At 29.8% G+C, this 144179-nt stretch overlaps 6 protein-coding genes, 3 long non-coding RNA genes and 1 pseudogene across 17 annotated transcripts; 3 read left to right on the top strand and 7 right to left on the bottom strand.

Moving 5' to 3' along the window:
* Window positions 1-3726: 3726 nt before the first annotated feature.
* LOC145194860 (mitogen-activated protein kinase 14-like) lies at window positions 3727-16653 on the bottom strand. Its single transcript, XM_090096621.1, has 12 exons — window positions 16462-16653; window positions 15956-16085; window positions 12136-12194; window positions 9977-10088; window positions 9410-9439; window positions 9101-9148; window positions 8784-8898; window positions 6043-6114; window positions 5340-5419; window positions 4997-5075; window positions 4655-4828; window positions 3727-4551 (listed from the first exon to the last, which is right to left on the bottom strand). Exons 1-12 carry the CDS (start codon window positions 16575-16577, stop codon window positions 4487-4489), a joined length of 1080 nt encoding a protein of 359 aa, XP_089952747.1. The 5' UTR covers window positions 16578-16653; the 3' UTR covers window positions 3727-4486.
* A 487-nt stretch (window positions 16654-17140) lies between these two features.
* On the bottom strand, window positions 17141-22076 carry LOC149885344 (uncharacterized). 4 transcript variants are annotated; one of them, XR_016455239.1, is made up of 6 exons: window positions 21596-22076; window positions 20983-21060; window positions 20804-20906; window positions 18818-18887; window positions 17433-17502; window positions 17141-17301 (listed from the first exon to the last, which is right to left on the bottom strand). It is a non-coding gene; the product is annotated as an uncharacterized LOC149885344 (long non-coding RNA). The 4 variants fall into 4 exon arrangements; XR_016455238.1 differs by having other exon boundaries at window positions 17457-17502; window positions 20983-22074; XR_016455237.1 differs by having other exon boundaries at window positions 20983-22072.
* Window positions 22077-30067: 7991 nt separating this feature from the next.
* LOC145194623 (dynamin-1-like protein) lies at window positions 30068-44157 on the bottom strand. The gene is made up of 23 exons (XM_090095725.1): window positions 43946-44157; window positions 43434-43491; window positions 42933-43073; window positions 42234-42376; window positions 41753-41824; window positions 41510-41596; window positions 41054-41216; window positions 40804-40884; window positions 40462-40529; window positions 39779-39883; window positions 39531-39644; window positions 39328-39419; window positions 38308-38428; window positions 38048-38194; window positions 37631-37726; window positions 36750-36854; window positions 36392-36433; window positions 36085-36228; window positions 34303-34354; window positions 34087-34138; window positions 33913-33994; window positions 30500-30577; window positions 30068-30281 (listed from the first exon to the last, which is right to left on the bottom strand). Exons 1-23 carry the CDS (start codon window positions 44045-44047, stop codon window positions 30225-30227), a joined length of 2202 nt encoding a protein of 733 aa, XP_089951851.1. The 5' UTR covers window positions 44048-44157; the 3' UTR covers window positions 30068-30224.
* A 7537-nt stretch (window positions 44158-51694) lies between these two features.
* Window positions 51695-56292, top strand: LOC149885343 (uncharacterized). Of its 3 annotated transcripts, none has more exons than XM_090096018.1 (2): window positions 51695-51784; window positions 55174-56292. In XM_090096018.1, exon 2 carries the CDS (start codon window positions 55225-55227, stop codon window positions 56029-56031), a length of 807 nt encoding a protein of 268 aa, XP_089952144.1. In that variant the 5' UTR covers window positions 51695-51784; window positions 55174-55224; the 3' UTR covers window positions 56032-56292. The 3 variants fall into 3 exon arrangements, with proteins under 3 accessions (XP_089952144.1, XP_089952143.1, XP_089952142.1); XM_090096017.1 differs by lacking the exon at window positions 51695-51784 and adding an exon at window positions 52738-52847; XM_090096016.1 differs by lacking the exon at window positions 51695-51784 and adding an exon at window positions 52884-53194.
* Window positions 56293-57127: 835 nt separating this feature from the next.
* On the bottom strand, window positions 57128-105086 carry LOC149885342 (uncharacterized). 3 transcript variants are annotated; one of them, XM_090096019.1, is made up of 7 exons: window positions 104956-105077; window positions 102749-102857; window positions 97785-97933; window positions 87922-88059; window positions 64761-64895; window positions 57688-57855; window positions 57133-57578 (listed from the first exon to the last, which is right to left on the bottom strand). In XM_090096019.1, the coding sequence occupies exons 3-7, from the start codon at window positions 97924-97926 to the stop codon at window positions 57553-57555; spliced, it is 609 nt and encodes a 202-aa protein (XP_089952145.1). In that variant the 5' UTR covers window positions 97927-97933; window positions 102749-102857; window positions 104956-105077; the 3' UTR covers window positions 57133-57552. The 3 variants fall into 3 exon arrangements, with proteins under 3 accessions (XP_089952147.1, XP_089952145.1, XP_089952146.1); XM_090096021.1 differs by lacking the exon at window positions 87922-88059 and having other exon boundaries at window positions 57128-57578; XM_090096020.1 differs by lacking the exon at window positions 102749-102857 and having other exon boundaries at window positions 57134-57578; window positions 104956-105086.
* Window positions 105087-106477: 1391 nt separating this feature from the next.
* Window positions 106478-113158, bottom strand: LOC149885340 (uncharacterized). 2 transcript variants are annotated; one of them, XR_016455000.1, is made up of 4 exons: window positions 112270-113158; window positions 111901-111995; window positions 109396-109448; window positions 106478-107698 (listed from the first exon to the last, which is right to left on the bottom strand). It is a non-coding gene; the product is annotated as an uncharacterized LOC149885340 (long non-coding RNA). The 2 variants fall into 2 exon arrangements; XR_016454999.1 differs by having other exon boundaries at window positions 112528-113142.
* LOC149885341 (uncharacterized) lies at window positions 110241-110813 on the bottom strand. The gene is made up of 2 exons (XR_016455001.1): window positions 110673-110813; window positions 110241-110557 (listed from the first exon to the last, which is right to left on the bottom strand). It is a non-coding gene; the product is annotated as an uncharacterized LOC149885341 (long non-coding RNA).
* Window positions 113159-116794: 3636 nt separating the features above from the next.
* Window positions 116795-117244, top strand: LOC145195022 (DNA-directed RNA polymerase I subunit RPA12-like). Its single transcript, XM_080072782.2, has one exon. The coding sequence runs from the start codon at window positions 116802-116804 to the stop codon at window positions 117240-117242; it is 441 nt and encodes a 146-aa protein (XP_079928908.2). The 5' UTR covers window positions 116795-116801; the 3' UTR covers window positions 117243-117244.
* Window positions 117245-117951: 707 nt separating this feature from the next.
* On the top strand, window positions 117952-126620 carry LOC145195335 (UDP-xylose and UDP-N-acetylglucosamine transporter-like). The gene is made up of 11 exons (XM_090095718.1): window positions 117952-118107; window positions 118196-118309; window positions 119450-119552; window positions 119666-119715; window positions 120238-120322; window positions 120406-120448; window positions 120602-120657; window positions 122400-122453; window positions 122739-122814; window positions 126042-126117; window positions 126282-126620. The coding sequence occupies exons 1-11, from the start codon at window positions 118025-118027 to the stop codon at window positions 126529-126531; spliced, it is 990 nt and encodes a 329-aa protein (XP_089951844.1). The 5' UTR covers window positions 117952-118024; the 3' UTR covers window positions 126532-126620.
* LOC149885339 (uncharacterized) lies at window positions 123847-124965 on the bottom strand (annotated as a pseudogene).
* Window positions 126621-144179: the final 17559 nt, after the last annotated feature.

The following is a 144179-nucleotide window of genomic DNA, read 5'->3' as shown; positions in this document are numbered from 1 at the left end:
GATTTAACTTGTAGTAAGCGTAATTTAACACAAAGATTGACACTAAAGCACTCGAGAACAAGCGTCTGCTTCTCCTTCCGCAAAAGCCTTAAAATCTGCATACTTTTTCACTTCCGCATCCGCTACAATCGACTCGATAGACAAGTGTAAAAGGTTTGAAAAAGTGTGTTCTTGAAAGGAATGCACAACAACTGTATCGAAGAGTTACTTGATCGCTTCTCGGCCTAATGGCTAAGATCAAATGTAGTATCATAAAGCCCATCAAAAATTCGGTACGTAACTTTCGTGGCGTAAAAAATCCGATGAGGTGGGGGGCTGGTACTCCTTTGTTATGTTAGCTGCTAAAGTCGGGCAGAGGATCCGGGTCTTATTCGATTCATTTCGTTTATTCGTTCGTTTTTTTGAGCACCCGGGTTCCTCAAGGTAGTCAGAGTCATCTGTTTTTAAGACGTTAAACGGGGTGACGTAGACAAGCGTCGAACATCCCACCCGTCCACAGCTGCCCATGGCTGATGAGACGTTAAAGGAAATAAAAAAAAAGATCACTTGATTGCTTCTCGGCCTTATTGCTAAGATTAAGTGAAGGATCATAGAGCTCATCCGAAGTTTTGGTGCATCCAACGTGGTGAAACCAATGCGGTGGGCCGTTGGTACAAGCTCGGTCATTAGCTGCTAAATTCGGGCAGATGGTCTGGGTCTTACTCAATTTCTTTCGTTTTTTTCGTTCTTTTTCGAAGACTAAGGGGCCTTAAGGCAGATCCGTTGAGATGATAGATTATCTGTCGCCAAGACGTTAAACGGGGTAGGCAAGCATCGAACAACCCATCCTTCCACAGCTGCCCATGGCTGATGAGAAGTAAAAAGGAAATAAAAAAAAAAAGTGAGTCACTTGAAGTCATTACATTCCAAGAGGTTCGAAGAATTCAAGAAAAGTTCGAAGAATTCAAGAAATGTTCGAAGAATTCAAGAAAGGTTCGAAGAATTCAAGAAATGTTCGAAGAATTCAAGAAATGTTCGAAGAATTCAAGAAATGTTCGAAGAATTCAAGAAATGTTTATATACAAATGATTTTTGGGATTCAATCGCTCGTACTATTGCTGAAATAATTATTATTCGCAACTTGTCTTTTACTTATGTGGAGGACGCAGTCTTTTCGCAGAGTAATTAATGTTGCTCTTCCTCGATACAAGTTAAGAGGAAGTCAAGTTTTTACGTCCTACTATTGGGATATGTTATAGTATTAAGTGGCAAAGAAAATAAAAAATGTGCTAGGAGAATTTAAAAGAAAGATCTCTTTTACAATATACATCAGGTCAGACCTGAATTCCGTGATTTCACTACTTAGCTCAAAATCACAACATATTTCAGCAAAACATCAGCAATTTTGAAATATGAAGTTATGCAATAACATCAAATTCTAAATTTTAACAAAAATTTTCAAACAGTTCTTAACAAAGATACAAACTGAAAGACTGAAAGGTATGAATCCACGAGTTAGGACTTTCAAATTGGACTTTTGGCCTGAAGTTTAAAAAATATCAATATTGAATATCGATATCAGTATTAAATTTCAAATTAGAAAAATGACTTGAATTTTCTAGTTCAATTTTTGCATTCGGGCCTAAATCCAACCTGCAGTGCCTATGGTACTGGATTATGATGTATGCATTTGTATACAACATTTTTGTCCATTTGTATATAACACAAAAAAATACAAAATCTATTATCAATTCAAGACAGAAATATCTTATGCTCTCTCTATACACTTATATATACCTTTTAAAGCTAGTACAGTAAGTTTTACATGTTGATAAATTTCATTCAGTGCCATTCGGTCAACTATTTTGGTAAATAGTGGTGTGTCTCATTTAACGAAATTCGGTTAACTATTTTATATAATAGTGTCTCTTTTAATGGTTTAAAAGGGACAATCAATGATTAAAAAGTGACAATCTCATCCTGAGAAGACATTTAATGACTTAGGGCTAACAGTGTTTTTAGGTGTATAAACCAACAGGAAAGACAGCTGTATAACTTTTTGTATCACATTTATTTTGTTTTGTAGCATTAGTATCTTGAGATAAACCTTTAAAAATGCTACATGTTTATAATTTTGAACCCATGGTTTTTACCAGGAAGTCAGGCATAGGTTGCCTGTTTAAAGAAACAATTGAAAATTGATGATGAATTAATTAGTGTTTGATTTGTGCTCATAATAAGGAAGTTGTACTTGATTTAATGTAACGAATTGTGATGAGAAGTGGGACAATCAATTTTCAATGTAAAGCAATTGCGACTTGTGAAAAAAATTTATTAGTCTTTAATTTTGTATGTTAAGGTTTGTCATTAAGTTATGTCTTTTTTTCTACAATTGAACCACTTCTCCCCAACTTTCCCCCTTCCCCCCTTATCCTTGACTGTCCCATTTCTCCCTTTGCCAATATGTATGATATGTTTATTTCTTGAAATATTACGATAAAATATATATCGTAAGGATTAACTGATACATAACCATAATCAATGTTTAAATTATTTGATGAGCTTGAGACTACTTTTAGACAAATGGAAGAGAGAAAATACAGTTTTGTTAACCGCTCTTCCCCACACTGAGAAATGCCCTTTTCTAAATAATTATTTTAAATCAGCCGCTGATCGATGACGCATTAAATTTTTTCCAAGAGCAACAGGTATATTGAGGACATTTCTAAAATAATAAGTCTTTATTTGGATTGGGTTACACATAGTAAATGTAATATTTGTAATACAACAATCCTGGTTAATAGTTTAATGTTTCCTTTGTCCCTGAATATCTATTTTGATATAATGCTGTTTTTCTAATATTCAATTTTCACAAATCACTATTTATTTATTTATTTTAGAAATTGTATTAACTTTAACAAAAGGTGAAAAAAAGTTGTTGTTTTTTTTTTTATTGCTTTCATATTTAAATTCTATTTCAAGAGAAAGATGCTTGATAGCATTAAAGCTATAGAAAAAATTTGTTACATTTAGATCAATTATAAACGTAGTTCAACTTGTTAAAACACGTTTTATTCCAGTAAAAAACTATAATATACAAAAGTAATTAAAGATCAATTGGGTCTTGGGATAATTTTTTTTATTGTAATTTATTGTAAGAACAGAAAATGATGAAATATTCAATAAAAATGATGGAAAAAAACTAAGGTATTTTATTAACTGCAAGCTGCTACTAACCGGTTTTTTTTGGGACCTGTCGAAGAAGCAAACATCCTGGCAAACAATAGAAATCCTGATTAATAAGGATATGAAGACTTATGAGAAGAGCATAAGACAGTTACTTAGCGAGGTTACCAGGCTGATGAGGAGGCAAAAAGCACGAGTTTTTCTTCATTTCATGAATAAGTTCACAATTAGCTATTCTGATAGATGTAATGTAATTAAAATACCGAGTATGTCATGTATTAGGTAAATCCAGAGAAGTGTTCTTTATTAAAATTTGGACCAATCCAGAGAGACTGCAATCCGCCGATATCATGGTTTGCGCTTAAAACTGCTAAGATGGGTCAACAAGACTTCTAGTCTTTGTGCCGGATGGCGTAAAAATCAATATTTGCACCTACATTTCCATGTTCAAGTCTAGTTTTTTTTTGTTGTACCTCGACTATCTTTTGAAAAAAAAAATTAAAATTAGGATTTTTTTAAAAACTGGCTTATACGAGTTTTTCACACGAGTTACAAGAGCACTTTCATAGGATTTCCATTTAATACATTAAAATCACAGCTTTTACAAATTTGATACATCGTTAATGTGAAAAACCAAAGCCGAAGTCGGAAAAACATTTCGGTTAAAAAAACACCGAACAGATTCATTAAAAATGAGCATAATTCACAAACTGTTGAAAAAAACTATTACAAAATATACAAATATCTACATAACCTGTTACAGTAAAATAAAAAAACCAGGTAGACTGAGACAAATAACAAGTAGAACAGGTTCTAGATTATTAAAATCAAGTTCTTGCAAAAACGCAAAACTTTTTTAAGGACATTTTTCAATATTTTTGACGTACCCCATTTTAAGTACGACCCGCACACAGCACACAAAATTCCTTTAAATATATTAAGTTTTAACCAAAGCAACGAAAAATTAACCAAACCAAAAATAATTTACAAAATACGTTGAGCTACAAAAATTTATGCTTTTTTACCACATAAAAGGGAATAGAAGGGGAGAATTACTAAAAATTGGAAAAACGAGAGAGCCAACAGTTTGCGTAAGCAATTCCACAAATAACATCAAACATCAAATTTTTACACTGTTTAAGTCCCAGCGGTTCCACTGAAGCAAACAGTATTTAACTGACATGAAAGCATATATCAAAGTATCAGTCAGTCAACAGAACAGAATACCAAGCAGTAAAGCATACCATAACTACACCCAGAATGTTAATAAAATTGATGCATTACAGCCAAGTAAGTATGAATAATAAAAGAGCCTAGAAAACTATTCCATTATCTCCTCAGGTGGTGGTTTGTAAACGAAGTTTTTGATCTCTTTTAACATCAATGCTAAATTACAAATAACATTTGCTACAAATGAAAAAAAAACAAAAAAAAAAACACAAAAGATTTCAAAATATCCTTTATGATGGCGGCTGAAGTGAATGTATACCTTTTATAACTTCAATAGTGCATTCATTAAGCTCTGCACCTTCTTCGAACAAAGGAGCAGTCGGTTCATCTTCAGGGTCGTGGTATGCGCTAAAGTAAGGGTGCTGTAGACACTGCTCTGCAGATAACCGCTTTTCAGGATCAAGTAAAAGCATTTTTTGCAGAATGTCTTTCGCTAAACAGATAGTAAATAGTGCACATATTTTAAATAATAAGAAATAGAAAAATCAGTACTTAGTTTCGAAACAAAGCATTGATAATCACTCTAGAGCATATAATTAGGTGTTACACAAACTACCGTTTTAAAAGTATAACTTGATACAATGAGAAATGCAAAACAAACCTAGCGAAGTAGCTGTTGGAAATACTTTGTCAAAGTCTTGTGCGAGAAAGGTTGGCAATGAACTGATGTATGAACGAGCCTAAAAATTAAAGAAGTAATTTTAATTCTGTATAATAATACTATACTAGAATTAATACTAGAATCTCTTTCTTTGCATGATTGTACCTAATCAAGGTTTACTTTATCACAACTAATTCTATAGAACATTTCTTAAAGATTAATAATGCTCATGGTTATTCAAAAAAATCGCCATAATAAAGCGTTTTTATAACCAAGTTGGTTTACATCTGTCACTAGAAATCTGATCAATCATAAATAAATTACATTTATTCACAACACATACATTAGCGCTTGAGATTTTGGCAAGGAATTCATCAGTAGGTTTACCAACTAACTGCATAATCTTTGTAAGCTGATCAATATCTTAAAACTAATTAAGGAAAAACCCTAAATTTCAGTAAATAAGAATTGGTTAGAAAAGAATTACAGTGCTTATATTTTTACAAAAAAAATAAATGGATAGTTTTTAAGTGCACCGATATATTTAGACTGTTAATACTGTTATACCAGAAGTCATATATCAAGTGTTTGAATACATTGAAAATACTCTAGTCAACATATGTTAGCCTGCTCAATGTGAGTTTGTTTTTGGTCCTGCATACCACGGATCTGCAACCAGGCGGCGCATCCTATCTATCTCATAGCCACAGACTAAATCAACCTTCATGTGCCCATTATTATTACATTAAATTTAGAGTAAATAAAAAAGAAACAATAGATGGAGCATTAAAAATGAGATTAAAAAAAAAAAAAAAAAAAAAAAAAATGACTTTAAGAGTCGTTCAATAATGCGTCAATTATAAAATAAAATTGTAACCGCCGAATTACTTATTGAAACACTAAGCATTATCAAAGATTCTTTAGAGAAATTTTTTATATGTTTATTATTCAGTTAGTAATTTGAGAAATCAAATTACTAATTAAATAATAAACAAACAAACAAACAAAAAACAATTAAAGAAAATCCATAAAACATGAAAAGATACGGTCATCTCCAGGAAATAAAGTTTTTCCAGTTATAAGTTCAGCCATTATACAGCCCACAGACCAAATGTCAACTAAAAAAAACAAAACTTATCGCAAAATCTTCAGCGAAATGACAGCTGATTCAAATAAAATGGAAAATACTTTTACAAAAATGCCAAATGACAAGTGCATGCAAAAAAAATCAACCCAAAAAAAAATCGTATTTGAAAAATTTAAAGTTTCATCTATTGATTTCCAGTTGCAAAAAATTGTTTTATTATTATTTTTTTTGCAAAACATGTTCATTATGCTTTGTTGTGAAACTTTTTTATTGTTCTCATCATTCTAAAAACATTCTTAATTGATTCCTTGATCCCCAAATACCCTCAACTAGACCCCTCAAAATTGCGTCCTTAAAAGGCAGTTCTACTTATATAAATTGTCTTTTTTTTTTCATTTGGAAGCCTTAAATATCTTTTAGTCTAAAAATAATTGATAAAATATTTTGTTATTGACAACCCTACCATATTTGGTAGCCATTTTGTAGTGACATCTTTCTCTTAATATGGAAATTGTGCAGGTGTCCATTTTATGGTGAAGTTTTCTAAAATTTTTCTAAATTTATCATTTAATTAAGTACTTAAAATAGGTAAAATATTGATTAGCCAACTTTATTCTAAATGTAAAGCAATTTCTTTGTAAATTTTAAGAGAGAATTTCAGAAATACAAGCATTTTAAAAAACTATGAGTCTAATAACTTTTCTTTACTTGTTGATATCGGAAAAAGAAAAAGACTAAAATTGTGTCTCGGCTAGCTAATACTAGTTATTCTCAAAGAGATATTGCTAAAAGATGTGACATTTCTTGAGTCTGAAATATCAAGGAAAAATTACCCAATATGGAGAGCTTAACACCAAAAAGAATTAGAAGATGTCATAAAAAAACAGTTCCAATAAGTGGTCAAAGAATGCTAAAAACAAAATAATACTTGAAAAATGACATCCTGTAATGCATTTACTTACAAACTTGAGCTGTCTGGAATTAAGTTGTTGAAGCAAACTGTTTACAATTTTTTGTTCACAACCTTGGATATAAATCATGAAGGCAGCAAAAACAAAATTTAAAACAAAAAACAACTCAAAAAAAGATTAGAATGGGTAAAAAAAATATAGTAAAGGTGATTGGAAATCGATAAGGATCATTTTAATAAATCTGTACCTTGGAGGGATACAGCACTATGTCCATTTTCACAACTTTACAGGAGAGGAGTTTTAAACTTTTTTTCAACAAAAAGTGTTATTGGCACAGGACTTGGTGTTGTTTTAAAACATGCTATATCTGGTTCTAACTGGTTTTGGACATAGTGCTCTATTCCTCTAAGAAATATGAGAAAAGCTGATTTTAACTCTGTAATAAAGTCAATATGGAAAAAAATGGACATAGTGTTGTATCCCTCCGAGGTACAGAAATAATATTTACAGATTTTTATTTAATTTTTCCAACTAATGAAGTGAAACTGTCATTTTAACTTTTAGATATGATTTCCAAGTCAAACAAAGATTTTATTTTGGTGAAAAATTAAACAAAAAACATAAATTTCTCAACAGTTCCCAACCTCCTTTTTGGTCATTTTGTCAAACAAAGCTCAATTAGTGAAGAGAAAATTTAGAGAAAAATGTTTATCCAGCTGCATCATGCAGCTGGATTATTATTTTTCTCTAACTTCTGGTAAAATTTGGTCCTATTTTGTTAAAAGCTATTTCTTGAAAGAATGATGAATCAATTGCAGCATAAAAATGTCCTAGAAGAGAAATTGTTGTCCCAACTAGCGGTTACCAGCTAACTCACTGGACCATAATCCAATTGAGAACATTTTAGAGTTGCTTAAGAAGATAGTAGAAAAATAGTATATTTCAAATGAAGTTGTTTTGATCGAAAAAACCATCTACCACTGGAATTAAAAGCATAATAAAAGTAGCAAAAGCTGTCATAAAGGCAAAAGGAGGAGAAACTCAGAGGAGAATGATTCAGCTTTGTAACTATTTCTCAACAAAACATGCTATCAAAGTAAATAATGCTCGTCACTAAAAGTCCTATTTTTAAATTTTTGATAAACTTTAAGTAAAGAAAAAATTACAAACAAGTGTTAAAAATTCATACTCTCCTACAGTTTTTTAGAAAAACTTCGTGTGGCTGTAATACATTCTCATAGAGCTGTAAAAGAGTAAAGCATTTAATTTCAAGTTACTCCTTCATTTCAAGTCATTTTCTCAAATCCCTGTTGATTAAAATATTGAGAGGACTGTTAAAGAAGTTACTAGGGCATCAAAGAATGTTTTTGGATTTGAATGAAAAGATAATTACATAAGAGCAACAATATGTCATAGAGACATTACCTGTAAGTCATTCAAGAAAAGATTTGCTGGATATTTTAAAATAAATAAAATATGTAAATCCATGATCACATATCTTTACAAATACTAAAACATAATTTACAAAATGTGAAAATTCTTAAAACAATTCGTGAAAATACAAAAGTTCAATAGTTAAAAAATTGCCTTTTATTGGGCAATTATATGGGGTAAGAAATCAATTTTGACTGTTAATAAATTTATTAAAGCAAAAAAAAAAAAAGTTTATGACTACACAAAATGACAAAACAAAAAATTTTCGAGGCCTTATGTTGAAAAAATACCCAGTTGTTTCTCAATTTGAAGTTTTTTCAAAAGTAGTTATAGTACAAAATTTATCAACACAAACCTTGAGAATTATATTGCATCCAATTAAGCATAATCTCAGGTGCACGATACCACCTTGTTGCAACATAACCAGTCATTGAGTCATCAGACATTCTTGCAAGTCCAAAGTCCAATATCTATTTAATAGTGAAAACATCAGAAGACAGCAGAAACATCAGAAAACATCAGAAACATTAAGAAAAAAAAAAAAAGAACAACAGGAAGTGATTAAGTTAAAACCAAGTAAAAGATGCACACAAACACGCAATAATCCATACACTTCTTACAATTGCACTTCTGTACAATTGATTTTAGATCACAATAATCATCAGAAAATACCTTCAGTTCACAATTCTCATTTACTGCTACATTTCCTGGTTTTAGATCCTGAAAAAAAAAATTAACTTCTGACTTTTGCAAAATTTAACAATGGCAGAAAAACTGCATATGAATTATATAAAGGACAACAGAGTTTGCTGAAAGTATTGTACTTGAGATAAACTCTGTTTTACTTATTCAAAATCTTTTTACTACATCATAAACATTATAAATAGTTTATATTAAAAACGTTTGCATCAAATATAAGGGTTGATATGTTTTCTCTTTGATAACACGAAAAAAAAAAAAAAAAAAAAAAAAAAAACTTACCCTGTGTATAATTCCTGCAGAATGTATGTACTAAAAAAGCAAGTAAATATTGACACCAGGCAAAAAACTACTTTTAAAACATTTACAGCAAAACTACTTTTTAAACATTTATACAATCTTGGTATCATAAACCCCCACTATACAATGACTTAATTTGATAAAAAAAAAAAACTTAATTTGATAAAAAATTCTGCTTTCTCTTGTTTTTCTCTGACACAGGTTTCTATAAGAATTGTTTGAAACAAAGAAATCTAAAATGAATCTTCCTTTCCTTTCAGAATTCTTTATGTCAAATTTCTACTGTACTACAAAAATAATGTAAACATGTTTAAGATTATAGTTTTTATTTTTTGAAACCTGAGATTCATTCCTGATAAATATGTTCAAATCTTTAAATTATTACTGAAATTTTACTAACAATGTATAATTTAAAGGTTTGCGGGTACAATATGCTAAACTAAATTCACCTAAATTAACTTTGAATTAAAAATCTTAATTTGTTAACATCTACCTAACATGCCAGTAGTACTAAAACTTTTAACTATTGCTACTTAAAGTATTTATTACCTTCAGTCCCCTAAGAAGCTGGTATACAAGAAATTGAATATGTTCATCAGAGAGATTCTGCACTTTAATAATGTTGTTTAAATCGGCACCCATTAAGCATGTAACAAGATATCTATAAAAAGAAATATGGTTTAATCATGTGCGGAGAATAGATCTTATCAAATAATGGAACATACTAAAGACAATAGATTGCAAGTAGCTTCAGGTCAAATAAACTCAGTTGGTAAAGAGCTTAAGACCTCTAGATATACGTAAATTACATGCTCTTATACTCCTTTTTTTTAAAATTCCTCATGCATCATTTAAGTTCCTCATCACCATTTAAAGTTACCAGTTAAGTTTACCATGAATCTGTAGATTTCTATGAATCTGAAGATCTCTAGGAATCTGTATATCTACAAAAATGCACGATTCTATATCATCTATATACTAATTTCCTTATAAATACAAGATCAACAGTTAAAAAGTATAACAATCGAACACAAGTGAAAAGCTGATACTTTCTATGAACCTTGGAAAAATAAAAACAGAAGAAGAGACAGATGAAAATAGAGTGAAAGAAAGAACAGATGTTTTTTTCTAAAATGACAGAGATAGAAAACATGCACAAAGACAGAACTTGAAAAAAAACAAAATGATGAGCAAAAAGAAAAGGGTCAAAAACATAAACAACTTGCTAAAGAAAAGAATGTAAAAAGTTCAAATAGCATCATTAGGAAAAGAAGCATTAAAATTGAAACATCTTCTAAGAAAACAGATATATGAACAGAAAATGTCTCCAAGACAATCATAAAATGTAGGAACTGGGAGACTATTATTGCCAAATGACAATATATGCTTTACTCTTTTAGAAAACCCTGACATTATTAGTCAAACCTGGAAAAACAGATTCAACTTATTGTAGAAAAGATGTAGATAGATGTATAAAGCTAAACATTACCTTCTATAGACTCTTTCAGAAATAATAAATTGGTTCAATATAATAAATCTCATTCCAACAAGAAATATATTTCATTTCTTTAGGACATAGGAAAAGTTGGCTGCAGATGCAATAACTGCAAAAATTTTGAATTGTTAACTGCAAAAAAAAACAAAAAACATTATTGAAGCAATTCAGTTTTTTAAGCATCAACTTCAACAACCTTGAAAATCTTAAAATTTCCAACAAATTCATTGAAAAAGTTGAATTTTCTATTAAAGACACTGCTTGTTGCAATAGAAGATGTATTCTCCTGAAACAGCTTATATTTAGGCAAAATTTGAAAAATTAAAAGAAATGAAATTAAAACACAGCTTCTTTGTAGACATAGCTGAATAAACTTATATTTGCCCATATTATAACCAGAAAATTGCAGGTCATATGAACAGAAAATTGTGAAGCCACTTCTTGAAACATCAAGCATAAAAGTCAATAAATTTAATGCTAGACTTTGTGCTGACCTTTTCTTACAGATATTCAAATTTTTATACTTTGAACATTTTAAAACAGGGTTTTGTTATAAATAACATTACATACATTCTTTTATCAGCGAAATACCCTCTATATCATTTGCTTTGCTGAGTGTGTTTAGTGCTTTAGGTAGAAATCATTAAATTTCTTTAAAACTTAAGAATTAGTACCTTGTATTGATTGGATATATAGAAGCCACAAGTTAAAAATTAAACCAGAAAATATCTAAAAAATCAATCAATATTTTTTATATCATTTTATCATTACTTCCATTTATTGAACCTAAAGGACAACACAACAATGGTACGCTAATTACATACGCACACAGTTTGTAGTAGAAAAGATTACACTGAGGATGTTTAGCAAAATAGATTCTTCAAAACCAATAACAATTTGACCTGGATGAATTATCTTGTAAGAATCCAGTAATATCTTTTAAGTAACAAATGAATAAAATTTCCATTTTCAAAGTTTTTTCCTCATACCTAAAATTATTACCACTAAAAACAGCAGCAATCATATGTGAAAAAAAATTTTTTTAAAGTTATTTTTAAGTTAGTTTTAAACTATTTTAAGAAATTATAGGAACAGCAGACATTGCTGTTTGTCTACATTTCCTCTCAAACCAATTGCAAAACATAGTAATGTTATTTTCTGGCAATACATCTATTGCAAATAAAAATATTTAATAAAAATAGATATAACTTACACATCCTGAAACTCTTCTAATGTCTGTTGTGGAGTGAATGTATCAAGAAGAGATATTACCTACAATAAAAGATATTTGACTGAAGTTTTATAGAAAGTGTGACCATTTAATTATTTTTTAGTTAAAACCTTAGAAAGAAACAGTCCAAAAAAAAAAAAAAAAATCTGATTTTACACAAATGAGACCAAAGAAAACAATAAATCCAAGGCTTATTCTAGGTACAAAAGTTTATTACTTGTGCACCTGATTTATAGGCATGTGGTTGTAGGTCATGTAGGCCATGTGGCTTCAATAAAAATTAGAATGAGCTGAGATTGAAATACATATTCCATTAAAAGTGAAAAAAAGTTATTCTACAGTTGATTTTTATTTATAGAATTTCTTTTGGGTTTGATAAAATGATGTGATAGGTTTAATTATTTCTTAAAGATTACTATTTAAGACTATGATGGCTACGTAATGTTACTTTAGGCAGATTACTTAATTATGTTAAAATATGACAAACCATGGTTATCTCACTTCATATATGTACTTTTGTATACAAAGTATATATAAAAAAGTTTTTAAAAAGAAAAAGTATTTTTAACAGAATAGGTATATGTATATAATATATACACACACACATACAGTAGCATGCAAAAGTAACTGGACAAGCGCATAACTTGAGATAACTTTTGAATGAAAAGTCCAATTTCTTTCAAATTTTCACTGGAATGTCAAAAAATTGATTACAGTTCTAAAAATAAATGAGTTTTTACTAAATCTAAGAAATCTAATCTTAAAAGTTCATTTTATTGAAATATGCGCGTGCAAAAGTAACTAGGTAGAACTAAAATAATAAAATTCCAATACTTTTGTTGGCTGTTATCTAATGTTTGAAAATGGTCAATAAAACATGAAGCATTTTTAATTAAAAAGAAGATTGTTTTGAATAAATTTTATAAATAATACAAGTTTAGCTGTCAAAGAAGCGGTATTGTGTGCAATTGAGCAAGGCAGAACAACAAAGGACATTGCAGATCAGTTTGACATTGGAAAATCAACAGTAGTGGATATATATAAAAAACATAAGGAAAGAAATAACAATAGAATCTCTCTAAAGTCAGGAAGGCCTCAAATTACATCTGAAAAACAAGATAAAACTTTAATTTGTGTTTAAAATTGATCCACACAAAAATGCTGTCTCGCTAAATGCTGAAATAAAAGAATTTTATAATGTAAAATGTAGTGTTGACACAACCAAGCATCATTTGAAGTCTGCAAATCTATTTGGAAGACATCCTGTAAAGAAACCTTTTATTTCTATAAAGAATTGTAAAGCAAGCTTGAGATTTGCAAATGAACATTTAAATTGATCAAGAGAACAATGGTCAAAAGTACTTTTTAGTGATGAATCTAAGTTTATGTTATTTGAATCTGATGCTATTAGATATATTCGTTGACCAAAGGCCATAGAAATGATCCTATGGTATGGGATTGCTTCAATAGAGATTGTGTTGGTCCTATCCATTTGATTGATGGCATAATGGACAAAATATGAACAAAGATATCATTAAGGATGTTATGCTACCATATGCTAAAGACAAAATGCCTCGAGGATGGATATTTCAGCAGGACATTGACCCAAAGCACACTTCAACCCTTGTGAAAGACTTTTTGAAGACCAAATAAATTTGATTAAAGGAATGGCCTTCGCAAAGTCATGACCTTAATCCTATTGAATATCTATGGGAACACCTTGATCAACAAATTTCAGGTTGAAAACCAACAAATAAACATGATTTATTTAAAATTCTGAAACAAGAATGGGAAAAAATCAACAATAATGTGATTATGAAGCTGGTGGACTCAATGCCTTATCACTGTCAAGCAGTAATCAATGTCAAGGGTTTCCCAACGAAGTACTAAAGAAATTTACTCTAAATTACAACATTTTTAATTAAAAAAAAAAAAAATCTACTTCAAGTATTTTTTTCTGCCGGGATACTTTTGCACGCACATAATTTAATAAAAAAAACTTTTAATATTAGGTTGCTTAGATTTAGTAAAAATTCATTTGTTTTAAGGATTGTAATCAATTTTTTGTCATTCCAGTGAAAATTTGAAAGAAGTTTGACTTTTCATTCAAAAGTTATCTCAAATTATGTGCTTGTACTGTTACTTTTGCACGCTACTATGTGTGTGTGTACACACACACACACACACACACACACACACACACACACACACACACACACACACACACACACACACACACACACACACACACACACACACACACACACACACACACACACACACACATATAAAGCTTCTAATAAATTTTTACATATATTATATACAGGGTACTTCATAAGTTGTGTATGTGCTTTGGATTAAATTATCATGATATATTTGTTAGAAATCTTTACATATACAAAGTTTAATTATAATAAATAAAGTTTAATATAAGTAAAGTTTAATATATATATAAAAAAAAAAGCATAGCTTCACAACTTTTGATTGAAGAGAGAAATCAAATTGTTTTTCTATTTGCCAAATTTGAGAATTTTTAATAGATTAGAAGGCAATGGAAAACTCATTTTACCACTCTACAACCTCATGAGAAAATGCTTCGAATTTTAGGTTGACAAGTTTAAGGAGACAGGAAGTTTTCACAATCAAGAATGTTCTAGCCGCTCTCATTCTATTGCTACAGAGGAAGCTGTTCAAAATGTTCGAAAAACGGTTGAACCAACCAATAATTCATTTTCAAAGGGTGCTATTGAAATAGGGATGAGCACAAGCAGCTATTATCATGCTATTCAGGAAACAAGCATTTGACCATTCAGATCAAGTACAGTATAAGTGCTAAGAGAAGATGACTTTGATAGAATAATAGAGTTTTGTGAGACCATGTTGTCAAAGCCTGAAGAAAATTCCAACTTGTTAAAAAAGATTATCTGGTCAGAAGAGAGCCAATTCAAGATGAACAGTATTATAAACTGTCATATTTGTTGCTATTGGTCTACTCTAATCAAAACAAACAAATACTTGTTCCTAAGTCAGAGAATGAAATAATGGAACAACTTCAAGTGGTCTAATTGGTCCATACTTTTGCAATGTTTTGGTCACAGGTAATTCATATATACAATTGCTTGAAGAGTTTTTATGTTCTCAAGTTGAACAACATGGTAAGTACTTTAAACTAATTGAGCATAGGCCCAATATTCCTGCCAAGTAAAAAGTTGGCTTGATCAAAAGTTTCCTCAACAATTGATCGGCAGACAAGGTCCAATCGAGTGGCCTGCTCATTCTTCTGACTTTTCTTGTCTAGACTTTTTCCATAAGGGCTACATGAAGAATAATGTATAAAAGGACAGACCCTCAACAATTAGTGAACTTCATTAGCAGATTGAACATGCATGTGCAGAGATAGATATAGACATGTGTAGAAGAGCCTACAAAAATGTAGTGGTTGGTTTGAAATGCTGCCAAAAGCTAGATGGTAACCAAGGTGAATAACCATATATATTCTTTTTTTATTTTGATAAAAGTACTGCTAAATAAAATTAGAAAAAAATTCTTTCCTTATTGTGTTTAAATATTTTAAATCAAAAGTATGCACACAATTTATAAAATATCTTGTAGTATTTAGTACATACATACATACATACATACATACATACATACATACATACATACATACATACATACATACATACATACATACATACATACATACTTACATACATATATACATACATACATATATGTATATATATATATATATATACATAGATATATATAATATAATATAATATAATAAAGTAAAAAGTACATTTTCATGACACATATGCTGGAGCAGACGAATTTCACGATATGCTCGCTTTGCATGTAAAACAGATTGGAATGGTCGAGACAACTTTTTGATAGCAACTTGCATTCCAGTTAGTGAGTCTTTAGCTGAGCTTTAAAATAATATTTTTAAAAGATGTAATTAAAAAACAATACTTTTAATATTGTTTTACAAATTTTAATGCCAATATAGTCTAAGGAAATATATAGTTATATAAATAAAAATTTAAAATCAATATTTAAAACAATATTTAAAGTAATATTGCAGCTTTAAAGCTTATTAACAAAAAAAAAACAAAAAAAAAACATAAGTGTAAGTGTAATTGAGAGATGCAAAATAATATTTAAAATGTTTTCATTATAATTTTGAATGCCAATTTAATTCAGTAAGAAATTAAATAATTAAATAAAAGTTTAATGCAGCACTTTTTTTTTGCATTTAACTTACAACAGAAATGACATTTTTTTAAGTATAAAAAATTACCATACCACACTTGACCGTAAGCTCCTGTTCCAATTGCATTTAAATCTTTGTATCGCTCTGGCACCTCCCATACTGACCTATTTAATTCTTCTCGATAAAATCCTTTAGGAAGAGATGCCATTTCCAAGGAAAATGGACTCACTAATATTAATTGAAAATTCTAAGAATAATTTAAAAAATTAAACCAGAAATCTTCATCAGATTAAGAAAAGATGTATTAGAGATGGGAAATGAGTTGGGAAATGAGAACATGGGTGTATGAACATGAATATCAATCAGAATTTTGTGCTCAAAATAACTAAATGATAGGCTAGACCTAAAGAAAATTAACACTTTTAACACTTACAAATGGAGATACAAGGATATTGCATTCTGACAAGGGGGTACATGTAGACAAAAACTTAATACAAAAATGTAAACTACTTATATGCACCAATTTTCTATTTTATTATTATTTTTTAAAAAATATTTAATCTTTTTTTTATTAAATGTTTGAAGAAGAATATAACTATTCATTTAAATGAATAGCTATATTCTTCTTCAAACATTTAATAAAAAAAAAATTTTATGTAATGCTCATAATAAAGATATCAAACACGCTTATTGCTTTTGTACTTTACAATAAATATAAAAATGTTATTTTGATGAGTACAAAACAGGAAAAAAAAAAGTACAAATTAAAAATGTTTTTAAAATATTTCTTATACTTGGATTTTTTTACAATAATATTTTCTAGCCAAAAATAAAAAATAATTTTAAATTGCTTCAGCATGATAAAATAGCAGAACTTTTTATATATTTGAATCACATATATCAGCAGTTATATGTGCAGCTCTTTACAAAGCCTAAATAAAAAAAAAATATACATAAAAAATAAACTTATGATGAATTTTTTCATTCTACAAATATAATATTTGTTAATATCAATATTGATTTAAATTTTTCATTTTAAAATTTTTCATAAACAAATACTAACCTGTAGCATATTTAAATTTTTAACCTTTTATGTATTTAGCTTCACTTAACAAGACATCAAAAAGTTTGCTCTAAAAACAAATGATACTTAAAAGTCTTGCACAGTTGACTCATTGAAAGAAAAAATAATATAGAGTTTCAATCTTTTAAAGAATATGTACATCTTTATTTTACTTTTTTTAAAAGAAGTGAACAATTCCATGTCAAATCATTCAGAACATGAAACTCTTTGCTCAAACTTTCATTTTGCAAATTTCAGTGGTTTGCAATACTTTTCAATTTGACTAGAGAAACTGCCACCAACAGCATCAAACTTCTCTCTTTTTTTTTAATACAACAACTAATACAATTTACTTCTTCATTTAGTTCTAAGGTTTTCTTGTTATATTTGCTGACAATCTCCAAACAGAAGTAACATAAATAATTCCCTTACAACAACATCACTAAATCAGAAGAAATCTTCAAATTACCTTAAAAAAGGCTGTTAAAAAAAGATTTCTCTGTAAGCAAACCAAAATTTAGTATTAACTATCATCAAACTCATTGAAACTATTGCTAATTTAAAATTTGGAACGCCTGTGTAAAAACATCTGAAAAGCAAAAAAATCAGAAATACTATTTTTTTCAAATTCATTTTCCCAGTGTGTTGTTAGTAACTATAACAATACCAAATTATCTTTTACTGCCCTTTTTTTTTTATCAGCATGTGTGCCAATACTCTGTTACTTTTTGAAAGAAAATAGTTAATTCTTATTGATCAACATACTTATTGCAAATTTGTTAGCCACAATATTTCCTCTTGCTCAAAAGGACCTTTCAATTTAATTAACCCTTGTTTATTAAAAAAATTTATGTTTTCTAGTAAATAAGGAACAATTCCCATTTAGTACTTATTTTAACCTGAATTCTTTCAAAATTAAAAAAGATAAATAAATAAATAAAGAACCAAAGTTCAAAATCAGTACCTAAATGGAAAGTAATGGGATAGAGATTTCATTTTTGAATTCTTATCTCTGATGATATCTTGGTATAAAATTTAAATGCTGATAACCATTTGCTTTTGTTTTGTTCAAGTTTTGTAGTTGTTTTTATATGATATGAACTACAAACAAAATATAATAATCAACTGATTTAAACTATCCAGAATAATGTCTGCTTTCTTTTTTTATTAAAAAAAAAAAAAAAAAAAGATTTGACATGGAGAAGCCCACAAAGCAACTTACAAATCAAAAGGATAATTTTGACAACTTTTTATTAACAAGTTTATTTGCATAATTGGTGAACTAGATCACTCTGGATCTTAGATTTTACATGGTTGACAAGAATATACATCACTGCACTAGGGACACTAAATAAACAAATTAAAAAAAAGTAAATCAAACTTACTTATCAATTTTAAGTCCAATTGTTTACGATCATAAAGTTCTTTATGGTTACATAATGGGATTTTAACAGCCTTTCAGGAAAAATAATTTCAATTAGCTTTTATAGTTTAAGACACGTAGTAATGCATTAGTTATTTTGTCTATAGTAATGTAATAAATTAATGTAAAAATTGTAAATTAAAGTAATAATGTAAAAATTATTCCAACTTATTATTAAAAAACTTACTACTTCATATAAAGAAAACAATTACTCTACATAATTTTATATAAATATTTTTTTATGAAACTATTTATTTAAATACTTTTATATAGTTTAAATAACTTTTGCAGTAATTTTAAATAACCAAAGCAAAAGCAGTACAAGCTTCAAATAAAAGTCACTCCTAAAAGCTAGTACACAATAGAGATCAAAATTTTATTATTGTTTTTATTTTAATAACTAATTAAAGATGGTCAAACAGTTTATGCCATTTAAATAATACTTTATGCAATACATATGATTCAACTCATGGATATTGCTTTATAATTGATTACTTGGGCCTTTATGAGATAGATACAAGACACACTTTGACTATTATTTGAATGGGAGCCTTCAAAACTCTCATAAGATAATAATCAAAAACTCTGGGGCAAAAATTTCAAAACATTTGACCACAAATGCTTACACCAAGACATTTTTTTAAGATTATTAAAAGTTCATATATTATTAAATCTTTTAGATTTGTTTTCATTTTTAAAAATATTAAAACTACAATTAAGAGTGAACAAGTGACAAAGATGAACCCCTAAAATAATTTTAAACTCTTTTTGAGATTGAATAGTACTTAATTTCTAAACACAAAAAAACATCACACAGAAAAAAATTCATTTTTTTTTATTAATTTTAAATGATTGCTTTTTAACATGATCTAAAATTTGTGATAACTATAATTATAGTCTGCTTTTATAACTTTCAGAATAAGGGAGCAATCCAACTTTCAGAATAAGGGAGGCAATCTATGCATCTAAGGCTTATTTATGACTTTTTATTACATCAGGCTTTTAAAATTATTTAGAATTTAAATTTGACATTGGATTTATCTATAAAAAAAACACAACATCTACTTTTACAATTTTCAAGCTTTACACTTTTATACGATATTTTTATACATATATTAAAATACTATTAAGATAACTGAACTGAGCTAAATATAAACTTGCATAATTTTTAAACATTCACTTATTATCTTTATTAAGTATTAAAGACTAAAAAAATTAATTATTTACTGTAAGCATAGAGGGAGCAACATATGCTTCATCACTGAAATCAGAACTTTTGTGTATGAAAGTTCAACAAGATTTTCAACTTTAAAAAAAAAGTGCTTTAAGGTTATTGGGATACTACTGTAAACATACAGTAGTAATGTGTGTTACTACTGTATGTTTAGAAAATTGCTTTAAGTTAATATTTTCCTAATTTCTTGTCAAATTTATGATAAAAGACTAAAGTAAGGAAGTGAAAAAATAAAAAACTCTTAACTAAAATTATACCTCAAGGAAAAAATTAGAAAGCAATATTGCTTAAGTTGACACAGAAAGAAATACTTTTACAATGATGCTAATATATATAAAAAAAACTAATCGAATGTTTAGAGCATAACATCTGCATCTCATTTTGAAACAACTTTAAGATAAAAAAAATTCATTTTAATTTCTAAGAATACCAAAAAATAATCTAGTTGCATAAACTGTAGAAGAAAAAAAATGTCCTATATTATCATAGTAAAAAGAGAGAGATGAAACTTTCTTACATAAAATATCTTTTGCATCCCATAATTTACAAGGTGTAACTTTGTTTATAACAGTAAAAATACAGTTATTTAAATAAAGAGGTAAAACCATCAATACATAAAAAAATATCACCAGAATGTGTTATAAAAACTGTTATAAAACAAATGGTATACTTAAGTGATGCAAATAACACAATAACATTTTTTAAAATCCTTACTTTCTGGACCAACAACTCTTGCAATCTTTATTGCTTCAGATGTTGTAAAATATGCATTGGCTGCAACCATAACATGAGTTAAAGCATTAGAACAAATGGTTAACTAAATAAAGAAATATTCTACATTTATAGGAAAATTAAACATTAAAACAAAGCTGCACTAACTTCTTATTACATACCTTATTACAGATCACATTATCCAATTAAAAGAGTTTTAGTTGCTGGAGACAGTTGAACAAGTATTACATTAATAAGCTCTGAAAACAATTTTTTTTAAAGATTCATAATAAAGCAATAAAAAAAAACAAAAAAAAACAAAACAAAAACAAATTATGATTTAAACACATATGTGGAATTAGACTGACTAAAAAACTTGGTATTTACATATTACTGTTACTGGTTAAACTATGTACCATGGATGGTGGTATATAGTTAAACTAGTTTTCTGCCATGATTATTTGGATCTGAAATCGGTTTGAATCTAATTTGGGAAAATTTACCTTACAGCTTGCACTGCAAGCTGAAAGTTAAATTTTGAGCAAGTGAAAACAAAGTTTATTTGAACAAATGAAACCGTTTCTTTCAAATTTCATTTAAATTGTAAAAGTGGAAATACAGTGCCTTAATTATTTCAAGACAGATTGTATTTTAATGTATTGCAATTTATATTTTACATCGTAAAATGTGGTATCAGGTACAGCTAAAAATTGTTGGGAAAAAAATTACTTGAAGTAAAGTTAAAAAAGTAAACTAAGAGTACATTTTAATAAAATTTAAGTGTTTGTGACATACAATAAGTCGAATTAATTTTGGAATGCAACCATAACAAGAAAATTGTCATTTGAGAAGTAATGGTTCAAAAGCTTCCTAGGAAGAGCGCCGTAACTTTGAATTCTGAATGACTTTGAATTATAAAGCGTATTGCAGTGCAGACACAACAAAACGAAGGCTACGTAGTGCTAATTTATTCTGAAAATCATTGATTTCGGTGATGAATAGAAAAGTTCTTGTAAAGTTAGCTAAGCGACATATTAACTGGACTCCAGAGCAATGGACAATATTCTCTGGAGCGAGAAATCAAAGTTCATGTTTTTCAGATTACAGTGAACTTGGTATGTTAGTAGTCCTCCCCCAGATTTAACGATTAAATACAAAATATCAATTTCCGATCGCTAATATAATGAAAGGAATTTGTAAGAGAATGTTTTTGCCGATGTTCGATCAGACGAATTTTACATCTATTCCCGGCCGGAGACTGAGGCCAATGAAGGTAAAAAAAAAAAAAAGAACATAACTTAAGAAGATGAATTATTAAAGAAACTAACGTACTCTCATTTGCTTTTACAATAATATCTCTGTCAATATTTAATATAAAAAAAATATGTTTTTAAGCATGAAAATTGACGAATAGATGATTTATCTGGTTGGCTAGATTTTTCTGCAATAGACAATAACGTATAGCCAATTTAAACTGCTGCTAAAGCCAAACAAGACATTCAAATAACATACAATAGGAAATTTATTGTACGGACTACAAATTCCTAATTCACTGACATTACACGATAAATGTACAAACGAAGCAGAGAAATTGATACATTGACCAATTTTAAAATACATCCGGGATTAATCAGTCGTTTATTTTGAAACTAAATCCATTTGTCAAAGTTTTGTTGTTTACTGTGACATCATAGTTTGAGGTTAGCTGTCGTAAAGAACATTTCATTAAAAAATATATTCAAAGTAAATTTTGAACACATAAATTGACACATTTTGATCAATAGTTTGATTTTATTGAAACGCTAAGCCTTAAGTATTTCCATTTAAGAGTAAATGGAGCTATGTGACATGTAAATGGACTTATGTGACATGTTTCATAATAAACAGCTCATAAAATGTCCTAAAAATCTTAAGTTTAATCCAACTGAAATTTGGAGCAAAGATTTAAGTAATTATAAAAAGTCCAAAGCATGTAGTTGTTATAAAAGTATATGGGATATGTGTGTGTGTGTGTGTGTGTGTGTGTGTGTGTGTGTGTGTGTGTGTGTGTGTGTGTGTGTGTGTGTGTGTGTGTGTGTGTGTGTGTGTGTGTGTGTGTGTGTGTGTGTGTAATATAATATGGGATAAATTCCTACTTTATCATACAAAAACCTTCTCATCTTTTTTTTTTTGTTCAATGCACAATTTGTAATTTTAACAATCTGAAAAAAAGTATAAAAGGTTTTGTAAACAACTTTTAGCTACATTTTAGAATTATACTTGATGCATAATGTTATAGACACTCATAGAGGAGGTTTTGGTGAGCGGAGGAAGAGGCAAGAGGACTTAAAAAAGGCTCCTTTCTTAAAAGACCTTTCTTTTTTTTTTCAATTGGGTTTAAAAATTTTTTGCATTTTTAAAAACTTTATGTATTGTAAATTTTGTAATTAAATTTTATATATATGAAAAAGAAACATCAGATTAGTAAACGAAAATAACACACAAAACACAAAAAAAACTCTTTATATATCTTTTAATATGAGCAATAAATAAAGGAGTAGCCTGTATGTTACTCAATTCTTGAAAACCAAAATTTAAAATGGCATCAACTCTTTCAAGTTTTGGATACTCCACCAATACATAAAATGTGAGCCGTTCAGTGCATAAATCGGTTAACGCCGCATAACAAAAAGTTCAGAGGGGCGATGAAATAATGTACATTGTTTTTTTAAAGTTCCCTTTTTAATAAAAGTTCAAATATATATAGCTGAATGCATAGATACAGATATAGCTTTCATCTTTAGGTATATAAAATTTATAAGAATTGTTGTCAGTAATTTTACAATTTGTTAAAATTAAAATTTTATTGTTTAATGGTGTTAATCATTATTTTTTAGAAAAGTTATTATAAATCTAAAAAGTTACGACTTTCCAAGTACTTACCACATTCAAAATTAGAATTTTTCAAAAAGCGGAATGAATCGATTTGTACACTGATTGGCTCAAATAAAAATCTCCAAGCAATTTCAGGAGTTAGCAAAAAAAAATAAGTTTTCAGTGCGCTGCGTTTTTTTTTTGAGATGTATGCAGCCAAAAGTACTAATTATAACTTAAATATAATTAAAGCTCTGTATAATACTGCATAATTAAGACTAAATTTATATACGAAACTTAAAAACGTTATTAAGTAGGCACCGCCGATTCGGTTCGTAAAATCCGCAAAAAGCCAATCCGACTTATTTTGCGGATTAAAATAGTCAGTTCGTAAAAATTTTTCGGATTAATAATCCGAAAACTAATTTACGAACCACTAGCGAATTTTTTTTTTGCGGATTCACTTCGCTGTTCGGATTATCAATCCGAAAAATTTTTACAAATAAATTTAACTTTAATTCGTTTAGCGAATTATACGAATCGCGTTCCGTTCGCGTCACCATTAAATGGTGTGGTCCAAAAAAATTACGTTTTTATTATGTGCGCATCCTATAAATAGTGGATTTCTTTTTTATTTTCAATCAGTTCTATTTGGAAATCTTAACATACAACAATTCGTTCAACAGATCAAGTCTACTATTCTTCACCTACATTTATTACGGTAAGCCATTATTATATTAATTTGATTTAAAAGTTAAGAATATTTCAAACTGAATTTTTGCGGTTTTTTTTTTTTTTTTTTTGTGGATCGAATTCCTTTGCGAATTATTTCGCTTTGCGGATTGCTTCAATTAGTGGATTGGTCCGATAAAATTTATATTGTAATATTTCTTCTACTTAAATATTAACAGAAATAAAAATAGAAATAGAGATAAAAACTAGTTTGAAAAATTGTTACGCTCATTTCAATAATTAAGGCAAATAATTAGTTCTTTTATTGAAAACTTTATGCATGCCTCTAAAATATCATTTATTGTTAAGACGAATATTAAGGAAAATTTTCAAATAACTTAATAAATAATTAGTTCTTTTTCGGAAACTGTTTGTATGCATCAAAAACTATCACGTTTTATTAAGGCAAATATTAAGGAAATATTGAGGCAAATATTTCAATAAAAAGTCAGTAAATCGAAAATGTGATTTGATCCGTGTTTTCGAATTTTTAATCCGAAAAGTAATCCTTATTAACAATCTGATCCGTTTTTGTGGATTTTAAATTCAATAAATAATCCGAAATATTCGTCCGATCCGATATGGCAAACTCAATCCGATTCGTTTCTTTTTTTTTTTTTCATTTCACTTTTTTTTTCTTTTCAGATGCCTAAGCTGTCTAATATTTGGGAATTCTTCAACAATGTGGAGGAAAACAAGGCAAAATGCAAGGCCTGTGGCAAAATATACTTAATCAATAAAAGCACCACAAGTCCTTTAAGGAACCATTTGAAAAGAGTCCACTTGAATTTATATAAACAATTAGAAAGGAAAGACAAGCAAAAATCAACAATACCAGACATTTTTGATGAGCTTGCCTCTGAAGACACAGATTTTGAACAAACACAAGAAAGAGGAAAAAAGAGGAGATGTCCACAGACACAAAAAGATACACCAGTATCGCCACAGCCTGGACCAAGTGGAACTTGTGGCACTTCCAACACACAGACACTGCAAGGTAGAAAACAGGCTACCAAACCTGAATGGGAAGTTACTGACATCAATCAAATAAGAACTGTTGTTGACATTACTAAATGGGTGATTGAGGACACTCAACCATTTTCTATTGTAGAAACTGACGCATTCACCCGGATGATGAGAACTGCAACCAACGGTCAATTCAGAGCCATTACAACAAAGAATATATCTACAAAATACATTCCTCTCCTTTTTAAATTCATCAAGGAACAAGTAAAAAACATTTTCAATTCAGACAAGTCAAATCTTGATGGAGTGGCCTTTACATCCGACGTGTGGACCACTGATCACACCAATTTGTCTTTCATGAGCCTTACACTCCACTATATAGATTCAAAGTTCCAATTAAAGCGCTTCTTGGTAGAAATGTCCTACTTCCCCGAACAACATACTGCCGACAATATTGCCAAGAAGCTCAATGAATCTATCAATAAACTGGAACTTGATTTTGGAGTCAAAACCTGGATAACAGTCGACGGTGCAGCTAATGTCTAAGCAGGTGTTAGGAAATCAATTGGGGTTCAAAGTGCAATTTGGTGTGTCGACCACCGTCTAAATCTAGTTGTCAGTGGTGCTGTCGATGATAAAAGATGTCCAAAATGGTCAATTCTCAACCACAAAATAACAAAATTAGTAGGTCACTTCAACCAGTCCTCTCAAAAAGCTATGACTTTAGTTAATGCTGCCAAAGCCTTAAAAAACTCCAGAACGAAGTTAGTACAGAGATGCCCCACAAGATGGAACTCTGACCTCCATCAAATGGAGTCTGTGGTGGATCTTCTTCCGGCGATGCATTCTTTAAAGAATCCGAACCCTACTGTTTCTGGAGGTTGTAAGTTGACAGATCTTTTACCAACAGATGATGAAGTGGAATCTATTCAATCTGTCATCCGGCTTCTGAGAGGCTTTTCAGAATTCTCTGAGAAATGCAGCAGTGAAAAGAATGTTAGCATCTGTTCCGTTATTAATTGCCTATACAACATCAGAGGAAGATTACCAAGGGAGATGATCAAGCCAAAAACCGAGGTGTCATCAGAGCTTGCTCACTACTTCAATGAAGATTTAAACAAAAGATTCGAAGGGGAGTTGATGAATATTGAATTCTCTATAGCTCATTTTTTAGATCCTAACAGCAAGGGCATGTGCTTTGTGGATGAGGGGGAAAAATTTGAAGTAGTCAAAACTGCAGTAAAAAAAGCTATGGAAGAACTGTCAAAAAAAGAAATTTTGGCTAGCCAAAGCACTCCTTCCCCTTCAATGTTGGATGATGAAGATGATGACGACTTTGATTTCACTGAACAACTGAGGAAGAAAGTGTTTGGTGCAGGTTACATTAATCCTGGAGGTGAAACAAGCACCAAGAAAGCCATTTCTACTGAAATTGAGGGGTATTTGAATTCAAAACCAGTTCCAGCAAATACAAATGTACTGGAATTCTGGAAACAAAACCAGTATATTTACCCAATAATGTCAAGGCTGGCCAGAAAAAACCTCTGTATACCTGCTGCATCATCAACATCTGAAAGAGTTTTCTCAACAGCAGGGAATATATACAGCTCTAGAAGAACCAATCTTTCAATCTCAAAGGTTGAGATGTTGGTATATATGAAGGAAAACACTAAGCAACTCAGTAAAATTCAAGACATTGTGTGGCCAGGAAATGAATTTGGAAAATGATTAACTTTCAGTGTGATTTTGACTTTTTTTTATTTCTTAACAAGGAAATCATTTCGTTTCATTGTATATTTGAATATTATAAATAAATAAAAATGAATTTTAATTCGAAAGCTTTTTTTATTCTGAATCCGTATAAATCCGTAAAAATAATATCGGTTCGGATTCCAATTCGAAAAAAATTTTTCGAATTGCAATTCGATCCGAAAGTATCGAATCGGATTGCAATCCGAAAAAATAATCCGAAAAAATTTTAATGAATTATTTTCCGATAAATTATTTTCGGATCAAATCAATCCGTAAGTAGTTTGAACCGTTTAGCATAGATAATTCGGTGCACAATCCGCAAACCGATAAACAGTAACGAATCGGCGGTCTCTATTATTAAGTTAACAAAAGCCACTTGTAAAAATTTTTTTGTTGGTCATTTGCTGTTCAACAAAAAAATCATATTTATATGTTAAAGAAGTATAAATGTAGCCCAGAAAAAATATATTTATATCTTAAAGTAGTATAAATGTAGCCCAGAAAAAATATATTTATATGTTAAAGAAGTATAAATGTAGCCCAGAAAAAATATAAATAAAAACGTATGATAAGCACTGAACAGAAATAATTAGCAACTAAACAACGTAACTGGCTGATACTAACTTAGACTACTAACAACGTAACTGACTGTACTAACTAGGCGGTTATTTATTAAAACTTATTGTCGAAGCAAAATCAAACGTAAACACGCTGTAGATGAACTAAGTACCTTTTATAAATTTAAAAAAAATTATGTATTAGTACTGACACATTATTTACTATTTGGTTATAAAATATTTTTACCATTTTAATAAAGTTTAATTCTTATTTTTTCCCTGGTGTAAAATTGGTTTCCCTGGTTAAAATTACACACCGTACAATCGGACAATTTATCAAATACATCATGAACGCCTACGTTTCAAAAAAGTATTACATAAACAACTTTCAATTTTCGATAAAGTCCTTTTTCTAAAGAAGATTTAATATTTATTCATTAGCAACAACACTTACTTAGGACAATTAACTTTAAATTTTCAAAACGTAATATCGTGTTTAATAAGTTTAAAATGGATATTTTGTATATTAAGGAGATTGCTAAGTGTAGCCTCCACTAATTCTTACACGACTCACATAGAGACTACATTTAGTAGTCTCTATGTGAGTCGTGGAAGAGTTAGATGCCGCTTACTAACACTTATTTCGCACCAAATAACTTGTTTTTTTACTAACGATTTCCAGAACTTTAACACCAGTATATAGCTATTTCTTCCCTGAGGCATTTACTCCTCGGTCTTAACCAGTGTATGCAAATAGAAAATTAAATTCCAAAATTACTTTCTTCCATTCTACAGTTTTAGTTTTTGAGCTCTGTGCATTTCCGGGTGAACCTTTTTGAAGATATAATAATTGGTAGCCCAAAAAGGGCCTCCAAAAAAAAAAATATGTGGCAACTTGCCCCAGCCCGAGGTAAGTTGCCTATACTCTCAGGGTAAGTTGGCACACCATGTAAAAAGAGACAAGTTTAGCAATATTAAGCATCTATTTCAAGTGTATCTTTTTTATGAAAAGTCTTAATCATTTTTACTCAACAATATTTTTTGACCTTAAATTTTATTGCCCTTAAATCGATCAAATAGATCCTCCTATAAAAGAAGCATCAACAGATATTTTCTGTAACATTTTGAGAACTTAAAAGCCTGTGTATTTTTCTTTTATTATTTCGCACGCCTGTAGATCTGTAGTATTACATAACTTGAGTGAATTTACAGCCAATGGGAAAAGTTAAAAGTTGGCACATGTTGTCAACTAGCCCCGGAATTATTGTACCAACTGACCCCAAAAGCTTTTAGTTCACAAAATGGGTTATAAATCCCCAAGAACGCGACATATTGAGAAACACAAAATATGACTGGTTAGAGTGAACCATACAACATATCTATTCGAGCTTATTTGTAGCAAATGCTATTGCTTTTTAAAATTGAAAAAGTAATAGTTGCAAAAGTTACAAAATTAGTAAAAAATAAAATTCGCTAAAACTTCTATGCGCATGCGCTTTTAGCACCTTCATCTCATTTTATTCCAGTATAAAAGTTCATACTATATCATTAGAAGGAAAAAAGAAATTTGTTCATGCATTAAATTTTCATCTGGGAATACTTGAACATCGTTTTGAGTTTTATTTTTAAAAACAATGAAACATTCGAATTCTATTATAAGCCAAACAAAACTCTTAAGAGTACGTTTTATCAGCCAGCTGAATTGGGAAAACTGGATAAGGTTGAAAAATCGCTTACTAGTCAGAATAGAGTGCTCGAATTAACTAAATAATAAAATAGTATAAAAGGAGATAAATTTATTTTGCATTCTTACAAGGAGTACACCCTTATGCACCCTAGGTGCAGGTTTTTTTGAATAACATGCAGCTACAAACTGAAAATAGTAGCAAAATTTTCATAACTGTTCAACAAAACAAATCTTTTTTAATAAATTCATTTAAATCATACAATAAATGTAAAAAAAAACGTCTTCAAAATAATAATAATAATAATAATAATAATAATAATAATAATAATAATAATAATAATAATAATAATAATAATAATAATAATAATAAAAAAAACCCTTCAAAAAAAGTAAACTACATCTGCGTCTCAATTTGCTAAAAATTTTTTTTAACATTTTAAAAATACTAACATCAGTTTACAGTTTTAAATAAAGAGTATTATTCTTTAAATGCTTGATAAAATAAATACTTTTAGCAGATGAAAAATGTTCATAATGCTATAATAATGGTGCGCGACACTCTTATTTACTATGTACTTTACAGTAAATAAAGCGTCTTACAATGCTGTTAAGTACAAAAAAAAGTACAAAAAAAAGAGTAAAAAAAAAAGCAAGGACCCCTAAAAAAAAAAAAAAAAAAAAAAAAAAAAAGAAACAACTAAAAAGAAAATAACTTTCGTATAGCTTTAGCAAAATAACTTGTATTTCTGCTGTAATTTGATAAAATTGCAGCTAAATTTGTAGTTCTATAAATCTTGAACAAAACATTAATAACCTATACTTTTTTGCATTAATTAAAACTAACAAATTATGTTCGGGGAATAGCAGAACTTGTAAATTACACAACATTTAAATCACGTATATCGGCTGTTATGTGTGCAGCTCTTTGCAAAGCCTAAACAAAAAAAAAAAATTTATGAAGTTTTTCCAATTACGGATAAAGAAATTTATGAAGTTTTTATTATTATGGATAACGAAGCTCAATCAATGAACAAAGAACTAAAAGGATTATGAGACTTTAAAATTATGTTCTACATTAATGATTTTTTTCCATTCTATAAATATATTGATTTCATTTTTTCATTTTTAAATTTTCATAAAAAAAATACTAACCTGTAGCATATTTAAATTTTCTTTGCGCCTTATGTGTATTTGCTCAGCTTCACTTAACAGGTCATCAAAAAGTTCGCTCTAAAACCAAATTTTACTTAAAAGTAAATATGAGCTTTTTTAAAAAAAAATAAAGTATAATTCCATGTCAAACCATTCAAACTATGACACTCTTATGACTCGAAATCAGTTAAATTTTACATTATTTGTAGTTCATAATAAGTAAAGCCTATCTACAGAAATTTGAATCACAAATCCCTAGAGAATCTTTAGATATTGGGCAGTTGAAATCTATTTTAATTGAATTTTTATTTACACACACACACACACGTACACATATATACACATATATAAGGGTGTTCCTAAGCTGAAGAACTTTAAAAACATAACAGGAACCAGCCTGAATGTTGTTTTGTGTAAAGAAACAATCAACAAGAAATATTTTAGGAATTAATCTACATTTAAAGGTTGCACATGAAAAATAAAGCTCTCCTATTTTCCTACTACATCATTATTTCTTAATAAAATACATAGACTCTTAAGAAAATAAATAGACTCTTAAAGTTTTTTTTTTAAAAAATAACAGAGGATTATAAAATATTATTAAGTTAATTATTTTTATCATCATAAATGACAGAGAATTCCCTCCTTGTTGTCCAGTTATTTGTGTGCTCAGATGCAACCTGCAAGTATAACTAAAGCTCACTTGCACAGGGTCATGAACTGATAATGTTTTTGAAAAAGAGCTTCTCCTTGCTCTGTACTATCATTAATGACTTCAATAACTTGCATCAGTCTTCTAGCTGACTGATACCCTATTTGATCCTTCTATATGCTAGGATCTTCATCTAGGAACAGATGTTCATATTCTATGATCCAGTTTTAGCTTTTGAAAGTACCTTTTTGAAAGTGTGTTTATAGACACTAAGTCAGTAAAGCACTTGTTGGCACAATTGTCCCTTAGTGCACATTTAGACAACTCTTTTCTTCATCTTTGCTGAATGAGACCACCATTTGTCTCTTCATGCCACTTGGTATTTCTTAGTCAAAGAAAGCTGAGACCACTAACTCCTTGGTTCCAATTTGTGATAATCTTGCAACTTTTTGAGAAGTAAGAGATCATTTTCTGGTAGATGTAGAGAATAATGTAAAGATGTGCGGACGTAGAAATGCAATGCAAAGATGTACAGATGTAGAAAATAATGTAAAGATGTAGAAAAAAAATGCTTCTACCCAAGACTTCAGGTAAACTTTGACAGTGAAGACATAAATTGCAAAAAGCCTCTTCTTGTCTTGACAATTTAAACTGGCTGTGAAATATCCAAATTTTCAATAAGTAAATGACTTTAGTCACCAATCCTGCTCTGTGCATTGGTCCAGGGGTCTAAAAATGGATTCCTTGTAATGAAAATTATTAAATTTTTTTTAAAAAAAATCTCTAGTAGACTGAATAATTATTTTGTAGTTGCTTTTGCTGTTCAAGTGGCATCTTTGTCCTGTTCAAGATATAATTTCTGATCTCATATCAGTTAAAACACTACTTCATTATCTGTGCATGTCTGGAACTAAAATAATAAAAGCAAAAGGTAAGTTTGGTTTAAATAACTAATCTTCAACACTGAAACATCTCTTGGGCTTTTCTTTTAAGAATTAAAAAAAAAAAAACAACTAGAAAAGGACCAATTTTCATCAAAAATATTTATAAACCCACTAAACAGTTGTAAAATTCATTTATTTCCACATGTGTACAAGTCAACAGTGAAAATTCACTGAAATCTAGGTACATCTGTTGGTGTAAGGTTTTCATACAGTCTCTTAATTGGCTGAAAAGCTAGAAGTACTGTGGAATTGGCTAAACTAAAACTACATTTATTCTAGAATAGTATTTGACTGATTCTTAGAGTTAGAGTGTGTAAATCCATCAGGTTTTGAAAAGAATTTAGTTGACAAATATGATTAAACTTAATACTTATCAAGGAACTCAATCATATTGGTTTTCATGACGATTCTTAAATTTTTGCTGTATAGATAAACACCACCCTAATATATGTAAAGTGTGTCCAAAAAGTTTACACACGGGTAAACTTTCTGGACACACTTTACATATATATTTTTTATGATATTGGTCGCAGTTTTTTTTATGATAAAATTATCAAAAGAAAAGATTTTTTTTCAATACTTTTTTAATAATTAGAGTAAATAGTTCTTCTATTTATTGACACCTTTTATGTGCATGCATGACGCATCCTTCTCTTCTATTAATAATTAATTACCAATTTTTCATCTCTGAATAATTAAGTAATTATTAGCCATTAAGTTTAAATGAATTGTGTTGTTTTTGAATTATTTAATCTATCCGACTTCAGTTTTGTCTGAAAATGATATTTGTAATTTATTAATTATGTAATGCTGGATTAAAAAATTTTCATGAAATATTAAATAATTTTTGAAATGATGCCAAATCTAATCTGGTAAAATTTTGACCAAATGGGCAAGAAAAGTATCCTTATAATACGAGGATGTATTTCTAACAAACATCCAGGTCTCTGGAATACAAATACTGGAAAGAAAACTGGATTAGTTTATATAGATACAAAGATATTCTAAAAAAGTGTTTAAAACAGTCACAGCTGATGCCACAGCTTGCACTGAATATTCAATTCCTTGGTATGCTTGGTCCCCTGATTTAAATCCTATTGAGCATGTATGGAGCTGGATTGACAGAAAACTTGCCAAATATAAGATGTCTTTAGTTGAAAATTTTAAGTAATAGTTATCACAAACTTGGGTGGAATTGCTAAAGGGTTATTGCATGAGATTGATTGAATCCATGCCTCATTGCATCCAATTATGCATAAAAATAAAAGGAGGCTTAACTTAAAAACTTAGTAAAAAAATATTATTAAAAAATATTTTTTTACTAAGTTTTTTGAATAAATTCAATTTTTTTAGTTTTAACTGCCTTTTTGTAAAAACAATTTAATAATTATATCTTGCTCATGTATTTTTTATATATATAAATTTGTAAAATTTGATTGCATTTTTTTCAAATTTGTTAGTTAAAGCTTAATAAAGATTAAACTTAAATAGATTTTCAAAAAAACCTTTTGTTTTGATAATTTTATCATCAAAAAAACTTGACCAATATAAAAAAATTCACTCTTGTATAAATGATCTAGACATACTCTGTGTGTATGTGTGCGTATTTGTGTGTGTGTGCATATATATATATATATATTCACACATTGCTACTAATTAAATCCTAAAACCCTTCTTGTAGTCACAAAAAATACAAATTCAAAAAAAACTGATTTCGAAGGATGTCAATTTCTAATTTTTTAAGACTTTTATAAAATGTTTTGACAACTTACAAAACAAAAGAACATTTTTTGATAAATTCTTATTAATAAGATTACTTTGTATAATTGTTCAACTAGATCACTTTGGATTTTAGATTTTACATGGTTGACAAGAAAACACATCACTGCTTTTGGAACACTATAAAAAAAATATATATAAAACTGAAAGTTATACAAATGGCAATGACTATTAAACCAATAGCGTTATTATACTTAAAACAGATTCCATACCTGTCTTGAATACTCTTTCTGATTATGTTGAAGTAAGATTTAATAAGTCGCTCTAAAATGGAAACAATAAAATAAAAAAGAAGAAACTTAAATTTAATTGTAAAAAAAAAAAAAAAAAAATATCATCACTACTTAGCAAATTGAAATTTCATACAGTGATATATACACTAGTCATACTTATATATACTTATATATATATACAATGGTCATACTTACGAATCAATTCTAAATCTAATTGTTCACGGTCTGAAAGTTCTCTGTTTTTTGTCTAAATTGATGTAAATTATATCAGGGCCTTCATTATTAACCAAAATAGGCTTTATGTAAATAAAATGAGATATTGATATTATGTATTATATATATACATACATACATATATATATATATATATATATATATATATATATATATATATATATATATATAGTATGTATGTATATATATATATATATATATATATATATATATATATATATATATATATATAAGAGAGAGGATAATATATTAGGTGTATAACTTTGCTTCCACAATATTTTTCTCAATATCTAAGGGTTTATTTTCAAAAATTGATAGTAAATTACAGTTCAAAGTATTGTCCATAGCTAACCACTACTTTTTTTCCATCTATCCAGCAGCAAACAAATCCCACTTCAAAAGAACTCTTCCTCCTTTGACGTGATCCATGAATCAATCTAATTTTTCACATCATCATAGGAACCAAAATGCTGATCAGCCAGGCCATGCAGCATTGATCAGAAAAGGTGGTAATCAGATGGACTAATGTCAGGAGAATATTTCAGGTGTAGTAGAACTTCCCATTTCAGCATTTCCAAGTACGCTTTCACCAGTCACACCACATGGAGGCGAGCATTGTTATGCAGCAAAATCACTTTGTTGTGCCTTTCCTTGGATTGCGGCCATTTTTCCTTTAGTGCCCATCTCAAATGCATCAGTTGAGTTCGATATTGTTTACCAGTAATGGTTTCACTTGGTTTTAGCAGCACATAGCACACTACATCGAGCTGGTCCCACCAAATACAGAGCATAACCTTGGAGCAATGAATATTGGGTCTGGCTGTCAATGTTGAAGTATGGCCAAGCAAACCCCATGATTTTCTGCGTTTGGGATTATTGTAGTGAACCCATTTTTTGTCCCCAATCACAACACAATGCAGAAATCCCTTCCGTCATCGCTTTTGAATCAGCTGTTCACAAGCAAACAAGCGCTGTTCAACATCCCCCGGCTTCAACTTGCACGGCACCCAATATCCTTGCTCATGAACCATTCCTAGGGATTTGAGGTGCTTGGACATGGCTGGCTGAGTCACATGTAATGATTCTGCCAACTCTTCTTGGGTTTGGCATGAGTCTTTGTTGAGTAAAGTTGTCAACTGGTCATCTTCAAAAATTCTTTTCATTCCACAGCAATCCCGGTTTTCGACATTGAAATCACTGTACTTGAAGCATTGAAACCACTCACGACATGTTCTTTCACTAATAGCTGCCTCATCATACATACCTGAGAGCATTTGATAAGCCTCAGCCACAGATTTCTTTGAATTGAATGTGTAAAGTAAAACTTCCCGCAAATGATGAGAATTCAGCTCATAAACTGACATTTTAAAGCAATTAAAAATATATGAAACAAGTAGATTATAACTTATGTTTGCAAATGGTGCTTTTGACAGACATAAAAAGTTGCCAAATGACACTTTAGATCTGACAGTTCTATTCACCACGTGTCTCTAATAACATCTATCAAAAAACAGCGGAAGCAAATTTATATACCTAATAAAGTTAACGTAAAGAAGATATTCCTTTATTATTATTATTTTTACAGTTGTTTGGAAAAAGCAAAGGAGCAATAGCTTTGAATTATCCCTAAAAGCTGGTACACACTAAAGATCAACTATTTTGATTTTTAATCATTATTTTTATTTAGATACAACTTTGATTACAACTGTTTAAATATTGTCTGCCAGTAAACTAATAACATACTTGATTAATTGCATCTGACTGGTTTAAGTCATGAATGTTGTCTAATAATTCATTGTTTGGAACTTTACGAGACAGCCAAGGCAAGCTTCGGCTATCATTTGAATGGAAATCCTCAATATTCTCATTAGGTAATAATCGTAGACTCTGTATTAAAAATTTAAATAAAATTTAACCACTAATGTACCAAGACATTTTTTTTAAATTGCTGATAATTTTTAAAATATAAAATTTTTTCTTTTTGCTTTGATATTTTAAGATTAAAACTATAATCAGAGTAAACAAAGGAAAAAGAAGAGCTGACTTTTACCTCTTCTTTTTGTGATGCAATAACTTTTTCTTTTTTCTTCCTCTACAAATTGATGGAAAAAGTTTTTATTTTTAAATTTCTATACGTATACAAAATTTCCAGGAACAATGTGGCATTTTTGAACCAGTTATAAAATCAACACACTACCTATACTTTTATATGAGTTCAACCTTATACATTTATACAATATTGTTTTAAACTACATTTAAAATATAATGAAAACATGATTAAAAATGATAATAAACATCTATATAATTATAAAAAAGACAAATCTGTTTTTTTTTTTAAAAAAAAAACATTTCAATAAAAACTATTAAAAAGCAATCATTGAACAAAAATAAACAAACAAAAAACTTACCAAATCATTTGCTGCTAGCATGGAGGAAACAACAGATGCTCCATCACTGAAATCAGGGTGATTTGTGTTAATGTATGAAAGTTCAATTTGAACAAGATTTTCCACCTAAAAAAATAAGAGCTTAAAAATTATTGGGGTTTCGTAATGTAAATATACACCACTGTAAGACTGTACACTGCTGCAAATATGCAGCAGTAACATGTCAGACCAATAGGACCAATACACATTATTACTGTAAATATACAGTACTGTAACACTGTGCACTACTGCAAATATACAGTAGTAACGTGTATTGGGTTTGTTAGGAGGACTGGCTTAAGTTAACATTTTCCTAATTTCTTATCAGATTTTAAATAAAATCTCCATGGATATTTAGGTATCAAACCTGATGAAATGAAGAAAGTAACCTAAGAAACCTAAGAAAGAGAAAAAAAAAAAAAGAAAAAATTTAACTGAATTTGTTAATAATAAAAAGAACTCATGAATTGTTCTGATGTTTTTTTTATATTTGCCATCTGCATCTCATTTACCCAATAATTGCCCATAAATGTCTAATGATCATATCAATTATTCATATAAATCTAAAATTCCTGTACACACAGGTGACAGAAATGCATCACTTATATAAAACAAACCAATTTATTATAAAACCCTTAAAAATAAATTGCACAAAAATAACTCAAACATGATAATATCATACTTCATCAATGGAAAAAATTCTTTTGACAGAATGTTCAAAAAGATTAAATGTGAAAAAAATTCATTACTCTTTTGGAATAAATTTAATATTCAAATAAAAATTTATTTAAAATGAGATGGTGCACTTACAGCAAGAAATTATTCAGTAAGCTTTATAATCATTACCAAATTTTGTTACATACCATAGATTTTGTTGGAGCAAGTCTGCTTTGGAGAAGAGCAGTTACAACTTCATTAATTCGATCTTTAAGCTGAGGAAACTTTTGAATTTCTATGACCTGCAATAAAAGAATCAAAGATAAAAATGGAAATGACAGTTTCTGTTGTTTAAAAACTTAAACTAAATTTAAAATGTTTGAAACAACTTAATTTTGAAATTTATTAAACACTAAACAAGAGTTGCTTAACATTTTCACCTCAATTTGTTTAGCATAAAATTAGCATACATAGAAAAAATTCATTTAGTATATATAGCATATACAAAGCTATGAAATCATACTAAGAAAAAAAAAACTTTATTCAATTATAAAAATTGGTAAAATGTTAAACAATTTAACATATTTAAAAAAAAAGTTTCTTGAGATGCTTTTAAATCCGACCTGGGACATACTATGTTGTATAATTCTTTGCATTTCTTCATGCACTAGCTCTACACACCGCAAACTTGGCTCTTCAAGCTTCTGGATTTGTCTTTTAACAAGAAGTTCAAATGAAATTTCAGGTACAAATAATGCTGGACGTGGACCCTTTAAAAAGAGTTTCAATAATCTTTGAAGTAATTTAATAAATATCTATTAAAATAATATATATATTTTAGAAAAATTCTTTTGTATTAAAAACTAAAAAAATATTCACTTACTGTGGCATTTCTTATGGCTGTCAATATGTCTTTAGTAGTAAGACCAGTTAAAGGATCAAATCTTTGCATGGTTTTGCCAAAAGTATCATGGAAAATATAGCAAATCCGAGCTCCACCACATCTGAAATAATATAAATTAATTTAAATTTCAAATAACAATTTTCAGATAAAGGAAAAAACCATTTTGTCTATGATTTTACCGATTAAGAAAATATTTTTATAAAAATATAAAAACTCCTAAATAACTTTTTTTTAAAAAATTGTTTATTTCATGCTTATTTGGATCAGATACTTCTCAAGCCTAAGCCACCTTATTACAATACAAGTTTACCATGTTAAAAATGTCCTGCCATATCTTTGATGAAAAAATCTTTTATCAATCATGAGAAGAGAAATGTTTTGTCCAGATAAATATTCAAAAGAAGTAATGGGAAATACTTAAAAATTTAATCTATTATAAAATCAAAAAAGGTTAAACTTTAAATAAGCTTTAGAGTTTATTATTCTTAAACTTTAATTTTATTCGTCATTTACAATTTTTATCTAAATAATTATTTTTAACAAATTGATAGCAGCGAGTTGATATAACAATCTTCCTTTATCTTAAGTACCTTATACCTTCTTTAAAATCTTAAGTACCTTATACCTTCTTTAAAATCTTAAGTACCTTATACCTTCTTTAAAATCTTAAGTACCTTATACCTTTTTTAGAATCTTAAGTACCTTATACCTTCTTTAGAATCTTAAGTACCTTATACCTTCTTTAAAATCTTAAGTACCTTATACCTTCTTTAGAATCTTAAGTACCTTATACCTTCTTTAGAATCTTAAGTACCTTATACCTTCTTTAAAATCTTAAGTACCTTATACCTTCTTTAGAATCTTAAGTACCTTATACCTTCTTTAAAATCTTAAGTACCTTATACCTTCTTTAGAATCTTAAGTACCTTATACCTTCTTTAAAATCTTCAGCCAAGTATTTAAAACATTTTATAAAAGTAAATAAGCTTTGTAACCTACATTTCTGATGTTGTAATATTTTTAGATGTTCCTTCAATAGTTTCACAGTATGTCAAGGCAAACAGTGTGATTAAGCGAAGCAATGTAGATCTCTAAATAAAAATGATCTAGAAAGTTATGGAGATTTAAATAGTCGTCATAAAAATGAAATCTAAGAAAAACTTAACATTGAATACTCCATATGATTTTAATATGAAATAAACCTTATCCACAACTGGTTCCCCGCACGAGTTTAACAACTGCTGGTAATGAGAAATCATGATATTGATTCGAGATTTTAAATCTGGTAAACAATACTGTATGTGACGGAGCAAAAGCTAAACAAAAAAGAGTAGAAATACTGCCGATGTGAATCAGCTTGCATTTATAAAAGATAATACACACAACCTAAACACATAAATGTACGCACACAAACATTTGAAGCTAAACATTTACTTTCAGGAATATTCACCTTATTAAGAGTTCTTGTGAGATATCTTGTTCCATTTCGATTTGCAAGCATAGGATAACGTTTTTGAAAGAAATGCTCCTCAAACTCCAAAGCACTTTGAATAGTCTGAGGAAAAATTTATTACCAGAAAAAAATCACAAGACAGCTTTAAAGAAGTTTAATGATATTTTTAAACTTGTTTTTATAACCAATTATATTATTGATATTGTTTATCAAAACAACATTACTGAGTAGCCATACTGACAAGAATAATTAACCAAAATTTATATGAAATTCTAAAAAACCAAAACTTTTAAAAACTATAGAAGCCCTAAAGTCATAATGAACTTAACATTAAATAACAATATCTTTATTTAAAACAAAAAAAAAAACAAAAAACTTTTGCTTAAAGTCATGTACCTACTATTATGGTATACCATAGGTTCTCTCTTATTTTTAATTTTATCATTTTCTGGAAAAACCTTTTATTTACAAGAGGAATGAAATTAGTTGATAGTGATGGGATATTTTTATCAAAATAAATTTGTCTGATAAATACTTAAATAACCATGAAATTATAATTACATAATTGCTACATTTACTAAATATGACTTTTTGAACACCATACTTTAAGCATGAAACTTTATTTAAAAGCTAGATAATATTTTTACTCTTGTTTTAACAAAAATGCAAATAACAAGTACCTTTTTGTTGTTGATATCCAGCTGACTTCTGTTTACCATGCCAATTATTCCAAGTTTAACAGGAATCACTAAATTAGTGGATATAGGAATAATAGAAAGGCATTGAGTTTAAAAATTTTTTAAACAAAAAACAAAAAATTCTAAAATTATTAATGACACATGATTGACAAAGAGACTATTTTTTGTTTGTAAATAACATTTTTGCTTGTAAATTATTTTTTTGCTTCTTTGAAAATTAAATTATTTTGAAAGTTTAATTACCTTGATATCAATGTCCTACTTTTTATTCTATTTCTAAAAATCTTTAACTGTATAAATTCATCAGAAAAAAGATAGATAAACCTTTTCCATATAAAATATCTTTTGCATCAGTCCCATGGTCCATGAGGTCTAACTTTGTTATGACAGCCAAAGTGCGGTTCCCTATAAAAAGAGGTAAAATTGTCAATAAATCAAAAATTATTTTAACATTTTGATGTAAACTGTTTCAAAAGAAGTTGTAGTACACAAAAAAAAAAAAAAAAAAAACTACAAGATTAAGCTGCTCTCAAGTTTTAAGTTAAACAACAACATTACTTTTTTAAATCCTTACCTTCTGGATCAACCTCCCTTGCAATCTTAATTGCTTCAGAGGTGGCAAGATCTGTATTGGCCGCAGTAACAGCAAGAATTAAAGCATTAGAATTTGAAATATATTTCATTATTAAAGAACGAATTTGCACCTCAACATCTAATGGCTGATCACCAACTGCTATCTAAGTTAAGAAGCAATACTATTTTAAAGGAAAAGAAAATATTAAAAGTAGATCTTCAATACCAGATTTCAAATGTCTACTAAATCAATCATGATTCTTTATCTTAAATCTTCTACTGTTTTAAACACTAATCTCCAATTTATCCCAAATTACTCCATATGTTAAATTACCCCCATATGTTAATTTTTAGAAAACTTTAGGGAATTGTTACTATATCAATTTTCACTATATCATTAAATAAATGTGATTTCTAGGTATTATAAATATAACAAATTTATAGTAGCACCAAATACCTTGGTCATTCCAGGAAGATCAACTAATGTAAGATTGACAACATTTGGAGAGTATATTTTCAAAGTGATAGGCTGTTCAGATATTCCCTGGATAAAAAATGTTTAAAAATTTATATATAAATAAAAATACAGAAAAAAAAGCTAACTTACAAATGAATAATCATAACTAAAAAAAATGAAGCAATTTTTTTCAATTATTCTTGTTCAATGCCAATATAAGTTCAGCGATGAATCTTTTTTTACCTTGTTTTTACCAGCTAATCTTTCAGTTTCATTCAATATTTCCTTACGGATTGCATTAAATGAATAATACTTCTAAAAAAAATTTTCTGATATCAAAAGATAATTCTAAAGAACAGCTCTAAATAGAATACTCAACAAAAGTCATTGAAACAACTCAATTAATATAGCAAGCACATACACATAAATTTACATATATGCATATGATAGATATATTTACTTATTCACTCAACCTTAAACCTAGACTGGGAGCTTAAGTCCAGGTTTGAGGTTGTCATTGAAACTGCAGATGGCCACATTTTTTAAAGCCTGTAGTAATATATTAGTCTTTAATTTTAATTTTTAATATTTTATTGTGATGTTTAAATATTTCATTGTGTAATTTTCAAAACATGATTTAAAAAAGTTCTGAGTTATTTTTTAAGACACAAACAAAATAAAATTACAATATAGTACTAAGTATTTTATGAAAACCAGATAAAACCTTTTCTTTTGTATGCAAAAACTTTCCCCATTCTTCAGTTTCATTATCATCACCAGATTGGGGAGAATTTGTAATTTCATCCTCTTCATTACTTTGTTCTACATCCTGGTTCTCATCCTCTGACTCAACTGTGACTAGATGCTCTAAAAAACCAAAATTTTTATCTTTAAGTTTTGGGATTTCAAAGTTCAATCACTATGTCCAGAATGTCAGTGACCAGCCCTAACATTTTATATTACCAACAATCAACAAACAAAAATAAAGATCTTAAACACACAAAAAATGCATTTTTTTTTTTTAATATAAATATTTTATAACTTCCTCAATCAATCATTAACAACATTAGTAGTCTGTATAAATAATATTTATCAAATATTGATAAAAATGAAGTAAGATTTGTAAGAAACATGGTAATTATCTTCAAATAGAGAACTCCAATAAACATGGTACTTTAAACAGAGGACTCCATTAGAATACTATGTAATAATAATGAGTATGAAAAAAACAAAACAAAACAAGACAATTTGATGACTATCTTTAATTTGTTGTAAGTTTTAAAAACGAAATTTGACGACTACAGTTACTTTAATTTGTTCTCACAAAATTTCTGATTTTTTCTATTTTAAGAGTTTTGAACTCACGTAATAATGTAAAAAATGGATTTCCAAACCATTTTTTTTGGTGACATTTTTATCAAACCTTTTTTTGCTTCAAGATCATCATGCACACCATTGGATTGAGATTCCTGTAAATGATTTTGGTTTTCTTCGAGCTTTTTTGCAATTCGAGGCACATGAATCAATTGTAAGATTAATGGACGCCGAGTTACAATTCCTGAACCTAAATAAACATGAGAATACTTTATGAATTTTTAAAAATAGCAAAAACAAAACAAGTCAACTTTTTTGAGAGTGAAGAATTACAGAAATTTATAATATAAATTAATTTCAGCTGCATGAAACTAGCTAAAATTAATTTTTATCAGAAACTTCTACTATCCTACATTCAATTTACAATTCAGCCACTATAACTTGCTTAAATGTTAACAGAATGTAAAAGTAAATATTGCTCTGAAAAGTAAAAAAAAAAAAAAAAAAAAAAAAAAGAAGATATCCACTATAATTCGAATTAACAAAAAGAAAAGTCATTAACACAAGTATACAGATGCAACATTCTTTTCAATTTAATAAGTATATATACCTCTTGGTAGAAAGTCTTTTCCAACAATGTTTTCTAACACAGAACTTTTGCCACTACTCTGAAAACAAAAAAGTGATAAAAAATTAAGAGTGCAATCTTTCAGCATAAAACACTTCCATACTTTAACAGTTTTTCTTGGAATATAACTAATTTTCTAATACAAGTATATATCTGTGTCAATATGTTGGTGTAGCTTGCATTATAAATAGTGTATAAAGAATGTTTACTACCCCATCTATAGATAGAAAGTTTTTTAAAAAAATTGATATTGTAACAAAATTACATCAAGAATCATATTAATTTAATAAGTCAACACTCAACCAAAAAATTTACATTTTTATCTTAGCAATCATTTAAATAACAACAACAACAACAACAACCACAACAACAACAACAAAAACAATAATAATAATAATAATAATAATAATAATAATAATAATCAACAGCACAGTAAATACTTCACCAACCACAACAATTTTACAATAAAAATACAAATCTATGATGCTTTATACCTGTGTTCCAACAACAACAATTTGTGGAAGTTGAATTGCTTCAGAACCAACAGTATTGAATACATCTTGTAGTTTATTTATTATAGGGATTAGCTGATCCATTTATTTTCAATTTATTGAACACAAAATACTCATAGTGTTTGTTAAGCATTTGTTTTTTTCCTAAAATTATTGGCACTTGTACTGCAATCTAAATTTATACAAAAATAAAAAATAAAATGAAATCTTCACGCTGTTAAAATGTTACATGGTCAAATCTTTTTGACTGGCTATAAGTATTATCTAATTACGTCATTAAAATTTAATTTCTATATGCATCTTTAGTAAAATCTCATTCTCTGTTTCAGGATGAGCTTTTCAATTAAATCAAATAATTGTCAATATTTTTGAATAGAATTCAATCAATTTATTACATAAGAGTAAAAAAATCACTGCCCTTATGTACTTATATACACAGTTAAAAAAAAGTTTAGCCAAAGTAAAAATTTTTGACTTTTCTAACTTTTCATGAAGATAGTAGGAAAGGAAGAAAGTGTCATACTCACATACTTAAATTTTTACTTTTAAACCAAAAAGTTATAAATATACATTATTTGAATCTCATAAATTAAATTTGAAATGTACTTATGCTCATTCATCTTATCCTGATATCTGATAAATAGATCTACTAATCTACAAACAAATTTTAGTATTTTGACAGAAGTAGCAAGGTTCGATTTTTTTCTTCAAAAATACTTGTAGGTTTATCTTCAAAACTTTAACCTTGATTCATAAGTTCTTTATTAGTGGTAAAAAAAAACAAAAAACAACCAACTTTTAGTCCCAACTGTCAAGCTACCAAGTTTTTTTTTTAAACATCCAAATACGCTTATATGGCTTCCTTAATTCGAAACTCAGTAATTCATAAAAATAATGGAAAAAACCTGTTCAGCAATGAGTAGAATAACCGTCCTTACGCAAAATAATATTTAGGATTTTGTTAAGTGTTTTACATTTTTGATGGTATTTTAATCAAGCTTACAAATATAACCCACAACTGATCATATATTTCTTGCAACACTAATCGATTTTGAAACTTATAATGTAAAAATGTTTTGTTACAAAATACATTATGTACTTTTAAGAAAGGGGAGTCTCTTTAAGGAATATCCGTACTTTCAAAGAATCAAAATTATATTTCCTGCATTTCCTTAAGTATGGTTCGGTAAAATTGATTGTTTTTAATAATTAACCGTGGTCAAGGAAAAAAGAATGCGGTGAACCGATATAGCGGTCTTAAGGCGGCAACTTGTTTATCACATCGATAGACAACTTTTGGCTTAGTTTAATTGTGTTTATAAAGTAACTTTTGACGCTTAACTCAGATATAGTCAGTATTTTTCTATCATTCGCAATTTTTTTGTATTAACATTTTTCAAGTATGGCAGTTGTGTTATTTATAGTTCATACATTTCAGCGCAGAGGAATTTTCTAAAACCATTAAGCTGATAAATCAGTATTTTTATGTACGTACACTGGGTTTGTTCCAATTTTTTATTAGAATGTTAGTGTACCTGTTGTACTGTTTTAATGACATAACGTCTTTTATGTGTGTGGAGATTTGAAGTTAAAGGAACAACGTCGAAGTTTACTACGAGTAGATAAAAAATGCAACGATTTTTATTTTGGACATAAGGTAGGGGATTATAGTAAAAACTGAGCCCCTCGCACCAGCTATTCAACCTGATTGAAACGACTAGCAGAACTGAGTAAGTATAATTAGCAAATGGCCTTTAACATACCGATGATGTGACATGGACCAAGGGACCATTTGTCAGTTTTTGTTTTTGTATTAAAAAAAATGAAAGGATTAATAAGCAAATTGAAGCATAAAGTGCAGCAACCAAACTTATTTTCAGCTAAAAACGCCTGCGCCTTATGGAGATAACTTAATTGTACCGCAACCTCTTCATATAACTTAAGATTATGAATCCAAACATAGGAAGAACTAAATAACCTTATTAGACATTTGCTGTTGTCAAAGAAATAAAATCCCAGCTTTAAGGATCTAAAATATTGGGATCTTTTGCATAACAACACGAGAAAACAAAAATACTTATTGTTGAAAGATAAATAGAAATTTTCTACAAGTTAAACATAGAGAGAAAATGATGAATGCTAAATATTGGGTAACTTGAACAGTGCTTGGATTCTCACATGTCATGTATTTCTCTCAAAGTCCATCAATTTTTCATAACGTAGTGAGTGAAAAATACTGTTAGAATAACTGTACTCCAAAAAGTTAAATTTTTGTTCCTCAGCATTACCATTTTACTGCTTACACAGCTTTAAACAAATGTCAAGAAATAATAAAGAAAAAAAAAAGTACAGCAAAAACATTATAAAAACTAAAAAAAAAAAAAAATTCTGCATCTACGAAACCCCTTAAAAAATACTCTTGGTCCCAATTCCTAAATGCTTCATATTACACCTGTAGACCATTCAATTCGACCAATAAATGATAACTTTATAAAGAATAAAATACGATTTGCAATATTAAAGATTTTATGTGCATACAAACGTTCAGTCGAAATTTAACTTTTGCGAATTTCGGTATACGCGCAGCTGGTAAATCAGTTAGTAAAGAAAGGCTTAAAGTGCTAAATTTCCTTTTCTAAAACAAAGTTATACGAATTATCACAGAGCCAAGTTGTGAGTAGCGCCGCATACTAGTCACTTTAGAAAAGTTGTAAAACTCACACAAAAAAAATCAGTTCCAATTGTTGTGTTGTTATTTGTGCTAATTGAGATGATTGCACATTTTTGTATAAAGGTTCGGATATTTTTAACTTGCATTTGTCAATTGCATCCTCGTTTTATGAAAGAAACCACTTTTTTCAAACCCAGTTATTGCATGCAATCTTGTAAAACAATTATCATTTTCATACAATTTTTTTAAGTTGTAGCGCAAAGTTCTCTTTATCTAAATTTTTGTATTTTGTAGACTGATAATAATCCATTATAAGTGTTTTCCATACTTTCTTTACGTCACAGTAAACACCAACATCTAACGGTCACAATATGTGCGATGAATGAGTTGGTAGACAAATCAATCTTATGCTACTTTCTTTACACAATTCGATAACTCACAATGTAACATGTGACGTGCGACCATGTAGTAAAAGAATATGTTCACCACCAATTTATTTAATTTTAGGAATAATTACTTTCTCCAGCCATTGAACAATTTTTTTTTTCCCATCCTACCAGATGGTGAAGTCGTATAAACAGCTCCAACTGGGCCACCTTTGCACCAACGATCATACAATCTATTTTGCGAACTATACACGATAAACGGCGATAAAGATTTACCAGCAACATTGCAGCAATTATTAACAGTGTAATTTATTTTGTCGTTGTTTCCTGTAACACGTGATGGTCTTTTAGGTCCTTTTTTTACAAACGATTGCCTTGATCACCACAACAACCAGTTTCATAACAATTCCACAAATGTGCAGATTTTGATACAGCAATACTGAGTTCATCAAATTGTTTTTTACAATTATTAAAATATTGATCAATTATTACAATAGTGAAAAAGACACGGCTCAAGTTGATGATGATGTGTTATCAGCTTTACGTAAGCTTATTTCATTTTTCCAATGTTTTGTGAAACCATACCACCAGTCTTTAATTGAAATTTCATTCTGAATTAATTGCTGTTGATTTGTTTAGATTAAATAATTTTTTGACCAATTGCAATATGTCAGTTTCACTCATACCATAACCCCAATCACATAATTGTTTTAAAGATTGCACGAATAAAAACTCAGTTTGTTTACTGAGTACGGTAGTACACCGCTTACCATGAAAACCAGTATCACCATTTGATTGTCTATCAGATTGTCTATCTTGATTTTGGTTTCGAAAACGTGAATACTGCCTTTCTGAGCAACTATTTACCTTCAGAAATAGCTTTCAATGCATTTGCGACATCATCTTCTGTATGTTTTTTGGTATTTTGTATTTTTGGCATTATTAAAATTGTTTATATATGTATTCTTTTTTTTTTATTAACAGTCAAGTATGATTTTTTTATAATAAAATATTTATTTATAGACTTATGAGAAAAATTAATTCTATTTTTTTAGTTTTTATCACATACTTTTCTTTTCCATTACTCAGAAGAGCCGACGTGAAAAACCTCAACATTTTAATTACTAAGTCTTAGTTACAATTCATTTATATAAATATTTAAACCGATAGTGCAATGTGTTCTTACTAATATGATACAGAAACAAATTATCTATCGAATGGTGTTTTTTTTTTATTGTAAAATGTTTTGATTTTCATTGTGTAAATTTTGATTATTAGTAAGTGTCTGGTCATACACTAGGGTTATACACGAGGGTCATACACTAGGGTTATACACGAGGGTCATACACGATGGTCATAGACGATAGACGGTATAACTTGATTTTACTCTAGAATATTTTTACCCCAAAAATCACAAGAATCATGAAGGGATGCTGGGAGGAACTTGTGGTGAGCGTAACAAGCTCATATTATTGGTCAATTATTATTTAAGGCATATATATATATATATATATATATATATATATATATATATATATATATATATATATATATATATATATATGAATCAATCGCAATTACTTAATTTAAATCTTAATCGTGGCTTAAGAGGTGAACTCCATGGCAACAATTGTAAAAATCTCTTAAAGCATTTTAACTATGCTTGAGTCTTACAATAATCTTGAAATAAGTGTGATCCCTAAAGTTTATGCAATGACTGACCAAGCCTGCTAATCTTATAAGTGAAAGGAATAGCGGCGTAGAAATTATTCTAAGCAGACGTCTGAGGTAATTGATAATGATTTCAGTGACTAGCAGAAAGGTAGTCGGGAAACAAAGGGGAAATTCAGCATCCAGATTATTCCAAGTCGCTTCTTAAATGTATTGTTGCATAATTCAAAATACAAATAAATGAAACTTTTACAGCTTTTTTTTCTCGCAATAGTATGATGAGTCATGTTCTCTTTGAAAACAAAGCAAAAAAGTTTATAAAGTTAATGAAAAAGTATTTTTATTTTAGGGATAGGAAATTGATATTGAGTTTTTTAAAAGTAATTTTACCATTAGAAATAATTTTATGTAAAACGGAACTGTTATATTTTAAGTCATTTTTACATTTTCCGAAGAAAAATAACATAAATAATTTCCTAAAACTCTCGATGAAAACTTTCAAACTTTCAGGAAATATTTGCCGCTGCGTAGAGAAGAAAATTGCTTCACACAATTTTGTGGCTTTTTTTCTTAATGCTAATTCAGATGAGTCGTAGTTATCAAGTCAACACAAAAAAGTATAAACTTCCTGTCTTATCATGCAGTTGATTTTTCAACTTTCGAAAAGTATCAAAACTGAATAAACTTAACAAGTAGAATATTGATTTTTTATCTTGAGCTTAGCAAAGAGAGCAAATGATCTGTTAATGAGCTGTTCTAAGATTCATGCTGAAAGTTTATCCTTTTGGTAAGATTGTTAACTTTCTACTAGTTCCAAATTCAACATACTTCCATATTCCTATTCTCTTTTTCAAGTAATCTCGTACCGTTGTATTTTGTTTTCAAACCTTTAAAAACACTAAGTTTGCTTCTTTCTAAAAGAAATAAAAATAACGGACATGGGTCTGGGAAACAATAAAGTAGCATTATTAATAATAGTTTTATTTAAATGGAAGTCACCTATAATGAGTAGATTTTTAGGAAAAAACTAGTTTTTCATTTAAATTGCATAATTTTATAATAAAATTTTTTACCGGCGATATTACAGGTTTTATCCTTAAATATTTCGCTTCCGGTTAAAATATTTACCGAAAGCTTTCGTTTAAATTATTTACCGTATCCGAACAAAACGTTAATAAACGGAAATAACGAACGCGGAAAAGCAACACTATATATTTATTTGAATTACAGAGCGGGCTGTCTTAAACGCAACATCTTAACATCATAATATGTAAAAATAGCCGGATGCAAAGTACACTTGGTCCACAACTATAAAGAAAAAAAATCATTACTTTATTTTGTGTTTCTAAAATTTTGATAGAGTTGACAAACTTAGAAGAAACATTAAAGTGTAAATTTACACTCTATCTATTGTATCAAAACTAAGTACGAGTATAAAAATAACATATTTTTTCAAGAAGAATTTTTTTTTTAAAAAAAATGTTTCTCTTTTTTAAAAAAAATGTTTCTCTTTTTTAAAAAAAATGTTTCTCTTTTTTAAAAAAAATGTTTCTCTTTTTTAAAAAAAATATTTCTTTTTTTTTTTTAAAAAAAAAGCGATATGATTTCTACATACTTGAACTATACTCTCCCTCCAATACATAAAAAAGATATTGTAAAAACGTTTTTGAAAAGTCTTGAGATAAGCAGTGAAATATATTAGGTGAATTCAAGACAATAGACGGAATTTCCCTAGCTTAACCTAGAAAATAATCTTTGAAAAAACGAATTAGAAAAATGCTTTATATATATATATTTTTTATAATAGCGTACTGGAAAAAGCTCTAATATTCCTAAAATTATTCTTAAAGGATATTGATGGCCACTCACTAATGACTCACCGACGTTTTCCGAGCTCTGATTGATTCTCAGGGTTGTAAACATCTGGTATCAGGAGCTTTTAAAATGTTCTTAAGCTTAAACTGAGAATAGAAAAAATGTTGAGTCAACAACATTAAAACCATTCAAAACGTTTTTTCGCTTTACCAAATTAGACCATAGAGATACTTCATTTTTAACTTCTGAAAAATGAAAGAATTTAACCCCAGAAGGTTTCTTTCTTCACAATTAATGCTATAACTCCCATTTAAGCATTTATAAGCAGCACATTACATTACAGAAGATTTTATACTATACGTACGTCATATTTTATGCATAGATTTTTGACAATATTGACACATCAGGAAATTTAAAAGCGTCATTTTCTAATATGAAAGATCGGTTTTTCTTCTTATAAAACTATCTATGAAACTTTCTCTAAATATTAGAGAAAGCATTGTAAATATCATAAGAACCTCCTTAGTATAGCACTCCTTACCTAGACTAAGCTTTAGAGTTTAGAAATTTCAGAGAAATCTCAATGATTAATAATACAAGTCGGTCAAATAGTGAACTTCAATTTAGAAATAAAACATTTACAAAAAGAAACTTTTAGAATAAATTATCTTTTAATATATTCTCTTCTTTGACAAAATGTTAAAATATTACGCAGGATTTCCAAATAAAAAAGTTTTGATGCAGTTTATTTATTTCTTGACCACAGCGAAAAAAGGGAAAATATTGCTATACAGAAAGCAAGCATGCACAAGAAAGTAAAAGGGAAAATAAAAAATCATAAGATGTATGTACATCTCATAATTTTTTATTTGTGTGTATGTACGAAGAAATAAGTTATAGAGGTTTAGAATAATAGAGTGACTTTAAGAACAATTTTTTAGACCTAAGGATAAAATCTGCCTTTAGGATGTTCTGGAGAGTAACTCGTTTTAAAAATATTTAGTTGGTCACCAATGATTGGTCAACAATTTAGAGATGGTGAATATATTTTAGTAGGACATGCGCCTTTTTAGCTGTCACCGCTTTTATCTCGTTTTCTGACAACTGGAGAGTTAAGAAAATATTTAAAAATAGAAGTTGTTGGTATAGTAAAACAAAAAAATTTGTCTGTTGGTTACAGTCAACACACATCAATGACGAACGACAAAGAGCTTGTCGAAATTCGCAGGAGAAGTTCGAAGAAAAAAAGAAGTCGACGTTAATATATTTGAGAGCGTGGTAAAAAATTTTTGTTGCTATGAAAAAAATGAATATGTAAATACTAATAAGATTAAAAACAAGAACAGACTTTGTTGTTTATATTACCTTTTTTTTCGTTTAACTGTTTTCCCCGTTACTGTAATACTTAAACTTAGGTGTCAGCAACTGTGGTTTCAGAAACTTAGGTTTAGAAACTGTAAGGCTGAAATTTCGAATAAGCGCCTTAGATGGATGTGGTTGGCGCATGTTTGTGGATTGATGGTTAATTTAATGTTAAATGATTAAATACTCATGATTCTGAGACTTAAGCTCATATATTTCTACCAGATCGACAATCTACAGATAGATTATCTATCTGGTAGAAAAATATGGATAGTTACTGGTAGAAAAAGATTAATTCTCACCAACTATTTTTTATTAAGAAAAATTTTTTTTTATGAGAACACATATCAACATATATTTATTTTAGGTTTAAAAAGAAAAATTTACAAAAGTTTGAATTTCAAAAATTACAAAAAAGTTACTTCTTAAACCGAAAATCACTGACGTTTGAATAATTTTACAAAGTCATCAACAAGCTAGGGATCATGAAGGCTGACCGTTGATTAAAGTGTAAACCTCCACAATTTCTTTTTACAAAAATTTCATTTAAGTTTTATATAAGCTGGAGCTAATACAAAATTTTAATGAAATTGATTTTTAGTAAACTCAGAAGATAACGTGGTAACGTTATATTTTGTAAAAAAAAAAAAAAAATAAGAAAGTATAAATAAAATACCAATTTTAAAAGTTCCTAGAATAAATTATTTTAACTTAATTACAAAACTACTATTTTATTTAGCTTAATGGTGATCACTGGGAAAAACCTGACGTAATTTTTTTTTTATAAAACCAAAGTTTAAAAAATCCCAGGGAAAGTCCTAATTTTAAGTTTCGAAGTTTCGATGTTAAAAAATCACAGAGAAAAAAACCTCTTTCAGAATGCTCTGATTAAAGAGTAAAAATAAAGTTTCAAGTATTAAAAAACTTTCGTATTTGCGCTTCATTGTTATGTTAGAAAATGATGTATTAGAATAACAGGGTAGTTTATGATTTTTACAGTTATTTTATAAACTTTTACTAATTTAAAAAAAAAAGGAAAATAGGAATGAGTTGAGAGTATTACAGACACACACGCAAACACACACACAGACATATATATAATTGTTATTAATGATTCGGTTTTTATTGGCGAATTGCTCTCCATAAATCCTTTTTTTTTTACATATTTTTTCGGCAGAGCAGAATGGTTTTCTTTCTTTTTTCGTTCGTATATCCTTCAGATTTTACATGGCGCTCAATGAAGGACAACCAAAGGATAATTAATTAAAAGAATGAGGAAAGAAGTTTTACAAGAGTCAAGAAAGGTTTGAGTTGTTGAACATAGAAGTAAGTTGAACAGTTTAAGTAATTAGAGTTTAATTTTGATGATTAAGTTCATAGTGATAAGATTGGAATGATTTTAATAGAACTAATAGGATTTTAGTAGAATAAGCAACTGATTGTTAAGGTTTTCATTGTGGCACATATTCAAATTATTTTGAGATATCGTGTATATTTATTTAAAAATAATAGCCGCATTAGAAATAAAAATTGCAAGAAGAAGAGCATTAGAAAGGAAAGTAGCAAGAAAAAGAGCGTTCCCAGCTAACACAAAACGTTCAAGAAACGTTCGTAGAACGTTAGAAACGGTCGGGCACGTTCTAAGAACGTTCTAAGAACGTTTCTAACGTTCTTCGAACGTTCTCGAACGTTTTGTGTTAGCTGGGTTAATAGTAAGTCTTAGAAGTTTGTTATATATAGTTTGTTATGTATATATTTTTTTCTACCAGAAAGACAATCTACTAGTAATGAGCTTAAGTCTCAGAATCATGAGTGTTTAATCATTTGTTATCTAAGAAGTTTGTTATAAATCCCCGAAGTTGTTCACCAAAGAACAAAAACCTGTGTATCTTGTTGTGGTGGTAATCTTGAATTAACTTCTGACACGAAGATATCTGCTTTCCTTCGCGCACTCAAACATTGTATTGCCCTCCGAGGCATACTTAATTGTATTATTAGCAATAATTTTAAAACATTTAAACATATCAACATTTAGAAGTTTTGTTTGAATAAAAAGATCAATAAAAAATTCATCCTGACTACCTCCTCTTGGTGGAGAGGGTATGAAAGATTAGAAGTATTAGTTGAGATTCCATCTCAAAAGATCATTTTATGTGATATTTAATCTGTGATAGACCTTTTAGTTAAGTGACTTAGTTAGATATCACAGAACGTAACATCTACCGAAGTCACTTAATGATTATCGTAAGCATTTCAATAAAGTTTACCTGAATGAACTTAAACAATGTGTACATAACAAGTTAAACGATAAAAAAAAAAAGATATTAAAGGTAAATGACATCATGTTAATTAACTTTAAGGATTAGAGACCAAGAAGTTAATTGAAAATGGTAAGAGTTGTGGAGGCTATTGAAATAAATGACAAAGCAATTCGCGGAGCAAAATTAAGGGTTACTTCGAATAAACGAATATCCAAGATATAATTTCAACCTGCCCAAAAATTAATTTCCCTGAAGATTGGCGTTGAATCAGACAGCTTAGATAAAGATGGTAATACCAAAAATGATGCCTGTGCTGTTGAAACCGAGATTGAGCGGAATGGTGAGGTTCTTTGGTCAAACAATAAGTATCTAACTCTAGAAGCGGCCATGAGGAAATGTAGCTTAGACAAGAGACAGATTTTGTTGACAAGTGAACAAGAGGAAAAATTGACATTTATATTTGCTATTAATGATCAATTTTTATTGGCACGCCCTTATCCAAATCCCTTTATTCCTTTAGATTCTGTTGTCAGAGCAGCGCAGTTTTTTTGAACGTATAACAAATGAAGTCTTACCAAAGTAACCGGAGTGTTCAGATCTCGAGATTTTCTTTATATACCTCAATTTGTATATGCACAAATTACCAGTATTATATATGTATATACATGTATGTTTGTATGCATATACACACATACAAACACACACATACATATATGTTGGTATATGTACATAGATGTATATATATAACATTCATTTATATACATATATACACACATATACATACATATTGGATATATACATAGGTATTACATAAATATATATACATATATACAAATGTTTCTATTTATCTATACATTATAGATATAGATATATATACAAATATACAAGTATACATATGCATCAATTATATATATACCTAAATGCACATTTTTCTTTTGGAGTTATCACTGTAACTCAACATTTACTTTTCTCCTGGAGTGATTAGTGTAACTCAGCATTTAAAAACAAAATTCAAATAATTCTATTGATAATTTTAACATTTAGATTTACATAATCTCGTCGTTCCAAAGGATAAAATAGTCTAGCACATTCACAATGGATAAACCCACCTGTGAAATGTTCATCACTGATAATATTAGAGAATATCACTCGAAACGTGGCGAAGGCAGCCAATCAATTCATCCTATTGTTTCAATCAAGGGTTTTACTAAACGAGAATTGATTGCTGCAGATGCAATAAAAATTAGACATCAAAAGTCACGTGGTGTCGAGTTTACTATAGACAACTTGAAATGGTCAAAAACTACAGGTCCCGTAAAAGACCTAAAATTAACGTTGGCAATTTCTATTTACAACAAACACGCGGCATTTTATTCACTCATAGGAGACGATTTCTATGAGTCAGAAACAAAGTTCGGATGGTGTGACTACGAAATACTAAAACCATTCAACTATGTTAGATATCATCTTGCTTTTCGTGACGATAATGGAGAAGAATATTCAATCTATAAGGAATGTGGAATGCGATCAAAAGGAACGTATAAATTTTTTGTGCTTGGGCACTATATTGTTTCACCTATCTTTTTATCAGTTGCCGCAATTATTGCCTGTCCAAAAGTCTATAAGTTGTTAGACGATGATTGTCTAGAGTATGCGAAGGCCACGTATCGCATCTTCACGCATTTAACAAACACCGAAATGAACTCTGAGGAAGAGACCGAGTTCAAATCGTTGACGATAACAAATTTTTGGGAAGTATTTCCGCGATCAGTTCCCGGAGTGAAACATGCTGTCCTGGCGTACTATCAGCAAATTAACTACAATTACTTAATTGATAAGATTGTAACTGCCGTGGTCATGTTAGTAATTTTATATATTGCTCGTATGTTTGGAATGCGGTGAAAGCATTTTGCTTTAAACCAATGACAGTGGTTGGAAAGATAATGTATTATATCAGCAACAATTTTAGTTTATATTGACAAGTGTTTTATATTATCTAATTCAATATATCGCAAAAATAATAAGCTGAATTTAGAAGATTATTGTAATGTCGTGCTTAATAAAATAAATTACAATCAACTCAAACAAAAAATATTAAATATATGGTAATGTATAATAATGTATTATTTAATTATGCAATATTACATGAAATTATGTTCTAAACTTGTTATGTAATGCAAAAGCGGCTGTAATAGATAAGTATAATAACGTCATAATATCGTCAGCTACAGCTCATAAAGACATTTTTTTAGAAATAGAAAAAGGGATTTTAAGAAGCAACGCTACCGTGTAATGAATGTTAATCAAGCATAACTAATCGCTATTTATGTTGTAAAATGCTAATTGCTATTATCTTGTCTTAGTTTTTATTATTTGTTACGATTCGTAGGCCGAAAGTGCAAAATAAGTTAACACTATTTCTCCCACCACCACCAAATCGAGCTGCTTTAAAGGCCTAATACTATTGCCGAAACCACAAACGAGACCACGACCGATGCAAAGCGTTATTCTCATACCGAGAACGAAACAAACTACTCAGATAAATAAAATTAAAAAAATTAAATTGGACAATTTAAATCTGATTACTTTAAAAGATTTTGAATGGAATTAGAAGAGGGTACTCATCGAGGAATCTAAGAGGGTTCTGGTAAGCAAGCTGAAGAAGTTGCTAATACCTTTCTGGAAATTTGGGATGGGTGTTTAATTGTTGTATCACAAACCTTAAAACTTGTAAAACGTTAAGCTAACAAGGAGCAGTTATACAAATAACGAAGATTTTTGATGATTTACGTAAGAGATGACAACTAATTATGCACCAAAGTATACAATACATTAGCATTAATCTATAGATCAAAACGTAATTTTATAACTTTTAATGCCGCAGTGTCGCAAAGAATTAGAAAATAACTTTTTTGCAAATTAATACACAAGTAGAAATCACATAAAACAGATTTTTTCACAAAGGGTTGTAAAAAAGCGTTCCAATTTTTTATTTTTACTTTAATTTTTTTACAACAATATTTTTCGAAAGAATTATATTTTTAAAAGTATTATTTTTAAAATAGTTTTTAAAAACTTTTCTCGATTTGCATTTCATCGATAAATGGGAGTTCTATGAAATTAGTTTACAAATAATACTTTACTAAATATTCTGTAAAGTAGCCTTATATTATATTCCTTAAATTAGCCTTCTTTCTTTTTATTTTAAATAAGATTCCTCTTTATTTCAAATAATTTTTAACAATGACTTATAATTTTTTAACTTTAATTTTTTTTATATCAAAATAACACTTCACCACTTGGTTTTGGATGCGTAAACTTTTATTTTTCTCATTGGTGATCGTATTTTCCTCATTTCCTCTTCTTTCGAGTTTGAAGCTATGAGTTGAGAATTGAGATTGAAGCTAAGAAAGTGATGGTTTTTCAGTTCTGCTTTGCAAGGAGCGCTTCTGTATTTGAAACAGGTTTATTACTTCATATCATACCAATATCCAATTACGATTTCATAAACTAATGTATTAATCCTTTCATTAAATGTAAAAGTATTTCAAAACTTACCGCTATGTATCTTCGAATGGGATTTGAGAAGACGCTTTTGGCAGAATGCAGAGCTACAAACATTACATAAAAAAGGTTTTTCACCTGTGTGTTTTCGCATATGAACTTTAAGATTACTTTTCAATGTGTAAGCTCTATGACACCATTTGCATTTATGTTCTTTAATACCTTCATTGGAAAAAAAAAAAAGAAAAAAAAGAAAAACAAGTGTTAGAAAAAATCCGAGTTATGCAACAAGAAAATAAAATTTAACAACTTTTTAAATAGAAAATCACAGATAAAGATGAAATATTTTTCTTGCTTAAACTTTCATCTAGCTAAATTTTTCTTAACAGTATTAAGAACACTTTTTGACTTTTATTTTAACTCACGCAAAAAAATAAGATTCTGTATTTAGGAGACGAAGATATATGAACTTCTTACATATAAAAAAGAAACAAGAAAGTGGCAAGCAAGATCTAAAGAACACAAAGAAAAGGCATCTGTAGCTAAACGAAAGATTCAGACTTTATGAACAAAATGAGACTTGTTGTTGATTTCCCTAAAAGTGGTGGTTCTGGAACAATATGTTAAATATAAATAAACCCTTTAGTTTAAAAACGGTTTTGGTTCATTAAATAGTAGTTATAAGAAGCTGATATCATCCTTATTTTCGCATGAAATTAAATCAAGGAGATTTACGATTGCTTCCATTAGCTAAGAAGTATGCTTTAGAAAAAAGGGCGCAATACAAACTACTGATAAAGAAAGGAACAACGATCTTATTCGAAGTTATTGTAGTTTTTAATAATGGTAACATTAACGAAAAAACATTTACAAAAAATCTACTATGAAAATTTTTTATATAATGAATTTAACTTTATTAGTAAAAAGTAAACAATCCCAGCAGACAAAAGATGTCTTTTAGACCATCTAAGGTTACTCTAATTTGCATCTCTCATAAATGCGTATATTTTAGACGTATATTAGACAACAAAAATAGTCTATTTTCAGGGATTCTATTTATGTCCCATTTTAGATACATATTAGAAGTATAAAATAGATTAATACATAGACATCTTTTTTTTGGTTAACTATAGATGTATTTAAAATGTCTTTTATAGATCAGTTTTAACTGAAAGTTTAACCAAAACCACCATTCTAAATTACAAAACCACCATTGTAAATAACTGCTATTAAAGAAACGTGCATCTAGAATGGCGGGAACTCGTTTCTAGAAAGGAACAAAGCTTTACTCGTTGCTAAATTTATACTAACCTATGAACGATTTGATTAAGGTGCATTATTTTAGATGCATAAAAGATGTGCAATATGCGTCTTTTTTATTTATTTTTTATCGTATAAAATGCATCTAAAAGACGTCTGAAAGATTCATTCACAAAGTGAATTCAGATTTCTTTTAGACCAGTTTTCAGATGCATATTTTAGATGCATTTTAGATATCTTTTTGTCTGCTAGGATAATCTTTACTTTAACACAATAGCTGACGATAAAAAAAAAAGTTATTTTTATTTCACTTTGTTAAGCAATAGAAATATAACTAACGGATTGATGGATGGTTACATTTAAAATGCTACTTTTGCAATTTAAATTACATAAAATTTACTATAGGAAAGTGAGATTACGAAAGATTTTTCAGGAGGGGAGTATGTTCACATTTTTAAAATTCTAACTGAGAATGTTTGGCAATATAGCAATTATGAATATCTACACCTCCCATACTTCAATTGTACAGCTTTATTACTGCAGGCTGCTGGACCTGAAAATTCTCTGACTTGGCTTATTCAAATCTGCTAATTGTATTGCTTGGATCAATTCCACTTAAGGTTGACAGTATATTCTTAGCTCTGGTATTAAAATAAAGAACAGATACTACTATCTTCATTATTGCTTCACTCCCGAGTAAAAACTCCAGAAAGACAATTTGGTATAACTGTTTCAGTATAGTGAATGCCCTTTTTCTGCAAATCTTCCAAAAGAGGAAAAGTTGTGACGAAATTGTCAGCATATTATTTGTAGTTAAGAGACAGCTCATTAGGCTCATTCTGTATCAAAGTTAAGCTGAGCAGCACTACTACATCAGGACTACAATCAAGAGAACTCGTACTTTTCTTATCCTTCTTGCTTTGGCATACTTCAAAGTCACAGAGTATACCAGCTGATATGGTTCTAAATCAAAATTTTATTTCCGAAGAGTGGGGTTTTTCCATCACAAACTATTTAAGCTTGCTAAACCTTCCTATGAACAGGATCATCATCTCATCAATACTTTTCTTGAGGCGTAATTGTTAATACTTGTATTTTCTTGAGGCGTAACTGTTAATACTTGTTTTCTTGAGGCGTAACTGTTAAACAGTTATCTCTAAATAATACCAGCCATGGTCTTATTTTCAAAACTTTTCAATTTTTTCTTCATTGGAAACCAGATGAAACGAAATGTAGATATGAAAGCAGCCCTTAAATCTACTTTGACTCTTCACTCCAGCAATAGGCTCATAGTGAATTTCTATTTCCCAATAACACCTAACACCAAGCATCTTGGCAAGACCCATTATAAAAACGATTTGCTCTATTTGTTTTTTATTTGTATTGATACTTTTCGCAGATTTTTCTGCACCTTATTTATTCGTATCTTTTACTACCAGTTCCAGCACATCATGGGTTAGAAAATTCTTGAAATAAAGTTTTGGGGATTGAACTTCATAGTTTTCAGGAAGCTCTAAGCTTTTACCCCTGAAAACTGAGCCTAGTGGATTAAACTGGACTATTGTTCACTCATACACTCTTTTTCTTACTCTTATCAGAGACAGCAGATGTATTTGTCACAGGTTCTTTGTTGCGTTCTTCATAAGGCTCATGATCCTCTTTATCTGTAAAATCATTATCCCAATTACTTTTGTGTGCCGGATATTTTAGAAGTAATTGATATGTAATCAATTACTTCTAAAATATCCGGCACATGTTTTGCATTACCTTTCTTTTGGGGTGGAACTGACATTCTTCTGAGAGTAAATAAGTAATTAATAAACTGTAAAAAAGCATATTACAGATCATTAGTAAACTTAAATAATTATGTAGATTAAAAGACTTAATGAATCATGTAAATGTCATTTTATGAGCATTCAACTATTTCATTCTGTGCTTTTTTATGATAGCAGTAATAATATTTGACACAAATGTTAATCTACATATTATTTTTCCCTTAAACTCACTTTTAAAGTTGTTGGGTCACCCATGACCTGACAGCTTTAAATGTGTTATAAATACATAATAAATATCATATATATTATACAAAGTCATAAAATACATCATTTAGATATATTAATACTTAATATTATGCCTAACCTTGTATTAACAAGTTATCATATAGGTCAAATCTTTTGAGATTCGATAATTCAATCATGCATGAGGGTGGATATATGTAAACTAGGATTTTACTCAGTAATTATAAAATTCAGTGTAACTGTTAATTCCCCTGAGTCCCACTGGTGGAACACTGGACTTTAAGACTTAAATAAAAAAATTTAAACATAAAAAAGACTTTTCTTAAATTTTATTTTTTTGTAATGGAACACGGATGACCCGGTGGACCTCAGAAGGTTCGGGTAAATCTGATACTTTTTATGCTAATAGATGCTTGACATCATGATAGTTGATGAACAAAGGCTTTATAATTTTTATAAGGCTCCAATAGAACTTTAAAATCTATAAAAATTTTATAGGATTTATAAGGAACTTTTAAAATCCAATTAAAAATTAGTCTTAGTCTGTGATTAATTTATTAATTACGACATAAAGATAAAGATTTGCTGTAGCAGATTAGAGAGAAGAATTCCTCTCAAAAGAGCACTGACAAAAAAAGTGGTCACTGATTTCAAAGCTTCTCGCTTTGCAACTAAAATTAAATAATTTGCTACTTTAATTGCAACATTTGAATAAAAAAGAAAAAAAAGAAAATCAAAGAAAACCTCATTAAACTGTCTAATATCAGAAAACGCTATTTGTTTTAGCACTCTACGGCACTCTCTGCTTTTTAAATCTTTTATCCAAAGAATATTAGTTCATCAAGTTTATGATAAATGTGAACTACATTGACAGGTTGAAACAACAAATAAACAGCCTACAAATATATTCATAGAAAACCACATAGTTTAAAATGGTTTATTAAGTAATGCTGTGAATTGTAGTATATAATTAATAAAATAAAGTAAGAAATTTTGAATACTCCTTTCCGATAGAATGATAAAACCAAAATGTTCGTTTAACTGATTTCCAGGATATTTTATTTGTCTTTATCGTTTGACTGGTTTCCATGATACTTTAGTATCAAAACGTAAACTTGATTCATTCCCATAAATGTATGATTGACCTTTTAAAACTAATGGAAATAAACTCAATTTTAAATGGAGAATGTCATGCCAGGCAGCAGCATTAAAAAAGCTTTCAACATTATTACGAAAATCATTACCAACAAAAATATTGGAGTTAGCATCTTTAATCTAAAAATACCTAAAACTATTTAGTGATGAAATGATGTCTGAGCATATAGTGGTAATTTAATATGGGTTTTTTCTAAAATAAAAATAGCACTTATCACCATCAAAATTAAATTTAAAATCTTTGAAAATCATAGTTTATTTGCTTTATATTGTTCTGTTACTTGATCTAATTATGAAGTCTCTTAGATTTTTTTAGCTCGTCTGATCCTTATCATGATCATGATTTGTATGATTCAAGATGTGGAGTTACAATGATTATAAATCAAAACAAAGGGGAGAAAAAGGACTTAAATATTTAAAAGCTTATCCAGCGAAACTGTTACAAGAATTAAAACTTTCGGTAGAAGATAAACCGAGAACCTTTTACCAAGCAGTTGGTTTTAGTTTAATTAGAGAACTTCTTTTAAGCCAAGCTGATACACACACAAGCAGATTGAATTTCTAGAATGAATAGTTCAGTCAACGTTGATGATGACGCTCGTGTGCGAGAGAATATGTTTATTGTTTCCTTGGCTTATGTGTCTGTATATTATTCCAGCATAGCCCATCATTTTTATTGTTTATGCATTCCCTAGTGTTACTAGCCGCATTCCACAATGTCCTAGAAACGAATATGCTACTTGATGCTTCTTTCCATTGAATCTGTTTTAGTCAATAGCCAAATATCATATATAGAAGCCAGTTCATAAATTGCTGCTAAGAAAGCCTGCAAAGTGCGTTTGGATGTTAAGGCTTTTATGTTTGTACGATTTGTTTTTTAAAAAAAAAATCAATTACATTGGAATTTTACTTTTCGATAAAGATAAAGAAACAAAATAGGCTTCAAAATATTTGTTTGCTATTTATTTGTTAAAGACTCGGAGCAAGGGAGAACAACTATTAAATTTTTGGACTTGGGCATTACCAAAGTTCTCTGCGGGCCTGGACGCACATTTAAATAAATCAAAAAATAATAGCCAAAACTGTGACTTAGAGGTAGAAGTCGAAGCCAGGCTACTAAACAATCTTTTTCTTTCAAACGCGGAAACGGACCATGTCAGAAAGATTCAAAGTGAAACAGACACTTGGGAAAAAATTAAATGTAGCCACTTCGCGTAAACTTTGTTTAACAGCTCAAGAGAGTTTTTTAAAACTATATTTCTTCTGATCCAAGAAAAGCAATGAATTCTTTTTTACTAAAATCTGCTGGGTAAAGCATCTCATGATTCTTGGGTTTTATACGTAGCTCTTTTTCTATTATAGATTTCGGTAAAAACTAAAAGGAAAACTTGGTCCATTCCTCATCAATTATTTTACACCTTGCTTCGATTGGACCGATAAGATTTTGCGCGAACACATTACATTCAAAGCTACTTTTTCACTTCCTCTTCTCAGCAAAAATGGTTTAATCAAATTTCTATTTATTTAAAACTTCCGTTGCCTTAAAAAGTAAACTTCCTTCATAAGCGAATTCAAGAAGTTCGGTAACTGGTTTAACAAAAAATTTCGTTTTGAGTTTTTATTAAGTATTTAGCATACTGTCTTTAGAAGATGTATAAAATGAAATAAAAAAAACGGGATTTGGGGAATGCATGTTTACTCGCTTGTTGAGCAGACTAAAGCAATTACTCTTGGTGATGAATGTATGTAATAGAATTCAACTTGTTATAATTTTGTTTTTTTTTCGTCACTTATCGTCACGATAGTGTTATATCAAAAAAGGTCTACAGATGAATGGAATTTTATTAATATTCAAAAACTTGGCGATGAAAAAAGATTAAGAAACCCATAATGAAGATCTGGACACTTTTACATGTTTGTACTGTGAAGAGCATGGTGATTTTCTTTATGGATTGAGGTTTTTTTGATTAGATTTTAAATTGAGGTTTTTTTTGTTTGTTGTTTTATTACTTTTATTACTCTTAGTATTTTTTTTTTATTACTTTTTATTGCACCGGACAGTTTGTTCACATTCCTTATCGTACTAACTACAATCAATTGATGATTTCTACTTTTTAGGTTTTTTAAGATCAATATTTCTTGTATGAAAAGTTGTGTAATTTAAATATCTAAATTACATTTAATTCAGTTCCAGTCCTTTAATAAGGAATGAGCATAAAAATGTGCAATTTTATTTAAATCTGAAAATTAGTGCTTTTTAGGTCAGGTAGCATTACATAAGCCTGTTCAACTTCTTTTTCAAAAAAAAACTTTTTTCAAGCTTATGATTGTTTTAAAAACTAAACCTTGCAAATACACAAATCTTTTCAATTTCTAAAACTAAAAACTAAACATTGTAAATACACAAATCTTTTCAATTTATAAAATTAAAAACTAAACCTTGTAAATACACACATATTTTCAATTTAAAAAATTAAAAAAAAAAAAATCATATTTTGGCTTAACTTCATTTACTACGCAAATTTAAATGAATTCAATTGCCACTTTAAATTAACGAAAAACTCTGTCAATGTTTACATTAACGAAAAACTCTCAATTAGATATTATTTTTGGAAATGCGATAAAATACTCTTTCCTTAAATATCAAAATTTGTAAAAGTTTTACAAAGAACTGCAAAAGTTACTAAAAATTACCTTTATGTATATAATTTTTGTGAACTTTAAGCTGAAAATTGCTCCCAAACGATCTTCCACATTCATTGCAGGGAAAAGGCTTGATTCCAGAATGAGTTGTAATGTGACGCGTTAAATGCCATTTTTGAACAAAACCTGACGATTAATTTAAAATGATTAGTTTTTAAAACGAATAAAAGCTCTGGAATTAAAAAACTCAAACTCTTTCCACTACAGCCAAATAATTTTTTTTTTAAATAGGAGTGTAATAAGTTTAAAACAAAAAAGAATAAAAAAAAAAAGTTCTCTCCCCAAAAATTTTTTATAGTGAAACTAAAACTTGGGCCGAACGCTGCGCTGGCGCAGTTCAGGGTTTGGTACATCATAGTAGATTATGGTAATAGAATTTTGAAGAAAGTTAAATCTAATTGTTTAAAGCTAAAACAAATTTATCAATGGTACATTTTGAAAAAATGGTTTAAGTTTCTTACGGCAATAACATTTCGAAAAAATATTTTTATACAAGCGATTTTCTTCTCTTCTCACAGAGGCTCCCAAATAATTTGCAAAAAACCATAAAAATAATTGAGATTTTGGGTTTTAACAGAAATTACATTAAAAATGAAAATTGCTCCTTAAAACTCACTTTTAACAAAAAAAAAATTTAAATAACTAATAACATTTCATCAAATTTTTTTTTTAGAATAGATCTTTAACAAATATAACAGTTATTAAAACTCTAAAACATCGGGCAAACACGGGACGAGAAAAAACATTGGACAAGAAAAAACAGGGGACGAGAATGTTCTTTCAGATTTTATTTACACAATCTATTACTATTGATTTTTATGTTTTTAAAAGTTTGAAAAGAAATTAGAAAACACACAATTGCATTGTTTGCTTCATAGATTGGATAAAGTGAGGGCATAGTATAAAAGTTCAGTCTCATTTAATTTTAATTTATTTGACAACAAACTTTTATTTCTAAAAACATGAACATACTTAAATTAATATACTTAAATAGAACCATAAATTTTATAAACTTTATTTTAAATCTTTTTGTAAATATCAAATTTATCAAACCTCTTTAACTTAAAGAAACAATCTATTTCTTTACCAGGTTTAGTGCTATTTTAACTTTAGAGCATTAATGCCTTAACCATGTCATTTGAGGTATTACTGGTCATGAATTTTTACCTAATTTCCTGAAAAAACGTCATGTAATCGATATATTCAAGTTATCGGTAAAGTTAATTTCTCAGAAAGCAATAGCTTTTTATTTTTCACTGTTTGCCTTAATTAGTATACCACTTAAGTAAACCACCTTTACAGGGTTTTAGAGTACTTAGATTAACGCTCAAGACAGCATTAAAAATTTCTGTATTTTCGCAGTATTGTAAAAATTTTAATTTTTAATATAGACACTTTATGAGAAAGTAACACTTTTTTATAACATCATAATAACTAATAAAGTTCTCAGAAGAAAAATTGAATGTTTCAAAATGTTTGATTATGAAATTAATGAGGCATTTTCTGAATAATTGCCAATGAGAATTAAAAAGATGATGGGCAGATTCTGCGCCTTTTGAGACAGGTTTTGTGTTCCATTTGAAAATCCTTTCAGTCAGATTTACTGACACTTGCAATGAACACCAAGATGATTGCTTTGCTTACACCATCGTCAATTGTACTATCTGTGTAAAGAATCTGACATTTATTTCCAAATATTAAGAGATCTTAAGGCAAAGTTCGGCTTAAATATTCATGATGCTGATAGCTGGTTGATTTTTGAGGCCAATTTAATGATACCAGAACTGCATAAACCTTTATTGAAGTGGACTTGAACAAGGAAATCAGTAAAAACTCTTGTTTCCCATAAAAGTTTTTGAACCTTTGACTTTCATACAACTAAATATTGTAAAGAAAATTGTTAGAAAATATATTTGAGGTCATGGCCTACTTTATACACGGCCGGATATGTTGCATAAATAGGTCGAAAATTAGAAGGCCGGTTTTTCAGTATTTTAAGCTTCTTTTTTTTAAAATGAAAAATAGTTTTTTAACATTTATTTACTATAGCTCTCACAACTAATTTGGCAACTTTATCAACACGACGTCCCTAGCGAAAATAACGCTGAAAACTGGCCTTCTACAGTGGAGAAAATAGAATTAGCCTCATCATGTACTGATCCAATATATTGTAAATCTGTAAACAAGTTTGTGCGGTACATCTTTTGTATCCACACACGTATAATTATTATTACAAACAACAACTTTTTAGATTATAATAAAGCATAATTAAATTGCGGTACATTTGATAAAGCCATAAAATGTATAATACTTGATAATTGCGGTAACAAATAGAATTAGCCTCATCAATAATTATTTTCAGTTTACTGGTATATTTTGATATGGTGATACGCATTTGTGACTTAGTTTTTTATTATTATTTGTAAGTTAAACAAAGACTGTGAAATCGGTGCGCATAAAGCTTTTAACATTTGGTTTTTGATACCTTAATTTGAAATGGGGCGTGGTAAGCGTTTAACGAATAAAGAATTAGCAGTTATCAAAGCAAACAAAGATACGGGCTTATCTAATCGGGAGATTGCAAAGAAAGTTAAAAGATCTCCAAAAGTGGTTAATAATTACTTCAAGATTGGTATTAATTATGGAGCTTATAAGGAAAGTGGTGGCAAACATAAAATTGATAATTGTATTAAACGAGTTATTGTACGTTGTGCTGCTGCTCAGCACATGACTGCATCTCAAATTCGTGCTGATTTACAATTACCTGTATCTGTTCAATGTGTGAGACAAATCTTACATCCAAACACAGTTTGGAAAAAGCGTTGACCAAAACCAAAACTTACAGCTCGTCATAAAGAAGTTAGATTACAATTTGCAAAAGAACTTATGTCTTGGCAAGAAGAGTAGCATCAAGTTCTCTTTAGTGATGAAAAAAGTTCAATCTAGATGGTCCTGATGGCTATCAATATTACTGGTACGATCTTCGAAAAAAGAAAGAAACTCGGATGAGTCGTAACTTTGGGGGTGAAAATTTTATGGTTTGGGGGGCTTTTTCCTTTGCTGGAAAACTTCCACTGGCATCGCTTTCAACAAATATGAATTCACAGGACTACATTGACTTATTAGAAATAAGTTTGCTTGAACATGGTGAGGAATTGATGGGTGAAAATTTCACTTTCCAACAAGATCACTTTCCAACAAGATCTTAACCCAATTGAAAATCTACGGGGAATACTTTCTCGAAAGGTTTATGAAAATGGTAAGCAATTTGAATACACCATGGAGCTGAAAACTCGTATCAGAGAAGCTTGGAATGAAATATCTATAGAAACTATCCAAAATCTTGTGACTAGTGTGTCAAATCGCATATTTGAAGTCATTAAAAATTCAGGAATACTAAATATTAAATGAGCGTAAAAACAAAATATTTTCTTTATTTTTTTGTATATAACGTTAATGAGGCTAATTCAATTTTCTCCACAAATTGAATACTCTTAATTCTTTTTCTATTTGTAGTTAATTAAACATACCAATTTATAAACTTTTTAGTTGTAGTAGAAGATAATAAGAAATAAAGTAGATTTAATAATTGTTTCACTGCGATTTTTGTTAAATTATAACAAAAAATAAAGGTGAGGCTAATTCTATTTTCTCCGCTGTAATTTTCGGCCTATTTATGCAATATATCCGGCCGTGTATAAAGTAGGCCATATCGAGGTAAACTGCAAATTTTGGTAGCATAACAAAGGAATAAACCAGATAAAAAACATACCTGGTGTTAATCTCAGAGGTCGTCGACTCTTTGTTCTACCAAATGTTGCATCCTTTTTTTCCCATCAAGTCTGCTCAATTGTAGCAACATCTTGTGTAATAAGTTGCAACATCTTGTGTAATAAATTGTATTGCAGTAATTTTGTGCTAATTGAAGCAGAAGATTTTGCACCACAAGAAAACAAGTAAGGATGAGCTTTTTACAACGAATCCACAAAATGCTATCATTGAATCGATTTATTGAATGCTAATGCTTTACATTAGTAAAGTTTAGAAAACGTGGATCTATTAACTCTTTTCCACTTCATTTAAGAATTTTTTGTTAGCACTACCTGCTTTAAATCAAAGAAATGAAAGAAATTCAGCTTACACAAACACTAAACAGTTCTTGTTAACAACTTTTCTGTCAGGTGGTAGCCATGTTTAATTTTGTAGCAGCCGGCTCTTTGGTAAACAATTATGTAAATTGCATATCTACTGCTAATAAAAATGCTGAAAAGTTTTGCACAAAAAATAAAAAAATTCATCAAAAACATACTCGCTAATTTCAATCATCTAACAAACCAGCTAAAAAACCATCTTAAAAACGAGCTCAATGTTTGCTCACATGCACAAACATACGCCACACAAATCAGCAAAAAATGGGCTCGAAAAGATCATCTTTTGTAAAAATGAGGTGCAACCTAACTACATTGTAATTTTGTTGATATAAATTTTGCTAAATGCAATTTTGGCTTTAAGCTTGGGCTAAACCATTGTGAAAATTGAAAAATGTCATTTAAAAAAATTTCTGTTGTATAACAACATGGAAAGAAAGATTTGTATAAGATATAAAAAGAATAAAGAGATCGATAAAACTATGAAATGTGAAAAAGAGTTAAAATAATACATTAGCAAATAAAGGTAAGAATAGACTTGACCACGGTAGAATATCACAATAAAGAGACTGCTTGAGTGAGGGTAACACGAAAAAAGGGTTTATTTTCACTATAGAGCTACAAGTTTTTGTTAAGAATCTATAGGTGTAGGTTCATGTGGGTTTAATAAATTAAGATGGATGTGTGTACCATGTGGTGGAACTAGTATATCTAGTCATGGTAAGATAGGGTTGAAAAGATGCAACAGAGCTTTAAGTAAAATTAGTGAAAAGTAAAAAAATACAAATATGATATGTTACTTACAATTAAAGAACATATCATTGATTTTCAACTAGCTATACATATTATTGAAAACACTTAATTTTTATTGGATCAAAATCCACTAAATATCTTAAAGAAAATTCTTTATGATGTACTTTTATTATTTCTGCAGTAATAAATAATCGTTTATGAACTGCAAACAATCGGACATCTCCGTCTAACGGTGCTTGTTGAATTTAAATCTCTAAATGTTGAGTACTACTAGTAAATGAACCTGCAATAAAAATATTTGATTGTTTACCATTACACCATACTGAGCTAGCTAGCGTTTCACCAGGAATATCTCAAATGATAGACTGACATACCCATTTATTTAGAACTCCATTATATGGTTTAGTTTTACATCCAACTACTGGCGCACCATTATATACAGGACCACTTCCAATAGATACTAATCCATTACCAGAAGCTCCTGAAATTATCAAACCTCCTTGTGGACTAAATCAAACACTTTTATCCCATCCTCCACCAATATGGCGAAACAAATTTTCTATAGCGTAAGTATTTGCAGAATATGTTTACAATCAATAACCAATAAATATATTAACTACATTATCTATACCAGAAGCTGGTTTTTGATTTATTGTAGATAAAAATCTTTGAGAACTATTTCCAGAAAATTTTAAGTAATAAATCTTGTTGTTCTTATCTGTAGACAAAGTAGGTTGATTTTATATATATCTAATATACAAAATCAACCTACTTTGTCTACAGATAAGAACAACAACTTTGGATTGAGTAGCATTTAAACCAAGAGCTTTATCAAAAAGTGTGGAAACTTTTCTAGCTGTATAACCGTATGTTAATCCAGTACTTAATCCTCTATCAACTTGATATAGATATTCAGCATAATTTCTCCAGTATATCATAAGCCTCAGTAGCTGGTATCATTAAAACTTTGATATCGTTTTCATTGACATTTTTTGGTTACTGCATATTGAGTGAGATATATTAAACTTATTATTCTATTAATTCCCACAACTAAATGACCTGTCATTGTCCTCCCAAACATTTTTACAAACAATGTATTAATAATCAACATAGTTTTGATTAGCAACGTCTTTATTATCAGCAGAATTTGCTAAATATGCTATTCTATTAATTTTGATAACAAACGAACAACTCATTTTACCACTAGTCTTTTCAAAAACAATATATTATTATCAATACAATTTTTAGTACAAGCGTATTGTTCACAAGTTGGATCTGTAACATTTGTTATTCTATGATTATTCATGCTTAACTTTGCCTTCATATTATCACCACATCTTTTAATTAAGTTTTGCTCTATGTATGGTAGTGATAAACCACTTTCACTCGAACTTGTTGCGGATGGATCGCAACCGAATTTATTAAGAGTGATTTTTAATAATAAAAAAATTATATATCAGGCTCATTCTTAATGCTACGTTCCATGGCTGCTTTGGAGCCAGGCACCATAGCACTGCAATGCTACAAATGTATTTCTGATTAAGTTTACACTTCCTGATGCCCAATAAGTTCAAAACTTACAACGTTACATTAAACTGATGTTATCAAAAATGGCAACCTTTTATCAGTCATGTTTCATCATTTACAATAAGTTGAACAACTCTGTTAGCGCTTTTATCGTCATGTTTGAAATCCAATTTTCATCAATATAATCTTTACTTTTTTTTTTAACACAGTTTACATATTTACAGATTCTTTGTCATTTATCTGTTTCCATATAGCTTTGCTACAAACTGTTATTACAGGTTTGTTACTAATTAGTTGCTGAGTTAGATCTTACTGACTTTATTATATAGAGCTTAAATGTTTCGTTCATCAGCAGCTGGAAAGTTTTGTCTATCAGTACGTTACATAAGTAAACTTTGGTGCATAAGACTGTTCAATAAATCGACATCTGGCATTTTATCTTTACAAACTATTTTAAATCATTAAGTTAAAAAAAAGTAAAAATACTCCAATTCACAGATCACGTAGGTCAAATATCTTGGATACTTTTTCTCCTCTAACATTTAACAAGTTTCCATCTTAATCAGTCAATCTTATTCATATTCCATAAAATTAGATATTGAAAGACTAAAAGAAATACTAGGCTTGATAAAGTTTCATTAATTTTGTATCCAGAAGATACATGTGGGAGGAAGGAATAGAAAAAATTTAATATTAAACAACATAAAATCTTGAAATGAAATCCATATGAACTTGAGTACTGTTTACTTTTAGGACACTAACAGGATTTTCAGACTTTCGATTGGTTTGTTAAAATCCAAAACTTGGTTAAATCTACTTCATGGTTACTTGCTAAAATGGTTGAATAGTATTAATCGTTAGTATTTTTATAATGACCATTTATCTCCATTTGTTTTTGCATAGCAATATTATTAGATGCCAACTCATAACTATTTACTGGTATATAAATGACATTCCATAAGAATCCACTATTAAGGGAATATTTAAAGTAGCTATTTGTTGAGTCAACGTTTGGAAACGAGTTCTACATTTTCAAGTTAACATGCGCACATTTACATTTTTTATTTTTGTCTAGCTGTAGCGGAGATTTAAATCTACTTCTAAATTGTGTCTTGTTATCAGACGATACTACTTGCATACTTTTTTTGTATGATGTATTATTACCAAATTCAGCATTTGTTTGTTTAATCTCCTCTAAAATTTTCAAACATTTTAAAACTTTCCATTTTTATCTGACAAAAAATTTAGTTGCTTTGCTCTCTAAAGCAAGATTGTGGAAAGTGAAAGTATTAAATCCATATCTATGCATCCCATTCTATTTGCTACTTTACAAGTTGGATCTATAACGACAAATTCATGTGGTTTCCTCCAAGCCATTTCACAAAATCTTCTAAACTAAATGATTGGCATATCTTGGCTGGCATGATCATAATAGATATTATCTATACTCTTTGAGTCTTGTGGAAAGAGACAAATAATGTTTAGATTCTTATATATCATTTGGATTCTCATGTGTCTTGGAAGTTTAAAATAGTTCTGCCTCAATTAGTGAATAAACAGATAAACCTGTTTACACTATTGCTTCATTGTTATCCAAAAATATTGATGTAGTTTCCTTGCATAATCCTACACTGTATAAAAAATATAGATTTATACAATAAAGAAAAAAAATTGTTTGTTTAAATGAGATGATTAACTATGTTACAGAGGCTAGAAGTAAACTTATTCAGGCAATAGTAAAAGCAAACTGTTATTTGAAGTAATTGATAATACCAAAAAAGCTAAAAAAAGCTAATAAAAAATATCGCTTTAAAATACCTGAAAAAATATTTTCAACGCATCTTGTTTTATTTTACGTTGGATCATATCAATGTGCTGAAAATTGCATTAAAGAATATAAAGATTTGATTCGTGTTCTAGATCATCAACATAAAGCATAAACTGTAGAAATTTTAGAAAAATGTGTCCTGAAGATTTATGTGAAATGGAAACAAAGTTTTTGTTTATTACTAAAACGCATCAATGGTGTAATGTTGAAAAAAAAGTACAAAGTAGATGTAGAAATATCTACGGCATTTGCATTGATGAATGAATCACAAATGAAAAACAACTAGCAAATGAAGAGCTCAAAAAATGATATGTGACGAAGGGGAAAATATGAAGGAATAACTATTACTAGGAACAAAAAAGAACTAAAGCATAATTTAAGATTTTAAGATGAAGTTTTTGCAAAATTTTACATTATGAAATATTTTGTATATTTTTAAACTCAAAATATATATGCACCAGAAGTTTATTTAAAGAATAACATTTCAATAGAAAAAGTAGAAATAAAAGTCGTTACAAAATTGTTAGTATATAGTTATGAATTGAAAAGTAACAGAGATATATGTCTGTAATATAACAGAGATATGTCTGTAAAACTGGACTTGGTAAAATATATGAGGATAAGGTTAATTATTTTAATCAGATTTATTTTAGAAAAAATTTTTTTGCTGCTATAGATGAGTTTGAAAAATATGCTAAATCATCATTTATAGACTTAAATAATTCTTATATAAACTTATGAAAAAGTCTGCTATAGATTATGATATTGCTAGCGCTTCACACAATTTTGGAGCTAATGCAAATCTGGTATATGTTTATACAACAAATAGAATAGAATAATATAAATAAAAGAAATATTTATAAAGAGAATAAAATAGATATTGTCAGATTTTCTGGAGGAAACCCAAATCTTTTTGCCGACACAACTCACAATCTGCTTAAGATAATGAAGATGAATATAAGTTTAATCTTGAACTTTTTCATGACTTTTCCAAAATTTAAATATTTACTTGAAGATAATGAAATTAAAATATTAATGGATAATACACGTAATATTATCAAGAATCATAGAGAAATTTAGAATATCATCTGGAGGCTATATATTAAAGGATTACAACTATAAAATGAGAGAAATTTTGAAGGTCGCTAATTATTCTTCACGACCACGCGAACATTCAGTTTTGTTGCATTATAAAGCACATTTAATTTACATAATTTAAAAAGGAAAAAACAACTTAAAAATTTATCAAGACTATAATTTAAAGCCTCTTATTCTAAACAAAAATGGTAGCAAACAAAAAATCACACCCCTAAGTTCTTTACTCATTGGATTTCAAAGTTGGTTGTTCCACTAATTCGTTCAAGAATTCATTTTAGACCATTTCCGAGAATGTTTACCATTGCGTTGTCTCCATAGTCGAACTGCCTCAAATGTGTCCTTCGTTTACTCTGCCTCTCCGCCTCCTTTTGGTTTCCTTCAACCTCACTTTTCAGATTAGACTTTAGGCTCTGATATGCAACTTTAGGCTCTGAAATACGCAATTTTCTTTTTAGTAATAGTTCTGCTGGTGAAAATCCGATGGGTGAACGCATGGTGATCAATATGAAAATAAAAATCGATATACTGTGGTTTCAATGGAATTGCTTTGTTAATTGGATATTTTTTCATGACTTCTTTAAAAACTTTGCACCCTCTTGCTTAGCTAGGCTATTCGAAGAAGGGTGATACGAGGCGGTAAAAATATGCCTTATAGAATTTATTTTGACAATTTCGGCAAAATTAGCACTGTTAAACGAAGTTCCGTTGCCGCTAACCTCGGAGATGCCAAGAACAGCAAATATAAAAATATACACTTTTCAAAATTATTGCATTAATCCACTTTGAATAAGCGTCACATACAGTTAAAGATGTGTGTCCTAGGAATATACCGGTGTAGTTGTAATGTAGTCGACTGCATGGTCTGTATAAATACTCACAAAGGTGTATTAGCGCAATTTCTTTGATGTACTTTACAATGTTGGCATCTGCGTACTGCCTCCTCAATGGCCTTGTCCATGTTAGGCCACAAAAGGTTGCTCCTTACCAATGTTTTAATGCGCACCATCCCTCGATGGACACAGTGTAACTGTTTCAATACCAAGCCCTGTTATGACTTGAGTATTACAAATTGGTTTCCCCTAATTAGAACTCCTTCTTCAAAATTAATTCGTACTTCCATGCTGCATTAGGTTTGTAATCCGTCACCAAAGTGAAAAAATTTTCATGATGGACTAATAATTTCGGAAAGCATATTTCTGCTTTAGCATTATTAAAGCAACTCGTTCTTTAATACCCCAAGACCAGGGAATGCCCTTCGAAAGTTGTCTATGGAGGAGCTCCACCATCAACGCTAGGTTTGGCAAATATCTGTGGTAACAGATATAACTCTAAGGAAAGACTTCACCTGAGTACAGTCCGTTGGTTCAGGAGCATTCCTAATTGCATTTAGTTTGTCTTCAAGAGGTGCAATTCAATCCTTTGTTAATTTAAAGCGCAGATAATCAACTTCCGTTGACTTGAATACGCACTAATTTTCCATTAACTTTAGTACTGCAGTTTATAGAATTTGCAAAACCCTTTCAATATTCGCCTACACAAAAAGTCATTAACTTGAACGTTGGTAAATAGTAATTTGCCAATCAATACCTCAATTTTTCTATGAGAAAATCTCTTATTCTGAATGTACTCCAAACTGCAGGCCTGTAAGCTCAAATAAAACTCAATGAGTATTGAAGGTTAATAATTCATAATAATGGTCATCAAGAAGTAACTGTTGGTAGGCAAGAGCCAAATCTAGCTTTGTAAAATATTGTCTATCCGCCGAAGTCGCAAACAAATCTTCTGTCCTCGAGAGAGGATAACTATCACATATTACTTCTTGATTTACGGTCTTTTTATTCTCACCGCATATTCGAATTGTGCCATCCCTTTTTAGCACTGGAACAGTTGTACCTGTCCGAGAGGAATGACAAACTAGTCTGTAGATACCAGAAGATATTAATTAGTTAAGTTCTAGCTTAAATTTTTCCAATGCTCCATATGGTACCGGTTGTGCTCCACTAAATTTTGGTTTTACAGTTAGTTGTAAATCTATGTGTACCACTGTGTCCTTAAATGTTCCTAGAACAACCCTGAGTGTTTTTTGACTAATGCATCTACAATAGGTATTCTGTGACATTTTTAGACTTATGAGCTTGAGTGAAATATTCTTTGGCAATTAATATTTATTTTTCATAGCGAATTTAGAGTTTTGATAACTTCTTTTAAAGCTTTTGTTAAACTGTTTTACTTTTTGATGTTCTTTTCTTTTTGCAACATTTCCATGTTGTGTGGCCCTTGTTGTGACAATAAAACCATTCCTGATTCTTTAAATGGCATGTTTCGGCTTAATGTTTACCCAGACATCAAAGAAAATAACTTTCCCATAATTTTTCTGGCTTAATTTCGGATTTCTTGATTGTTTTTTGGCAAATTAGATTTTAAAGATACAATATTATTTTTGCTTGGGCTGCAACTTTGTCCCGCACCATATCATCAAGTATATTTTCAAATGCGCAATAAGTTGTCAACGCTCGAAGTTCTGCAAAAATGTTGTTACTGACTTATTGCTGTCTCTATTTCTAGAATTAGATTTAAGATACTCAGCGATTGGGTTTGGGGTAAGCTTCTTGGGATTGCTCATTAACTTATATAGTTAGGTGTATGATTTATCACTTGTTTTTCCAGGTGCTATAAAGCCTTTAAACAGTTTACATTTGACCAAATGAACATAGTTGCTCTTTTTTCCTCGTTTATTAATTCGTTTGCAATAAAGAAAAAATTAAGCCCCTCGACATAATTAACCCAATCAACCTGTGGGGTTTAATTCTGATAAATTTCCATAAGTAGCCATATCAACAAGTACACTAGCCTTATTCCACTACTAAAACGAAATAGTAATTATTTATCTTCTTAGCCAATGCTGTGTAAGGATATACAAATAAGAATACACCAATACTGATAAGAAAGAATATACACTTAGCCGCAAAATTAACGCACAACTTATAAATTCCAACTTAAACAACATTTTGAAAATTATTACGTATTTCCCGGGTTTAACAATTACAAAGATGGTAATAATGTTTATTGTTACGCCTTTTGTAGGTTTTATTCCGTTTCCCTTTTTTAATTTCAAAATTATAGCAGATTTTCATAAGTAGCATGTTTTGTAGGTTTTATTCCGTTTCCCTTTTTTAATTTCAAAATTATAGCAGATTTTCATAAGTAGCATGTTTTGTAGGTTTTATTCCGTTTCCCTTTTTTAATTTCAAAATTATAGCAGATTTTCATAAGTAGCATGTTTTGTAGGTTTTATTCCGTTTCCCTTTTTTAATTTCAAAATTATAGCAGATTTTCATAAGTAGCATGTTTTGTTGTAATTAAACCTCACTTCTAAAAGAAAAGTATATATTGATTTAAAATTTTTTTAACTGTAGAAAAGATCACTGTCATTTGAGCAAGACATCTGTTTGAAATGCAGCATCCTAGATGAAATTTAAGTCGTACTGAATGTGTTGTAATTGTTACTTTGTTCAATGAAAGGTTAACAAATCGCGAACCTGGTAGAAGATCTGGAGTCTCCTACAAAAATCGGTAGGGTTCTACAAAGGTTTGTAGAGACCAATGATCACGCTAGACGACTTGACCAAGGCAGACCACGAGCTAGCAATGCCATGAAAGACCAATTTTTAATGCTTCGAACACTTAGAGAACAGTTCACTACTGCACCAAGTCTCCAAATACAACTTGCTGAGATTCATGGAACAGGTGTTAGTCACGATACCATATGAAGAAGACTTCGTACTTTAAATTTATGACCTCGGACAGCAGCTACAGTTCCCATACTGTCACATACTATCTCAAATCGGAAGACTTCGGAGAAATAACTACATTGTTTGGTAACAAGGTATATGTAAAAAATAAATCACAAAAACAATTCAGTTCTATTAAACTTTGTATTTTTATTGACAAAGAAAAATTATTCCCACAGATTTGGATCTATCAAAAAAAATCTTTTTTCTTGATATGAGAAAGTATAATTAGAACCATAAGACAAAAAAATATTTTTCTATTCTATAACAAACTGAACATTTAAAATTTATCTGAATCCCCTCTAAAAGACGAAAGCATTGATTTATGAGTACTAGTCGTATGAACCAGAAAATTGTACAAAATTAAATCGCCCTCTTGATATATAAACATTGAGTTACAAGATATGTATGCTCATTCAATTGAGAGTTATCTGGCATTTAAAGGTAGATTATTTAATTGTGATGATTATGCTTATTTTGATAATGCATTAAAGTACCTTTACTCCACAAGAGAATTTTATGAAAATTATGATAAAGTGGAGTATGGTATTAAACATAAACTCACTAGAAATTCTGATGATGATACTATTGTGAGAGACAATGTAGCAGCTACTTGAAAAGTAACACTTGATGGGTGCCAGACGTAACACCCTCATTGGAAGAAATGTATAAACTTTTAAATACAATATATTTTAAAGTGATACTACCTATAGTCTATAGAATGAAACACTGAAAAATAAAAAAAAAAGTAAACCAAAAATATCATTAAGATAAATTATTTCAATGAAAAGTATTTTAAAAAAAATGTCGTTACAAGAAAAAATGATAAAGCTAGAGAATTTAAAGAAAAGAGGTAGCAATATCAAGTGCAGGTTATACTAAGATTAAAAAAAAAAAAAAAAAAAAGATTGAATTGCTTAGAAATAAAGTCTTTTGACTTGCAAGAGAAGTCAGATCTTCGAAAAGTTCAACAAAATCCTATCTTTGGTTGGGTAAAGCAAGGAAAAAATCCAAGATCATGCTCATCAAAGTCTGTAAAAACTGGAGAAAAAATTACTTTTCCTTGCTTATACAGGGCTTTTTAGTTTATAGGTAAAGGATCTAGAACAATATCTTTTTGGAATGGTCATGTATGAAACAATAAATATCTAGTTAACATTAATGGTACAATTTCAGCACAGAATGTCCCAATAAAGCTTCAGTATAAGCATTGCAAATAGTGCAAGCACTTATCTCTAAAGTAGACGTTATGCAATGTACTACTACATATCCACAAAGCGAAATCGGAAAAAGGATTTTACATAGTTCCAAAAAAGTCAGTACAAAGTACTAGCCCAAAAGGAGCCACTCCAAGTCAAAATCAGAATGATTTATCTAAATGATTGTTAACAGAGTTACAAATAATTACTGAAGTGCGTTGCCTGAAAAATTATTCAAGACTAAAGAGGAGTTAATAAAACTAATAAACACAAAAATGACTCAACAACAAAGACAAGTAGCTCCAGATGAGCCATTTCGCAAAGCACTGCACTTAACTTTGAAAAACTTTTACTCGACATTATAATGAAATACTTAAAAGATGCTGGTAGAATAGATATTAGCAATAAACAATATTCTATAAAAGATGAAACTTTAGAAATAATGAAAAAAGTTTGGTGGTGAATCGGAAGAAAGTGATTCAACTATAATCCGTTTATAAAAATAAAATCTGCTTGGAAGAAATTTGAAAACGCTCTTATAATAGATGCTATTACGGTAGAAAAAAGAAATAAGAAATATGGTACTGAATCTTTTTTAAATGCAGAAAAAGCTACAGTTGCAAAGTTATTTTATATTATATATATATATATATATATATATATATATATATATATATATATATATATATATATATATATATATATATATATATATATATATATATATATATATATATATATAAGTAACCATCTAAAGGTGCAATAATACATTTAAAAAATGAGGATTCAAAGTGTTTTCTTTGGTGTATGTTAAGAAAAAAGGAAACTAGAGATCATAACAAGCAACGAATTGATATAGATCTCAGAAGATATGAGAATGAATTAGATATGATTGGTATTTAAAATCCTCTATTTATCAAATCTATCAAAAAGTTTGTAAAGCAATATCAAGAAATAGTAGTAGATGTCTTTGCTTATGACACAAAATAAGTATACCATGTTAAAATAAGTGAAAATATTGGATTTCATATAAATTACCTGTTCATTTATAAATGATATAAAATGAAAAAAAAAAAAAAAAGCCATTATTTTCTAACTACTGATGAGAGTAGATTAATAGCAACACAAGTATCACATAGACAAGCTAAAAGGTTTTTCTGTAAGATGTTTATGCTCATTTCATACACAAGATTCACCAGATAAAAAAGGAGTATTGCTGCAAAAACAAACTAATGAGAAAAAAAAACCTGGAAACAGGAAGTATATCATACTTCAAAAATTATAAAAAGATGCTTAGAGTGTTTATGTTATTTTCAAATCATAAGACCAAATGATACCCGTCAGCCAAAGCCACAAAGTTATACAAAAAACTTCAAAACCATGAACCTTCGAACTTTTCTTATTATATAAATTTTTTTAATGATAGTGTATACTGTAGAGAACCTATTACTTACACTTTAACATCTGATGATGAAAATGTAGCACAAAAGTTAATGAAAATGTCGGAGCAAGGTATTAAAGTTATAAGCAATATTAGATAAAAAGATATAATATTTGGTAAAAATGATAAGAAGGACTTTGAATGTTCAACTATATCACTGTTATATCACTGTAAGTTGAAAGAAAAAATCACTTGCACTGAAAGCGCCACTGTGTGGGACGCTAGCACTACAAAAGGAATGAAAAAATAAGAGATGCATACTGTTAAATATAGAGGTTTAGCCCACAATTCTTTCAATCTTAAATTAAAGAATTCAAAACTTTTTTAACTCTTTTTTTTAAGATCTAATAGGATATAAGTCATCTATTCATTAAAAGTCTTGGTAACAGTAAAGGTGATATTAGGTGCATGCCTAACTTTGATAACTTGATAGCTTTCCAAAATATGTTAAAATAAACAATAAAAATAAAATAGAACAAAGTTTTCTGAGATGGCGCCTCGTCTGGTAACCTCGCCAGACACACCAAGCGTTTGCGTTTGTTGTTGGATTGACGGAAACAGTGTCTTCAAGACTCAGGACTGCGAAAGAAACGATTAACTTCATGTTGCCGAAAGTAAGAGCTCCTTTGAATCGAAAAAGCGCAAATGAGTCGAATATAACCGCTGCCACCACCCGCCGGAGCGTTGTGAAAGCGAAGCCACCTGAGTCTGCAATGTGCTATAACTGTCGAGGGTTCAATTACTTCGCAAAGAACTGCGCAGCCCCCAAAAATAATGTCTGGTGTTTCAAATGCGGAGTGAATGGACACGTGGCCCCAAAATGTACAAAGCCGCAGGAAAACAAGGAGGAGAACGAGCGGTGTGCGTTTGCTCGCTCTCGAATACCCGTGGAGTAAGCGTACTTGTGGTTACTCAAATCAAGGTGGATGGAAGAAATGGGAGAGCTATTGTCGATACTAGATGTTCAACGACAATTGTTTTTCAAAAACTGGTTTCGAAACGATCAACTGTAGCGATCGAGTGGTGTAAAGGTTACAAAAGTCAGAGGCAAAGTTCAAAAATGTGTTGGAGCAATAGCGGTTTCCCTTGAAGTTGGCAATGTCTGCGCGCGTGATCAGGTTTTAATGGCGAGTTTTCGACTCTTTGGAGCAGATGTAATGCATGGAACAAATTCAATGCGGTTGCTAGGAGGGATTAAAGGAAGTTTTGAGGGGAATGTGTGCGCGATGGTAAAAAACGAAGAAAAAATATGACTTAAAATCAAGAAACGGGACCACGAAGCAGTGTTCGTGGTGGACTGAATAGTTAAATATGGAAAAACTGGGACGATCCGAATTTATCTGCGAATACAGTAGCTCATTACGTGGTTCCAGAAGTCGTTAAGCAAAAGTATTAGAGCCAATTGCGGGAGTGGATAAAGCAAAGATGGTTACTGGAATATAATGAACATATAATGGGACCGCCGAAGGGCCAGCAACCAGTAATGGGGAGGGAGGGGGGCTTCATCGCAATAAAAACAAAGTTCGGCCTGTGCTAGACAAGAGAGAAACAAAATGGTTCATCGAGACACTCACAAGAGATTAGGATATCTGTGCTGAGAATTTCAGGCAGAGGAGACGAATGGGTAACAAGCCAGCAATTATTGACTTGCGAAAAGCATATCTCCAGCTGAAATCCAGCCGAAAGCGGATGAGACACTATGGTCATATCAAGCGGTGATGTTTAAGAGGAAACTGTATTCTTTGACGCGACTTGGCTTTGGACTTAATGTGGCACCGATTATCATAAAATCAGTCGTGCGTGTTATCGTTGTGCAAGATGACAAAGTGTAAAAAGGGACATTGGCATACGTAGATGCTATTTTTGTTCATGAGAATGTAGTTGACATGAAATAAGTTAGATTGGCTATGAAGGAGTTTGGCGGAAAACCAATGTGGACGAGAGGCAATCGGCTCGAGGAAATTCCGCAGAAATTATCAAAAAGGTCAGTTTTCTCCATTTGTGAGCAGTTCGTGAGTCACTTGTCGGTGTGCCGTTGGTTGCGTGTTGTTTGCAGCATTATTAAGCGGAAGGTAGTTTCTTTGACAAATGGATGGGATAATGAGGTCCATGATATGGGGGTGAGGTGTGTACTGGAAGAAGTGTTGAAGAGGGTGGGAGAAAATGACCCCAGTCGTGGAGAATGGGAAGTACGTGGAGATGAAGGTAAAGTATCGGTTTATGCTAGCTCTTTGGCATTACGAGCTCTTGCCCAAATTGGAGGAGTCACTGTTAAAATCCAACATGGTTGCTTAAAGACAGATTTGAAGTTCATATAAACATAGCAGAGCTGGACGCCTTACTACGTGGTGTTAATATGGCTTTGGCATGGAAGCTTTACAAACTCCAGTTGTTCACAGATTCCGTGACGGTTTTTCACTGGATTTTTGATGCTGTAACCGGAAAATACAGACTGAGATTAAAAGCGTCAGCTGAACTGCTTATACAACAAAGAGTGAACTTGTCCCGGGAGTAGGTTGATAACTAAAACTTGGAGGTCAACATAAATCTGATATTGTTGAAGGACAACTTGTCCGACTCATTAGCAAGGTTACCTGGTCGTTGGATAAGAATGTTAAAACTTAACGACATTGCCAATTATGCCAGGAATTGCGTTGATGGATAAATAATCAGTTTTGGAAATAAACTAGCAGACTGGACACTTTGAAATAAGAAGAACTTTGCCGTTTGTTCGGAAGATGTTCCCAACTGCAACGAAGGAAGATGAACAAAAAGTAATTCGGGAGTGCTAACCAGACAGATCCGGCACCCGTTGCGTAGAAGTATGGAAAATTAGAAGTCAACGAAAATTGGAAAAGATTAGGCCTGGATATCACCTATTACAGAGGGGAAAGTTGTTTAAGCTTGATTGAGTGTGGGCCTTCAAGATTCGCACTGAGGCATCAACTGCCAAACTCGCATGGAAGCATTGCAGTAATTTTACAGTTGCAGTCCATACTTTGCGAAAGAGGAGCACAAGAAGAAATATTGACAGACAATGACACTACATTTAGAAGTGAAGAGACTAAAATATTTCTTGAAAGCTGGGGTGGGGGTGGGGGTGGGGATGCGTTTAAAGCTTAGAGTCAATTACTGTCTTTCGGGTAATAGCATTGAGAGAAACAACCGAACTGTAGTGAGAGAGGCGAAGCGATCAAATATTTCCATATCAGACGATATTTATTGGTAAAACATCTCAATTGAAAAAGAGGGAGCGAGTCCGATGAGTAAATTGCACAACTATGCCGAAAGAGTCAAAGGATGAACGGAATGGCTGAGTTGACAATCAAAGTACCTAGAAACTAATGAGTTGGCAGGAGTGTGTGGCTGAAACCCCCGAGGCACGGTGTGTAACAAAATAGCGTCCAGGCAACATGAATTGGGATGTATCAGAGCAAGTAGTCTAGATGGACGGAATGCCACGCCACGTGGAACGCATCGGACCGAGAAGTGGAATGCAGCAAACTAACTTAAATAATGTGACAGATGTGAAAATAAAGGTTGGCAATAATGGTGCAAGTTGTGGCGAAAATATGGAAACCACGCCGGCAAGCGAGGATGCGAATCATCTGGATAATGGCAACGGGGTCAGGAAAACCGAAGTGCCCCTGCGTAAGAGCTATTGAGAACAACGGATAGCCCTTAGATACTCTAAAGGTTATTGCTCTTGATTGTGATCCATGAGGATCAAGGAGGAGTGTAATTGAAATTTGTGGAGGAAACTACGTAAAGCGGATTTGTTTGACGTAGTTTCCTTGAAATATTGTAAATATAGTTTGAGCGGTTTTTTATTGAGCGTTTTTGAGGCAATCTATAGAGTATAAACTAAATGTTAAATTTTTGTAAAGACAGAAGTAAAGAAGATCTAAAATTGCAACGCTGTGTTAATGAGTAAAGAAGATCTAAAATTGCAACGTTGTGTTCTCTACGAGAGAGCTACATATGTAAAAGCTAATAATAAGTACATGGTAGATGAATATTATAAAGATAAGCCATCTAAGTGTGTGTTATCCTTTACCTACACATGGTTTTAAATGAATGAAAGAAAAATGAATGAGCTTAAGTATTGTTGCAAAAGAGCTACATATGACTTACATAATGACTATCCTCTTGCTCCTGAAAGATTAAAAAAAGTAATTTTAACAAACTGATACCTAATTTAAATGATATTTAACATTTATAAAGAATATTATTCATCATGAGACTTTAAAACTGTATTTTACTTTAGGCTTAAAGTTAAACATTCGTTGAGGAATAAAGTTTGAGGAAAGACCATGGCTAAAAAAATATTGATATAAATGTTTACTAGAAAATAGGTGCTATAAACGAATTTAAAAAGAATTTCTTCATGCTAATGAACATTTGTGTTTTTTTGAAAAAATTATGGAGAATAAACGAAGTAGGATAGATTTTAGATTAGTTAGTGATAAATCTAAAGCAAAAAAACCATCTGCAATAAAAAAAGCCATCGACTATAAATCTTGTACGAGTTTTGATGATTATCTGAAAGATATACAAATGAAATAAATTTTTTAGTTCCTGATTGCAGAAAAAATAGAATATTTGATGAAATTACATGAAGTTATATGGTTACATGACGAATAAATATGAAGATAAAGAAGAACTATTATAGACAGATACTGACAGTTAAATTTATGAAATTGAAACTGATGATTTTTAAAAAGATATTTCTCCAGATGTTGAAACTATATTTGATATTAGTGAATTTGAAAGAAATTATCTAGCTGATATTAAAACAGGATATAATAAAAAGTAAATGGATTGATCAAACTTGGATAGAAAGGTAAGGTTGTTAAAGAAAATTGTTTGTTTAAAGTGTATTCTATCAAAATATTTGACGGAAATGTAGACAAGAATTGTAAACCTGCAAAAAACTCAGTTGTAAAACACCGCATTATATTTGATGATTATAAATTTTTTTAAAAAAAAGATAAATAAAGTCTTACCTATTAACGTTATTAATTGTCGTATTCATGAAATATATGACGAACAAATAAATAAATTGAGTTTGAGTTTCGATGGTGATGAACGAATAGTTTTGGAAGATGGTATACATTCATTTGTGTACCACCATCCAAAACTTTATTCTTATTTGGTATATGAACTGCTTTGGAAAGTGAAAAGAAATATACAAATAGAAGAGCTAATGGCATAGATGAAATACAGACTAATAATCTTATTGACGTGTAAGCATTCTCCAAATATAACAAAGGTTTAAAATACTTACTAGCAATTATTGATATTTTCTTCAAATATGGCTGATTGCTACCTCTAAAAGATAAAACTGGTAAGACTGTAGCAAAAGCATTTTAATTTTCATTCCATGAAAGAAAACCAACAAAATATTGGGTTGATAAAGTTTAAAAATTTTGTAACAAAGATACAGAGATGCACCAAGTCTCACTGAACTTATACTCTACAAAAAATGAAGAAAACACGAGTGAAAGATGGAATCGTAAAATGAAAGTAAAAATGTGGAAATACTTTAGCGCTAATTCAACTCCTGTATATATAAACGTTGTTGATGATCTAGTCAAAAAATATAAAAATATTATTCGTTTTTCGATAAAATGACTCCTGTTGAAGCTAACTTGAAGGAAAATAAAAATATAGTTTAGAAAAATATATACTTAGAAAAACTTAAAACACCAGAAATAAATTTAAAATCAAAATTTTCAGTGATGACAATGTAGGAATAAGCAAGAAAAAGTCCATCTTCAAAAAGGGCAACAAAATTTGTTGGACTGAAGAATTATTTACAGTATCTCCAGTGTAAAATGCTACACCAGTAAAAAGGGCTACAAAATTTGATGGACTGATGAATTATTTACAGTATCTCCAGTGTAAAATGCTACACCAGTAAAAAGGGTTACAAAATTTGATGGACTGATGAATTATTTACAGTATCTCCAGTGTAAAATGCTACACCAGTAAAAAGGGTTACAAAATTTGATGGACTGATGAATTATTTACAGTATCTCCAGTGTAAAATGCTACACCAGTAACAAATAAGATTAAAGATTAAAATGGTAAAGACAGCGGATATATCATTTACAAACTTGTCTCCATTTTTTTTACTTACTTTTATGACATTTTCAAAATTGTTAAAGTTTAGCTCAATAGCTTTTACTAAAGATTTATAGCACTAAAAGTTCTATGTAACAAGGTTACATCTCATATTTACATAAAATGATATTTTTGAGCTAATTTTTTTGCGTATGTGTGCGGATGTGAGCAAATTTTTAGCTTGCTTTTAAGATGGTTTTAGCTAGTTGGTTAAATGATTGATATAGGCAAAAATGTGTTTGCGCGCATGTGTGATTTCGTTTGAAATTCAATCTAAATTTGTGTGCATTTTTCGTTTTAGAGGGATTTATGGTTGGTTAAATGCTTAAAAATTTGTGGAGGATTTTAAAATGTGGTGTTGGAATTCATCAATTTCACACAATGTGAGCAGTTAAGTTCATGTTGTTTATCTTGCAATTCATCTCAGAATTCAGTTTACTTAATAAAAATTTAGATGAAGTAAAATGACCCAAAGTAATTGACTGGTTTATTTCTAATAGCTATAATGGCCTCGACATTATTTTTCAAAACGGTTTACATTAAAAATGATCAATAATTCGGTTTGCTCTTTGGTTTTAAAACCAAAAGTTAGCTGATATAATAAAAAGTATAAAGTAAATAATTGAATATCATTTTGAAGGAATATTTTGATCCATAACCTTACATTAACTTAAATGAATAATTACTGCTATTATGAGAAAGATTGATTGGTGAGTTAATTTTTATCTATATAATTTTGTGTGAATTGTTTAGAAAGTGAGAAATACACGTTTTCTTAAAAAGGAAAATGTTCTTTGGAAGCAGAATGTGAGCATGTAATAAAAAATAGAAATTGGATTTTTTTGTCTTATCTACTATTCTGTATATAGGAGGTCAAAGTTATCTACTATTCTGCATATTGGAGGTCATTTTTTCTCAATTGTTTTCCCAAATTAAACCAATTCCTCTCTATATAATAATGAAAAACATACAGGCAAATAGGCAAGAAAGTCAGTGTTTTACATCTTGCTTTATGCAAAAAGTAATTTTAATCACCACTAAATCAGGTGTCAAGTTTCTTCAACAGTTTTTAAAACACTGTTTCGGAAATTCATAATAATATTGGTTAGTTGAACATTATTATTCATACATTACAAACTTTTTTGTATAAGTGTTATCTTTGTAATCGATAAGCACCTGCCAGATAAAAATGTATCATTCATTACATACCGTCATATACCTTTTTTGCAAACATTTAATACCTTTTTTACAAATATCACATTTAAAAGGCCTTTCTGTTCCATGACTAAGTGCATGTCTTTTTAAGTGACTTGGGGCATGGAAGCGTTGATGACAAATACTACATTCAAAGCGCAATGGCCTGCCTCCATAAGGTTTGTCTAAAGTAAACATTTAAAATCAGTAAATAAACAACCTGTTCAATAATTTATTTTCTCAAAGATAATATTAGTTTAATAGATGAGGGAGGGTAAAAGAAATCATAAACAATTTTTAATTTTTTAAAGTAAATTAAAGGTATAACTCATGGAATTCATGAAAAGTTCAAGACAGCCGAATCAGATGGAGAACCTCTCGGAAATATTCCCTGAGAATTCAATAATTAACCCTTAGAGTTCCATTAAAAACCTATGGACCTCTATGGGGCCCATGGTTCATGTTGCAGTTTATGGTTCTTCATTGTAAACCCATGGATTACTCGGGCTCTCCGATGGTGCAAGTATTATAATGAAGTTTGTTCAAGAGACAGGTCCCTTACATATTCCATGCCTTACTCATGCTATTTACCTTTGTGTCTGATATTATGAATTAGTTCAACCATCAAATGCAAGTTGATGAAAATGAGGATGATGAAGAACATTCAGGTTCATAGGAAAATTAAATAGATACTGAATTGATTCCGGAGTTCAAAGCTGTAAATACCAAAATCAGAAAATATTAAAAAATTTTCGCAGATGTTTGCTTAAAAATAATGATTTCCTACAACCAAAAATAGTGAATTCATTTGGAAAGGAAATAGCTTAGATTTGTGACACACAAAAAAGGTGGAACAGTTTACTTATCATGTTGCAACGCTTTTATCATTTGAGGAAAGAGGTAAAATTGGTAATGATTGAGCTTGATCAGGAGTTTGATCTCAATGATAAAGACTTAAATAGGATCAAAGAACTCTGTAAGTCCCTAATTCCCATAGAAATGACCGTTAAGTACCTCTGCCAAGAAGTTGCAGACCTTATTTTTGCTCGCACTTATGTTCATACTTCGAAAGTTTAGGAGCTTGAAGAGGTCCATCGGCAATTCCTTGGCTGGCACATATAAAAAATGGATTCAAGAGAGACGAAATGAAAATCTGATTCACCTCTTTGCGTTTCTGTAGTTTCCAGATTTTCTTGAACAATCTTATGATCAGTTTGGAAAAAAAAACAAAAACTTCTATTGCATCCTTACATACAGCTTTTATACAAAGGCTGTCTGTCTCTAGAAAGGGAAAACTGGAAGTGGAGATCACAACTAATAATACTGAAAAGAAAAAATAAAACACTGACCCCATCAGATGAATTCCAAAAGTTTCAAATGGAACTTGAGAAAAAAGACACTGAAAAAAATGATATTGATTACTTTGGAGGTCCAGTAATTAAAAAGAAATAGTTTGAGGCAACTAAAGCGAGACCTTGCAAGATTCTAAAGCTTTATTTTGCTCTTCAAACAATTGAGCCCACCTCAATTGGTTCTGCAAAGAACTTTTTCAATAAGGGGTCTTATTGTGACATAAGCAAAAACCAGATTAAATGATGACACATTAAATGTAATGATCAAATTGTGCTAACATTTCAAATCTGAAAAAGAAACTGCCTTGAAAACACAAATTGAAATTTCATTCTTTACTTTCATGTGCTTGTTTTAAAAAAAACTTCTCTCTCAATAAAAGAAAAAGCTGTAACTTCGCTTATGTAGGTAACCTTTGTAAACCCAAAAACTCTAGAAAACCTGGCCAACTTAACGAAACTCGGTTAAAAATTGTCAACTGACAGGTATCAAAGCATTAAACGTGAATTTATAGAAATCCAGAAAAATCAAAAGTAGTTTTCAATTAATACTAGCAAAGAAACCTTTAGAACAGGAGATATTGCCAAAACTAATACACCATGTTGTTCTATTTTAGAAAAAAATTTTTACTCTCAAAAAAAAGTTAAAATTATTTTTGAAAGGTTTTTTTTAAGTGAGGCGGTATTTTTGTAAATATCTCCTGTTCTAAAGAGCTGAAGAAATCCAGTCAAACCTGGCCAATCTCGGGTTTTGAAATGCTAAACCCTACAAATCCCGAATTACGAGTTATGAAAACTAGAGCGGAAAAAGATACCCTAATCCCAACATAAAAAAAAGGTATTAAGAAAGACAAAAAAATAATCAAAATAATGTAATGGTTGCATATATTTTTAGCTAAAACTCTTAAACTTTTCTAATTACTTTCATCTTTCAATTAATATATCATGATGGTGTGTAAATATTCTAGTAAAATGATATTTTTTCAAATTTGTCCTGTTCAACTCTCAGCCGTAATTGTGAAGGTACTATAATTAAAAAAAATTCTACGACCTTCACAAAATAATCTGTAGGGTGTCTCATAAAAGCAATATCGTTATTTTAGCAATATGTTAAAAACATAGGCAGTATGTATATTTTCAAACATATGCTTAAAATTTTGTCTCTAGAAAAACATTAAACTATATTGTTAATTCAAACAACATTGTAAAACTAAATTTAGCATAATTAAAAGCGTAAGCACATTAATACAATAGTTTTAGAATAATCAGTATATAAACAATTTCCTGTCAATCCACGTAATGTGTCGTAACAATAAAGAGTTTTATTTACATTGTATTTGAGTCATATCCTCCTTACAAGTATGAAAATACCAAAAAAATCTACATACCTTTATAAACTTTTTCAGTCGTAAGCACTTTAGCCTTTAAATCATTTTTAAAATGGATGGTGATGTGCTAACTACCGGGTAGGTGCTGAAAACGAAATGCGTTAACAAAATCCAAAATGGACAAAGGGCATTCTGGAGGTTCTTGTTGACGGCGTTACAACAGGCGCTACCAAATAATGGCAGCAATGCAGAAGGAAATTCACTGAGCTTAAATCGAAAATGAATTAGAAGGAGGCTGTGAAAAGGAGGCTGTGAAAAGGAGGCGTACTACCCAAACTGGTGGAGGTAGTCGACATGACATACCCCATCTCACATCATTTGAAACTAAAGTAAGTGGTCCTCTTTGCAGTAAAGAGATTTCGGGTCAGTGTGAATCATCAGAAACAATGATAAGTTATTTTTTGTAACATTAAAACTAAATCTTATTATTCCTAAAAATTTAAAAAAATTTAAAATGTAAGCTGTTTAACTGTCGTCTACGTTAGTGTACATATTATTACTAACATTTTAAGTTTCTTGATAATAAATATTTTGTTTTTATTCAGCTATTGAACAATAATAATATAGAATCAATCGAAGAAGAAGCTGATGATGAGACAAGTGATGCCACAGAGCCCACAATAATAAAAGACATACCCCAGTTTTTGAATGAAAATGAACTTGTGACTATGCCTGCTAGACAGCACAATGTGACGGAGGTTAAGGCAAGTCAGTGTAATTCGCAATGAAAGCTTTGCTTCCTTTTATAGCACTAAAGAAAAAAAAGTGGTCAGGATAACAAATCTCGTAAAATTGTATACGGTGAAAAGAAAATCTCGTAAAATTGTTTACGATGGCCGGTAGTGATCGACGGAAACTTGAATTTTACCGGAACCGGATTTAAACCTAGAATAGATATTGATTATTTCTAACCGGAACTGAAAATAAATCCATATTGGAACAGGAACCGAAACCGGAGCAGGAAACAATTAATTTTTTTTTATTTAAAAGATAATTTTAGTATAAACAAAACATTATATTAATAAAAAATAATAACGGAATCAAACAACTAGAAGATTATCTCTAGAAAAAAAAAATTTTCTGGAAGGAGTCTGTTTCTTTCGTTTGAGAGAATAACTCCAGCAGTAGAAAACAGTTTTTCAACCACATTCATCCGTACTCCAAATATCTCTTTTTTCCAGCTTTCAACGATTACAAACAGTTTCTAAATTATTGTAAAACTTTCTAACATTTGTAAAACTAAAAATATGTACTTGATTTACTGCTTCAGGTTTTCTTATTGACAGATTTTTGTATCTTTTTAGATGAGCGGTACACCAGTCTTCTCCATTTTCACTTAAATTCTGTGACACTTCTATGTTATTAGCTTTTCCATACTGGAAACCTAGTTTCCTTATTTCTTTAGGAGAAAGTCCATTATAAATGTTAAAAGCTTTTGTGACACTTCTGTGACACTTTTATAACACTTTTGTAACACTTTTGTAACACTTTTGTGACATTTTTGTGACATTTTTGTGACATTTTTGTGACATTTTTGTGACATTTTTGTGACATTTTTGTGACATTTTTGTGACATTTTTGTGACATTTTTGTGACATTTTTGTGACATTTTTGTGACATTTTTGTGACATTTTTGTGACATTTTTGTGAAACTTTAGTGCCACATTGTGCTAAAAGATTTTCTTGTAAATCATTGAAATCCTAAACAAATCCACAAACACTTTATTTAAATTTTTTTATTTAAATATTTACATTCACTATATATATATATATATATATATATATATATATATATATATATATATATATATATATATATATATATATATCAGTATAAGAAAACCTGAAGCAGCAAGTCAAGCACATAATTCCGGTGTTGCAAATGTTAGAAAGTTTTGCAACAATTTAGAAACTGCTTTTAATCGTCAATGTTTAAAAAATGTTTTTAATAATAAATGTTCGAAAAGGAATAATTAATGGAAATATTTAGTAATGCCCACAACTTAAAAAAAAATGAAAAATTTGGAACAAATACGAATTTTCTTCAACTGAATGATTTTTCCCTGATTTAGCAGTGTGTAAGGGAACTCAATAAACAATATTTCGAAGTCTTTCTAATATTTAAAAGCCAAGAAATAGTTTGTACGAAAGTCTAATTGATAATTCACTGATGGATTTTTTGAAATTATGTCAGACAAAATGCGTATTAAGAAGATATCATTTTCTTATAGAATTGAGTAATATTCCAAGGTCAAGAGATATTGTTAAAGAAACCTCCACTGAATTTTGTCACTTATGGAATAAAATGACAGTACCATGTTTTCCGGAGAAATCAATTTGACGGAAAGTAGAGACTGACATTCATAGTTATAATTTTTTTTGATTAAATCAGCACAAAGTTTATTTGAATAACTTAAATTGCAGTTTTTGAATGCATTATCTCGCTGCATCGGTTTCAGTTCAATACCAAAACATATTCAAAGATTTTTTTGGTATGGAATTGAAAAGGACATTACCACTTATGTTTCAGAATGTAAAAACTTCAAAAAGTAAAAAACAACAATCTTCAAATGAAACCAGGCCTGGATTAACCATAAGACAAATAAGGCAAGTGCCTTGGGCACCAAGCATTTGGGGGCACCACTAGAACTAAAGAAATATTTATTTGTTACAAGTTTAAGTCCAGAAACAACTGAAAATTGAACAAGAGCTATACTTATAAAGGTATGGCAAAACAAGTGCTGCAGCACTTTCGTGAAGTTTGTGAAATAGATTTTTCGAAATGCAGAGGTCAATCTTACGATAATGCAGCTAAAAGGTCCGGGTGCTACAAGGGCATGCGAAAAGAATTCTAGAAGAAAATGAGTTTGCTATATTCATACCCTATGCTGCCCATTCACTAAATCTTGTAGACAGAGGTGCCGTTGACTCCTTTTAGAGGCAGAAAATTTTTCTCACAATGTGAAACTGATCTATACTTTTTTTCTCAGCTTCAACCAAAAGATAGAAGATTCTGAAAGAATTCCTTATGAATGAAACGCTGGTATAGTCTCTTTTCTTTACCAGATGGGAAGCACATGCTGTTGCAACTGAAGTCATCTTAAAATCTCATCCTCAGATTTTAAAAGCATTAGAATGTGTAAAAGAAGATTAGTCACTGAAAGAAGACACCAGAAGAGAAGCAGAAAAGATTGCAAAGAAGATGCAGTTTCCAAAGAAGATGCAAGAACTTGTTTTCATACTTGTTTTTTGGAAGAGGTTTACAACATTTTCACAGCTCTACAAAATGAACTGTGAACTTGAAAACGTGTGCTAATTTGTATTCTTCACAAGCAGATCACTTGCATTAATCTTAGAATGAGTTTGAAAGATTTGAAGAAGCTACAAAAATAATAACACTTGGTATAGATTACAAAACAACTTTGACCAGTAATGGTAAACGAACGACAGTGGTCATTGATGGTGATGGCCCTGAGGTATTTTTGAATGCCAATGACAAATCTCTTATATCTGCCGCCATTGTTGTCGAACTTGAAACAGAAATGCGTAGACGAGGACAAGTATATAATGATGCAGCAGGTCTATTTTTTTTTTTTTTTTGTCGATGTATCACTTTCACAAACATATCAGCGTTGTGAAGAATTAATAAATTTTTATACTGAACTACAACAGTATTATTCATAAATTTGCCAAAAGTTTCCTGTATCAAAATTGGAAAGCAACTCGTTCAATCACAGAGAATTAATATTATCATAGTAATAGTCAGAGACAACTTCGAGCGTGCCTGATGTTGAAATCGTCTCACGCATATTTTTAACATTTATGTTTACTAACTGTTCAACTGAGCGCTCTTTTTCTCAGCTGAAACGTACGAAAAATCCAAACAAATCAACAGTGAAACAAGAAAGGCTCGATTCCTTATCCCTGCATTAGATCGAGGCAGATAAGTTGCGCAAAATTAACTTTAACAATATACTCAAAAAGTTTGTTACATGTAAATCTTGAAAAAAAGGCTTTAAAATGTAAATGAAACTTTTTTATTTTTTAATCGGAAAAAAAAAAAAAAAACTATTTTTGTCTATCATTATTTCAAAATTTATTAACTTTAACTTAAATGCAGAAATACTTTATTGTTGGTTTTATATAAGTGATAGTAGAACAAACTACAAACACTTGTTAACAACTCTTTTCTCTGCAGAATAATGAACATACCAGCGGTCACGGTCAGTAAAAGATTAGAGGTCCCTGGCAGAAGGGGTCCCTGATCTTGCACTAACCATGAACCATGTTGGGATATGCCTTGGCCACTAAAATGGCTTAATCCGGCCCTGAGTAAAACAATTGTTACAAATCATTTCAATACCAAAACTTAACTTTTGCTTGATAAGTTTTTTTTTGACAAGAGTTATTTTCAAATTATATTTAGAAGTTGAGAATAGATTCGTTTGCAACATTTTTTTTGTAAGCAACATTTATTTTGTGAGCAACAATTGTTGACACAAAAAAAAAATAAACATATGACCTTACATTGGTTGTTCAAATATTACTCGCTGTTAAATCTCAGTAATTTTTTTGGTGAGAGAAAAAATTTAATGTATATTCTTTCCGATTATTAAACATAGATTTTAAATTTTTCAAGAATATTGTTGATTCAACATTAGATGCATTATTCCTTAACTGATCTTCTAAGGTTTTCAAGTTTTTAATCTCAAGTAGAAGATGAAGCAGCATTTAATTTTTCTTTTCTTTAATTAATATCTTTCTCTTCACTAACAGCATTTAATATGAGTTCAGCATTAGCTAAAAATCAATTTTTGGCTGATGATCGCCGGTATGAAACTTTAACTAAAAACAAAGTTATTACCCTTCGCTGTATTTTCAATGAAATTGCTCTTTCTAGCGGGCTGTTGAGCACACATATTTATATATACATATATTCATATATATATATATATATATATATATATATATATATATATATATATATATATATATATATATATATATATATATATATATATATATATATATATATATATATATATATATATATATATATATATATATATATGTATATTTAACAGAGTCGTAACATGCTACTTGCAAGAATATTAAAGTCTTTAGCTGTCGTTCGAAGAGATTCTTACCTCTATTAAAATAGTATAAGTAGAATTTTTTTATAACATTTTGAGGACATTTAGAGCTAATATTTAGAGCCCTGCCTATTTCTTTTTTATAACTTCGCTTGTCTGATAAAATTACCACAAAGCCAGTTAACAAGTTGACGCATGTTAACTAGCCCTGCGATAATTGAACCAACTAACCGCGAAAGCTTTTTGTTCACAAATAACCAAAAAATCCCCAATAATTCGAAATGTGGGAAAGCATAAATTGTTACTGGTTGGAGTGAACCATTCAACACATATATCTATTTGAGTTTACTTGTAGCAAATGCATTTGCTTTTTAAAATTGAATAAGTAGTAAGTTACAAAAGTTATAAAACTAGTAAAAAAGCATAAAAATCTCCAAAGCTTTGTTATGCATGCGCTAATTGCTATGATACTACACTGTAAGATCAATTAGTTATGTGTTTCTCGTGGAAAACTCCAAAATTAAATGCAGTGTGTCAACTTACCCCTGTAGCCAACTGGCTCCGGGCTCCCCTGCTGAACTAAAAGTTTTTTATAAACTTTCAATATTAAAAATTGATTGTTTTTCATAAAATTTCTTACTAAACTTAAGGATGATCTTAGTTCTTTGTCATTTAATGCAGCAAAATGCTTAAACATTCTCCTCTTAAGAAATGAACTGAATGTTCGTAAAGAAACAAAGTGCAGCAATATTTCGTTAAACTTAATGATTGTATTTATTAGTTTTTCTACAGCAAAAATGTAGAGAGACTATTTATGATTATAGCAAATATATTTCAGAAAGAAATTAGCTTAATAAAGGTTCTTTTTTTTTTGTGTGCGAGGGTTTTCTGCAAAACCATTTTGATTGCGAGCATATTATTTACCATCTTACTCTGCTGTATGTTTTAATACTTAGAGAAATCAACAAACAAAAAAATAATTAGGCAGCACTCACGTTAAATTCAATTGTTATCAATGGAGTTGAGGCTTGATCAATTGAATATTGGGTTGTGGTCCCATGGTGATCAATTAATAAAACCGACAATGTATTATCAAAATATTTCTAAAATTTTTACTTGTTTTTCAATTAATTTGTTGATTTAATCTCAATTCAAGGTATTTTTATTTGTGTTTTACAAGCCATTTAAATTAAAAGAAAAGATATTGAGGTTAAATCAAGATTACTTTTTGGTGATACGCATGCTATCATTTAATGCCTGTTGTGGAGACCTTCGTAAATTTTGGTGATACGCATGCTATTATTTAATGCCTGTTGTGGAGACGTTCGTAAATTTGATATGGTTAATGTTTTTACGATAGCAAGCATTCACTACAAATAAAACGCAACTTTTTTATGAAATCTCTTCTGATCTAGCAGCTATCAAAAAAATAGTTGCATTAAGTTACTTAATCATAGCGAAAGAAATTTAACAATGTCAATTAAAGCGTTTTATGAAGAAGTTCTAGATTTGATGGTTTATAAAAACCAAAAAGTATCAATAAAAAATCCATTGTAAAATTCCTTCTTCACAATTCTAAATAATTCTTCAAGGTGTTATAACTGTTTTTAAATTTTATATTCTGCAGTTTTTTTTCCTACAGGTCATTCGACACCGAAATCGCATTCGACTTTATATTTTGGCCGTTAATTAAAAATTTTTTTTTTTTATTTCAGAAACATTAATTAACAGCAAGTAGATATTTGATAAGAAACTTTTTACATTTGGAGGTTGTAAAATTCTTCTCTATTTGATACATCAACCGCTAAGCTAATGACAAAACTAATAAAACAACAGTCTAAATCAACAAGTTGATGATGCTGCAATTACAAAAATTTGATGATATTGCAATAACAACAAACTGATGATGTTGCAATGACAAAAAATTTATGCTCTTAGATTAACAACCAGTTGTTGGTTATTTTTCTAAGAGCATCATCTTGTTGCTATTGCAAACAACCGACTTAATCTTCATAAAATATCAAGTGCAAATTCATTTAAAAAACATTGGAAAATTGTTCCCTTTAAAATTTGTCCTTACTTCTGAGATTCTCCTCTTTGTTGTTAGAATTCAGCATCCGTGCTTTATCCGTTTGTTCAATAACAGGCACATGGTATGTAAGTTGCTTGTCAATTCTTGATATGTTGATGGATTTAATCTCAATAGGCTTTGAAATTATCATTTGAAATCTTAAAAAAAGAAAAAAAGAAACTATATATATATATGTACATATATATACATAATATAACATATATTGTATATATATGAATATGTACGTATGCCATTAGACTTTGCGATGAGCGCAACGATTTTTTACATACATAACAGCTAAGCGCGACCAAATATTTAAGCACATCTTGATGTGGATTCATTTATAATTACACCTTTTAAAATGCAAATAAAGCGGCTAAATGATGGTATAACAATTGTTTAGGGTCAAACCCGGTTAGCTGTTTATACAGCAACTTTATTTATGCTCGGATGTGTTTTATCCAGATTCGTTTCTTTTTTCCATCAAACATATCTTTAACACCTTGTCATAAGTATTTAAATTCTAAATTGTATTTTCATAAAATTACTCCATATTCAAAACGAATATTTTATATCTGAAAATTTGAAAAAAAAGTTGCGGCTGTGTAAGTTTACTCATTGCGCAATATAAAAGTTTAAATCACTGAACCAAGTGTGCAACTTAAGCAATAATTGTACGAGTGTCGTAATATGTAGCATAACAGAATAATCTGATACGTCACATATTAGAAAAATCCGTTAGTCAAGCATGTCAACTTATCTGCCTCGATCATATGCAGGGATAAGGAATCGAGCCTTTCTTGTTTCACTGTTGATCTGTTTGGATTTTTCGTACGTTTCAGCTGAGAAAAAGAGCGCTCGGTTGAACAGTTAGTAAACATAAATGTTAAAACCTGAGGAATTATTATTGATAAAGTCGTTGTATCATCAGACTATAAAAAGCATCTGATGTAATATTTCATCTTTTTTCTTTTCCGAACTCCTTTATTGTAATGTCTTATAAAATAATTCTAGGAAACTGAATGAAAAACTTTTAATACAAAAACTTATACCAGTTAAGCATCATTAAAAAAAGGCAAAAAAAAACTGCTTTAAAAGATCTTTATAATATTTTATTTTCGAAAATCTCCAATGAGTGCCAACGTTATTAGTTCCATGCTTCACGATTAGCTAACTAAACTATATAAATATTGTTAAAAAAATTTATTCTTCTATAATTACAATTTCCAACCATTTTTCCAAGTATCGCACACTGTTTAACACCCTGGCAAAAGGATTTAACACATACCAGATTGTTATTCCACTCATCAAATGGTAGTATACTTTCATTTTCTATATAATCAGCTGCTTAAAGCAAATCTTCTAAAAGCTTGCCATTTTAGAGATATTCGTATTCTGAACTAATCTAACAAGATGATCTAGGCTTCTTGAGTGCAAAACATCTTTTATGTTTACCTGTATCTTGTAGCAACTCAATCAATTGGCTACAGGTATTAAACAACTAAATCGGGCACTCATGATATTTAACAGCTATCTTTACGTCTTTTCCCATTACTAATTTAGTTTTAATCCTTTCTGTTGTAGAACTTTGTCGTTTACTGTCGTCTGTGACTTTCTTTGTAATTGATACATAATTGGTAGCAACAAGACTTTGACTCACAACTCAATCGACCACAGCTGTTATAGGCTCTAAGTGTAAATCCCTTAAAAGATTAAAATGAGAGCTGCATTGTCAATGTTTTACAGATAAAGACTACTAGTAACGAATAGCACCAACGATCTATTTGTATGTTAATGCATATCTGGCGCTTGCTAAACTGTTAAGGGCTTCTTTTCTCTTTTTTGAGTGAAAATAGCAGGAAGTCATTTCTGAGAAAAAAAAAGCGATAACAAAGTCGACTAACATAGGATACATATGAATGTAGAACTCGACCAAGTGTGGATTCGAATTTAAAATAGCCTTCCTCACCCAGCTGTTACTTTTTCAACGAGTGATGTGATCTTTTTCAAAGAGTGATGTGATCTTGATCAGTTTTGTGGAGTACTGAACATTTGTAGGTTAATTTGAGCATCACTTTCTGTTATTTAAAAATAAAAAACTGATTAAAAGTATACTTTAAAACCTATGGTTGATGCTGTTACCATTTCCAGTTAATTTTGACTGAATATTTATAACAAAAAATTAGGAAAAAAAAAAAAAGTTTCTTTTTTTTTTCTTTTTTTGTCTCAAAAGTCGAAAAGAACAAAGTTTTGGATTTTATTTTTTAATTTTTCTGAAGCTTAGAATTTCGGCGAACTACTTTCTTTTAAGTTTAAACAAATTACCTTTGAAAATAAAGATTACAACCACGCAAGGTATATCAACTACCTTAAGCCCATGGACCAAAATATTCATATTAATAAGCCATACTAACATACTTAAACACTTTTGAATACTCATTTTATGTTAATTAACTAATGATCTACAATAAAGGAGAACCATAGATACTCCGAGGACTAACACTTTATTTTCCTATTCGACGCCCAAGCCGAAACATAAAAACCAGCTCTAAGGGCCAATGCTTGTTATATTCTGCCGTGGCCATAAAAACTACCTTCTTTCCCGAATAGAATCATTCAACCTACTTCTTTTTTTTTAATGGCTAGAATAACATTGCAATTATCTAAAATTTTAAAAGCATCTTAGTTTCACAATAATTCACTAGGGTGAAATTTTTCCGATAATGTCTATCTTTCCTGAAGAAAAAATTTTGTGAATTGGATTACCACTTTTGAGCAAGTAAAGAAATTGACTTCCTATATCATTCTATCAGTGAACTTTGCCAGTCTCTTAATTTAGCATTTCTAATCTCCGTGCTTTAAGCTACCTGAATTTCTTCGGGTTAAAACTCAATTACAACTTTAGGATAATGAAGATCTGAAACCCATTCTTAAGCTTAATGATATATCAATAGTATTTAGATAGAATAAGATTTGTTGTCTCTTGTTCGTAAACTTGTAAGGGAATTTTTGTAGCATGTTTCCCCGTTAACACCACATGATTCAGAAAATAACTGACTATTGAATCAAAAGCACCCTGAGAAACATTTCAATTGTTTGATATTCCCAAATCTTTCTTGGAATATTAACGAAAAAATAAACTTAGTTCCTCTCTGAACTATGAATATATATTTTTCTTTCTGAATTAAACTCTTGCGTTTAAGAGTTTTGCATAAACCTGTTTGATTTCCATCTTTTATCCTAGGCTTAGAATATACTTAAAACTTCTGAAACCAAAAAAAAAAGGAAAAGGTTTAACTAAAAAAACTTGAAAGACGCTTTGTAATTAAGTAGATTTGTTGTTTCCCAAATCATTAAAAAACCTTCTTTCAAACAGATTAATTTTTTAATATAGTCTCGAAGCTTTATTAAAATTAAGTCTGAGCTTCGAGATATCTTTCAATAGAATGAAAATATAGGTTTGTGCCTTGAGAAATTTTTCCCTAATTATTTAGAAAACGTAGCTTGGTTGGTCTCTAGTATATTGTTAAAAAATTATTAGTATATTTAGCCTAACACCCATCCATTTTAATCCTAATATCAAGAAAAAATAGTGCAAAAAATCCGTACCGTTAGTGGATATTTAGAGGAGGCCCTCAAGTTTCAGAGTTTCATATGGATTAGAACATTGCAACCAGAGTAGCAAGAGGCAATCTATTTAATTATCATTTATACAGACAAACATCTTATTAGTATTTAATCCGAAGCTGATTGTTCTTGCCGATTGTCCACTTGTTCATCTATTCTATAGAATTTCTTAATGAATAATATTAATCATATAAACGGTAAATCAGGTGTCATGACCTCGGGTGCCAAGAAATGTTTCCTATAATGCTGTATTAATTAAATAGATTCCTTTGATATATTCCAAAAGTGAAGATTAAGCTTCTAGTTTGTAGCAGCTGAAATGAATATTTGTAGATATCTCAGCAGTTGTCAAATGAGTCTGAAATTTTTCAATGGGACCTCAGCAGCAAGTGATGTAGTCATTAAAGCTCTTAGATGCAATGATGTAAAGATATTTGTGATCTTGTAACAGAAAATGTTACAAGATCACAAATATCTTTTTCTTATGAAGAATTTACCACAGAACAGCCACATTTTGACAGCATAAATTAATTTGGACAAAAATTGTGCCCAATCCATGGCACCGGGGGCTTGAAACGTAATTCTACGAGTCCGAACATCTCCAAGAAGAGCAACTGAAAGCTCAAGGAACTCTCTGCAGCAGTCTTTTTAAGCCAGCAGAAAAAATCTGTCCGATTTCCAGGATGTAAGAACGAAATGCGTCACTAAAGATTCCACTATTGCGTCTAACAATCACAACTCAGCAACTGCAAGTGGTCTTTGAACTTTTTTTAAAAAAAAAGGAAATCTGGTCTTGTAGAAGTACCATTTGACGTCCTTTCTAATGCAGCTCCTATAACTAACTCTATTACATGGTGGCGACATGGCAGATAAAAGGATCTTAGTTCAGTTTTAGTTCCATCAATCGATATGCACAATGCATAAAAACACAATGCTACTACCTGATTTTCTTCAACCCACTGTTCCAAACACGACACGAATACAAGTGGTGGTGCTTTACTTATTTTTAATGAAAGCTTTGAAACAACCAACAAATTCTTGACTCCAAAACCATGTTTATTATTTGTAAAAGCCTTCATCAGTTTACCACACTAATGGAGTGACATAGTGACGTTAGAGTTGATAGTTTAAACAAAAACCCTGACAGCAAATTGCATAATCTGATGGCTCGATGACTTGCATTAGTACACTGTTTCAAACTCTGATTGATGTTCAACGTTTTAAATGTTTGATTTCTTTAAAAAGTGATTGTTTTCTCAAAAGTGGATATTAGTCCAAGAGAGATTACTATATATTACTACTTCATCTGCATTTTAAAATGTAAATAATTTAATCAGATTTTTTACCTGATTTATTGGGTGCAATCCAGAATCTGTCTCATTCAAAAGCACAGCTAGATTGCTTCATAATAGCTGGTTAGGTAGAGTTGATAATTAACTGATAATTAACTGATTGCTAAATGAATGATGAAACACATTACATTTTAATGTACTTTTGCTGCCAATTCACTGTCAACTGCTTTGATTACTCCAGCATTTCATGAAATATATATTATTGTACAGTTTTTAGATAAAAAATAAATAGAGTAAATGCTGATTATAGTATTAGAGCATATCACTAAGCAAATGTTATTACGTAAGAGGAAGGATTTTCGAAGCATATTACTTAAAATTTAAGATAAGAGGGAGACCTCAATGTTGCTTAATTGTAATTGATTTTTGCACACTTAATTGTAATTACTTTTTGCAAAATACCAAGAACTAAAAGCATACTTTGTTGCTTTTAGTTCTTGGTAAGTTGAAGAATTAATTTATTTAAAAAATAAAAATTTAAATTCTAAGTAAAAAAATTTAACTTTAAGTATCAAGCAGAATATCTAAAACTTAATTTTAAGACCAATTTTTTAAAACTCTTTGTTCAATTAAAAATTTAATTTAATTGAACTATTTCCCGATGCTTTACCAGTTAGATGCAGGTATGTTGAATGAATAGCAGTAATACAAGCATACAATCCTTCAGTACGTGATCTTTTAAGTATAAGCTTTCACTGTTTTAAACTTTCCAGCCAACTGAACCATATATCCTAACCTCGTATTTTATTAATCTCAACAGCCTTTATTTTATCGCCAATTGCAACGGGAATTCCTCGGGCTGAGATATCTTTTAGTGGTATAAATGTTCTTCAATTCTTAAGAATGTGGATCAATTAAAATTTGCTCATATTTACCTGAATGGATTGCAAGCTAACATTAGCTCAAGTTTACTTTGCTTGCTGTTTTAACTGATTTTTTGTATACATGGGTTACTTTTATTATTAGCTGAAATTTCTTGTAGAAGTAAATTATATTTAGTTCGACATTTTAAAAGCTCATATACATTACCCTCGTTTTTTGAACTATCCTAGAACTAATTGTAATTTGCAAGCCCTGTATTCTATAAAAATTATAAAACTAATTATATTTATAATCATAATTTTTATTATAATTTATAGATTTAAAACTCATCTTAATCTTTATTTCAATTATATGCTTTAACTCTTTGTCCATTTGAAAACTAATTGGGTTTTGCATATAATTTTTATTTTCGTAATAATATCTGCATTTCAAAAATCTAACTTTTTTAGCTTCTTTTATAGAGTTGCTACAAAACTAGTTTATGAAATTTTAGAGTTTTAGCTGTAATAGCACAGGCTATAAAGTCAACTTTTTGTTAGAGGTAGAGTACTATTTCAATTTGAAACTGATGCCATTTTGAAAAAAAGTTTGTAATATTTTTGCTTCTAGCTGGGATGGAAAAATACTTTAGACCTTATTAGAAGATACACAGCTGACACAAAACGTTCTAGTACGTTCGAAGAACTTCGGAAACGTTCTTAGAACGTGCTTGACCGTTTCTAACGTTTTACAAACGTTTCTTGAACGTTTTGTGTTAGCTGGGTAGCATTTAAATCAATTGTCTGTCAATCTATCAGGCAGACGTTATAATCAATCAGTTCTCGTTTCCAAAGGATGTAGTTTGAAACTATAATTTGAAAATAAAGTTAAGGTGCAAATTGAATCATAATGGAAATATATAATCTTATTAAACTTTTTAATTTCGCTTTGAATAATTGTTCTAAAGAATTACTATTTCAGGAACTTTTAAGAGTTGACCTGAAGGATTTTTTTTTTTTCCAGTTATTGCTTAATAGCGTCCTTTTCTTATTACTTATCAGATATCTTAATTTGAATACTAAATCGCGCAGAAGCTAATCACGTCTTTTTATGTAACACTCATATTAATAATATATTTAAGAGCTGCGAGGCTACAATATCTTAATGAATCCTATTTGAATTTAATAAACGCTCTTTTTTTGCTCTTAAGTGTCGAGTTTTTTTTTTAAAGTGAATTTATTTAAACCAATTTATACGTTTAAGTGAGTGTATGTGCGTGCGTGAGAGTGACAAAAACACTTATGACTTTTATTAAGTTGTGTAATAAAAAAAGAACAGATTACAAAATAAAGATATATGTAATAAACATTTAAAATGTCAAATAACCTCGTCTATCTCACCTCAGTAGAAATATCTAAAAGTCTTGGTTTCTATCCGCAATTCAAATAAAATGATTTTTTTTCCCTTTTTTTCTGTTAAAAAAACCACTCAAAAGAAATTTACTGAGAGAGAACGCGTTTAGGAGTTTAATTGCTAAAGTTCTGATTTGTTTGTTTATTTGCAGAGTACTAGAATAAAGTATTTGTTTTTAACCCTGGTACAAATAAATGTCACCAAATGTTATTATAAAATGAATAAACATAGATTCTATTTTACAGTTTTAAGAATATACTTAATTGTATATTTTAATTTTTTTACATATTATTCTCTTCTTCACTTACAAATACAGTTAAACTTTCAAAGTCAAATCAAAATATAAAATCATTTTCATATTATTAAGTTTTGTTTACTTTAGGTGTGAAAACATTTTAAAACTATGAGAGTATGCTTAACATATACGTATTTATATATATATATATATATATATATATATATATATATATATATATATATATATATATATATATATATATATATATATATATATATATATATATGTATATATGTATATATGTATATATTGATGATATTCATATTTCTTTATGCAGTTGTTTATATAAGTAGTTGTTGATATAAATTCTCTTAATACTATTTATTTTATGATCAATCTTATTCGTCACTGTGAATTTAAATTACTTGAGTCACCAAAAAACTCCAATCATATGAAGCATGAGCAAAAAGTTTGCTTCATTTGATTGTTCTTTTGTGTTTCAAACTTGATGATTATTGAGGCCATATTCAGCTTACACAACTTTCAGTCATTTTATATTGAGGAAACCGAAATTAAAGTTGGGTACTAATTAATGTGTTTCCTAAATATGGTTTGAAACATCGACAAGTTTATTAGCTATGGTTGGAAATATCAGTATGCCTTTAGCTATGGTTGAAAATATCGGTAAGTTTGTTGGCTATGATTGGAAACATCAGTATGTTTGTTGGCAGTAAAAGTATCAGTAGTTAGTTGACTAATGTTGAAATGATAAATAATGTTTTTGACGATTTTTGAAAATATTGATAAGATTGTTGGCTGTGTTTAGAAACATCAGAGTTTGTTAGCTTTTGCAAAATAGAAATTCTCTCATAAAATGCTAAAATTGTCTTTTATAATTTATATGCAAAATATGATGGAACAATACACCATTCAACTCAAATTTTCGAGATCACTTTTGGGAGATGTTCAGATTACATATATATTAATTAAAATGTTCAGGAAATGCTTCACATTGCTTATTCCATAAAATAAAAAATACTGGATGTTCTTTTTAGAGGAAAGAAATGTTTATACACTAGATTTAAAAATGATATTCTGTCTTCATTTTGAAACAAGTACAGTATTTCACACATTTATGCAAAATAATCTTACTGTTTTCCTTATCTTAAGAATTACTAATGATTCAAAGGCTAGAGTAATAAAAATCAAACGATCAATTTTAGGATAATATTTTGGAAACTAAAGAATTTAACAGTGTTATGATAAACAGTAAGGAACACAACTTTTTTAAACAAAAAGACACAAAAATAAATTCCTCAATATATGAATTTATTCAAAAAGAATTAAATACTTTTTTTAAACTCTAAAAAATATTTAAACTAAAAGTTTAAAAGTTCCAATAAAAGTTTAACTTTAGTAATTTGTTTCCCAATTAATTTTAAATATGCATCATTTTCCTCAATTTAACTTGTCCAGGAAAAAATTTACAAATTACTTTTCTTTTATTTGAACAGATGTCCAGCTGTTCAAATAAAAGAAAAGTAATTTGCCCGTTTCCCAATTCATTAAATGCTTTTGAACTAAAACTGTTGTCATGAACTAGAACTGTGTCACAATTAGATCTACATCAGACTAAACTTTTGACTTTTTAGCTATGTTTAGTGTCCAATATATCCTCTTTTTTCATTATGATAGAGGAAATTATCTCCTAACAGAAAAAGTTTTCCTGACCTTTTCAAAGGAGATATAACTAACAAGAAATATCATTTTTTAAAAGCTACTCCATCAAACCATCCGTTTTTATTCCAAGTTGACTCCAAGTTGACAACATATTATTAGCCCTTAAAAAATACAAGAAGAGGGGAAAAAGAAAGTTAAATTCTATCTGTTCCTTTTTTATGAAATCAATATAGAAATGCTTGTCTCAGATGCTTGTCTCAGATGCTTGTTTCTTATGCTAGTGGGGATTTTTTATCCTCTCTTTCCTTCGGAATTTTTAAAGCCAGGTTCATTAGTTGGATTTCTTCAATCATAGTTATATATTTTCCCTCATAGATTATTTTTGTATGGTTAGGGATTGATGATAAATAAACTCTCTCAGGATTGTTTCATAAACAACATCTACACAGGTTTTTATGCTAGCCATAAATTAATTTTTTAGCTCTCGAAATCTTTGTAAAATGACCTGATTAAATAGTCTGAGAAGATCTTAGTCTTTACATTCTTTTACGTTATTTTTATGATAAAACGTAAATCATCTTCACTGATAGAGAAATCCAAACTGGTTTCATTGAATCGTACATAATGGTGAGAAAAGGCTCCTCTATTTTGGAAAAAAAATAGGTTTACCAGCTTCAACTTGTGCTTTCCTTTTAATATGTATGAAATCGTCCATTAACTGAAACTATTTTTGCCAAATATTAGGATAAATCATTCTCTGTATAGCGATTACTTTTTCTGGTCCCAGCATTATCTTTGTAATGAAGTTGCATCTAAAAAAAGTTATAATTTGAGTAGAATTGACCCTAAGTTATCCAAGATGTTAACTAAAACAGGAAAAAAATGTGAAGAAAATTTCTTTAAGTAAAAAGTTAGCTTAAAATTTTTAAAAGTATTGTTGTTTGATGGCTAATGACTTTTGGGGTTACTCTGCACATTTGTGCAAAGTTATCTCAAATTCTGTCGGAAAAATACATTACATACATAATTATTAATCTTAAATTTCTATACGACAATGGGTTTAAAATTTAGTATACTCCAAACCAATACTGTGATAAGCACTTTAAGCCATTCACCATTAAGGTCTTTTCTGCACAGTTAAAAGTTGTAAGGAATAATATTTATTGTTTTTCTCTATGTTTAAACTCGTGTTATGAGAAAATTGAGTTAAAATGACTGTTTTGCTCAATTTTCGTATTTACACAGAGCTCATCATCGGGGCCTCAGGCAATTTGCAGTCGAAGTTCAGATTTTTAACTTCTGCAATGCCCAACGACTTCGAAATTATGTAATGCAAAGTAACAACGGATTATGAAAACGTATGAAATAGATTCAGAACTAACATCATCATTTTAAACTCTCAAAAAGAAATAATGAACAATTTTACAAAGAAATTTCATGTGCTACTAACATGATATTTAAAATGTGTAGTTGATTGAGAGGTAATAAATTTCGTTATGTTTCCAAAAAGAAACTTCTTTTTTTTATAAATTATTTTTCTGTGAACTATGAGTGCATTTTATTTTATCTAACGTAAACATGAGTTTAAAAGATTTTTTTTCACTAAAGAGTCTGCATTTAATTAAAAATATATTTGATTGGCCCTTCCTGCAATAAATTTAAATTCAAGTACATTTAAGTACGATGAGAAAAGATCTACGAGAAATATAAGAAAAATAAAAAGAATCTTAAGCAACAGAATGATAAATATTGGATGAAAATTAACTTATTACATAACTAAGTTACATAATCCAAAATTCTACCCTAATAGACTTAAGATTTTTAACACTAACATTTGTCTAATTCAAAAAGAAGTACGTTTTTAAACGTAATTTGAACTTGAATTTTTTGATTTTTCTTTTTAAAAACGATATTACAACTTCCTGTTGCATGCATTAGTTATTTTTTCAAACTCATGCAATTCTCAATAATTATTCTTAATAAAAAACTGCGCAGTTCAATTATTTTAATATTTAAAGTCTAAGCATCTGCTATGAATGTCTTCCCAGCTAGCACACAACGTTGAAACAACGTTGAAGTAACGTTGATCGACGTTGGTCAACGTTATTTCAACGTTGTTTCAACGTTGTGTGCTTGCTGGGTTGTTCCTTTTGCCTGCTTTTTTTACCACAATAATTCTTACAGGTTAAATCCACTAAAGTTCGTCACGGGTTTATAATGAATCGACAGGGTTTTTAGCAATACTTTCAAATGTTATTGGCAACACTTTTACCAATTTAAGAAAAAATAAAAAAATCTGATCTTTACTTCAATATTTAACAAATAATTTTTTGCAATAAAATTAGTATTATATTTTCTGATGTGATATTTCAAAATTAAAATTATACTAATTTTTACTCTGCACTTACGTATAGAGCTTAAAACAGATAGCATTTTTAAAAACGTTTTAGACCATCTTATAATTAATTAAAAAGTTAGAATTGCATACCAAATAAATGGAATTACTGACCTCGACATTAGTTGCAGCTTCAAGCTAAATGTCATAAATGCGTGAAAGTAAAACTAAATGAAAATAAAACAGTATGCTTAAAAAAAAACATGCAGTTGCTTGGTTTTATTTTAAAAAATCAAAATGCCCAATTATCAAAATAAAATTGTCTCAAAACTATTGATATGCCAAGTCCTAATATTTAATTATTTTAAATGGTTTAAAAAGTGTCGAAAAAAGTATTGAAAAATATTAAATAAAAGTAACTTTTTATTGATATATTTCTTTTAAAAAAATATTAACTTAGTCTACGACACATTGCACAATAACTTTGTTGTAGAAATTTTGATCTCTGCTAAACAAATAGTGCCAACAAGGTATTGCTAAAACTTTTATGTCTGATATATTTTGAAACTCTTTTTTTGTTTTTTGCCATTCGTTTAGCTTTTTGTCGTTCATTCTTTCTCTAAATGGTATGGTTTTATTTCTTAAGACATTCTTCTTAATTTCTTTCCATCAAATTGTATTCTATCAAAAAAATAAAAAACTTTTTCATATGAAAAGCTGATTCTAAATCAAATATCAAAATCCCAGAAACAATTTCTAAATTTAAAAAAATAAAATTTATCATTATTTTATAACTATCTGATCTCAAACACTGTATGAAATTTTACAGAAAAATATTTTTTTAGAAATTGAGTAATTTAGCGCAAACTGATTACATTATTTTTTAGATCATTAATTAAAATAACGAAATAAAACCAGAACGAATAAGAATATTTTAAAAATAAAAGCACTAGTAGAAAGAGAATTATCTCCTCTATTCAAATATGTTAAAATAGTTGTCAAGTTAATTTCCAGTCTACTTTTCTTTTTTTTTTACAGAAATTTAAAAGGAAGTGGTAAATTTTTTTTTTGTTGATTTGTGTAAATAAAAGGTCAGGAACCGAAATCTTGGTAAAATAAACATTAACACTATCTTTTAAAATTCAATTTTATTCGAATGGTATACTTTTTTCAGGTTTACGGTAACAAATTCAATAAAAAATTGAAATAAATAAAATTCTAGCATTTTCTGATTTAACGGATCGCTTAACTAATTAACTGATTTACACTCCGAACCATCCACGGCTTCTGCTTCAGTAAGTAAACCAGCTTCGAAGTTTGAAAAGTATAAACCACTCTATGAGAGTATAAGAAAAGAAAATCAAATAAAGAGTTTTTTTCAAGTAAAAAGTTAGTCTGATATAAAAAAAATCTAGGCAATTTAATATTCTTAAAGCTGCTGCCCAAATTACCTCAGAACTCGGTAGTATTGATCATTTCAAAGATGGAGAAGCAAATCAAGAAAAAGAAGCTAAAGAGCGTAAAAACAAACGCAAGCTCTCACTGCTTTTGCCAAAACCCTGATGCAAAAGAAAAAGCTGAGTATGAAGAGCAGCTTACACCACCTGAGGCCAAAAGAAATAAAGTTATAAAATGCAAAACGTGCAGAAAAAAATTCCATTGACGCATGACGTCATGCAAAATTTCATATTGCAATACTTAACTCAGCAACAAAACCTGGTTGCCATGAGATTTGTTGTGGGTTCAAAATTTTTTTGTTGCAAAGGAATTCGATTTAAAAACATTTTTATTTCTCTATCCTATGTAAAAAACATTCTTTTAGATTGTAATGTAAAATTTTGAAGCTTCTGAACGCATTTTACATTGATTGGTTTTAACTGATTTTCTGCCAAAAACGATAAATTTCTTTGGTTTTCATGTTTTCACATACAATAATTTTTTTTAAATTTTCAAGTGTGCTTTGTTATTATTAACCTTATGTAAAAAAAAAAGTCCTAAATATTAAAAAGTTATTTAGGGTTTCCATTATTCGGTGATTGGTTTGCGCCATTTTTATTCTATATAGTTGATGCCATGGTGGTTTGAAGTTTATAAAGAACTATATTGATTTGATTTAAAGAGTTTAATGGTTAGTATGACTAAATGGATTGAATTCAAATGTTGCGTTTGAGACTAAAAGAAACTTTTAATAGCGGTTCTCAATCTTCAAATGATTTTTATATCTCCTCTAAATATGAAAAATGAAACTTGAGCAATCATTAGAAAAAGAAATAACTTTAATTTTTAATCTTAATTTTTATCGTAATCGTGATTGTGTACACAAAATTAAAGTTTTATGTCATATTTCCATAAAAACATGTTTATTATGAAGCGACATTGTCTTTAAACATGAATTAATTACACATCCTAAAACAATTGGAAAAAAACAACCATTATTTGTTATCTTAAGTGCTTTTGACCGTCAGTTTCATTCAATCTTCTGTCAGATAATATATCTGAATATATTTTCCGAGTAAAAATGCATGAAAATATTTTGCCAGACAAAATATTTGAAAACGTCAGATAAAACGTAAAATTTTTCTTAAGGAAGGAGATTTTTGAATCAGGTGTTTTCTTATTATTACTTCTTTTTTTTTTACAAACTTTTTTTTTTAAAAACTTCTAGTTTATGTTACTTACATATCCAACCATGGTGATCCTCTGTTTTACAGAATATCTTCAGCTAAATATCAGCTGATTACGGTCCAATTTTGATTTCACACTCAATACAGCCACTAAAAGAAATGGTTTTTTTTTGTGCTACAAAACGAAGCAGAAGCAAATATTTAGGTAAGAGAGAATTTTTAAAAATAAGAAAAATAAATATAAAAGAAGCATCAGAAAACATAGGTTTCAAAGTCCGATGTTGTTTTTTTAGTTCTACATTAGCTTAAACAATTTTGTGAGAGTTTCAAAAATGCCTCCCAAGTTTGATCAGAAAAAATTATTATCGGTTCTTTATTACTGTAAATGGTGTTCTGTGCTTTCTAAATGATATTATGCACTTACATTTGAATTTATTGAGCCGTTCCTATTTTTTTTATATGTGTAATTTACTTTTTTCTTTCTTTTTAGTTCTTGATTTTGAAGAGGTGCTGAATTTTATTTAGATCTTTTTTCCTTTCATGGCATTTGTTAAATACCGTGGGTACTTAAGTTCTAAAATACTACAGTTATTTTCCTTTCCTCTTCATTGTTAAGCCACTCTGGTGTTTCATTTCGAGACCACGTTTTCAAAACTTGAAAAGATAACTCTTAAGTACTTACTTTTCTGGGCCACACCATGTTCTACAATATTGTTGAAGCTACTTTTACTTAGGTGATTTAATGATTTGCCATATGATATCAGAACGGAGCTGCAAGTGTTAAAAAATCTGTATCTCTTACTGAAAATTGTTCTTAAGTTAAAATCTTGAGTTAAGCTGTCAAGCTATGTTCTTCCTCAACCATTTTCAGCAACAACAACTTTTAGTAGGGCAGCTGCATTGCAAAGGCAATATTTTTCTAACAGCAGCTCCAATTTTTGTCAAAAACTTTCTAATGTTATTGGCTATTTACTTAATTTGATTATTAAAATGATTGTTTTAGTACGTGGAAGAACATTCACTCCCCATTTTCGAAATGAATAGGATTGGTTCCATATAGCCAATACGTGTATAGCAAACCTTCTTAAAACCAATACACAATATAAGAGTGGCAAAACGGCTATCAGTTTAAAATAGTAAATGCAGCGCCAAAAGTAATTGAGAATGGAGAAATCATAAATCCATCCTTTTAAAGCATTTAAAACATTCAAAAAACTTATGCACAAAATGAGTCAGCAGCAGTTGTGAAAGAACTTTGAGTATTACTCATTTTTAAAAAAATTACTTTTATTTACACAAAAACAACAGTTTTTTTAAAAAAATAACTTCGTCAGTTCAATAGAGACAAATGTACACGTCAGATCTCAAAATGAATAATTTCTCAGTTCAATAGAGACAAATGATTAACTTCGTCAGTTCAATGGAGAAAAATGTGCACGTCATATCTCAAAATGAATAATTTCGTCAGTTCAATAGAGGCAAACAATTAACTGCGTCAATTCAATAGAGACAAAAGAATAACTTCGTGAGTTCAAGAAACAAATGTAGATCACATCTCAAATGGAGTTAGTTTGTTGCTTAAAACAAATAACTCAGAATACTTCATTAGCTGTTCCTCAAGGCTCCATTCTTGGTCCACTCTTATTTTTAATTTATGCTGATGACGATACATACAAATATTTCTTTTAATCTTTAGTGTCGATCGAAAGCTTTTTAAAATTACAAATGTTGATCTTAAAAACATAATAAATGGTTCATATGAAATAAGTTATAAATAATACTTCCTTCGAATTGACAGAAAAAAACCAACGTTTATTATTCTGTTATCCACAAATGTCAAATATCCACAAATAAAGAAGATAATTTATTTAAAAATTCTTTTAAACTATGATTTACAGAAAGGAAGTTAACAGAATATCAATCACGTGACTTAAGTGGGAGTTATTTTTATTGTTCGGAAAAAAAAAACATGAAGTAGAAAATAAAGTTACAAGTAAATTGTTGCTATTTTTAAGTTTAAGTGGTAATTAGTTTATGCTTTAACAAAAAAAAACGTTTTATGATGCTTGTTCATCTATTAAGTCTGAAGAATGAAGCTATTCTGAGTTTTCCGAAGAATTGTAACATTCAAATTGTAAACTTTGTAAAATTATTTGTCGAACTCCAAGCTCTAAAACAACAGCAACTTTGAGACATTTGAAGAAATAAAAAGCACCTCAAAAATTTTAAAACAAATTTTCTCCACGTCAAAGGTTTTAGAAGTCAATTCACCTGCTAAAATACAGAAAATTGAAAACTTTTTCAAATTTCACCTGAAATATCTGCCAGAGATTCTTAGAAGACTTGCTGCTGTTAATAGGATTTGTCTTATTATTATTATTATTATTATTATTATTATTTTTATTATTATTATTATTATTATTATTATTATTATTATTATTATTATTCTTACTATTATTATTATTATTATTATTATTATTATTATTATTATTATTATTATTATTATTATTATTATTATTATTATTATTATTATTATTATTATTATTATTCTTACTATTATTATTATTATTATTATTATTATTATTATTATTATCATTATTATTATTATTATTATTATTATTATTATTATTATTATTATTATTATTATTATTATTATTAATATTATTGCTGTTATTATTGCTATTATTGTTATTATTATTCTTATTATTATCTTTATTCTATTGGTAAAAATTGAATTGAGCACTACATTTCGATCTCAGAACAATACTGCTCCAAAAACCCCTGAAGCGGTCTGTTATACAGTCATAAACAATTTAAACTTAGTCAAAAATAGATTTGTTGAATGTAAAACTTGAATATGATAATAAATTTAGTATATTATTTGAAGAGTATATCTCGGCCAGAAACAGAGGATATATGAATGCAATTAAGTATACCTCTGTGAGAAAAAGGAGATGTGAATTTTAAAGGATTTCAAACTCTTTTGATAATACGAATTAAAAAATTATTTCAGCGGAATAATTAGGGTTAATTAGAGTAATAAGAATAATAATTAGGAGATTTATCACTAAAAGTTAACTTATCGCACATTCCAGGTCTTGAAACAAATTTCCTTATTTTCTTCATACTATCATTCACCACTTAAACAGTGCAATAACATTTGTTTTTAGCTTGAATTATTAGTTTTCAATTAACTTTGACGTCCAATAAAAGTTTTCTCCAAAATTTTAAATACGTTTTATTTACACTTAATTCCCCATATCCTTTCATATTTTAATTTTGTCCACTCTAAAATCGTTCTGTAATTTTTACGTATTTTCGTGTATTTTTACGTAACGGTCATCATTTCGTTATTGATTTGATATTTTTGCTTTACTTATTAAAATTGCAATTTACACTGTCAGTCCTCTTCTAAATGTTTAAAATAGAATATTATTTTTATTTAAAAATTTTGAATGCGTATTAGTATTTCATAATTTTAGTGGCTTAAAAAGCTTGTGCTAAATGCTTGATGGCTTATCTATATGTGAACTAAAATATCAAAGATAGGAGGCAACTGGCGCTACTCGACTTACCTGATTATAGCTTTTTACTTACCTTTATTATAGCTATAGCTTACATAATTATAGCTATAACTTACCTAATTATAGATTTTTGCTTGCTCTGAAATTCCTAGAAAATATAATACAGTTTTGGGGGTTAAATTGAAGCTTCTATAGTTTCTCTCTTGACCATAAAAAAATGTATGAAGAAATTCATGAATATTAGAATTACAGTCTATAAAAATTTTAATTGTCCCAGGATTTTCATGTAGTTCAGGATTATTTTACAATCTCACATTTGTAGCTTTATTCTGCAATTTTTTTATATTTGTACAAAATTTTATGTTAAAAACTTCACATATGCCACTACAATATCTCTTATCTCTGCACTAAATTGTCTCTTATTTAAATCTCTTCTTATTTCTGATGGTAAACAAGATTTAGGTTGGTTCTTTTTAGTTAGTTAATATATGATATAGTTATTGGTTAATATATAATAATATTGTGTCTAATATACATAAAAATACATGATTATATATGTATGTATGTATGTATGTGTGTATGTATGTATGTATGTATGTATGTATGTATGTATGTATGTATGTATGTATGTATGTATGTATGTATGTATGTATGTATATATATATATATATATATATATATATATATATATATATATATATATATATATATATATAGCCAGAAAACAGTTTATCTGATTGTGTTTATAATGGGGGTCTGATTGGGTTCAATCATTAGATGCCTTTAATGCAGTATAATTATCAGGAATGGTCAAAATAAGTTACTTTCCCAATCTCAGTTATTCTCTGTTAAAGCAATTTGTAAGTCCCCAGTTTTTTTTCTTAAAGCTCTAGTCAAAACATCCTTTAACATTCAGTTGCAGTCTTACTCAAGATAGTTATTATAGTCTTACTATAGATATCTTATCCTACAAGTAATGATCCTATAAGATACTATCTTGTCAGATAACTTGTGTTTATATGTTTTTAAAGTATTCATTAAAAATGTATTTTTGGGTTAAAGCCCAAAATAAACATGCAGTTTGGGTTGAAAATTTGTTTGAATCAAATCAAGGCTTAATGTTACAGAATTTATTTGTTTGCTTCTATGTTTGGTTAAATAATGCAGGTCACTGAATTAGTTAGTTTTATAGAAAGTATATTTATAATGAAACCCAAGTCATTAATTGACTTTAACGTAAGATCTCTTTTAGATGTACTTTCTTTTGTGTGTATATATATATATATATATATATATATATATATATATATATATATATATATATATATATATATATATATATATATATATATATATATATATATATATATATATATATATATATATATATATGTATATATAATAATAACAATAAATATAATGCTCATGTTATATGTACACATGTACAGGTATGTTTTTTTTTAAAAGAAGATCAATCAGTATTTACTACTGTCTAATGGCTAGTAAAACTAAAGCATTTTTTGACTGTGACCCAAACTTTTGTGCAAGTTGTGGTGCCATATTACCATTACCTGATCAGTCAAAAAATATTATATGTAAAGGTTGTGGTGCAATTCTGGATATTTCAGGTTTGGAAGATATTGAAATACACTCTTATAAAGATTTTAACCAAGACAAGTTAAAGAGCTCTGAAGAAATATCTCGATTAAAAGATCTTACAGAAAAAAGTGGACCAGTTGTAAAAAGAAGTTGTCCTCAATGTAATTACAAGAAAATGACTTACACTACAAAACAGACAAGATCAGCTGATGAAGGACAAACTGTGTTTTATTTATGCTTAAAATGTCAATTTACAGAAACAGAATATTCTTAAAATTATGGTTCATTTTTAATGCTCACAAATACTTTAACTATTTTAAATCGTAGTTTAATGTAAATCATTTTCCTGTGTCATAAATTAATTAACTTTTGATTAAAAGTAATTTGGCATTAATTTGATTTGGTTTTTATGAAAAAGGTCATCTGCATACCAAAAACTTAATTTCTATAAAGTGCTTTCAAGATTTTATCGTATTGTCTGTAAAAAGAATAAACTTAAGCTTTAATTGTCTTTAAAAATAGTTGCATATTATGCGATGGTATTGCTAAAAACTCTACAATCTTTGATGTTATATTGCAACTTACTCTTGTAGAGTTATTATTATCATTGTTGTTATTATTATTATTATTATTATTATTATTATTATTATTATTATTATTATTATTATTATTATTATTATTATTATTATTATTACGATTATTATTATTATTATTATTATTATTATTATTATTATTATTATTATTATTATTATTATTATTATTATTATTATTATTGTTATTATTATTGTTGTTATTATTGTTATTATTATTATTATTATTATTATTATTATTATTATTATTATTATTATTATTATTATTATTATTATTAATATTATTATATACACATGCATATACATATATTTACATATATATATATTTAGAGATAGAGATATGCATATCTTTTTGTTATTCGACATTGATTTTATTTAAATGTCAAATATATAACAAAAGACTATGCATATCTCTATCTCTAAATATGCAAAAATTAAATTATTACACTTTTTTATTTAACAAAGAATGACTTTAGCAGTGTACTCAGCAACTTTGCTGACATTTGTAGCTTGTACAACAAATGTCATCTTCCTGGAACATCTTGTTAAGTATGTAATCAGCCATTTGTAAAAAAGTTTTAGAATCATAGGAAAAATTTAAGTTCTTATTCTGAGCTTCAAACTTTTAATGTTGTAGGTATTCTCCAGGTTGTGGTGAACTTGTCACTTTTGCTCAGTTTTTTTTCATTGCTACTTATGGGTTTATCACTGTTGCAAAATTTGGAACTGAACCTCCCAAAGTACCTATCAAGTATGTTTTAAACTAAGATCATATATTAAAGAACAAAATGATAAAAAGCTGTGTTTCCTTATCTTGCTTATTCTTTTATTTTTAGCATAATTTTTTAACTTTTTCATACAAGTTTTTCAGACAAACTTGAGATTTATGAGATGAAAACTTGAGATTTATGAGATGAAAGCTTGAGATTTATGAGATGAAAACTTGAGATTTATGAGATGAAAACTTGAGATTTATGAGATGAAAACTTGAGATTTATGAGATGAAAACTTGAGATTTATGAGATGAAAACTTGAGATTTATGAGATGAAAACTTTTTTCTACCTACAAAAACTGCAAAGCTTATTGCAAAAGCTTATTTCTATCAAAGGTTTTTTTTGAAAAAATATATAAAAACTTATTTTTACCAAATGTTTTTTTTTGACCAAATAAGATAAAAACTTATTTCTACCAATGGTTTTTTTGACAAAATAAAAGTTAAACTGATAGAGAATTAAAGTAAAAAGTTACTCTTAATTTTGTATTTATCAAGTATGAACCTGGGGCCAATGCTTTAATAATGTTAAAGATAGAAAAAGAAAAAAATGTTTGAGAAAAAAGTTAGACCTTTTTAATCAGTAAATGAGTTTGTTTTTTTCAACCCTATATAAGATTTATCTAAGAGTGAGTATTAAAAGCAAGAAAAAAAAAAGTATGTATATATTATCTTAAAACATTATTGTGGCATCTGTAACTTGCTATTAAATGCAAGAGATAAATGGAAGTACATAATTATTAAACAGTAGAAGTGCAGATTGATTAATTTAAAATATTATTGTGGTTAATTTGGTTAATATTTTTTTACACCTTACTTTTCTATTTAGTAATAAATAACCTTTAAAATCCAAAATAGTCTTTAATATCAGCAGCAACTTATACCCTTTCCTGTAGAAACAATTTTTTTTTTAAATATATGCATTTTTCTTGGCTTTTCAACATTGCTGGAAATTAGAATTTCATCTGGAATAAATATAATTTTTTGTGCTTTTAGTATTGCTTTAACAGGTTCTTGTTTTTATGTTATAATTCTCTAGCTTTTCAAAAGTTATTACTTAAGCATAATTTTTAATACCAATGCGTGTAAATTAAAGACATTAAACGTGATTATTTTAGAGAATATCTGTTTGCTGTTGTTCTATTTTATGGAAGCAGCATATCCGGAAATCTTGCTTTTGAATGTCATATATCTATGCCTATACAAATGATTTTTAAATCTGTAGGTTGTTTTTTTTTGTTTTGTTTGTTTGTTTTTTTTGTTTTTTGTTTTTTTGAAGAAAAGTCCTAGAGATTAAAAGTGTAACATGTAAATATTTATTCACTTTCTTAAAGGGATCTGTTATGGCTAGCATGGCATTAGGTGTCCTCTTACTTAAAAGAAGGTAATAACTAACAGTATAATACATTCTAATTACTCTGTATATTTAATCAGTTACTCTTTATGACTACTCAAGTATGATTTACTTGGTGTAATTCTCAAAAATCAACAGTCATTAAATCTACTTAGCAAATTGAGACTTGCATTCAGCTTTATATTACAAGTAACCACTCAATCAAAACAATTGATACTGCATAATGTATTCCAAATGGTATTTTGTCTTGACATGTGGAAAAATTTCTTTCTCAATAATTTTCATGTACATAATTTGCTCAAGCATGCCTTTAATGTAGTAACTCAAGCTAATCATGTTGTGACTGAAGCAGCCTCTAAACCATAATGTTCTTTTTTCTCATTGCAATCTTGTTTCTTATCACAATCTTCTTTCTCATTACACTCTTCTTTCTCATCATATTCTTCTTTCTAATTACATTCTTCTCTCTCCTTGTTTTTCAACTAAAGTCTAAAAATTATATTTTACAGATTTATGATATAAAATGGCAGTAAATGCATTTCTTTTATATAGCTACACACTGACTAAGTACATATCTGTGATTATGATAACTATTGGTATTGGCATGTGTTTGCTTTTCTCAACCAATGAAAAAAAGGTTGGTTGATTTTCTGTGATAATCAAGTTTTCTCTTTTTTCAAGTCTTTACAATATAGAGTATATTATCCGATTTTAATTTAGGATAAAAATATACCTGAAGTAAATATACTTACTTGGCTCTGGGGTAAGTTTTTGTTCACTACATTTTTCTGACTTTAATTTTCTGACATCAATTGTAAGTCTTAATTGATTTTTGAAAGAAAAAGTCTCATTTTGCACCAAGTTTTATTTTAAACAAAGTTTCTAGCAGTTCTTAGTGAGAAATTATGTTACTTAGGGGTGTTTCTCCTGACGTGTTCTTTATTCATGGGAGCAAGATTGGGTGTTTGTCAGGTTTGTTATTTTTATATTAGAAAAATGCTACAATTTGCATGTCCAGTAAAGTTTAGCCTTAGATTTCACTTTCTATTTATTTTGGTTAATTATACAATTTATTTTAATTTATTCTTTCAGTAGAAATTAATTTCCAGTAAGTAAACAGTAATTAAATATATTTCTAGTAAATACTTTTTTCCAGTAACCAAATATTATTACTAAAGGTGTATTTTTAAATATTATTACTAAAGGTGTACCATTCTACTTTTAAAGCAATTTTTTTTCAATTATTGAGGCAACACTTAAATTTCTTTTAATGTTGATACATCACAAATTCCTTTTCATCAAAAAGTGAAGCTGATTCACTACCAAATTCTCCAAAAAAAAAAAACTTACAAGAAATGGTAACGGGAATGAAAATTTAAAAAATGTAAATGAAGCCAAAAAATTTTTGAAATAGAAAAAAAATATTGATCTACAATTTTTGAAACAAAAGGTCAAAAAAGGCTACTACCAATTCAATCTTGTGAAAATGTGAAAACTAAGCTAAATATGCAAGCATTTATTTTTTGCATAACAATTTCTCATCCAATATGTCATTTAAAGCAACACTCACCTGTTTTATTGAGGCCTAAATATATTATGTAGAACAACACTCACTTGTTTTATTGAGGCCTAAATATATTATGTAGAGCAACACTCACTTGTTTTATTGAGGCCTAGATATATTATTTAGAACAACACTCACCTGTTTTATTGAGGCCTAAAGAGGATGTAAACTTTCTAAAAAAAGTCAGTTGTCAATTAAGAGAATGTTTTGGTTTGCAAAGAAAACCCTAACAAAACTTATAAACACCTAGCCAAAAATGACTTTTATGTTCCATCTCAAACACAACAGAAGAGCATGCTAGCCAAATTAAGAAAAAAATAGTTTAGAGCCACTAGCACCAGTCAGGTGATCTGGAAAAATGGCTTGTAGAAAACTCCTTACGATAAAGATGTTGCGTTTGTTGTGTACTATTCAGTTACATCTGATGAAGAATTATTTTTCAGATTCTTTGTTTCAACCAAACATTTGCTTGAAAGATGCAGAAATCAGCTTTGCTGATGCTACTTACAAACTAATTTGGCAAGGCAATCCAGTCTTTGTTGTTGGATCAGCTAACTCCAATTGCCATTTTATGATTATGACATAGGATTTTTTGTCTAAAAAAACTGCAGGTTTGATACTTTTATTTGAAACATCGAGAAATGATGTTTAATTTATTTTATGAAGTTGTTATGGCTCCTGAAGTTTTGAAAACTGGTCATTGGTTAAAATGATAATCTGAAATTACTTGCAAAAACAACAACAATCAGTTTGGCTATCAACATCAGTATATCAATGAGTAAAATCAAAAAAAAGAATTCTTGCAGAAAAATAGAGAAGCAGAAATTCATTACATCCTAAGTGAAGGTAAAAAAGAAAAAAGTAAAATCAGAAAAAGACATTTATAAAGGCATTTTTTAGGAGTTACACTCCAACATTTATTTGGCTATTTGAATAATTTTTCTTTATTTTATTGATTCAATATTTTCATGCAAGAGAATAAAAATTGCTTTTTACTGGACTTCTTATTAGAGTTTGAATATTGGTAAAAAAAAAAAAAAAAAAAAGTGCGTTTCTAAATTTAAGTTTTACTATGATTAATAAACTTTTTTTACCTAAAGAATCTTCACATAAGTATATTGGAATTATATAAGCAAATATAATACTTTAGGAGCAAATATCACTGAAGTACGGAAAGCATCCTGAAGAGAGCTCATTTTATTTAGTAAGTTTGTTTGTTTTTGGTAATTATATTACTAAAACTTTTTTCTATATAGTATTTAGTATCTATGTATTTTAGGCATGTATTAGCACTACGGGATTTATTCTTTTCTAAAAAGATTTATATTGTTATAACTTTTATATATAAAAAATTTTACATATAAAAGTTTATATTATAACTTTATATACAAATATTTATATTACTATAACTTTTTTCTATATGGTATGTGGTGTTCTTATATATATTTGTATATTTTATGTATATTTGGTATAATTATGTATTTTTCAGCATGTATTGGCACTCCCGGGTTTTTTATTCTTTTCTAAAAAGATTTACTCCCAAGCTGCAATTTTTACAACTTCAGGTATAAATTTTGTATCACTTTTAAACTACTTTTGTCTATTAAACACGTGCTCATAAAGTAAACATGTGCTCATAAAGGAAATACGTAATCATGAAGGTAAACACGTGATCATATAAGTAATGAAACCAATCACATCCAATTAAACGATTTTTTGTGGTATCGTGAGTTGTATTAAGGGTCTGCGTATCGTTATCGGTATATCAGTATGAACCGATATTTTGAACCGATAACGATATCAAACGATATGAGTTTGTTTATGAAACGATAACCTATTGTTTTAAACGATAACTAAACGATAACTTATCGTTTGAAACGATAATGTTGGTTTTTTTTATCGGTTTATCGGAATACAAAAAATAACGAGAATACCGATATTAATCAGTATAATAACGATATTTTTTACAATATTCCAATTTTTTTTTTTTTAAATGCCAAGTTTCAGTTCAAATATATTATAAATCTTCAAGTCGAGTAAAGATATCGTTTTGCCTATCTTTACCGCTTTTACAAGTTAATCCTTCCCAATTGTATATATTATCTAGATGTCTAACTTCACAAAAATTCTGTAAAGAAAAAGCGAAGCAACTCTCCCCACTCCTGATTTTTTTACATTTAATCAATCATATGCATTAGTAAATACAATATATGTTGTCAGAAAAATCTGAGCTAAGTGCTAAATATGTATACTTCCAAAATTAAAATGCATAATTTTTGGCTTTTTTTCTTCCAAAGTTTTAATAAAGTCAGCCATTGTGATAGTCAAAATAATCCATTAATATTTATTTGTTTCATTTACAAAAAAAACCATAATATAAATACATTTGTATCACAAATAATGTTAAAATTAATGCTTGTTTAAATTAAAATTTACCACAGCAGATTTTAGCTTTTCTTCATAACTTTTTTGTCCTATGTTTCTTTTATAGTTCATCCAAATTTTTTTAAATTTGTGATGAAATGATTCACCATATTTTTCTGCATAGCTACCTAAGCTAATATTATTAAAATCTACAAAGGTGAGAATGTGACACACTAAAATATGTATTTTCCATGAAACTGTCAAGTCATAGACAAATACATCTTTTGTATATAGTTGAAGAATAGAAAATGAACTTTTGAAATCTTCAATTTTAACAGAAACATCTGTACCCATTTCCAAACCAAGCACAGCTGATTTCACTAATGAAAACTTGCGCAAACAATTAATTATTGGTAAAATATTGATTGTTGCTGTTAAGGTAACATCCCTCTCCAAAATATCTAACAGGGGCATAAATCAATTATCATTGTTTCCATCTAAACCTACACCATAATACCCTCTCATTAATATGTAATGTGTTTTCAACCAGCTTTGAAAAACTGGCCAAACATATAAAAGCAAAGTACAGAGTTTATCCACAACTCCCATCATATTGTGAAGCTCAGGTGGAGGAACAATGTGTTCAAGAAAAGTTTCTTGATTTTCTTTTAAGTAAATGAAACGAGGATTTATTACATTTTTGTATTCCTGCATTTTCAATCTTTTTTTTTCCACCATATACATATTGATCATAACATAAGTCTATGGAGCCCAACGTTCTGAGTTTTCCTGCTTCTCCTTCACAATACAGATAGGCATATTTGCCAGAGTGACTTGAAAGTTCAAAAACACTGTTTGCACACTTTAGATCAAATACCATACTGAAGTTCACTTCTTCAAGTTGAAGAGGTGCCAATAATTTTTGGAGATTGCCATTATCCTCTGAGACCATCTCTACAATGGCAAGAATATAGCATTGCTTCACACCAGAATCTTCATATATTTCAAAGGAAGAATAATGATTTTTTGGATCAAAAACATTAACAATAACTTTTAAGAAGTTTTGACCACCATTTAAAGATATTCAGAGTTTTCTGCAATTCAGTCATTTTAGCATTAATACTCGATTCTACAGCACTTGTTAGATTCCTGTGTAAAGTAGAACATAATTTTTTGGTTTTATTTTTAGAGAGTTCTAATGCATTTGATAGCTCCATAATATTTTGGAACAAGATGTGATTTACTTTCTTTCTTTTTGACTTAATTTCATTTCCTCCAACTGTAACAGAGAGAAGATTTCCGCCTGTAGACATCTTGAACTGCTCTACACTTACAATGCTTTCACGCTCCATTTTATGCTTTAACAAATCCAGATGCTTCTGCATGTTTTTCTCCAAGTGATTCACTAATATCTATGATATTGGTTACAGCTTTACTTTTGCAACAATCATGAGAAACTCCTCTCTCTAAAATTATTAGTAAGAGTTTTATAACAATTTTTGAAATAAGTAAAAGCAATAAAAAAATCTAATGAATCAAACTATAAAATAACATAAAGAGAAAAAATGTTTTAACTGATCATATTTTAACCTTGTTTTTAAATTATAAAACCATAAATATAAATAATCTATACTAAGATTTAAATAGCAGAGTCCACAGATTTTTTCAGCCACATTTAAAGTATTTGACCCTGGATAACTATTTGTCTGGATACATAGCAGTGAAGAGGTAAAGAGGTCGCCTAATAGTACTCCTATTTACCTGAAATACAATAATTTCTATCAAATACAATATTCTACCTGAAGTATATTATGTAATATCAATATGTGTGTGTGTGTATGTGTGTGTGTGTGTGTGTGTGTGTGTGTGTGTGTGTGTGTGTGTGTGTGTGTGTGTGTGTGTGTGTTCAGTTTTTTCTGACAACATATATTGTGTTTACTAATGCATATGATTGATTAAATGTAAAAAATTCAGGAGTGGGGAGAGTTGCTTCGCTTTTTCTTTTTGTGATTTTAGACATCTAGATAATATATACAATTGGGAAGGATTTACTTGTAAAACCGGTAAAGATAGGCAAAACGATATCTTTACTCGACTTGAAGATTTATAATATATTTGAACTGAATTTTGGCTTTTAAAAAAAAAAAAAAAATTGTAATATATTGTAAAAAATATCGTTACTATACCGATAAATATCGGTATTCTCGTTATTTTTTTGTATTCCGATAAACAGATAAAAAAGCATAAGTTTCAAACGATAAGTTATCGTTTAAAACGATAAGTTATCATAGACAAACTCATATCGTTTAACATCGTTATAGGTTTAAAATAATAACGATACGCAGACCCATAACTTGTATACGCACAAAAAAGTCTCTTTATCTCGTTTGTAAATTTTGATTATAATTTTTTGCATAAACACTTTTAGAAAATTTCGAATTGCCGATTCTTCGAGTAGGCTTTCCCATAATTTGGTTGTACCTGGCTATAAACGTAGCTACTCAGTATCTTTTCATTTTTACTCGATATTGCTTTTGTGATGCATTTATTGCTAAAATTTTGAAAATATTTTATCCATTTTCAAAATATGTCACTATAATTTTTTTACAGCCGACTGTTTTATGTTAAGCCCCCGTTTAAGATATATTTCTTTAACATTATTTATTAGGTTTGTTTGTATACGAAGTGTTTATCAGTTATCGACTGAAATGTCTTCGTTATCGGTAACGGTGATATTGACCTTGAGGAAGTTTATTAGCCTTTTAATTTCCATATATTATTTTCAAAACCCGTTTACAGTGTATCATTGGATTGGTTCAGTACTAGTTTTTACTGGAACTTTGCTTTTCACGGGTGTTCTTCACAGCGCCATTTCTATATTTTCAAAAAACTCTCATTTAGATAAAAAAGTGAAGTAGTTTCTTACATGTAAGATATAATTTATTTGAAGGGACTTGGGAACTTGTATAAAAGTAGCAATATTTAAGATTAAAGGTTTGTAATATAATTCTTTTTTAATATTCGTTTTCTTTATACATGTTAACTAATAATGAATTTAAAGAAATAAACAGCTAAATGGGGAAGTATTCCAACCGTATTAAACTTAGTTCTCCACATTAAATTGGGAACTAATATTTAAAACTTCTAGTGTTTTTTCTGCTAAAAAATATCAAAAGGTGATTGTTAAATGCAGAAAACTGTTAAATCCCAATAATGCATAAATCGATTTTCTTTTTTTTTCTTTTTTAAAGCTATTGGAGGAAAGCCTAAAATATTAAAATTATTAAAGGCAATTCTTTTACTGTTGCAAATCAACACTTATATGGAACCTATCATTCACGAAAATCTTGTTGGGAGAAATTATATTTTTTTAGAAATTCAGTTACTACTTCTATGCAGACTCTCAGTTAGTAACTCTTTATCAAATATGGTTGTTGTATTAGGTCTAGATAAATAGGTTGTAAATTGTCAATTACATTTTCTTTAAAGCATATGCCCTTAAAATCCGCACTTTGACGCCCTTTTTAAAGTTTTTTTTTTCGTAGGAATTAATCTTTTGATTTATGATTTTGTTATCTTTGATTCGTACGTCACGGTGATTTAAGCCTATTATTTTATTGGGAGCATGCGCACATGTTTTATTTTTAAAGTATTTTTAAAGTTTTCTTGCAAATAACTAAAATCCGTTGATTTAGTTACTAAAACACTTATTTCTCATTGAAAAATCAGCAAATACATTTTCGAAGTCTTACATCCAAGACTGTTATGACTGTACATGAAGACTGTTTATAGTAAGAAATAAAAAAAGTAAGAATGTTTATAAACAAAGAAAAATAAATTTAAATATATATATATATATATCTTTGGTCCCGGGTAGAAAGAGCTTAAGTCAAAACTAGTGAAATGAAAAGGGCATAACTACAGTTATCTTGTTAAACATTCATAGTATCAAGAAATTTAATGGTTACATGTATTAGGAATGTAATATACAATATAAAAATGCCTTAAATATGTAAGGATATAATGAACTTACACGTAGGAATTTTCAAACATTGATACTGCTGTCTCAAAAAGTTGGTCAAATTGACTTAAGCCCTTTCTACCAGGGACTAAAGATATATATATATATGTGTGTATATATATATATATATATATATATATATATATATATATATATATATATATATATATATATATATATATATATATATATTGGACTCAATAAAGTTTAAGATCTAAACGCTTTTCTTTTTTTAAATTCCAGCTTCATTGCTTTAGATTTTGGATAGTTTCTTATATAATGTTCTTTCAACGTGCTTTTCAATCAACTAAAACTTTTCATGTGTCAAAATAAACGATTGAGATTGTTTATTTCGGCATGCAAACTTTGTCCGCCTAATTCTCTATAAACTCCAATGCCTTATCCCCATTTTTGAATAAATTGAAGAATATGTGTTTCAAGCAATTACATCATTGGAATTACACTTTCGTTTGGTGTAGTAAATCGATTCCATAAGATCTTGGATTGCTGGTTCTAAAATTATATAATTTACTTATATGAAAAAAAAACAAGCAAAGGTTGAGGTTAAATCTATGTACTTAAAAAAATGTTATTCTTACTCTTGCCCCACCAGATAGAAATTCTACAATAGTTTTTTTGAATTCTCGAGTTTTTGTTTAAACCATAATATTATATCTTCAATATTACGTGGAGTATTTATTCTTTATAGAAATCATCAAATATTGTGCTGCAGTTATTGCCTAAATGATCTTTCTTACACTCATTATTTACTTACTTGTCTTTAAAAAAATTTCTTCCACAAATCTTGCATGCAATATGCAAATGTTTCATCATCTCCAATACATGGATAAAGCTGCAATCAAGTTTTATATCAGTCTTACTGCTAGTTGTTAAAGAATGTTTTTCCGTTAAACTTCTACAAATTTAGCAATTTTTCAATAATTTTTGTTGATGTTTTTCAGCCATCTTTTAAAAGAAGTTTTTGCAAAACCTCTTGACTAAATTTTGAAATTACATTTCATAATTTTACTTGGATTTTGTGCATATAACGGCTCATATATGTAAAATACCATTTTATTTATCTAAATATTAACAACCACATAAAAATTGCTTTTAAAAATGGTAAACATTGTCACAAACTACAAAATAAGTCTTTAACATAGTGAGTAAAAATTAAGATATTTGGCTATTTGTATCAGAATTGAATCACCGTGACCTAAGCAAGTGACAAAATGAAAAATTTGATTTTATTACGTTGGCTGCCAAAAATAAGATTATAATTGACCTTCATCTCTTGGGTGTTATGCCAAAGGGCATTGGAGCAAGGCTTGAGATGACTAAATGAACTGTGTGTGATATGTTAAGTCAATTAAAAAAGTTTAGTCGCGAAATGGGGAAACCAGGAAGTTGTAAAACCAAGACTGTGAGGACTTCAAAGCTTAACAAGGCACTCAAAAGCTGAAATCGGCAATCAAATCCGATCCATGAGGAAGATGGCCAAGAAACTCTCTGTGAGTGTGAACAATAAAAAAAAGTTGTTAAATATGACCTGAAGTTCAGGTTTAGAGCTAGATCCAAAAGATATCTCATTACTAAAAAGGTTAAGTCCATACGAGTTGAGAGAAGTAAGTCAACAAATAATTCTGTTCTCAGATGAAAAACCTTTTATAGTGGATTCTGTATCAAATAGCAGGGCTGATATTTGATAAAGAATCTACTGTAAATGTCCCAACAGGATATATTTCCCCTTCCCCCCCCCCCCCCTCCTCCTCCATAGAGCAAGAAAAGACGGAGGAATGGTTCTTTTTGATAAAAAGATTTAAACCCTCTGGATTACAGTACATGGGCATGTGTTAAGCCAAAGGCCTGTGCACCTTCCCAAAACAGTATTGCGGCTCCGAAGATCTCTATCATGAAGCAGTAGAATGTCATGCCTAAGGAGTATGTTTAAAAAACATGTAAGAGGTTTAGGCCCATAATTGAGACTGTGATTAAGGCCAACTTTTAACACATTAAGAGCTTATTTGAAATTCATGGAAAAATGACATGAAATAAACTAATTTGTTAAAAGGATTTTCTTGTTTACTTGCTTTAAAGACCTTCCATTTTTAAGGACACATGCTGTACGATAATGTAGTGTAATTTGAGGATGGTGCAAAAATGTTTTGATCCATCTTCAAATAACAGTTTTATATATTTTACTCTATTTTTACTTATTGGATTTGAATGTTACTATCCTAAAAATCTGCTTTGCTGGTTTACTTTTACGTAGATTACTTACGTACCTCAAATCAAGTTTTGTCACTAGCTGACAGAAGTGCCTAAAACACAAACATAATTCTCAAGCAGCCTTGTTGATTAAACCAATATTGAAAAAAGTTTGAAAATGTATTTTAATAAAAATTTAAAAATAGATTAATAAAATAAAATGATAAAATAAATAAATTTAAATTAAAAAAAAAAATAAATAGAAATAAAAAAAAATAAAAATTTTAGAATGAAACCCGGACAGTCCTGAGTCAATTAGTACTAAATAAATGGGTGTTTGGGGGCTGTTTAAATTTAATGACTACACTCTGTTAAAGTAGTGAATAACAAGGAATTACTAGAGTTTGAGCAAAATTGATTTCTGTTAAAAAAAGTGTGCGCATTTTTTAACACGCATAACAATTATCACGCCTCGTGTAAACCCTAATCTCCCCCAATACAGGTTACTACTAGGAAATGAGATTATTGCCGCATTGATTTCGAAGTAGCCAATCGCAAAGGGTGATGATTGCTGCTAAGTAGGTGTCTCATGCTAAAGATAAAAATGCTTTAACTTTGTGAGCACAAATGTTTACGTATTCAACCTGACTACTAGGAAATGAGAGTTCTGGGACAAAAACATTTTTTGATCATAAATTGAGGATAATTTTTTTTATTCGGCGAGAATTATTTTGTGATTTCTGGGACAAAACTTTTTTTGAATAAATGTAGCATTAAATTTTTCATTGCGCGATAAAGTAAAAATTCAAAAAAAATTTTAAATTGCATGATAAGGTGCAATTAAAAATGTTTGAAGGTATTCAATTTTTCTTTGATTTCGTCTTCTTTTTTTCTTTCGATGATGGTTTTTAAAATTTGTATCTCCCGCCATTTGATTCATTAATTTTGCAAAATGTGAAGGGTATCTAGAGAGAGTTTTTTTTCGTTTTCATCTTGGAACACTTTAATTCTCGGAGTTTTAATGGAATTCATTTTTAATGTGCCAAGAATTTCTTTAAGTCAAAATTTTCACAAAATTTAATTTAAAAAGGGGATGCTTGAGAATGGGGAGTTTGGTCCGAGAAGCAATCCGGAGCCGATAGATTCAAATCCTTTTCCGCTTTTTACATAAAATCCATCTCTGACTGAGCTTCCTTTCACCCACGGCGTTAAAAACAGTCCGTCCCCTCTCAGAGTTTTCATTTTCATTCCTTTTCCATTTCTTTTGACGTAAACGACCCCTCTTCCTGAAATTTTGTCGGCCATAGTGGACCCAAGCGAAGAGGCAGCTCCAGTCAACAGACCAGTGGCAACCATGGGAGCGGCTCGCGCTGCAAGCATGCCCAATAAAGGTTAAAGAGCTCCAATAAATCCTCCTTTCACTTTAGAATTGTATTCCACCTGAGTTTTGCTCGTTTTAATGGTTACTCCAACTCCTCGACGGAGAGCGTCCGCAACTTTTTGATGTTGTCTTTCCGTCACAAGCAAAACATCGTGTCCGTTAAAATCTTTACTTGAAATCCTGATGCTTACTGGCTTTCCTTTCATCATTGATTTTTTTATTTTGTCGATCTGTCGCTGAGACACATTTACTTTGACACTGATATATCTGCTCATTTTTTAACGTTGGAAAAATATTTATTTCACTTCTCGAATGTGATATCGTATCGTGATGTCTTCCCCTCGAAAGTCGATTAAATTTACATTTTGATTGATGATGCGAGTGATCATCGTGGAAATTTCGCTCAATTTGACAGGGAGATAAACCAAATGGGTGGGTCTCTTAATGATTTAAAAACCTGGACTCACATCGGGATAAAAGGAGTAAATACAATTTAATTGGGAGCCATTAATGTATGCCGACCCTATGACGTTGTTGACAATTCTGATCGTGTTGACGCTTGAAATTCTGACAATGTCGTCGGGCTCGTATTCAGAATTGGAATCCAACTGCCTTTTCGTGAATTCCAAAACTGACGCGATGCTGTTTTCCACGTTCAAGTCCATCAAATAATTCAAATCAAGTTTAATGGTCGATTTTAAAGTGTTGGAAATGGATCCGATTTTGATGTTTTCAGGGGAGTAACTGATTTTATTTGCAGTGACGTAACTTGCACTTTGAGACGCGTAACTTTTTATTGTGTTTGAGACGGACTTTTGCAAGTAATTGTTAATGTCGATGATGTCGTAACTCCCTTCTGGAATGGCGATGTTTTCCCAATTGGCTCCGTTGTTCATGCTGTACCTGACAAAGTTGTTTATGGATTCAGACACACCATCACCTTTACAAAGAAAGAATATGACGACGCCATTTATAGAGCTGGAACTGTTGCTGCGGGAATGATCAACATTAAAAAATTCAGACTTTTTATGCCAAGAATTGACTTAGATATTTTGAAGAAAGCCGAATTCATGGATTTCATGGCGAAGAAAATTTCCGTTCCAGTGGCATATAAGGCAAACAAGGTCGAAAGGCAAGCCATTCCAGCTGGTCTTACAGAATTTACCTGGACTCTCGGAAGAATCACAAACTAAAGCGTTTCTAGATATATCGTATTCGGAATTCAAACAAACAGACCTTCCAGTCAAACTGCAAATCCGGCCATATTCGATCATTGCGATGTCAACAATTTTTACGTGACTGTCAATGGGATAAAGTATCCAAATTACAATTACAACTTGAATTTTGGAGAAAAGAAAATTGTCATGGCTCATTCTGACGCGTTCTCTTTTGATGAAAAATACTACGGCATAAACGAACTTGTTTGTCAATCTGGTTTGTCTCTGCTTGAATATAAAAATTTGTTTCCATTGTTCTTTGTCGATATCAGCAAGCAAAAAGAAAGAGTTGTTTCTGAAACGGCTGAATTAGTTGTGAACCTTAAATTCCGAACAGCAACGCCAGATAGCACCGTTATATTCGCAGTGATCATTTCCGACAAAATTATTAAATTTGTTTCAGACGGAACCAATATGAATGCTGTTTATTAGATTCTTTAAGAATCCACATGAATAAATCTTGACAAAAAAATGATTTAAAAAATTTTTTTTCTTTTTAAAAATAAAACATGAGATTCACAAAAAATTATCTGAAAAGTTTGCTGAGGGAAAATGGAGTCACAAAAACTTCAAACAATTTGTTGACTTTGATGATGATTGCGGTTGAGAACAATCTGATCGGCAAAGATTTGCTTTTGGAAGGTGCAAAAGAAGACAGACCTGTAGGTTGACGAAAAAAAGAAGTTAAAAATGAAAAGGTGAAAACGGAAAAAGTGAAAACGGAAAAAGTGAAACAAGAAAAGGTGAAAAAACCGATTGACCCAAAGTACGCGAGACTTGGTTCAATTCGAAAAAAACCTGTGACTGTTAAAACAACCAACATTGAAACTGGGGAGGTTGTTGAATACGAACCCCTTTACAAAGCGATGAAAAAAACGGGACACGGATGGAGATATTTGGAGCGTCGAGATGGAAAAGTGGAGAATGGAATCAAGATTGAAATTTTAAATTCTGAAAAACTCAAAAACCGTAAAAACGACAAAGTCAAAAAACCATGAAAAAAAAATTGATGTTGAGTAAAATAAATTTCTTGGCATAATAAAAATGGAAAACGAAAAGGAGAGGAAGTATGTGATTGAATTTGATGAATTGGCTTATGCGCGTATATTTGATGAAACGGGTGAAGAAATTCATGCGGCTGAACCTGAACTTGTTGTATCTGATGATTTAGGTAGTGAGTATATGACTGAATTTGATGAATCGGGTCGTGCGCATGTAATTGATGAATCTGGTGAAAAAATTCATGCCATTAATAGATATGAATTGTCAGAAGAAGACGTAAACGAGGAACAAAGACAAAAATTATTGGTTGAAACATTGCTTGAAATTTATAAATCGGAAGAAATGAGAATGTGCGCTCCTGCTGCTTAAAAAAAATTTTTAATTCTTTTCGGAGAATTGAAAAAACGAAAAAGTCCAAAAAAATTTTTTAATATGAAAAAAGTTAAAAATTTTGAAAAAACAGAAAAAATTGATTTTAAGTTAAATAAATATCTTGGCATAATAAAAATGGAAAACGAAATGTTAAAAAAATTGCGAGATATCTCCAAAGTCCAAAAATTAAAAAATTATTCAAAGATGAAAAAGGCTGATATCGTGAAAAAATTAAACGCCGCATCATCTCAAAGGAGCATACTTTCATGGGTTATTCAAAGACCGGTTCCTGCACCGCGCCCTGTCATCGCTCCAAAATCGTCCACAATTTCACCGAGACCTGTCATCGCATCAAGTCTATCTATCGTGTGGAAACCACCTCTTGCTCCAAAACCGACCCATTTGCAAAATCCTGCCATCGCGACGAGATCTATTCCAGAGCCATCGCGTCACTTCACTGACGCTCCTGTTCCAGATTCGTCTCCTGCGTTAAATCCTGGACTGTTTTCAAGATTGACGACGACCGCAAAAAATGTGATCGTCAACAGTTTCAACAATGTGCTTAAAGTGATTGACCCGTACGTTCCAGAGGCGGTGAAGAAAACAGTGAGTAATGTGGGGAACGAAGTGAAAAAAAAAAGTAGACTCTCTCAAATCAATGGTCCTTAAATCAATTGTGCGCGAAGCAGTTTACAAACCCCTCATTCATTTTCAATTGACCGATCACGCGCTGAGATGTTGCAAAAAAATTTTTGCATCAAGTTAAAGGAAATCATCATAATGCTTCTGCCTTTTTAGACTCGGCAAAAGACGGTGCGAAGAAAATTCTTCAAGAAAATAAAAATAAAAAAGCGTACATTGTTTTGACTTGTAAGATGATGAGTGAGAGCATTACAACTGGAGAGGAAGTGTCTCGAACTGTTCCTTTTTCGTCACGCTCTAGAATTGTTTTGGAGTCGACGGATTTGGGAAAGTTTTACGATACAGCAAAAGAGGAAATCCTGGAAAACATGACCAAGTACAACAAAATGGGTTCAAATTGCAGAGTGTCTAAAATTTTAAGAAAGGACATCAAGTTGATTGATTACAATCCAATCGGTGCGAGGTCATAGATTCCTCTCGATGATTTTCTGGCGAGCAAAAAAGCAATCATCAACATGGTCAACGAAGACAACGAATATTTCAAATGGTGCGTCTCAAGGTTTTTGAACATGAAGGAAAAACACGGTGAAAGAATTGACAAAGACTTGATTGAAAAATTGAAAGAGTTGAATTGGGAAGGAATTGAATTTCCAGTCAAACTTGATCAAACCAAAAAATTTGAAAAAAACAATCCAGAAATCAGCGTGATTGTTTTCGAGTGTGAAAATAAATCCATTTACCCTTTGAAAATATCCAAATGTTTGAACAGAAAACATGAAATAGATTTGCTGCTCATTTCAGACGAAAAAACAAACCATTATTGTCTGATCAAAAGTCTAAGTCAATTGATCTCCTCACAATCATCCAAACATAACGGCAAAAAATATTTTTGCAGAAATTGTTTGCAGGGGATGAACAGCGAGGAAGATCTTTCCAAACATTCAACTTATTGCAAAGAGCACAGCTCAGTTCGAATCGAACTTCCCAAAAAAAATTCTTTCATGAAATTTGAACACAAAGAAAGGTCGATGAGAGTTCTTTTTATCATTTTGAAAGTTTCATCACACCAATCAACACTTGCGTCCCCGATCCAAAACAGTCTTACACAAATCAGTACCAAAATCACACTCCAAGTTCGTTCTGCTATTTCATTAAATGCTTCGACGAAACCGTTTATGAAAAAAATCCGGTGACGTTTACCGCAACGATCGAAACGGACGACGTTGCCCAAATATTTGTGGAAATGCTCGAAAAAGATATCAAGGAAATTTGCGAAATGACAAAATTCAAAAAAGAGATGATCATGACCTTCGAAGATAAAAAAAATTTCAATTCTGCAACCGTGTGTCACATTTGCGAGGAAAGTCTTGGAGATGACAAAGTGTGCGACCAATGCCATTTGACTGGAAAGTACCGAGGAGCTGCACACATCACTTGCAACACAAAATACAAAACTCCAAAATTCTTCCCTGTCGTGTTTCACAAATTGTCAGGTTGCGACACCCACTTATTCATCAAGAAACTATCTGGCGGAAAATTAAGCTGCATTCCAAACAACGAGGAAAAGTACATCAGCTTCACAAAAGAAATCAAAGTGGGAGAATTTGAAAAAGAGGGAAAGGTCTCTGAAATTAAAAAAGAGTTGAGATTTATCGACAGTTTCAAATTCATGGCCTCCAGTTTGCACAGCTTGTCAAAAAATCTGACCAAAGACCAGTGCAAAAACATCGCCAAATATTATTCCAGAAAAAAGTTTGATTTATTGCTCAGAATAGGAGTTTACCCTTACGATTGGATGGACTCGATCGAAAAGTTTTCTGAAACGCAATTACCTCCAAAGCGTTTTTCTCCAAACTCAAGGACAAAGGTATAGAAGTTGAAGACTATGCGCATGCTCAAACGGTCTACACCGAATTTGGTTGCAAAACGCTCAGAGATTATCACGATTTGTACAATGTGTCAGACGTTTTGATGCTAGCGGATGTCTTTGAAAATTTCAGGAACGTTTGCGCAAAAAATTACAAACTCGACCCTGCTTGGTATTACACTTCTCCCGGACTAGCCTGGGCGCTTGTTTGAAAATGACAAAAAGAAAATTGGAGTTGTTATGCGATTTTGACAAAGTGTTGATGATCAAAAAAGGAATCCGTGGAGGAATCAGCATGATTTCAAACCGACTTGGAAAATCAAACAACAAATACATGGGAGATGCGTTCGATTCGAGCAAAGAGTCTAAATTCATTCAGTACTTGGACCCAAACAACTTGTACGGATGGGCTATGAGCAAACCTCTTCCCACTCACGGTTTTGAATGGATGACTGAAGAAGAACTTTTAAATTGGAAATCCATACCATGCATTTTGGAAGTTGATTTGGATTACCCTGAAAGTCTTCACGACAAACACAACGATTACCCTTTGGCGTCGGAAATAATGACCATTGAAAAAGTAGAAAAAATCGTTCCAAATTTGAACGACAAAAAGAATTACGTCATTCACAGAGAAAACCTGAAACTGTATGAACGATTGGGACTAAAAATTTCAAAGGTGCACAGAGGAATCAAATTTGAGGAACGGGATTGGCTGAAAGAATACATTGATCTCAACACCAATTGAAGAACAAAAGCAACAAACGAGAAGGATTTTTTCAAGCTGATGAACAATTCTGTCTTTGGAAAAACCATGGAAAACATTGAAAAGCGAGTGGACGTGAGACTGGTGACAAAAAGGGAAGAAGCCTCGAAATTGTCGTCCAAGCCAAATTACGACCGACACGATTTTCGATGAAAACTTGATCGCCCTTCACATGAAAAGAACAAAACTTGCTTACAACAAACCAATTTATTTGGGAGTGTCCATCTTGGATTTGAGCAAGGCTTTGAAGTTTGAATTCCACTATGACTACATCAGAAAAAAATACTCCGACAAAGCAAAGTTGTTGATGACGGACACGGACTCGTTGATTTATGAAATAAAAACAGACGATTTTTATAAAGACATTGCCGAGGATGTGGAAAGCAAATTCGACACGAGCGAATTTGACAAAAACCATCCTGCCATTCAAAGCGTTGGGTTCAAAGTTGGCGCAAACAAAAAGGTCATTGGGATGTTCAAAGACGAAACCGGAGGAAAACAGATTGAAGAGTTTGTTGGTCTGCGGTCAAAACTGTACTCTTACAAAATCCATAAGAAGAAGAGCACAAAAGATGCAAAGGAGTCAAAAGAAATGTCGTCCAAAAGTACATCACGCACGACAATTACAAAGACTGCTTGAAAAGCAAAAAAGAAAAGGTAAGCAAAACGAACGTCATCCGATCCCATCGGCGCGAAATCTACAAAGAAGAAATAAACAAAGTCTCCCGAATAAAAAAATTATCCTAAATTTATGATCAAAAAATGTTTTTGTCCCAGAACTCTCATTTCCTAGTAGTCAGGTTGAATACGTAAACACTTGTGTTCGCAAAATTAAAGCATTTTTATCTTTAGCATGAGACACCTACTTAGCAGCAATCATCACCCTTTGCGATTGGCTACTTCGCAATCAATGCGGCAATATCAACTGTCCCAGCTAAGGCAATGCGAGAAACGGAGATCTAGAGTCAATTTCCAAAAATACTGACCTCTATCCCTCCGCCGTGGATATCAATTAGATGCTGCTGATTACCGATATGCCATCGTTAACAATGAACTTTATTGAACAACGAGCCTTGCGAAGTAATTTATTTGTCTCAGGAGAGGGATCTCTGTCACTTCAGGATAGCTGAGGGTCTGCCTCAACAAGTAAATGTCTGGTAAGCATACCCTATGAATAACTTTTTGAAGAAATGAAAGAAATTCAAATTGTATTAGCTCTGGCTGGATGTAAGGCAACAAGAAATTTCTCTGATCATCAGCCAAACGTTGTAGAGCTGGGGCATATAATGGGGACTTCAACTTTCAATTTTCAAATGCTTACATCAAAAATCCGGTTTCTCCGTTCAAAAAGAATGATAAATTTCTCAGTGGCTTCATGTTCTGCAAGAAGCAAGTTCACGATAGTGCACAATTTCGATGCTAACAATAACCTATGACCAACCAGCAATGATAATATGATACTTCAGCAGGTCATCAAATGAATTTAGATGGAAAAATCCTTAGCTGGGAAAGATTCAAAGTCTCATGGTATTGTACTGTAATGAGATTGGGTTCTTGACAAATACGAGAGAGAGGGCTGCATTTGGTCCTGTGGAAGATCAGGCGTTTGCACCAAAGCAGCCTGGAATATCTTTATTAAATTGTTTAAGAATGCACTGGTAAAATGGGGGTTTCTTGAAACATTGTGATGCGGTTTGTAGGAACGTTTGAGATTTAAGGCATCACTTATAGTCAGTCTATTATTGTTCATAGATTATTTTTATTATTTTATAATCATCCATTCCGGCAAGCAGTATTAGAGTTTAAATCAAGACTTTTTATTATTTAGCATGTCGTCGCGTTGGTTTGACAAGGTTCTAACTGATCCGCGAGTAGTTTTGAGTAAATCAATGTTAAAAATTGTTATGTTCCTACCATCAAAAATTATTAAAATCCATCAATAATTTTTTTTACTCATAATGACATAAGCATTTTCTACAAGTATTACTACTTTTTATTAATAATGTTTCACTCTTCATAGAAAAATGAATACCCCCAAAATGCAGTTAGAACAAGGTTCTAACTGCATTTTCATAGTGAAATAATCATATTCATAGTGTATTCATAGTGAAATAATCACATTCTTACTATGACAAGGTTCTAACAGCTGTTTAACAGTAGTTAGAAGCATGTTAGTTATTTTGAAATTTTGTGACTGAAGCAGTTAGTTACTTTAAATTTTGTTACTGAAACAATAATATAATAAAAAGCTAATTTTTATAATTTAGATTATTGTTTCAGTCACAAAACAAGGTTACAACATTTTGTTTACTCTTTTTTTTTTTTTTTTTTTTGTACTACATTTTTTGGTACATTTTAAAATCATTACATTAAGTACAACCCTTAAAGGTTTTTCATGTTTATTTTATAGGTGAAGAAAAACTCGATAGTAATCTCTGTCCTCGAGAGGCATAAACGGAAATGCAGCTTTAATATCTTTTTTTTAAGCCTGCAAGTTCCTTCGTACAACTTTGAATCTTTGGTTTTACATTCAAAACAGTGAAAGTTGATGGACTTGTTGCTGCATTCTTTCTGTTAGTTTTTTCATTGAACTTGACATACGCACAGTTCATAGATCCATTGCGATCATGGCTAGATTTAAAATGTATAATGTGAGATATTTAAGTAAATATTAAAACAGCAACTTTAGAAAAAGGAACTGAGTTGTAGTTAAATTCTATTGTAACTAAATAGCTTTGCTGTTACTGAATAGTCCTTGAATTCATGTGGTTTTATTTGAATGATATGACAAAGATTTTTTCGTTTAACTTTTTTCAACATCCTTATTAATCCAATTGGACTATAAAAATCAGTTTTCCTCATGAGCTTTTCAATTTCGTTATGGGCATGATCCACCTCTTGGACGCATGAATGACCTGAAGGGAATATTTCATAGTGATTGAGTTAATGTTAGGATTGTCTCTTAAAAAATGTAACACAGCATTTGATAATATACGATTTTGAGGAACGCAGGAGTTACACCATGTAATTAAGTCACTTAAGTTGTTTTCCTCTGCCACATCACTCAAAATTTTGTAAAAGGCACTGTCAAGATCATTGTTGTTTCTTCCCACCATTGATTCAGTCCATAATGCACAGTATACTTTTTTGGTTGTTGAAAAATAAGCTGTCAAATTATACACCCTTAGCTTTCTCAGATAAAAAAAGAAACTAATTTTTGCATGCGGATATAACATATAACATTTGAAGTATATAGTTAATATAACATTTTGAAGGTCAAAAAGTAAAACCGGAAAATTTTTATCTTTTTTTTCTTTAGCACGTATATCTCTCTTTTTTAAAAAAAAAACTTGATGTCTTTCTTTGAAAGACATCCAGACATAGTATCAGTGTTTTCAGCAACTTTAAACTTCTCACAAAGGTCACATCTATCCTTTTTTGAGAATGTGAAAACCAAGATTGAATTCTGTGGAGAAAATATGGTAGTACATAGATTTTTTTACTGGCTCAACACTTTAGTTTATATATTTCTCTTTGTAAAGATTATACATTTTTGGAATATTCAGGTGTGACTCAAGGTATTCTCTGTTGGTACTTGCACGACAATGTGACTCAACTGTTGGAAAAGATTTTATGTGATCCCTAGCTGAGTTGGTGTACGTTTTGGTGCACTGTGCGGTGTACGTTTGCCTTTCATAATTTTACCTCATAGATCTTGTACGTTTGCCTTTCATGATTTTACCTCGTAGTATTTGTTTTAACATATTTGACGTTGTGAGCTGTGTAAACTAGCTTTTGTGAAATTGACTGTGTAGTTAGATAAAATTTTTTTCAAACACTGACTTTTTCTTCTTTTCCTTTAAAAAAATATCTATTGGTGTAATTCCTTTTTGAAAAAAATTTGTTTTTCAGCGTGTCATCAGTTTTTATTTGGATTTTCACTACAGTTGTTTTCCTCATGGTTTCTATTTTAACTACGCAGCCTGGTTTTTATTACTGCTACAAAAACGTTTTATTTTAAGTTGTTTAAATTTTAATATTATTGATATTTTTGATTTAACAAGTTAAAATAAGTTGCTTTGTAAGATCAACGTTCCAAAGTGCACATATATCGACTAACTATTGTAGATAAGAAAAATGAAGAAGTATTGGCTTACTTTTTGGGGTAGGCACTGGAAAATATAGAAAATATAGGGAAATGACGCGGCAAATTGTACTTACATTGACTGTGGTAAGTTTTTGAATTTCTTAATGAAAAAACATCATTACTTGAAATAAAAAGATAATTTTAGCTCATAAATCCCCTTTTATTTTGAATTATAATAGTTATTTCTATGATAATCGAAAGCAGTATTTTGTTTCGCAATGTGACAGGTGTCAATTTGAGTAACGTTATAAAAAGATTTTGTTTAATTTTCAAATAATAGCTTTAATGGTATTTTATTCTACATCGGTGTCAAATTAGAACACTTTTTGTTGATTTTCAGACCTATTTTTTATATGATTTTTGTTGGGTATAAAATTCTCTATCATAATAGTTAGTTAATAAAAACCAGCAAGAGATTATGAAGTTATTGTTAGTTAGAACCTTGTCAAACTAAATACTAGTTAATTAAAGTTACAGATAGAACTTTGGCACTTTAGCAATTTGCTTGTTTTGCGCTATATCGCTTTAAATTTCAGTTTATATTTTGTTCACCATGATTTAAATAGTCTAATAAAATGATTAAGTCAATTTTGGCAAAAATGTCAGTTAGAACCTTGTCAAACCAACGCGACGATTTGGCTTTTTATTGCTAGTCAATAATTTTAAATTACACATTAACCTAGAAGTTTTGGATTTCGCGAAAACCAATGGAGTTGTTATGTTGTCCCTTCCGCCACACACAAGCTGCAGTCATTAGTTAAATCTATTTATTTTCATTTTAAAAAAATTCTTCAACACTGCATGCGACACATGGATGAATGCAAATAAAGGCAAAACAATGGGTATTTATTACATTCCAAGCTGTGTACGCTATTCATTTCCTCTGTAAATGGCACCGAAAAAAATATGTGTAGGGTTTAAAGTAAGCGGAATCTTTCCTATCTGTCATTCAATAACGAAATTTTTTCGGATGTCAACTATATGCCTTCGGAAGTTACAAAATGACCTTTTCGCCTTCGGAAATTACAAAATGAACTTTTGACCTTCGGAAATTACAAAATGAGGTTTAGGTTCAGCCTGAAATAAAAAAAATGTTCTAATTAACCCCGGTCTCCCCTAATCCGAATTTGTAATTTCTCCTTGGATTATAGGCTTGTGGTCTAAATCATCCTGAAGCGCGCGATGTGGTTTTAATCCTGAAATACTTGTAAAATCTCGAGGATTGAAACTGCTCCTTCTACTTTGGAGAGACTATGTATTTAAATTGGTAAAAATAGAAGAGTAGTGCCTAAGCTGCTCCACCAACAAAGTATTTAATAAAAAAAGAGGTCTGTGGAGAGCACGCACCAATAAACTAACCATTAACAATAGTAACAATAATTAAGTTACAAATGCCACATTAAACGAAAACCATCTACAATAATTAAATAACAAATGTCACTTTCAACATGCTTTTTTATAATATTGAATTATTACTGTCACTTTTAATACGCTCCCCCCTGTTGACTTGTCAGCAATATTTGTTTTTAATTGTCTAAGATATTGTCCATCAAGAGTTGCCTGCCAAGTTGTACATTTATTAATTAACCTGAGCGCTGCATCATTCTGCCCAACCTCGGTTTCAACTGCACAGACATTTTTTTTTGGAATTATCATCTTCATTCATATAGACAAGTGATCTACTAATTACAGATTCAATATCGCATATTTGCAGCTCTTTATAAGCGATGATGGATTTTCCCATGACCTTTAGTAATGGTACCTTAACCGATTATACTTATCTTTCATAAAATCCTCCTCACCAAGGGGAAGCAGAGAGGATAAACTTTTTACTAGTTTTACAATTCAAACTAAACTTCTTAACTTCAACAGATTTTAATGTTTTAAAATTGTCACTAGTAATGCTATCAGGTATCCCCCTGCGTGCATTAAAACGTTTGAGTACTCAGAGGAAAGCAGGTATCTTCATGTCAGGAGTTAATTCAAGATGAATAGCACAACTAGACGTACAGGTCAAAATCAAAGCGTAAACTTTAGATACAGAGTCAGTTTTTAAATCACATTTTACATACAAAGGTCCAGCAAAATCTACACCAACAGCTCAAAACGAAAACATATAAAAATTTAGACAATAATCAGCTAAGTCAGGAGTAGGGGGAGGTAGTATTGTTCTTCCATTTATCTTCTTGCAAATAACATACTTACGCAGAACATTCTTGACAATTTTTTTCCTTTAACAATCCAAATCCTTGCTCTAACTTGACTTAATGTCATTTCAATGCCATAATGCATAACACGTTCATTTGCGTCACCAATAATTAACACTATAAAACAGGTATGTAGCCCATTCAAAATAGCTTTATAATTCTTGACTGTTTGTTTTCCATTTCCTTAAATTAAAACCATCTTCAGACAATTGTTTTTGACTTTTTATAAAACTATTTACCCTTTGTTATACATTCAGTTTCAGATGTGACATCATCAAAGTATAAATCTTCAACGAATCTTTTTAAAAACTTGCCATTAGATTTTTTATATTTGCTAATATGGCAATATAACTTAACCGAATTGCAGTAGTACTTCAAATTCTTATAACCTATTCAGTCTAATCTCACAAATTTTATATTTATCTGGTAAACGATCATGATCTGGTTTAAAAGGAAGCTTAGTTACATATCTCTCCCCATTATGCATAATATCATTTTGGAATTTACATCACACATTTATCGGTAGATGCCATTTTCTCCACACTCCAAAGTTTTTGTAAACCACTCCTTAGTTCATCTATCTCACTGCGCACATCTTCCACACTCCCAACTAAACTAGCATCAATGCCTAAATTCATGATTACTTTTTCATTAACATTTTTTTACAGAAGGCATTGGGCCACTTAATACCCATCCCAGAAAAAAGGAAGAAGCTACAGGACAGCCTTCACTCCCT

The sequence above is a fragment of the Hydra viridissima genome, unplaced genomic scaffold (genome assembly GCF_058129835.1).
Source record: "Hydra viridissima isolate aposymbiotic clone 2 unplaced genomic scaffold, HvirCarnegie_v1 scaffold_8, whole genome shotgun sequence".
Taxonomy (NCBI): Eukaryota; Metazoa; Cnidaria; class Hydrozoa; order Anthoathecata; family Hydridae; genus Hydra; species Hydra viridissima.
The sequence above is the reverse complement of the archived record's forward strand: the minus strand, read 5'-3'. Positions and strand labels throughout refer to the sequence as shown.

Excerpts from the sequence above, each read along its gene's own strand:
- LOC145194860 (XM_090096621.1), bottom strand. The coding sequence starts at position 16,577 with ATGGCATCTCTTCCTAAAGGATTTTATCGAGAAGAATTAAATAGGTCA. Across the intron at positions 9,149-9,409 it reads CTGCAGGAATTATACACAGG|GATCTAAAACCAGGAAATGT; the intron begins GTAAGTTTTTTT and ends TTTTTTTTTCAG. Across the intron at positions 5,420-6,042 it reads TTTATTTCCTGGAGATGACC|ATATTGATCAGCTTACAAAG; the intron begins GTATCTTTTCAT and ends ATTAGTTTTAAG.
- LOC149885343 (XM_090096018.1), top strand. The coding sequence starts at position 55,225 with ATGGATAAACCCACCTGTGAAATGTTCATCACTGATAATATTAGAGAA.
- LOC145194623 (XM_090095725.1), bottom strand. The coding sequence starts at position 44,047 with ATGGATCAGCTAATCCCTATAATAAATAAACTACAAGATGTATTCAAT. Across the intron at positions 39,420-39,530 it reads GGGAACCAGTTGTGGATAAG|AGATCTACATTGCTTCGCTT; the intron begins GTTTATTTCATA and ends ATTTTTATTTAG. Across the intron at positions 36,229-36,391 it reads TTGCATCACAAAAAGAAGAG|AGTCTACGATTATTACCTAA; the intron begins GTAAAAGTCAGC and ends TTTTTAATACAG.
- LOC149885342 (XM_090096020.1), bottom strand. The coding sequence starts at position 97,926 with ATGATAATTTCAAAGCCTATTGAGATTAAATCCATCAACATATCAAGA. Across the intron at positions 57,856-64,760 it reads CAAAAATTATATACATAAAG|GTATTAAAGAACATAAATGC; the intron begins GTAATTTTTAGT and ends TTTCCAATGAAG. Across the intron at positions 57,579-57,687 it reads CCATTCGAAGATACATAGCG|AAGCGCTCCTTGCAAAGCAG; the intron begins GTAAGTTTTGAA and ends TTTCAAATACAG.
- LOC145195335 (XM_090095718.1), top strand. The coding sequence starts at position 118,025 with ATGACTTTAGCAGTGTACTCAGCAACTTTGCTGACATTTGTAGCTTGT. Across the intron at positions 119,716-120,237 it reads GTCCTCTTACTTAAAAGAAG|CTACACACTGACTAAGTACA; the intron begins GTAATAACTAAC and ends TCTTTTATATAG. Across the intron at positions 120,449-120,601 it reads TATACTTACTTGGCTCTGGG|GGGTGTTTCTCCTGACGTGT; the intron begins GTAAGTTTTTGT and ends TATGTTACTTAG.
- LOC145195022 (XM_080072782.2), top strand. The coding sequence starts at position 116,802 with ATGTACACATGTACAGGTATGTTTTTTTTTAAAAGAAGATCAATCAGT.